The sequence below is a fragment of the Amblyomma mixtum genome, chromosome 4 (genome assembly GCF_055824585.1).
Source record: "Amblyomma mixtum isolate Tamu chromosome 4, ASM5582458v1, whole genome shotgun sequence".
Classification (NCBI taxonomy): domain Eukaryota; kingdom Metazoa; phylum Arthropoda; class Arachnida; order Ixodida; family Ixodidae; genus Amblyomma; species Amblyomma mixtum.
The window spans coordinates 44,536,705-44,680,883 of record NC_143015.1 but is presented as its reverse complement, the minus strand read 5'-3'; the positions used below and the strand labels follow the sequence as shown (position 1 = coordinate 44,680,883).

At 47.1% G+C, this 144,179-nt stretch overlaps 2 protein-coding genes, 1 long non-coding RNA gene and 5 pseudogenes across 3 annotated transcripts; 1 reads left to right on the top strand and 7 right to left on the bottom strand.

Moving 5' to 3' along the window:
* Positions 1 to 46,755: 46,755 nt before the first annotated feature.
* On the bottom strand, positions 46,756 to 58,781 carry LOC149346373 (solute carrier family 22 member 7-like). The gene is made up of 4 exons (XM_089541311.1): positions 58,768 to 58,781; positions 56,908 to 57,159; positions 53,343 to 53,748; positions 46,756 to 47,784 (listed from the first exon to the last, which is right to left on the bottom strand). The coding sequence occupies exons 1-4, from the start codon at positions 58,779 to 58,781 to the stop codon at positions 46,756 to 46,758; spliced, it is 1,701 nt and encodes a 566-aa protein (XP_089397437.1).
* A 37,066-nt stretch (positions 58,782 to 95,847) lies between these two features.
* LOC149346372 (uncharacterized) lies at positions 95,848 to 101,398 on the top strand. The gene is made up of 3 exons (XR_016292372.1): positions 95,848 to 96,070; positions 98,428 to 98,506; positions 101,208 to 101,398. It is a non-coding gene; the product is annotated as an uncharacterized LOC149346372 (long non-coding RNA).
* A 358-nt stretch (positions 101,399 to 101,756) lies between these two features.
* Positions 101,757 to 112,788, bottom strand: LOC149346371 (uncharacterized; annotated as a pseudogene).
* A 1,054-nt stretch (positions 112,789 to 113,842) lies between these two features.
* Positions 113,843 to 115,205, bottom strand: LOC149346370 (uncharacterized; annotated as a pseudogene).
* Positions 115,206 to 117,527: 2,322 nt separating this feature from the next.
* LOC149346369 (uncharacterized) lies at positions 117,528 to 118,781 on the bottom strand. The gene has a single exon (XM_089541310.1). It carries the CDS (start codon positions 118,779 to 118,781, stop codon positions 117,528 to 117,530), a length of 1,254 nt encoding a protein of 417 aa, XP_089397436.1.
* Positions 118,782 to 122,433: 3,652 nt separating this feature from the next.
* On the bottom strand, positions 122,434 to 123,922 carry LOC149346368 (uncharacterized; annotated as a pseudogene).
* A 1,089-nt stretch (positions 123,923 to 125,011) lies between these two features.
* On the bottom strand, positions 125,012 to 125,933 carry LOC149346367 (uncharacterized; annotated as a pseudogene).
* A 10,272-nt stretch (positions 125,934 to 136,205) lies between these two features.
* On the bottom strand, positions 136,206 to 143,036 carry LOC149346366 (uncharacterized; annotated as a pseudogene).
* Between the last annotated feature and the right edge of the window lie 1,143 nt (positions 143,037 to 144,179).

Sequence of the window (144,179 nt, the reverse complement as noted above, 5' to 3'; positions counted from 1 at the left end):
CGTTTTCTTGAGTGCGATCTAGAAGTGATAAAACTCGTGCGATGACATTTCATACATAATTTTCACAAAAAACCGCGCAATATTACAAGCGCTCTCCTGTGAACATCCTGTCTCCCTGCGCTACAGGCACCACTTAAAAAATTCAGAAGGGGCCATCATGTAAATGAAATGAGAAGACAGAAGCACTATACCGGCGACTGCATTCTGGGGGGAAAATAGCGCGCTCCGGAAAAGTTTCAAGAGCACAAAATCGAATTTTACGCATGCCCGGTTGCGCACTGAACAAGGAACCGCCGACAGCGCGAAACTCCTGCGTGACGATAGTCGGTACAGGGAGCCTTGACTCCAATTGGTGCCTCAGAAAAACAACATGAGATCAAAATTTCCGTTATAAATATTGCAGAGCAGAAATTGGGGAGCCATTCAACAAAGAAATCGCTCTACCGACATGCGACACATCAAATAAACATTATTATCTCGAAAATAAATACAAATACATAATATGGTATCAATTACACGCAGCCAGTAAAGAGGCTTCTCTCAGAAGGAATTCGTGGGTAGTGTCATGATCAGAAGAATTTCCCGCCGTCCCACGGGCAGCGAAAACACTACTACCACAGAAAAAGATTTTACACAAAGTTTCAAAGTTTCAAGGCGAAGATTGTTCCCTGTTCGAAATATGAATTTTAGTCTAGGCTAAAAAATGTAACTGCCATTGCCAGTGCCGTCCGAAGGAAATGGGTTATCCATCGGCTGCAACAGGTACTATGAGCACTGCCGGCTGTCGAAACATGGCAGATTCATCCGGAGTAATGAGGAAAATGCACGATAACTTTGTTCTGGTTGGTTGGTTGGTTTATGGGGTTTAACGTCCCAAAGCGACTAAGGCTATGAGAGACGCCGTAGTGGAGGGCTCCGGAAATTTCGACCACCTGGGGTTCTTTAACGTGCACTGACATCGCACAGTACACGGGCCTCGAATTTCTCCTCCAAAGAAATTCAGCCGCCGCGGCCGGGATCGAACCCGCGTCTTTCGGGCCAGCAGCCGAGCACCATAGCCACTGAGCCACCGCGGCGGCTATAACTTTGTTCTCCCCAGATGAAACTGTATAGAATTTGATGAAAACACCAAAAACTGTTTGAATAGCTTTACTGAGCACATTTCTTCGGGAGTAAGAGTAGAGAACATCGTTATCTTTCTTCTGGTCTTTGTTCAAATTTTACCAAGACAGTTACCACTTCGAGTTATTGATCAATTCGCTCTCGCCGTACCATAAGCTTGCCGACGAAAAATAAAAGTCCGGGTTAGCTCAGTTGGTTGAGCTGGTTCTAGGCCAGGAAAACGACGAATTTTTCTTTCACTACGAAGTTTCTGTGAAAGCTGTACAGCTTTCCGTTGCAGCCGTCTGGCTGCGCTCGGGTGGATGTCAATGAGTAATTGCTCCCATATTACCGTTATCTTTTTTATGATGAGGATATACAAGAAGGAGCAAGACTAACCCAAACCGTCCACAGCAAAGGTATGGTTTAAATTTTTACAAAAAGCTGCCATTCCACATTTCTGTGACCCATCGCGGTGAATTCTTTCACTCCCCCAACGCCCTGTGCAGCGAAGCGAAGGTGATCTCCTATTAGAGAGACAGTTGCACGCGCTGCACACAACTGCTTCACTCATCCATAATCACTACATCCACCACGGTGACTCAGTGGTTACGCTCCCGGCTGCTCAGCTGGAGCACCCAGGTACGAACCTGTCCGCGGCGGCTCCGTTTCGATGGAGGCGAAACGCAAGAGGCGCCCGTGTGCTGTGCGATGTCAGTGCACGTTAAAGATCCCGTGGTGGTCGAAATTACTCCGGACCCCCATTACAGCAACTATTTTCTATTCTTTCACTCCCTCCTTTATCCCTCCCCTTTCGGCGCGGTTCGGGTGTCCACCGAGATATGTGAGACAGATACTGAGTCATTTGCTTTCCTCAAAACCCATTCTCAATTCTCTCTTATATTTCTGATATAGAGCAAAGGAATGCTTATGTACTCTGTTAAAGAAAACCGCTCCTATACAGCTTTGAGGACTGACGGAGCTGCACCTACGCAAACTACTGTGCAGCCGCTCACCACACCAAAAATTCATGGCAGGAGGGGACTGTGTGTATTTGATTCTTTAGAGTTCAAAAATGGTAGTGTCGGACTTTGCGTCTTCAATTCAGGGATGCTGGAAGATCTCCGTGCCATTCATTTCATTGCGGTTATTTTATTTCATATGGTGCAAGATGCGGTACATTTTCCTCTCTCGCACATTGTGTGCTGATCCGGTTAATTATTCGGTTTGACTGGTTCTAGGCCGGTCTTTTCAAACTCTTGATTATCTTGGCTCTGTAACGTTTAAGAGCAGTTTGTTTGGTGGGGCGGCATATACTACGCCAGTAATATTTATTTATTTACTTGGGATACCCTGGGGGCTGAATTGCATTAGAGAGAGTGATATTAAAAAGACGAAAACTAAATTCATGTTAAGCGAGCAATCAATGTTGTTTGAAGTGGCAGATGCTTCTGAACCCAATAAAATGTCAGTTTATTTCCTTCACATGCAAGCATCACCCTTTCGTGGCTGAATACAAATTAGATTCTATCCGACTGTCTAGAGTTTCTCATTATAAATATCTCGGCGTTTACTATTCGTCCAATCTCACGTGGAGCGAGCAGCTCGAGCACGTTTCGGCTAAAGCTTATGGCATGCTAAATTTTGTAAGAAGAAATTTTAAAATGGCACCACTAAAAGTTAAAGAGCTTCTATATTTCACCTATATTCGGCCAATATTGGAGTATACTTGTGTTGAAAAGGGTGGAAATTTGGGCTGGTTGGTGCATGATCTGAGGCTAAAAACAGAGCTAACGGGGACGAAGCAGAGAGAGGGACACGACGCTGACTATCAACCAAGTTTTATTGCACGTTCACCGGTTAAATACCTCTCGTTCGTGCAAAAGAAGAAGAAAAAAGAAGAAAAAGAGAAAGAGGGAAGGCGGGATAGACAAGATACCACGTGACCTGCGATTATGCATTCATACAGAAATATTTAATTTCGCTGTCGCGAAGTGAAATGGAAGGGATGCTGGCGCACTCTTCACCATTTTGCCGAATGTTGATGGCGTGAAGCTGACCTGCGGCTACTGCAGTCGGACAAGGAAGGAGGATTCGTCCTAGCCTCACCTCATGTGTATAACGAAAAAGCGGACAAGGCAGTGCCAGACAACTTCAAGGAGCTGGTAGGTGTGAAACCGGCGCGATTGAAGAAAAAAGTGATGACGATGTCCGAGGATATGGGCCTGACGAAGATGGCCTCTGCCATAAGAAAGTGCGAAGAGACAAGTCTGACAGTCTTCTTCACAGCCAAACCTCACAAAGAAGAGTTTCCTTTCAGAGCCATTGTTTCGGAAAAAAGAACCTGGCAGAGCATTTTGGGCGGTTTTTTACAACGGGCCCTCACCGAACTCACGGTGGACGACCCGTTCCTGATACGCAAGCCTCAAAGCGTGGACGACTTTCTTCAGGGTGCCTGTCAGCCCAACGTGAGTGGCTTATCGATAGATGTAAAAGACTTGTACTACTCGCTCCCGCAGAATATGGTGTGCAGAAAAGTCGAAGAATGCATTGACCGACACGGCGTGGAGAAATTTCAGAACTCTTGCGGCCTGTCGAAAGGAAATTTTATGGAATTATTAACGAGCTGCCTACAATCCACCATCATCAGTCATAAGGGCAGTTTCTACATTCAGCGGGAGGGGATATGCATCGGGTCTTGTCTCGCCCCAATTCTGAGTGACTTGTTTCTGGCGCGTATTGACAGAAGTCTTATGACTGTTATTCAAGTGACAAGCATCATTAAGGTGTTCCGTTATGTAGATGACTATCTGATTCTTTATAAAGAAGACGAGACAGCACCACAGCAACAGCATGTTGGCCAAATAATTGACGTTTTCAAAGAACTAAAAGCACTAGAAATAACGAGCGAACTCCCAGAAAACAATGTTCTGCGATTCCTTGACTTGACGCTAACCTTTTAGACAGTCATGTTTGTTGGCGGTACGGACCACGAAGCAAAAAGGGACTGCTTCCTTACACCTCAGCCCACTCCAAGATCATCAAACGGGGAATAGTGAAAGCAGCAATGAAAGCCGCATTGACAAAGTCTTGCCACCATGATGTACAAGCTAGTTTCGACGCCCAAATTTGTCGGCTGGAAGCAGCAGGTTACCCGACGCAGCTACTGTCTAGTGTCGCAGAAGGAGTACTGCAAGAACTTAGAGGCAGGAAAAAGATCAAGGCCACATCGCAAGAAAGGAAGCCGTATGCAGTAATTCCGTACATTCATGGCTTTTCACACAACCTCAAGAAGATAGGCGAAAACGTTGGCGTAAAAGTGCTGATCTCAGCACCTAACAAGTTAATGAGCATGTGTGCCAAGGTAAAGAGTGAGCGAGCGGGAAGGAAGGAAGCAGTGCCAAAAGAAGCACAAGAACATGCACGTGAAATGTACAAAAAACGTCGTCTATCAAATACCACTGTCATGCGGGCACACATACATCGGCCAAACAGGGCGCTGTTTAAATGAACGGCTGCAAGAGCATAAAAGATCTTTGAAAGGCGCCATCAGCAGTGAACTGGCAAAATATTGCCGAGAGCATGAATGTGCTCCCCAACTTGGCAACACCACAATCATATCTACCTACCCAGACCAAGGGACGAGAGAAATTGAAGAAGCCATCAACATTCGGCAAAATGGTGAAGAGTGCGTCAGCATCCCTTCTTTTTCACTTCGCGACAGCGAAATTAATTATCTGTGTATGAATATATAATCTCATGAGACGTGGTTTCTTGTCTATCCCGCCTTCCCGCCTTCCCTCTTTCGCTTTTTCTGCTTCTTTTGCATGAACGAGAGGTATTTAACCGGTGAATGTGCAATAACACTTGGTTGATAGTCAGCGTCGTGTCCCTCTCTCTGCTTCATCCCCTTTAGCGCTGTTTTTAGCCTCAGATATTTGTGTTGTTTGGCACCCCCCAACTTCAAATTTAACCGACATGCTTGAGCGTATTCAGAACTTTGCCGCTCGGTTTGTCTCCAGTAATTACAATTTTAGCAGCAGTGCTACTAACATTAAGCTAACGCTGGGATGGGAGCTGTTACGGAAACTCCGTACGAACTCCCAGTTAGAAATGTATAAAATCTTTCACCAAAACATAAAAATAGATAAAGAAATTATTTGCTTCCACCGCATTTCATGCCCAACAGACTTTACCACGGATGGAAGAATAAAGAAATTAAATGCAAAACTAACACTTATCAAAATGAATTTTTTCTATCTACCACTCATGGCTGGAATCGCTTGCCCCATGAAATTGTTGATTGCCGTTCCGAACCTATGTTCCGCGCGTCGCTGTCGGATGTATGACTGCGCAGTTGACTTTTTTTTTGTCATGTCTTGTTGTTTCTTCGTAGTCATTCATTTTGTACTTACTGTGTCATGCCTTGTTGTATAACCACTGAACCAGCCACGGTGGTTCAGTGGTTATGGTGCACGGCTGTTGACCCGAAAGACGTGGGTTCAATCCCGGCCGCGGCGGCTGAATTTCTATGGAGGCGAAATTCTAGAGGCCCGTTTACTGTGCGATGTCAGTGCACGTTAAAGAGCCCCAGGTGGCCGAAATTTCCTCAGCCCTTCACTACGGCGTCCCTCATAGCCTGAGTCGCTGTGGGACGTTGAACCCAATAAACCAAAACTTGTACAGGGATAAAGTTACGATTGGTCGCGGAGAAAGAGTGCCTAAAAGCGAGCTTAGACAAAAACGAGAAAAAAGATTAGGAGTAACTATAAATGTCGTAATCTAATTCCCAGGATCGTTAAATTTCATCATATTTGTAGCTGAGACCCTCGATCACTTTTGCTTTTCCTTAATTTTGCTTCGTGGAGATAACTTTTTATTTGCGTCTTTTTATTTTGCAGCATCAGGAGACCGAAAGGAAGAATAACAGATGCGCTGTTGATAGCCTGTCCGGCAAGTTATTCTGCTTGCAGACCAGGCTTCATCTCTGTGTGTTTGAAAACAAGTGGCCTACCTCTGTTACCGTTCTTGAAATAACACACGCCACCACGCAAATCAATCTTCACTTTCGGTGTGCTGCGAAAACATCCAATGTTTTCCAAACGTATTGAGTCACTGCTGTGATCGTTTTCCTTGATAAACACAAAACAGAAATAGATATAGACCATAAGAAAAAGTTATAAGAACTGAGAAGCCCATATCAAAAAGTCCAAAATAAGTGTTTATTTATCGGCAAGTATTTATTTAGTTTCTCAAGGTGGACAAGCGGTTGCAGCTTTGGCTCTAACCGTGTTGTGCTGTTAACAAGAAGCAATATTTTTGTGGTCGTTCATTAAAATTTTATCAAAATTTCAATGAAACAAATTTTAAATAATAAAGTGGATCAAAAATATTGCTCTTTAAACGTTCCTTCTTTTGCTTATTTTATGCCTAGACAGACTAAGAAAGATATCCAAAATATTTCTCTCCCCTTGCACAATTTGTCTGTCTGCCTTAATAAAGTTGACTCAATAATATATTTGTTACCAGCGAGAAGTCGCTAATTTGATATTCTTTACTTAATAATGTATTGCAAAACTTTTTGTTGAATATCTGAGTTCTTTTCTTTGAAAACTCGAAGATGTAAAGCAAATCTACTCCGCTTAAGTGCGCAAGAAATGATTAGTTAAAGAACTTTTACACACAACACTAACAGGCTCCAGTCTCACGGTATGGAATATTTGGTGTAGAAAATGTCCTGCACAGTTAATTAAACGATTCATGTATCTAAATACAAAAGTTTCCATAAGCATTAGTTGCGCGAACGCCAGAGTCAACCACTTCATGAGAACATTTTTTCCGCTTCGAAAGTTATTTTGCAAATTAGAACAGTACTACCTTCTTTGTAATCCTCTTGCAAAGACCCATGTAGATAACAGCCAAATATAACACATCGGCCAGCTAATTACTTCATGATCTGATCGATAATCGACCGGCAAAACATTATTTAAATGAATCCCACTGCTGGTAAACACGTTGATACTTCACACTAGGCTACGGGCGGTAGTCACGACACCACTCTTTTCATGAAGTCAGCAGAGGCACGAGTAGAGGGGTTCAATACGAATGTGAACAATGGTATTCCTGCCAAGGTAACGAATAGAAAGTGAACATGAGCGTGGAATGGAATGAAATGAGCTGAGAATTGATGGTTCGTTTATTTAACTCAGTACAATACTGGGGATTGTAAACGAAGCAGGAGATGCGAGGTCCAACGGGCGCAGAGTAATTTGGAAGTTTGATTACTAGGATGTCTGTAAATAGGACAGGTAGGGTAATGTTGCTGTCAATGCGGGAATTACTTCTCCTGCGATACACGTATCCAAGCTAAGGATCTAAACTGAGAATACTTGCGAGCTGCCAAAGTGCCATTTTTTTTCCTCCTTCATGCCAGTGATAGCGCATCCTAAAAGTCTTTCCTTGTAGAATGCGCACCGTGGCAAATTTTATTTAAGTTATCAAAGTTGTCTGTCGATGTCTGGCCAATTTCTTGCGCAATGTGTCAGTAAAGATTGTCAGGAGCTTATTCTTGACTTCTCGTGTGTTCCTGCCACATATGCAGTGGAGTTTGCCTAATGAGAAAAAGGTTCGGTTTAGGTTCACCGTTTTATACACAATATGGAACAGAAAAACAACATGAGTGGGTGGTGCTGCAGAAAGCAGGCCTGGTTTGCTCAAAAAACCGCTCTGCGGCAATGCAAGTTAAGCAAATTTCACTCAAAGGAGGCAGAACGCGCGCTTTTCGGTGTGTATTCGAATGGAGGACCGGCCCTTAAGAGCGGCGGCATTAGGGGCGGCGACGGCGACACAAAGGGGGACAGGCGTCCATTGAATACACGGGATCACCTATTTCTCGCACTGTCAATTGCGCAGTACTTAAATATTACGTCGAATGTTCAAGTCAAAGGAAGTATGTCTTTGGCTAACCTACTCAACAGCAGCCATAAGATCAGGCAAGATCCTTCACGCGACGTGGAATTAGCACTCGCGGTAATGCAGAACGTACTCCCTCCGCAGCTATGGATGACGGTGGCGCTGGTGAACACTCTCATTCTTGGGTTTCAAGCATACATACGAGTAGATACCCCCAAAGCAGAAGATTGGGCAGCCGTCGCCGTAGCCCAGTTCGCAGAGAACCGGACACGTAATTCGGAGGTCGTGGGTTGGGATCTCACCGACGGCATGGTTGTTTTTTCTTCAGCTTTATAACTAACTGTCTTTAAGAGTCAGATTAATCACAGTGTTATAATTAACTGTGTTTAAGAGGCAGGTTAATCACCGTGTTATTGCCCGAGTGATCAACACCATAAATTAAAAAAAAGAAACAGTCACCTATGCAGCTTGGTTTCGGTGGCTGTTGGATTCCTTCATGTGCATGTGAAACGAGCCCCTCATTTCTCTTCCCTTGACCGCTAACCGTTTACCGGTAATAATTCAGTCTTTTAGTAAGCCAATTAGATACGTCATGTTTGCGATGTTTTCCAGAGTTAATTGTCAATATACGATAACAAGCGTTTCAACTGGTATGTATTTTCACGAAAACAGTGTTCACATTTTGGAACGCGGGGAAGTAAAAGGTAATAACGACCGCTTGCTGTTAATAAAACCTATGCAATTGTCACCTACGGCCCGGTTTCCGGCCTGTTACTTGCCTACCTTGTTAATAAATTCCGCATCAGTGCAGTAGAGTGTTTTTTTACTGTGCTCATTGCCCATACAACTCCTTCAATATGGTTTGGTCAATCTGTTCATCATCGTTCTGTGTAGCCGAGTAGCTCCGCAAAATCTTAAGTTTGTACCTCTAATTAGGAAGTATTGCAATAAATGACACCTTCTCTAAAATGTTATAAATTTTATCCATGTGTCCAGCTATATTCCTTTTGATTAGGAAACCCACACCTATTTCTTGCTTTTCCTCTGCACCACAACAGCATAGAACATGCCATTCAGCACTGTATATGCTTTATCTCTCCTAACTTCATTAAGTGCTGTGACGTCCCATAAAAATCGTCGCTACTATCCCGAAGAGTACTGCTAGTCTCGCCGCTCTGAGTAGCATTCTAGCGTTAAATGTTTCGAGCTTCAGATTCCAAAGGAAGCCAGCTCGGCGCCAGAGCTTTAGCACTATCCCCTGCGTCACGGAGCTAATGGCCGCCTTGTTCAGTTGCTCACAGCCGCTGGAGACACAGGGCCGCATTTTGTTTAGCTTCTTCGCGCAGGAGATGGTTTCCGAGTAGTACACCAAGGTGTCCGAATGCTGTCCCGCTGAGGGAGTGCTTTGTCAGCTGAGCTAGCCACAGTGAGACTTCCGAAGGCCTGCAATAATCAGTGCCATTGGCACACGTAGTTTTCCTGTTCGGTGGAAAATCGCGCGGCTCTGGGATTCGAGTCGGGGTCCACTGCCACGCTGAGCTGCGGTTCAACTTCTCTGGCGTCGCTGCATGTTTCATATCCATAACACACTTTGTCATTATCTCCCCCCGAAAATCCCGCTGTGACCGTACTCTCATATGCTGGGAAACTACGCTGTGCGGATGGAGCCATGCTTGGTCGTCCTGTGTGGCCGCCCATGCAAATTTTCAATGGAAAATGTGAGATGCGTAACAAAAGTAAAGGAGTTTTGTTTCATAACTCTCCGCGTTATCCACTAATTAACTTTTTCTAAACATGTGCGCCAATATTTCACTTGACTACTGTGATAACGTAAAGATACCGGCAAGCATCATCAATCTGCATGAATGATAACATCGACACTGGCAATGACTGAAAAGGAAGTACGCACCTGAGGGGATGTAAAATATGAATGACGGCCACTTGAGCGATACTGAAGAGATTGTCGCTTGAGCCGAGGTCCCACTTGGCGGCGACTGAAATCTCTTCTTCAGTGCACGGAGTAGAAAATACAACGTGTGTCCCTCTTTTAGCTTTTTGGTAACAATGTTGTGCGTCTTTAGAAAAAGAGTCTATTCCGGAGCAACCTGAGAAAGCCTGTATTATTGAGTCGACAACGCTTAACAGCTCCCCATCGGACAGTGTGTAAAGCATGACATTCGACCAGTCTTCTATCAAACAAGGCGCCAGGACACAGTTCCTCATATAGGGCTTCAGCTCAGGGAAAGTCTTAATATTGTGTGATACCGCTGGTACAGCGCGAATGGCGGTGATGGTTGTCTGTAGGTAATTGGATAGACACATCATACCGAGGGCCCAGAACGCCACAGCGACACTTCGGTAAGCAGTTGCATTGGAGGGAGAGATCGCCGGTGCCCTGCCCAGAAACGTGCTGAGAAGGAACAAGAGGAATCCTGGCTGGTGTGGACGGGTCTCTCGGATAAGCAGCCAGTGCCACCGAGCGCGCAAAAAGAGGACCACCAGAGTCCCAAAAGCAACGAAGGAGAGGAGGAGCCAAAGCAGCGATTGCCAGGAGTCAATAAAGGTTATATCCACACCTCTGTGGCGGCGTGTAAAAAAACAAAAACGTGCGTGAGAATAGTAGGTGTAGTGAAATATGTACCCGTAGCGTAAGAAAGTGCTTTGCACCGGATGAACTATAAAATCTAGACCCTTCGTGTGCAATGCTTCTAAGGACCCCTCTTTTATGATAACAACTGTATTGTTCAAAGTTCTATAAGCATCAATCAATGCCAATGCGTGAGGGCCTTTAGTACATTCACTTTGCTTTTGGGACTCTGTCCTGAAGGGATTGATAGATGCTCGGTACGTCTGCCCTTTTGGCAATATCTTTTCTGCGGCCCGGTCCCGAGCGAAAAACCTCAATGCTGGGACAACATTCCGGAACACACACCTGCGAAACTGGTCTTGGGGCGCACTGATGGTCCGAGGTCCAACGCTAAAAACTTGACATAGACGAGGTGAAAACGGACGCAGAGTTTCTTCATGGTGAGACTCAGAAGAAACAAACAAGTTGGTGCCTGGTGCTCGAGATAATTTCATAACCCGTTGTTGGTATTCTTTGCGCATTTTAGAAAAGTATGGTACATATACTAGTCTCAGCGGGGCCAAAAAAGGAAGCTCTTTGATTACTACTGGGCCGCAGTTGTAACTAAAATACAAGTAAGGCTCACACTCAATTCTGCGGTATTTCAAAGCTAGGAACTTAAGGGGAATCGGCCACTCATTCACGTTCGCGTGAATCCATTCAACCTGTTCAGCAGAGTATAACAAGATTGGCAGGGACCAAGAGTAGTTCGACGCCGCCATGGACTTCAGCATCGTCGCATATTGTTGAGTGGAGATCGGAGAGAGTAAAGAGGACATTAGCAGGACTTGAGCATTCAGTAGAAACTGCCAAAATCCGCTTTTCCAAGCGGTACTTTCAAAAGTGCGTTCAATGCGCATTCGCCGGCTCCTTAGCACCATTGTGAGAGGAAGAGAATTTTTTTATGTGCAATGTAAGCTGATCCTGCGAGTGCAAATTTTGCGACGTATATATTCAAGACGAAGGCGAACGCCTAATTACCAGCCTCTGCTACATCCTAACACGGGCTTTTCCCAAGGTCCTTAAAAACAACGGAATCCAGGCTGTTTTCTCTAGTTAATCTTATACATTTATATAAGTCTAGAATTTTTGATTTTCCCCACGTTTTCTACAACCTATGAACGCGAGCAGCACTTTGTTCGCACGAAACGTCGGCCTGCGACTCAGCACTGATCCGTGCAAAAATCTCTCACAACGTCGCTTGGAAAGCGCGCTTTTGAGCAGTTAAACGATAGCTGCTGATAATTTCTAATGGAATGCGCACAACTGCGCTATGCTTGCGTTCTGACTACTTCTCTAAGTCGTCGTTATGCAGTTTTTGCTGCGCAGCTGACGCATGGCAGATCTAACGATGCGCCGTACCGCTGTTGTCCTGAGGTGCTGTCACTGCCGCTCTGGCTTTGGGGCGCGTGAATCGATTTCGCCATGGCAGACCAATCATTTCTCACTTAATGGTCCCCATCATCATTGTTGTCGCTTAAGGAGGCGTTGTTTTTATTTTACAAAGTGGCTCATCTTTTATATTTCCTTCCAGGCCTTCCTCGGCAGCTTGTGCTATTTGGAGGGCTTTGAGGTTATTTATTCGCAATTTCGATGAATGAGGGTTCTTCTCAAGGGAACGCAATTTCGTGCAGAATTGCACCTAGAGAGCTCACCAGAAAGTGCTCGGAGACTTCGGATGCTTCGAGAGATGTCTTCACGGGGCACCACTCTATATCGATTTGGCATAAGACGCTTTTCCCAACAAGAGGGAAATTTCGCGAAAGTCGCTCGTGTTCCAAAACACTTTTTTTTACGCCGTCGTGTTTTTGTTGCTTTGAAACTTTCAATTTCATTTTCACTTCTCGGACTAATAATTGCTGTTTATAGATTGAATCGCCATACCGATTATCACTCTTGTTCATTTAAAAGGAAAGGTTTCTAGAAAATGAATTTGATACCACCACCCCATTGAGCCAAATATATGTCCCCGCATATTTAAGCTGTTGCTGTTGTTGCTTACTTTAAAACAGTCGCTTTTGTTCAGCAACATTTTTCTCTCAGGGGCTTCATACAGGAAATAAAACATACCGCGAAATATGATAACAACCATGAGACTGCTCTCTGCCACCGTCATAATGTACCGCCTTTGACTATTATTTGAACGACAACAGCGTGTAGGCTAACCATGTCGAATTAAAGGCTGACGCCGCTGTTAGCATTGGTCTGAGGATGCGTCAGCACATTCGTTAGGAACACGAAAAGCGCATGCTGTGCTGTGCGAGAAGTTTCAGGCAGGCTACCGAAAGGTAATTCAGACGAGGTTTTTATTCCGTCATCACATGGGCAAAAGGAAGCAAAGCATCCAGGAAATGTGCTTACAACAAAGTAGCGTTTTCTTTATTCATTTCTTTAATTTGAGCAACTCGTTGAAGAGAGCGGTGAAAGACCCATCTGCTACATTGTGTGTACTGTCACGGAGGGAATAAGACTGACCCCGCATCCTTTTTCGAAATCCTTTTCGGCGATGCCTGACGGAAATTGGAATATTTCCTGACTCTGCGCAACACCCATTCTATTCGCTAGGTAATACGGACGTCAGAATAGTATTATCGCTCCAGCGGATTTAATTTCTTTATGTCTGCGAATGTACCCTCTTTGACAAAAGTAACCGAGCAACAGGTTTTTGCTTCTTCATTGATAACGAACCCTTTAAAGCACCCCCGAAAGACCTAAATGTGTTGAAACGTATGGGCAAGGGCTCACCTTACTTAACACAGAATCATAGCTTAAGGCCTACCATAAGTGCTTCGCTACGGGGCTAACAAACAAACCATATGTGCCCGGTTACTTTTGGCAAAGACTGTACGTGCTTGCCATTTTGAAACTGAGTGGTGGGTGCAAAAATACGGCAAAGAGACAAGCAATCTCCACGAAAGTAGCCTTACAACACAAAGCACATCCTGACACCCAAGTGCCGTAATTTCCGGACTATGGTGCGCGGACTACATATATTTAAAAGCTGAAGTTTTGCGTCATATCTATGAGCGCGGACTATAAATGACTATTTTTTCAGATCGTTTGTCAGAGATGGAGAAGCTCACCTGTGGCTATGAAAGAAAATAAAACGCGCACCGAATGGGCGTCTGCGAAATCTTACCGCGCTAGATAACATATGGAGTTCAGCTCCGATATGCAACCAACTTCGATATGCAAGCAAATGCTGTCACGGTAGCCACGAGTGGCTGCTTTCCAGTGTTTGTATTTGTCAGCACAAGCGCACAAGGTGTAGAATATTGATAAATATAAATTTGCGGACGTATAAAATCAGACTTATCGCATGGGCTGGCATAGTCAGAACACTGAAGGCCCCGGAAAAGTGATTGCCGCGTGTTCTGGGCCTATAATCGATATTGTCTAATAAAACGCGCACTCTCACTTCTTGGTATTAAAATCCTGACTTACCCATTGTACACTGCTTGCGGACAATATAAAAAATAATTTTCAAACGAAAATTCATCCCCTGCGGATTATACACCGGATGCGAATGCTGAGAACCAAGCCATGAAGAGGTTGGCTGCTCCTAAGACAGCGTATATTTTGGTTTGGATGAACGTGTCTCTTCCCAACCAATGTTTTAAATGAACCCTAATGGGCAGCAGTTTTTTTTGTGTGTGTGCTTCGCTGCACACGCTGTCATCCAGATTTAGAGAACTAAATTTCCACGTCAGCGGTTCTACAGCGAATATCGTCCCACTTCTCCACGGCATGTGCACCCCTGACGGCGGAGAACGCGATACCCTGTTGAAGAGGAGCTCTAAAACAATGCAGCACATGATGCCGAACAGCCAACAATATACACAGCGTAGTACAGGTGAAATTGCTCCTTTCCTTCTTCTCGATCATGTTTGTGATGAATTACAGCTTGTCGGAAGCGTCCACCGAGGCCTTGTTCGGCGATGATTAGGATAAGCAGGCGTTGTTGATATCTGTGAGAAAGCAATAAGACGTTAAGCAGTACACAATCCAGACTGGGAGAAGGTGCACAATCAAGGCTTAACCAACAGAGTCTCCACCTTTGGCAATAGGCCTGATAAGAGCCAGGAAGCTGCGTCGAAATTTAGAGGCGGAGAGACAAAATTATTTCTGTCCTAAGTTAGCAGTGTGCTGTCAGATTCCGGCCGTGAGACGCTGATGCGAGCAAAAATTGGCGTGGACTGCTTATTTCACCTTTGCGACGCGTACGGTGTCTTTATAAACAGTTATTTTTGTTTCGCCCGCTTTTTCTTGCAGCTCTGGCAGCAGCTTAAAGTTTGTATTAAGGAGCCGTATGAGATCGCAGAAGTCGCAAAATGTTTAACATGTTTTCAGTTGGAGTTGGCCCTTGCCGTGCACCTAGCTTTTCGAGACTGACACAGAGATTGGTCGAGAAGACTGAAAACGAAACGTAATCATATCGCAGCTTTGGAGACATGGCTGCTGTAAAGAAGCGCTGATACAGGCTCCAATATCTAGACATTTCAAGTTGCATGACGCGCAGCTTGGATCAGACCCTTCTAATCGATCCTAGAGAGAGAGAGAGAGAGAGAGAGAAAAGGACGGAAAGGCAGGGATGTTAACCAGGCGATGCCCAGTTGGCTACCCTACACTTGGGGAGGGGAACAAAGGGGAAAAAAGGAAAAAGAGCAGCAAGGAAATGAGTTTTCTAAGTGCGCGCACTGAAAACTTAAAGATTATAGGCGGGAATGCAACCCGCCTATGACTCCTCCTTGCCACTAATTCGGTTTGTACAGTGCAGTGTAAATGCGGGATATTTTGTGTGATCACCTTTTGTAATTTATTTGCGCCGTAACGACTCAGTATAACCAGCGGGCTACTCCGAACCTTGTCTATCCTACGAAATCTAAAAGGCCCGGTATTTCGCTGATGCTGGAAGGACAATGTTTTATGACTCCTCCTTGCCACTAATTCGGTTTGTACAGTGCAGTGTAAATGCGGGATATTTTGTGTGATCACCTTTTGTAATTTATTTGCGCCGTAACGACTCAGTATAACCAGCGGGCTACTCCGAACCTTGTCTATCCTACGAAATCTAAAAGGCCCGGTATTTCGCTGATGCTGGAAGGACAATGTTTTATGACTCCTCCTTGCCACTAATTCGGTTTGTACAGTGCAGTGTAAATGCGGGATATTTTGTGTGATCACCTTTTGTAATTTATTTGCGCCGTAACGACTCAGTATAACCAGCGGGCTACTCCGAACCTTGTCTATCCTACGAAATCTAAAAGGCCCGGTATTTCGCTGATGCTGGAAGGACAATGTTTTATGACTCCTCCTTGCCACTAATTCGGTTTGTACAGTGCAGTGTAAATGCGGGATATTTTGTGTGATCAACTTTTGTAATTTATTTGCGCCGTAACGACTCAGTATAACCAGCGGGCTACTCCGAACCTTGTCTATCCTAGGAAATCTAAAAGGCCTGGTATTTCGCTGATGCTGGAAGGACAATGTTTTATGACTACTCCTTGCCACTAATTCGGTTTTTACAGTGCAGTGTAAATGCGGGATATTTTGTGTGATCACCTTTTGTAATTTATTTGCGCCGTAACGACTCAGTATAACCAGCGGGCTACTCCGAACCTTGTCTATCCTAGGAAATCTAAAAGGCCCGGTATTTCGCTGATGCTGGAAGGACAATGTTTTATGACTCCTCCTTGCCACTAATTCGGTTTGTACAGTGCAGTGTAAATGCGGGATATTTTGTGTGATCACCTTTTGTAATTTATTTGCGCCGTAATGACTCAGTATAACCAGCGGGCTACTCCGAATCTTGTCTATCCTAGGAAATCTAAAAGGCCCGGTATTTCGCTGATGCTGGAAGGACAATGTTTTATGACTCCTCCTTGCCACTAATTCGGTTTGCACAGTGCAGTGTAAATGCGGGATATTTTGTGTGATCACCTTTTGTAATTTATTTGCGCCGTAACGACTCAGTATAACCAGCGGGCTGCTCCGAACCTTGTCTATCCTACGAAATCTAAAAGGCCCGGTATTTCGCTGATGCTGGAAGGACAATGTTTTATGACTCCTGCTTGCCACTAATTCGGTTTGTACAGTGCAGTGTAAATGCGGGATATTTTGTGTGATCACCTTTTGTAATTTATTTGCGCCGTAACGACTCAGTATAACCAGCGGGCTACTCCGAACCTTGTCTATCCTAGGAAATCTAAAAAACCCGGTATTTCGCTCATGCTGGAAGGACAATGTTTTATGACTCCTCCTTGCCACTAATTCGGTTTGCACAGTGCAGTGTAAATGCGGGATATTTTGTGTGATCACCTTTTGTAATTTATTTGCGCCGTAACGACTCAGTATAACCAGCGGGCTACTCCGAACCTTGTCTATCCTAGGAAATCTAAAAGGCCCGGTATTTCGCTGATGCTGGAAGGACAATGTTTTATGACTCCTGCTTTCCACTAATTCGGTTTGTACAGTGCAGTGTAAATGCGGGATATTTTGTGTGATCACCTTTTGTAATTTATTTGCGCCGTAACGACTCAGTATAACCAGCGGGCTACTCCGAACCTTGTCTATCCTAGGAAATCTAAAAGGCCCGGTATTTCGCTGATGCTGGAAGGACAATGTTTTATGACTCCTCCTTGCCACTAATTCGGATTGCACAGTGCAGTGTAAATGCGGGATATTTTGTGTGATCACCTTTTGTAATTTATTTGCGCCGTAACGACTCAGTATAACCAGCGGGCTACTCCGAACCTTGTCTATCCTAGGAAATCTAAAAGGCCCGGTATTTCGCTGATGCTGGAAGGACAATGTTTTATGACTCCTCCTTGCCACTAATTCGGATTGCACAGTGCAGTGTAAATGCGGGATATTTTGTGTGATCACCTTTTGTAATTTATTTGCGCCGTAACGACTCAGTATAACCAGCGGGCTACTCCGAACCTTGTCTATCCTAGGAAATCTAAAAGGCCCGGTATTTCGCTGATGCTGGAAGGACAATGTTTTATGACTCCTCCTTGCCACTAATTCGGATTGCACAGTGCAGTGTAAATGCGGGATATTTTGTGTGATCACCTTTTGTAATTTATTTGCGCCGTAACGACTCAGTATAACCAGCGGGCTACTCCGAACCTTGTCTATCCTAGGAAATCTAAAAGGCCCGGTATTTCGCTGATGCTGGAAGGACAATGTTTTATGACTCCTCCTTGCCACTAATTCGGATTGCACAGTGCAGTGTAAATGCGGGATATTTTGTGTGATCACCTTTTGTAATTTATTTGCGCCGTAACGACTCAGTATAACCAGCGGGCTACTCCGAACCTTGTCTATCCTAGGAAATCTAAAAGGCCCGGTATTTCGCTGATGCTGGAAGGACAATGTTTTATGACTCCTCCTTGCCACTAATTCGGATTGCACAGTGCAGTGTAAATGCGGGATATTTTGTGTGATCACCTTTTGTAATTTATTTGCGCCGTAACGACTCAGTATAACCAGCGGGCTACTCCGAACCTTGTCTATCCTAGGAAATCTAAAAGGCCCGGTATTTCGCTGATGCTGGAAGGACAATGTTTTATGACTCCTCCTTGCCACTAATTCGGATTGCACAGTGCAGTGTAAATGCGGGATATTTTGTGTGATCACCTTTTGTAATTTATTTGCGCCGTAACGACTCAGTATAACCAGCGGGCTACTCCGAACCTTGTCTATCCTAGGAAATCTAAAAGGCCCGGTATTTCGCTGATGCTGGAAGGACAATGTTTTATGACTCCTCCTTGCCACTAATTCGGATTGCACAGTGCAGTGTAAATGCGGGATATTTTGTGTGATCACCTTTTGTAATTTATTTGCGCCGTAACGACTCAGTATAACCAGCGGGCTACTCCGAACCTTGTCTATCCTAGGAAATCTAAAAGGCCCGGTATTTCGCTGATGCTGGAAGGACAATGTTTTATGACTCCTCCTTGCCACTAATTCGGATTGCACAGTGCAGTGTAAATGCGGGATATTTTGTGTGATCACCTTTTGTAATTTATTTGCGCCGTAACGACTCAGTATAACCAGCGGGCTACTCCGAACCTTGTCTATCCTAGGAAATCTAAAAGGCCCGGTATTTCGCTGATGCTGGAAGGACAATGTTTTATGACTCCTCCTTGCCACTAATTCGGATTGCACAGTGCAGTGTAAATGCGGGATATTTTGTGTGATCACCTTTTGTAATTTATTTGCGCCGTAACGACTCAGTATAACCAGCGGGCTACTCCGAACCTTGTCTATCCTAGGAAATCTAAAAGGCCCGGTATTTCGCTGATGCTGGAAGGACAATGTTTTATGACTCCTCCTTGCCACTAATTCGGATTGCACAGTGCAGTGTAAATGCGGGATATTTTGTGTGATCACCTTTTGTAATTTATTTGCGCCGTAACGACTCAGTATAACCAGCGGGCTACTCCGAACCTTGTCTATCCTAGGAAATCTAAAAGGCCCGGTATTTCGCTGATGCTGGAAGGACAATGTTTTATGACTCCTCCTTGCCACTAATTCGGATTGCACAGTGCAGTGTAAATGCGGGATATTTTGTGTGATCACCTTTTGTAATTTATTTGCGCCGTAACGACTCAGTATAACCAGCGGGCTACTCCGAACCTTGTCTATCCTAGGAAATCTAAAAGGCCCGGTATTTCGCTGATGCTGGAAGGACAATGTTTTATGACTCCTCCTTGCCACTAATTCGGATTGCACAGTGCAGTGTAAATGCGGGATATTTTGTGTGATCACCTTTTGTAATTTATTTGCGCCGTAACGACTCAGTATAACCAGCGGGCTACTCCGAACCTTGTCTATCCTAGGAAATCTAAAAGGCCCGGTATTTCGCTGATGCTGGAAGGACAATGTTTTATGACTCCTCCTTGCCACTAATTCGGATTGCACAGTGCAGTGTAAATGCGGGATATTTTGTGTGATCACCTTTTGTAATTTATTTGCGCCGTAACGACTCAGTATAACCAGCGGGCTACTCCGAACCTTGTCTATCCTAGGAAATCTAAAAGGCCCGGTATTTCGCTGATGCTGGAAGGACAATGTTTTATGACTCCTCCTTGCCACTAATTCGGATTGCACAGTGCAGTGTAAATGCGGGATATTTTGTGTGATCACCTTTTGTAATTTATTTGCGCCGTAACGACTCAGTATAACCAGCGGGCTACTCCGAACCTTGTCTATCCTAGGAAATCTAAAAGGCCCGGTATTTCGCTGATGCTGGAAGGACAATGTTTTATGACTCCTCCTTGCCACTAATTCGGATTGCACAGTGCAGTGTAAATGCGGGATATTTTGTGTGATCACCTTTTGTAATTTATTTGCGCCGTAACGACTCAGTATAACCAGCGGGCTACTCCGAACCTTGTCTATCCTAGGAAATCTAAAAGGCCCGGTATTTCGCTGATGCTGGAAGGACAATGTTTTATGACTCCTCCTTGCCACTAATTCGGTTTGTACAGTGCAGTGTAAATGCGGGATATTTTGTGTGATCACCTTTTGTAATTTATTTACGCCGTAACGACTCAGTATAACCAGCGGGCTACTCCGAACCTTGTCTATCCTAGGAAATCTAAAAGGCCCGGTATTTCGCTGATGCTGGAAGGACAATGTTTTATGACTCCTTCTTGCCACTAATTCGGTTTGTACAGTGCAGTGTAAATGCGGGATATTTTGTGTGATCACCTTTTGTAATTTATTTGCGCCGTAACGACTCAGTATAACCAGCGGGCTACTCCGAACCTTGTCTATCCTAGGAAATCTAAAAGGCCCGGTATTTCGCTGATGCTGGAAGGACAATGTTTTATGACTCCTCCTTGCCACTAATTCGATTTGCACAGTGCAGTGTAAATGCGGGATATTTTGTGTGATCACCTTTTGTAATTTATTTGCGCCGTAACGACTCAGTATAACCAGCGGGCTGCTCCGAACCTTGTCTATCCTACGAAATCTAAAAGGCCCGGTATTTCGCTGATGCTGGAAGGACAATGTTTTATGACTCCTGCTTGCCACTAATTCGGTTTGTACAGTGCAGTGTAAATGCGGGATATTTTGTGTGATCACCTTTTGTAATTTATTTGCGCCGTAACGACTCAGTATAACCAGCGGGCTACTCCGAACCTTGTCTATCCTAGGAAATCTAAAAGGCCCGGTATTTCGCTGATGCTGGAAGGACAATGTTTTATGACTCCTCCTTGCCACTAATTCGGTTTGCACAGTGCAGTGTAAATGCGGGATATTTTGTGTGATCACCTTTTGTAATTTATTTGCGCCGTAACGACTCAGTATAACCAGCGGGCTGCTCCGAACCTTGTCTATCCTACGAAATCTAAAAGGCCCGGTATTTCGCTGATGCTGGAAGGACAATGTTTTATGACTCCTGCTTGCCACTAATTCGGTTTGTACAGTGCAGTGTAAATGCGGGATATTTTGTGTGATCACCTTTTGTAATTTATTTGCGCCGTAACGACTCAGTATAACCAGCGGGCTACTCCGAACCTTGTCTATCCTAGGAAATCTAAAAGGCCCGGTATTTCGCTGATGCTGGAAGGACAATGTTTTATGACTCCTCCTTGCCACTAATTCGGTTTGCACAGTGCAGTGTAAATGCGGGATATTTTGTGTGATCACCTTTTGTAATTTATTTGCGCCGTAACGACTCAGTATAACCAGCGGGCTACTCCGAACCTTGTCTATCCTAGGAAATCTAAAAGGCCCGGTATTTCGCTGATGCTGGAAGGACAATGTTTTATGACTCCTGCTTTCCACTAATTCGGTTTGTACAGTGCAGTGTAAATGCGGGATATTTTGTGTGATCACCTTTTGTAATTTATTTGCGCCGTAACGACTCAGTATAACCAGCGGGCTACTCCGAACCTTGTCTATCCTAGGAAATCTAAAAGGCCCGGTATTTCGCTGATGCTGGAAGGACAATGTTTTATGACTCCTCCTTGCCACTAATTCGGATTGCACAGTGCAGTGTAAATGCGGGATATTTTGTGTGATCACCTTTTGTAATTTATTTGCGCCGTAACGACTCAGTATAACCAGCGGGCTACTCCGAACCTTGTCTATCCTAGGAAATCTAAAAGGCCCGGTATTTCGCTGATGCTGGAAGGACAATGTTTTATGACTCCTCCTTGCCACTAATTCGGTTTGCACAGTGCAGTGTAAATGCGGGATATTTTGTGTGATCACCTTTTGTAATTTATTTGCGCCGTAACGACTCAGTATAACCAGCGGGCTGCTCCGAACCTTGTCTATCCTACGAAATCTAAAAAGCCCGGTATTTCGCTGATGCTGGAAGGACAATGTTTTATGACTCCTGCTTGCCACTAATTCGGTTTGTACAGTGCAGTGTAAATGCGGGATATTTTGTGTGATCACCTTTTGTAATTTATTTGCGCCGTAACGACTCAGTATAACCAGCGGGCTACTCCGAACCTTGTCTATCCTAGGAAATCTAAAAGGCCCGGTATTTCGCTGATGCTGGAAGGACAATGTTTTATGACTCCTCCTTGCCACTAATTCGGTTTGCACAGTGCAGTGTAAATGCGGGATATTTTGTGTGATCACCTTTTGTAATTTATTTGCGCCGTAACGACTCAGTATAACCAGCGGGCTACTCCGAACCTTGTCTATCCTAGGAAATCTAAAAGGCCCGGTATTTCGCTGATGCTGGAAGGACAATGTTTTATGACTCCTCCTTGCCACTAATTCGGTTTGCACAGTGCAGTGTAAATGCGGGATATTTTGTGTGATCACCTTTTGTAATTTATTTGCGCCGTAACGACTCAGTATAACCAGCGGGCTACTCCGAACCTTGTCTATCCTAGGAAATCTAAAAGGCCCGATATTTCGCTGATGCTGGAAGGACAATGTTTTATGACTCCTCCTTGCCACTAATTCGGTTTGCACAGTGCAGTGTAAATGCGGGATATTTTGTGTGATCACCTTTTGTAATTTATTTGCGCCGTAACGACTCAGTATAACCAGCGGGCTGCTCCGAACCTTGTCTATCCTACGAAATCTAAAAGGCCCGGTATTTCCCTGATGCTGGAAGGACAATGTTTTATGACTCCTGCTTGCAACTAATTCGGTTTGTACAGTGCAGTGTAAATGCGGGATGTTTTGTGTGATCACCTTTTGTAATTTATTTGCGCCGTAACGACTCAGTATAACCAGCGGGCTACTCCGAACCTTGTCTATCCTAGGAAATCTAAAAGGCCCGGTATTTCGCTGATGCTGGAAGGACAATGTTTTATGGCTCCTCCTTGCCACTAATTCGGTTTGCACAGTGCAGTGTAAATGCGGGATATTTTGTGTGATCACCTTTTGTAATTTATTTGCGCCGTAACGACTCAGTATAACCAGCGGGCTACTCCGAACCTTGTCTATCCTAGGAAATCTAAAAGGCCCGATATTTCGCTGATGCTGGAAGGACAATGTTTTATGACTCCTCCTTGGCACTAATTCGGTTTGCACAGTGCAGTGTAAATGCGGGATATTTTGTGTGATCACCTTTTGTAATTTATTTGCGCCGTAACGACTCAGTATAACCAGCGGGCTGCTCCGAACCTTGTCTATCCTAGGAAATCTAAAAGGCCCGGTATTTCGCTGATGCTGGAAGGACAATGTTTTATGACTCCTCCTTGCCACTAATTCGGTTTGCACAGTGCAGTGTAAATGCGGGATATTTTGTGTGATCACCTTTTGTAATTTATTTGCGCCGTAACGACTCAGTATAACCAGCGGGCTGCTCCGAACCTTGTCTATCCTACGAAATCTAAAAGGCCCGGTATTTCGCTGATGCTGGAAGGACAATGTTTTATGACTCCTGCTTGCCACTAATTCGGTTTGTACAGTGCAGTGTAAATGCGGGATATTTTGTGTGATCACCTTTTGTAATTTATTTGCGCCGTAACGACTCAGTATAACCAGCGGGCTACTCCGAACCTTGTCTATCCTAGGAAATCTAAAAGGCCCGGTATTTCGCTGATGCTGGAAGGACAATGTTTTATGACTCCTCCTTGCCACTAATTCGGTTTGCACAGTGCAGTGTAAATGCGGGATATTTTGTGTGATCACCTTTTGTAATTTATTTGCGCCGTAACGACTCAGTATAACCAGCGGGCTACTCCGAACCTTGTCTATCCTAGGAAATCTAAAAGGCCCGGTATTTCGCTGATGCTGGAAGGACAATGTTTTATGACTCCTGCTTTCCACTAATTCCGTTTGTACAGTGCAGTGTAAATGCGGGATATTTTGTGTGATCACCTTTTGTAATTTATTTGCGCCGTAACGACTCAGTATAACCAGCGGGCTACTCCGAACCTTGTCTATCCTAGGAAATCTAAAAGGCCCGGTATTTCGCTGATGCTGGAAGGACAATGTTTTATGACTCCTCCTTGCCACTAATTCGGATTGCACAGTGCAGTGTAAATGCGGGATATTTTGTGTGATCACCTTTTGTAATTTATTTGCGCCGTAACGACTCAGTATAACCAGCGGGCTACTCCGAACCTTGTCTATCCTAGGAAATCTAAAAGGCCCGGTATTTCGCTGATGCTGGAAGGACAATGTTTTATGACTCCTCCTTGCCACTAATTCGGTGTGTACAGTGCAGTGTAAATGCGGGATATTTTGTGTGATCACCTTTTGTAATTTATTTGCGCCGTAACGACTCAGTATAACCAGCGGGCTACTCCGAACCTTATCTATCCTAGGAAATCTAAAAGGCCCGGTATTTCGCTGATGCTGGAAGGACAATGTTTTATGACTCCTCCTTGCCACTAATTCGGTTTGTACAGTGCAGTGTAAATGCGGGATATTTTGTGTGATCACCTTTTGTAATTTATTTGCGCCGTAACGACTCAGTATAACCAGCGGGCTACTCCGAATCTTGTCTATCCTAGGAAATCTAAAAGGCCCGGTATTTCGCTGATGCTGGAAGGACAATGTTTTATGACTCCTCCTTGCCACTAATTCGGTTTGCACAGTGCAGTGTAAATGCGGGATATTTTGTGTGATCACCTTTTGTAATTTATTTGCGCCGTAACGACTCAGTATAACCAGCGGGCTGCTCCGAACCTTGTCTATCCTACGAAATCTAAAAGGCCCGGTATTTCGCTGATGCTGGAAGGACAATGTTTTATGACTCCTGCTTGCCACTAATTCGGTTTGTACAGTGCAGTGTAAATGCGGGATATTTTGTGTGATCACCTTTTGTAATTTATTTGCGCCGTAACGACTCAGTATAACCAGCGGGCTACTCCGAACCTTGTCTATCCTAGGAAATCTAAAAGGCCCGGTATTTCGCTGATGCTGGAAGGACAATGTTTTATGACTCCTCCTTGCCACTAATTCGGTTTGCACAGTGCAGTGTAAATGCGGGATATTTTGTGTGATCACCTTTTGTAATTTATTTGCGCCGTAACGACTCAGTATAACCAGCGGGCTACTCCGAACCTTGTCTATCCTAGGAAATCTAAAAGGCCCGGTATTTCGCTGATGCTGGAAGGACAATGTTTTATGACTCCTGCTTTCCACTAATTCGGTTTGTACAGTGCAGTGTAAATGCGGGATATTTTGTGTGATCACCTTTTGTAATTTATTTGCGCCGTAACGACTCAGTATAACCAGCGGGCTACTCCGAACCTTGTCTATCCTAGGAAATCTAAAAGGCCCGGTATTTCGCTGATGCTGGAAGGACAATGTTTTATGACTCCTCCTTGCCACTAATTCGGTTTGCACAGTGCAGTGTAAATGCGGGATATTTTGTGTGATCACCTTTTGTAATTTATTTGCGCCGTAACGACTCAGTATAACCAGCGGGCTACTCCGAACCTTGTCTATCCTAGGAAATCTAAAAGTCCCGGTATTTCGCTGATGCTGGAAGGACAATGTTTTATGACTCCTCCTTGCCACTAATTCGGTTTGTACAGTGCAGTGTAAATGCGGGATATTTTGTGTGATCACCTTTTGTAATTTATTTGCGCCGTAACGACTCAGTATAACCAGCGGGCTACTCCGAACCTTGTCTATCCTAGGAAATCTAAAAGGCCCGGTATTTCGCTGATGCTGGAAGGACAATGTTTTATGACTCCTCCTTGCCACTAATTCGGTTTGTACAGTGCAGTGTAAATGCGGGATATTTTGTGTGATCACCTTTTGTAATTTATTTGCGCCGTAACGACTCAGTATAACCAGCGGGCTACTCCGAACCTTGTCTATCCTAGGAAATCTAAAAGGCCCGGTATTTCGCTGATGCTGGAAGGACAATGTTTTATGACTCCTCCTTGCCACTAATTCGGTTTGCACAGTGCAGTGTAAATGCGGGATATTTTGTGTGATCACCTTTTGTAATTTATTTGCGCCGTAACGACTCAGTATAACCAGCGGGCTACTCCGAACCTTGTCTATCCTAGGAAATCTAAAAGGCCCGGTATTTCGCTGATGCTGGAAGGACAATGTTTTATGACTCCTCCTTGCCACTAATTCGGTTTGCACAGTGCAGTGTAAATGCGGGATATTTTGTGTGATCACCTTTTGTAATTTATTTGCGCCGTAACGACTCAGTATAACCAGCGGGCTACTCCGAACCTTGTCTATCCTAGGAAATCTAAAAGGCCCGGTATTTCGCTGATGCTGGAAGGACAATGTTTTATGACTCCTCCTTGCCACTAATTCGGTTTGCACAGTGCAGTGTAAATGCGGGATATTTTGTGTGATCACCTTTTGTAATTTATTTGCGCCGTAACGACTCAGTATAACCAGCGGGCTACTCCGAACCTTGTCTATCCTAGGAAATCTAAAAGGCCCGGTATTTCGCTGATGCTGGAAGGACAATGTTTTATGACTCCTCCTTGCCACTAATTCGGTTTGCACAGTGCAGTGTAAATGCGGGATATTTTGTGTGATCCCCTTGTGTAATTTATTTGCGCCGTAACGACTCAGTATAACCAGCGGGCTACTCCGAACCTTGTCTATCCTAGGAAATCTAAAAGGCCCGGTATTTCGCTGATGCTGGAAGGACAATGTTTTATGACTCCTCCTTGCCACTAATTCGGTTTGTACAGTGCAGTGTAAATGCGGGATATTTTGTGTGATCACCTTTTGTAATTTATTTGCGCCGTAACGACTCAGTATAACCAGCGGGCTACTCCGAACCTTGTCTATCCTAGGAAATCTAAAAGGCCCGGTATTTCGCTGATGCTGGAAGGACAATGTTTTATGACTCCTCCTTGCCACTAATTCGGTTTGCACAGTGCAGTGTAAATGCGGGATATTTTGTGTGATCACCTTTTGTAATTTATTTGCGCCGTAACGACTCAGTATAACCAGCGGGCTACTCCGAACCTTGTCTATCCTAGGAAATCTAAAAGGCCCGGTATTTCGCTGATGCTGGAAGGACAATGTTTTATGACTCCTCCTTGCCACTAATTCGGTTTGCACAGTGCAGTGTAAATGCGGGATATTTTGTGTGATCCCCTTGTGTAATTTATTTGCGCCGTAACGACTCAGTATAACCAGCGGGCTACTCCGAACCTTGTCTATCCTAGGAAATCTAAAAGGCCCGGTATTTCGCTGATGCTGGAAGGACAATGTTTTATGACTCCTCCTTGCCACTAATTCGGTTTGCACAGTGCAGTGTAAATGCGGGATATTTTGTGTGATCCCCTTGTGTAATTTATTTGCGCCGTAACGACTCAGTATAACCAGCGGGCTACTCCGAACCTTGTCTATCCTAGGAAATCTAAAAGGCCCGGTATTTCGCTGATGCTGGAAGGACAATGTTTTATGACTCCTCCTTGCCACTAATTCGGTTTGTACAGTGCAGTGTAAATGCGGGATATTTTGTGTGATCACCTTTTGTAATTTATTTGCGCCGTAACGACTCAGTATAACCAGCGGGCTACTCCGAACCTTGTCTATCCTAGGAAATCTAAAAGGCCCGGTATTTCGCTGATGCTGGAAGGACAATGTTTTATGACTCCTCCTTGCCACTAATTCGGTTTGCACAGTGCAGTGTAAATGCGGGATATTTTGTGTGATCACCTTTTTGTAATTTATTTGCGCCGTAACGACTCAGTATAACCAGCGGGCTACTCCGAACCTTGTCTATCCTAGGAAATCTAAAAGGCCCGGTATTTCGCTGATGCTGGAAGGACAATGTTTTATGACTCCTCCTTGCCACTAATTCGGTTTGCACAGTGCAGTGTAAATGCGGGATATTTTGTGTGATCCCCTTGTGTAATTTATTTGCGCCGTAACGACTCAGTATAACCAGCGGGCTACTCCGAACCTTGTCTATCCTAGGAAATCTAAAAGGCCCGGTATTTCGCTGATGCTGGAAGGACAATGTTTTATGACTCCTCCTTGCCACTAATTCGGTTTGCACAGTGCAGTGTAAATGCGGGATATTTTGTGTGATCCCCTTGTGTAATTTATTTGCGCCGTAACGACTCAGTATAACCAGCGGGCTACTCCGAACCTTGTCTATCCTAGGAAATCTAAAAGGCCCGGTATTTCGCTGATGCTGGAAGGACAATGTTTTATGACTCCTCCTTGCCACTAATTCGGTTTGCACAGTGCAGTGTAAATGCGGGATATTTTGTGTGATCCCCTTTTGTAATTTATTTGCGCCGTAACGACTCAGTATAACCAGCGGGCTACTCCGAACCTTGTCTATCCTAGGAAATCTAAAAGGCCCGGTATTTCGCTGATGCTGGAAGGACAATGTTTTATGACTCCTCCTTGCCACTAATTCGGTTTGCACAGTGCAGTGTAAATGCGGGATATTTTGTGTGATCCCCTTGTGTAATTTATTTGCGCCGTAACGACTCAGTATAACCAGCGGGCTACTCCGAACCTTGTCTATCCTAGGAAATCTAAAAGGCCCGGTATTTCGCTGATGCTGGAAGGACAATGTTTTATGACTCCTCCTTGCCACTAATTCGGTTTGCACAGTGCAGTGTAAATGCGGGATATTTTGTGTGATCCCCTTTTGTAATTTATTTGCGCCGTAACGACTCAGTATAACCAGCGGGCTACTCCGAACCTTGTCTATCCTAGGAAATCTAAAAGGCCCGGTATTTCGCTGATGCTGGAAGGACAATGTTTTATGACTCCTCCTTGCCACTAATTCGGTTTGCACAGTGCAGTGTAAATGCGGGATATTTTGTGTGATCCCCTTGTGTAATTTATTTGCGCCGTAACGACTCAGTATAACCAGCGGGCTACTCCGAACCTTGTCTATCCTAGGAAATCTAAAAGGCCCGGTATTTCGCTGATGCTGGAAGGACAATGTTTTATGACTCCTCCTTGCCACTAATTCGGTTTGTACAGTGCAGTGTAAATGCGGGATATTTTGTGTGATCACCTTTTGTAATTTATTTGCGCCGTAACGACTCAGTATAACCAGCGGGCTACTCCGAACCTTGTCTATCCTAGGAAATCTAAAAGGCCCGGTATTTCGCTGATGCTGGAAGGACAATGTTTTATGACTCCTCCTTGCCACTAATTCGGTTTGCACAGTGCAGTGTAAATGCGGGATATTTTGTGTGATCACCTTTTGTAATTTATTTGCGCCGTAACGACTCAGTATAACCAGCGGGCTACTCCGAACCTTGTCTATCCTAGGAAATCTAAAAGGCCCGGTATTTCGCTGATGCTGGAAGGACAATGTTTTATGACTCCTCCTTGCCACTAATTCGGTTTGCACAGTGCAGTGTAAATGCGGGATATTTTGTGTGATCCCCTTGTGTAATTTATTTGCGCCGTAACGACTCAGTATAACCAGCGGGCTACTCCGAACCTTGTCTATCCTAGGAAATCTAAAAGGCCCGGTATTTCGCTGATGCTGGAAGGACAATGTTTTATGACTCCTCCTTGCCACTAATTCGGTTTGCACAGTGCAGTGTAAATGCGGGATATTTTGTGTGATCCCCTTGTGTAATTTATTTGCGCCGTAACGACTCAGTATAACCAGCGGGCTACTCCGAACCTTGTCTATCCTAGGAAATCTAAAAGGCCCGGTATTTCGCTGATGCTGGAAGGACAATGTTTTATGACTCCTCCTTGCCACTAATTCGGTTTGTACAGTGCAGTGTAAATGCGGGATATTTTGTGTGATCACCTTTTGTAATTTATTTGCGCCGTAACGACTCAGTATAACCAGCGGGCTACTCCGAACCTTGTCTATCCTAGGAAATCTAAAAGGCCCGGTATTTCGCTGATGCTGGAAGGACAATGTTTTATGACTCCTCCTTGCCACTAATTCGGTTTGCACAGTGCAGTGTAAATGCGGGATATTTTGTGTGATCACCTTTTGTAATTTATTTGCGCCGTAACGACTCAGTATAACCAGCGGGCTACTCCGAACCTTGTCTATCCTAGGAAATCTAAAAGGCCCGGTATTTCGCTGATGCTGGAAGGACAATGTTTTATGACTCCTCCTTGCCACTAATTCGGTTTGCACAGTGCAGTGTAAATGCGGGATATTTTGTGTGATCCCCTTGTGTAATTTATTTGCGCCGTAACGACTCAGTATAACCAGCGGGCTACTCCGAACCTTGTCTATCCTAGGAAATCTAAAAGGCCCGGTATTTCGCTGATGCTGGAAGGACAATGTTTTATGACTCCTCCTTGCCACTAATTCGGTTTGTACAGTGCAGTGTAAATGCGGGATATTTTGTGTGATCACCTTTTGTAATTTATTTGCGCCGTAACGACTCAGTATAACCAGCGGGCTACTCCGAACCTTGTCTATCCCTGCGCTGCAGCCCTTATACAAGAATTGTTAACAGGCAAGCGTGCAAAGTAAATAAAAAGGCAGAAGCACTGTGCCAGCGACTGCACTTTGTGGGGAAATGTACATGTTCTGAAAAAAAAGAGGAAGTGTAAAATATCTCATGTTTCGCACAGATGATGTCACATTTAACTTAGAAGCACTCAGAATGAGAAAACTATCTTCGTAGATGGACAGTACTTCGAGACTTGGACTCAGTAGGTACCGCACAAAATAACTTATGATCAAAATTACATTTGTGGCAACTGAAGAGCGGAAATCATGGTCCCACTCATCGAAGAGATCGCCCTATTTCATTCTTGTAAACACAGAGCGAGACATCGCTATAATACTGTAGCGGATAAAATGGGTTTTATACAGGTGAAGGCTGGACGGAACACAGCTGGCCGGAAACGGCTCAGGGCCCATATCAGTCTGCGCACGCCTCCCTCTTCTTCCTCCAAGTCCTGAGTCAGCCACTACGCGGCGTCACAATTTCGCCGGGGGCAGACGATTCTCGTCCTCGAGAAAGTCAAACAGATCGACGCTTGCAGCGCTTTAAGCGGGCCACATGAACGACATGTGTCTTGCGGGAACGGCGTTTATCCGTCGTCACCTTGGCGATTACGTAATTCACGTCATTCAATCGGTCCATTACGACGAAGGGACCAGCGTACTTATACAGAAACTTCTGATATAATCCTCGCCTGCGGGTTGGCGTCCAAAGCCAGACAAAGTCTCCAGGAGAATAAGTGACTGCACGATGATGTAGGTCGTAGTACTCTTTTGAGCGGCGTTGAGAGGCCAGGGTACGTAAACGGGCTATACGACGGGCTTCTTCGGCACGGCAGAGTATCTGGGCAACGGACGCGTTGTCGTTGAGGGAAAACGGGAAGATGGTATCGAGGAAAACGCGGGGAGTTCGGGCATACAGCAGATAGAAGGGAGAATACCCGGTGTCCTCATGATCGGCCGTGTTATAAGCGTACGTCACATATGGCAGCACAGCGTCCCAGTTGCGAGGGTCAGACGAGACGTACACAGACAACATAATTGTCAGAGTGCGATTGGTGCACTCGGTAAGACCGTTGGTCTGCCAGTGGTGCGGTGTAGAGTGCCGGTAGTCTGATCCACAAAGCCGGAGTACTTCTTCCACGACATGAGCAGTAAATTGCCGTCCACGATCACTTATTATAACACGGGGTGCGCTGTGGCGAAGAATAACAAAGTGGAGAAGAAAGACGAAACATCATCAGCCTTGGCGGTAGTGAGAGCAGTGGTTTCGGCGTATTGGGTAAGATAGTCGACGCATACAATCACCCAACGGCGTCCCTCGGAAGACTTTGGGAAAGGACCAAGCAGGTGAATTCCGATCTTTTCAAAAGGGGAAGTGGGTGGCTTGACGGGATCCAAAGGACCGGCCGTCGTGGTGGTTCGCGCCTTAAGGCGTTGGCATGGTTAACATGTCGCAACGTACTGCTTGGTGGTCTTATAAACCTGCGGCCAATAAAAAACGCTGGCGAATTCGATGGAGGGTTCGAGAGAAGCCTAGATGGCCAGATGTCATGTCATCGTGCATTGAGTGCAAGACTTGCGACCGGTGAATTTTCGGGACGACCAAAAGCAGGGCAGCACCATCGACAGAGTAGTTCTTCTTGAACAAAATACCATCTTTGATAATAAATGACACGAGATGGACATTCCGAGGGACAGTTTTACCTCTTTGTCAAGCGGTGGCTGAACACAGAACTACTCGCCAATTTTAGATAAGGGGTGGCATAGAGTATCCTGCTTAGCGCAAAGGCCTGCACTAGTCGGCATAAATCTCTTTCCCTCAACTCTTGTCTTAGATTAGCTATGCGGCGGATTAATCGCGCCGTCGCTTCTACTGTGCGTTTTAGCTTAATGAGTATGTCAGTATTCTTTCCATTTGGTTGTAAGTAAAACCCCAGTATTCTCATGGTTTGTACCTCTTTGACGGATCGTCCATTGATATAGACGTTTATTTGCGGGGGGGGGGGGGGGGAGTCGTAGTAGTCCTACCTCTTCGTTTATGGCGGATCACAGAGTTCAGATTTTTGCTCTGAACAAGTGAGGCCGGATTCCCATGCGCATGCCTCAATGATGTCCAGTGCTTCTTGGAGTGTGTCTTCTATGTAGCCTTCGCATCCTTTTTCTTACCCAAAGTGTGATGTCGTCTGCATAGAACGTGTGATGTAGGTCTGGTATTTGTGCCAATTTGGGGGAATTTTGATGAGGGCGAGGTTAAAAAGGTAAGGGGACAGGACAGAGCCCTGTGGTGTTCCTTTACTTCCTAGTGTGACTGGGGCAGACTCTATTGTTCCGAGCGTTATCACTGCTGTGCTGTTAGTGAGGAAGGATCGGATGTAGTTGTACGTCCTTCCTCCGGGGATGATTTCTGACAGGTCTGACAAAATGGCTTCGTGGGTGACGTTGTCGAAAGCTTTAATAAGGACTAAACCCAAGACTTCTTTCGTTCCTGCTCCCACGTCAGCTTCAATTACGTCCTTGTTAAGCTGCAAGAGCATGTCCTGGGCAGATAGTTGGGCCCTGAATCCTAACATTGTAGCACACACTAGTATAAACTAGTAGCACAATCGTAACTAGCGCGTTTGTCAGCAAGGCGGGATGTTTGATCATTACAGCGTTTAGCTTGTCTCAAATACTTTCAGTGCACGACTTAGAAAGAGAAACTGGGAATAGCCTGCTCGTAGAAAGGATGGTAGTCACTGCCGTTCTGTCGCAGTCGCTATGAGGGCGATCAATTTAGAGTAACCCCACTCAGATAACTTGCTACACCGTAGTTGATATTTCCATGAACACCGAACAAAACCAATCGAATTGCATTCATCTTTCGTCCTCGTATTTTTCACTGCCGCCGTTTTACATCGCCTTACCAGGACGATTTATTTATTTCTTTTTCGTCCGCCACCACAAAATAATCCGTCTTATATTTGCACTGTGTGGACGCTTAAAGGTCGACTGAAGGCAAGAGTTTCCAAAATAGCTTGCAGGTGTCGCATTCTTCCTTCTTTTTCTTGGACTGCAGCTGCATTTTCAGCATTTATGGCGCCATCATTGGCTTATTGGTCCACAGCCGATGTTTCACCGCCCCATTCTCAAAAACATTATCGACCTACGCGCGGTTAATACAGTGCGTGATATGCTCAAGAGTAACATTGAATGTGAACTTGTGGATGTGTACGGCGCAATGAGAATTCTTTTGTAACCACATTAACAAAGTTTCTGTGAATCCTCTGGTTCTTTTACAAGCATTTGGTCAATATCTGGAGGCTCTCGGCGGCACAGCTGAGCATACAGTCCATTTCCACCACTCTGCGTGCATCTAAAAATGACACGGCGCAAAGACTGCTTTATTAGGCTGCAGGCTCATCCGCTGCAAGTTTTGTCTACTGAAACTTCGCTGAAGTTTTCCCGTTAACACAAGAATTTTCAAGGAACGAAATTGACAGCAGGGATTGGATTTTATTGCAGGGCCCCTGTACATAGTCAGACACACAAGGTGACAAACAAACTAGGGTACATGGTGGCAAACATTTCCCACGCAGCCCAACGGCATTCAACATGCTACGTGTGAACACAAGCGCTGACAAATTTTTAGCAATTCGCGATTTTTTGTATTTTCGCAATCTCCTGCGATTCACTTAGTTTTATTAGCAAAAAAGACAACAGTGTGCAGATGATTGAGAGCAAAAATTAACGCTTTCTTTTTTTACTGAAGCGATTGTGTAGCAAGTTGACCATACCCCTCGTGTGCTAAAGGTACTGGTTTCGAATCTGAGCGCCGTCCTCTACGATGTGGGTTTCAAATCTATGCAAGCTTCTCGCTCTCGCGCTCCATTTTTACTAATGTGAAATCATTAGGAGCAATGTATTTGGCGAGGCCGTTAATTCTAGTGCTGGTGCCATGGGTTGGGGATTTAACGTCGATATTCTATCCTTATCATGTCCTAGATTTTTTCTGCTAACAATATTTTAATGCATACGCAAATAAAATAGGGCATTTAGATTTTTAATCTTCATTAAGTGTCAAATCTGCTCATTTCGAAGCGTATATAGACGGGTGTGCGTCACCTAAATAGTTCCGTCACCGGCGCATTTTTGTCATCATGGTATTCCTTGAAGAGAAATGGTATATGTACAGTAATTATCCGCAAAGAACACAGCAGTCTACTCTAAGCTAGCCCAAGCACACCAAAGACACATGAACAACACACATACACGAGCACACACTAAAATGGATGGAAGTGTGATAACTCTATGAAAAGGGTGTAGCAGTCAGGTGCGTCATCAGTTTTGTGATAGACATCTCTGAGGTTCCCAGTTATGGGCTAAAGTGCGGATTTGACGAGTCCAAAGGCACGGCTAGTAATGGCGATCCGTTAAAGGTTCTATTTAAGCTGTGGAGTTCAAAAATAAACATGTCTAGTCGTAGAGGAGTATAGCGTAGTGTAGGGTTTTTCGTGATCAAAACTAAAGTGCCTCTTTCACGTCGCCTAAAAACCTTCCCCGGAGTGGGGAGCATTTTTATTCTGACATTCTTGATGTTATCGGAAGCATAAGAGGGTTCTCGCCCAGCTTCCGCCCTCACCGTTCGATCAGGTTCCTACGTGGCACCCGGGGTAATGCAGGGAGTACTAAGACCGCCCCTACGAACGCGCGTGGCGCTGATGAACACTCTCATGATTCATTATGCTACTCATAAGTACTCCCGAAAGCTGAAGATTGGACAGCCGTCTCTGTAGCTCATTTGGTAGAGCACCGGACGCAAAATTCGGGGGTCGTGGGTTGAAAATCCTACGGTGGCATGTGTTTTTTTCCTCTGCTCTCTAATGAATTCCCTTTAAAATAAGCGCCCTATTAAGCTATTAAGCTATTAAGCATTATATTAAGCCCTATTAAGCTATTAAGCATATAAGTAATTTTTTGGATGTATCAAGTTCTAAAAGGCAATATCAGCGCCTGTAACTTCTGGACGAAAGTGTTTGCGCATGGCGACAAAGGAATTTGGGAGGCTCGTAATAGAACGTCATGTGAAGGGGTGACAAAGTGCAGGGTGTGTCAAAATTTTGAAGGCCACAGGGTTTGGTTTTCACCTGCATAATCTGCCATTTAAGACGCCTGTGAAGATACCACCGCATTTATATGTTAGAATAGTACTTTTCCGGCTATCTACAATATATTTTTAGCTTCGGACGTATGGAAGCTGTCTTAATACACGACTCGAAAACAGGTGGGAAAAGCAGAGAAGTAAATGCGTTATGGAATATTTTTCGTGGCACAGGAGGCCAACAAAGGAACCAGTCGGAAGTTCACAGCAAAATACACCTAATTCATAAACGCGCACATATAAAGAAGGTCAGATAATTTAGAGAAAATATTACGGGTGCAAAAGCATTAGCTCAATACCTGCAAGGACGCACAGACAATCAGCAGTGAACTGTATCGGAAGAACATAAAACTTGTAAGCAATCCGCGGCATCAGGAGTGGAATAAACACGGGCGAGCATGTGAGAAGAGGCCGGATCGTAGGGCATCATGGCTGGGCGGCAAGCTAGGATGCAGAAGACTGGCCAGGTTCTCTGAAACTACCAAGCGTCCACCAGCTGCGGCGGTTGCTAGGCAACGGCCCAAGGTCGGTCTCTGTGCCTCCTCTGAGCACCGCCACAGCGAAATCGCAAGTTCGTGGCCAATGTAGCTTTCGCTACAAAATGGTCACTCGAAACATCCATCCCGTGTCGTGTCCGGCTTGAGCAGCGGCCTAGGTGCGTTGTTGAATGTGCGGATGCTATAAAAGGGGCTGATGAGGTGTCTGTCAAAAATGGTGCTTTGCGCCTTTGGTTAATTTCCTGCAGTCTGAAAAGTTGAGGGTGCTGTTTTCTGACAAAGATTGCTTTTTTGTTATTCTGCCGGAAAAATTGTTGAATGAGAAAGACAGAGAAGCCATCACAACATCTTCAAAGTATTTCCTCCCAAAGTTAATAGGCAAAAGCGTGAATCCAAGCGGCTACTGGGATATTTGAATCTAGAAACGGTTCACTCTTGTGTTATGAATGCAAAAGAAAACAGTCTGGAAGTATTTTTTTTTTCTTGTAAAAACCATAAGCTTGACGTTCCATTTCACTGTATCGATAAGGAGCGAGCGACATGGAAATATGCAGTTTCGAGTTTTTGCAAAAAATCATCGTAAACATCATCATCTGCCTGACAACGCCCACTGCAGGGCAAAGGCCGCTTTCATGTCTCTCCAATTAACCCTGTCCATCGCCAGTTGTGGCCACAGTATTCCCGAAAATTTCCCAATCTCATCCGCCCTCCTAACTTTCTGCCGCCCCCTGCTACGCTTGCCTTTTGTTGGAATCCACTGCGTTACCCTTAAGGACCAGCGGTTATATTGGATTCGCATTACATGCCCTGCCCACGCCCACTTCTTCCCCTTGATTTCAACTAGGATGACATTAACCCGTGTTTGTCCCTCGCCCACTCCACCCGCTACCGCTCTCTTAACGTTACACCTATCATTTTTTCTTTCCATAGCTCGCTGCGTTGTCCTTAACTTAAGCTGAACCCTCTTCGTTAGCCTCCACGTTTCTTCCCCATAGTTGAATGCCGGTAAGATACAGCTGTTGTATACTTTTCTCTTGAGGGATATGTGTAAACTGCCATTCATGATCTCAGAAAACCTGCCATATGCGCTCCGCCCCATTCTTATTCTTCTAGTTATTTCCCTCTCATGACCCGGAACAGCGGCCACTACCTGCCCTCGATAGACATATTCTGTTACTGCTTCCAGCACCGCGCCATCAACTGCGAACTGCTGTTCTCTTGCTAGGCTGTTGAATATTACTTTGGTTTTCTGCATGTTCGTTTCTAGCCCCACCGTTCTTCTCTGCCTCTCTAATTAATTCATTATGTTGGCAGTTCATGTTCTGAGTGACTTAGCAAGGCAATGTAATCAGTGAATCGTAGATTACTCAGGTATTCTTCATTAACTCTTATTCGCAACTGTTCCCACTTCAGGCCCTGGAATACCTCCTGTAAACAGGCAGTGAACAGCACAGGCTTCCTGCAGGACACCTTTCCTTATATGGTAGCCGTGCAATAGTTAAAAATATCTTCAAATATTTTCACATAACACTCTTCTACACCCTGATTCCGCAATGTCTGCATGACCATTGAGGTTTCTACTGAGTCGAATGCTTTCTCGTAATCAATGAACGCTCTACACAGGGGCTGGTTATATTCTACGCATTTCTCTATCACCTTATTGATAGCGTGATAATGGTCTCTTGTCGAGTATCCTTTACGAAAGCCTGCCTGACCATTTGGTTGATTGAAGTCTAAGGTTTTCCTGACCCTATTAGCGACTACCTTAGTAAATACCTTGTAGGCAACAGACAATAAGCTGATCGGTCTGTAATTCTTCAAGTCCTTGACGTCTCCTTTCTTGTTAACTAAGATAACGTTAGCGTTTTTCTAAGCTCTAGGTACGCTCGAGGTCCCAAGGCATTGCGTATATACAGGGTGGCTAGTTTTTCGAGCGTCAATTTCTCCTCCATCCTTCAACAAATCAGCTCTTATCTGATCCTCAACAGCTGTTTTACCCTTTTGCATTGCTCCTCAGGCTTTCTTTACTTCCTCCTTCGTTACTGGCGGGATGTCACTTTGTTCTGTACCGTCTCTCTTAGTAACATTCTGATTGCAGTCGCTACTGTATAGATTTGTGTAGCACTCTTCGGCTACTTAAACTGGTTTATCCATATTGCTAATGACATGGCCCTCTTTGTCCCTTATCGCATAGATCTGGCTTTTACCTATTCCCAGTTTTCTCTTCACTGCTTTAAGGCTACCTGCGCTCTTTAGAACATGCTCGATTTTCTCCATGTTAAACTTCCTGATGTCGGCTACCTCGCGCTTATTTATTAACTTCGACAGGTCTATGAGTTCTATTCTGTCTATGGAGTTAGACGTCCTCATGCTTTGCCGCTTCTTAATTAGATCTTTAGCCTCCTGGGATAGCTTCTCTGTATCCTGTCGAACCATTCTACCGCCTACTTCTTCGGCGCACTCGGCAATGATATCTGTGAGACGATCGCTCACTGTTACCTCATTACGGCCGTCATCGTCAGTTAAAGCGGAAAATATGTTCTGCAGCAAAATCCTGAATTCCTCTACTTACCCTCTTAATGCTAATTCGTTAATAGACTTCCGATTAACTAGTTTCCTCCGTTCCCTTTTGAAATCTAAGGTAATACGAGACCTTACCATTCTGTGGTCGCTACAACAGACCTTTCCAAGGACCTCCATATCCTCTACGATGCCAGGGTGAGCGCACAGTATGAAGTATATTTCATTTATAGTCTCACCATTGGAGCTCTTCCACGTCCACTTCCTGTTGGGTCGTTTGCGGAAGAAGGTATTCAGTATCTATAAATTATTTCTATCTGCCAGCTCTACTAATAACTCACACTGAAAACTGCGCAAGAAACGAAGACACAGAACGAGAAAGCACGACACGGGCGCAGACTATCAACTGTCGTGCCGTGTCGTGCCTTCTCATTCTGTGTCTTCGTTTTTTGCGCAGTTTTCAGTAGGAATTCCATCCAACTAGCCCAGTTTACCGTTCTTATTAATAACTCAGCCCTGCTATTCGTAGAACCTATGCCATAGTCACCTACCGCCTTGTCTCCAGCCGTCTTTTTACCTACCTTTGCATTAAAGTCGCCCATCAGTAGAGTGTACTGTGATTTTACTTTGGTCATCGCCGATTCCACGTCTTCATAGAAGGTTTCAACGATCGGGTCACCATGGCTTGATGTAGGCGCGTAGGCCAGCACCACCTTCAGCTTATACCTCTTATTAAACCTAATTACGATAGTTGCCACCCTCTCGTTCATACTATAAAACTGCTCTATGTTGCCAGCTATATCCTGATTAATGAGGAATCCCACACCTAGTTCTCGTCTGTCTGCTAATCCACGATGGCACAGTACGTTCCCGCCCTTTAGTACTGTATACGCCTCATCTGTCCTCCTAACCTCACTAAGCACTATGACATCCTAATTACTACCCGCTAATTCCTCCAACAGCACTGCTAAACTAGTCTCACTGTATAAGGTTCTTGCGTTAAACGTTGCTAGGTTCAGCTTCCAATGGCGGACTGTCCGCAGCCAATGATTCTTTGCACCCTCCGCTGCGTCACAGGGCACAGAAAGCGATCGAAAACACACCAGAAATAAGAGAATCGTAGAGTAGAAATTATTGTCGCTTTGAGTATTTGGGCCAAATGCTAATTAGGTGAGCGAACAGTTCGGTTTTCTCTTCGGTTCCGGTGTTCAGATCCAGTATTTGTGGATGGCAGTTCGGATAGCGATAATTGGTTAATGTTCATACAAGCGGAAATGGTCATTCTCTCCATTCAAAGATTTTTTGGAGTCTTCCCACTATTCCTGGCGCAGTGGTGCAGCGGTCAAGCTAAGATACGCCATTGTTCTTCTATGGCAGGTGCTGCCATGGTGGGACTTGGGTTGCTTGGGTTAGGGTGCGACCCAAGTTGCTGTTCCTGACCAGCCTCTTACGATTGAATGAGCTGCCACTTGACACCGGCTTCAGACAGACGCAGACAGACAAACAAACTTCAAGTGACAAAGCAAAGCGCCGGGTTTCCAAGCAGGCGACACTGTTTCTCGATGGGAAGCCAGCCCCAACAGAGCAGCCATGGAAGTTGGGCCAAATATAATGATGCCAATATATCAGCGTGTAAAACCTTCACAACTAAAATCGCAAAGTGCTGGATTCACCCGAGCTCCAATAAGCACAGCGCTTCTACGAATGAGTAGTGGCTGAGGACAAACTGAAGCGCTTTACGATATGAACCACGGCCAGCGAAGATCTGTCGAGGGCGACTGGAAATAATTCTCCTGCCATTGCGATGCTCACAATGTGAAATTTTGGGCCAGCTCTTTAGATGTTTTTATTTTACAGTGCATTGAGGTAAGGACTTTGTGTGGCTCTGCGGCCCCTTTTTCTTCATTTAAACTGCGCGCGCTCTCTTCCAGTCATTTAGGTGGGTACGGGAGCAGCGCAACTGCGCGTGACACAACTGCTGCTCGCGTGATGTGGCACGTGATCATTGTGCGGTGACTTGACAAGGGCAGCGAAAGCAGCGCCTCAGGGGGGATTTCAAACAAAGCGCTGCTGGGGCGCGGTCATCCTTTCGGCGGCCAGCACAAGCCGTTGCGGTGTGCTACTCGGACGACGGGGTGGCACCTTACCAGAAAGAAAGAAGCGGCCTCTCCGAAGATGGAATAGTTGTTCGGCGTGAGTGGCTGCTAAGCGAGCAGCCTGCTTTCTTATGCCGCATCGACCTCCCCCTATCTTTCATATTGGTCCCATTAGGACCTCAGTATTGTTTTGCAGCGCTCGTGTCTTACCGCCTGCTTTGTTGGAGATCAAGCATTGCGCTCTCGAGAGCCTACACTGCATGCTCTGCTCCGCCGCTACGTTCCCTGTTGTGCCTCGCTGAAAACGTTGCTTTGGCCCGGAATAAACTGGTATCTTTTATGCTTAACGTGGGTGTGTCACTCGTCGGGTGAGACTGTTGCTCGCCAACCCACTTCCCTAGAAGCGAGGCCTTCAAGTTTGAGAGATCCGTGTATGTATGTACATAGTAACCACTCCTTTCCACATAGTATTTCCTAAAACACTCCACTGCCAGTCCTTGTCATAAAGGAAGCCTTGCGTCGTTGTCATAAAGGAAGCCTTGAAGCCTTACGTTGGAACAACTATGACCAACCCTCTTCTATTCTTCACTCAGGTGCTGCTGCTTTGTTCTGCTCCGGCGCAGGCCAGCGACGAACTTACGGTGAAGCGAAGCCAACCAGCCTACTGAAAGCTCGACAATTTTTACCAACGTGCGCTTTCTCCCGCCGATTTGCCGGTGGTCGATGGATTCACTTGGACAGCGCAAGTGACAGGGACATCAACGGAAGGGGCGTCTTTTTCGGGACTGCATTTTCATCGCATCGCCAGTGGGCTTGGCGGCACTGGAACAACTATGACCAACCCTCTTCTATTCTTCACTCAGGTTAGTGAAAAGCGTTTTGTAGATTTTGTCAGAGACGACTATCGTGGTCTACTAGTGCTGCCGAGCCCACAGGCAATTTGTGTTTTGATTGTTGATTGTTGGAATACAGTGGCACTGTTGTTAATGTGTAGCGGGGATATAGAAACGAATCCTGGCCCAACGCAGAAAGAATTGTTCGAGCAGTTACTCGAGGGTCAGTCTACCTTGCGAAGCGACATGAACCACTTAAAAGAACAAGTAAACAATATGGAAAAATTGTTCAGTGGCTTCCAATTGACGCTTACTCGATTGGAGAAACGACTTGGTGACACTACACAGTTTTCGGACACCACTGAACAATTTCAAACCAGCCTGCAGTCTATTGAAAAAGTCATGACTTTTCAAACTAGAAAACTGACAGACCTAGAGGACAGTAGTCGGCGCTCGAATCTAGTCATTTACGGGGTTGCTGAAAGCCCTGATGAGACGGAGCAGTCATTAAGAGAAAAGATAGTTAAAGAAATCTTCACTAATAAACTTAATGTGGAGGTCAAGTCTATTGGGCGCATTCACAGGCTCGGAAAGCAAACTGGGAAGAGACCAGTCATCATATATCTCCAAAATTTTGCTGAAAAGAAATCAATACAAGAAAACGTGAAGAAACTAAAAGGGTCCGGCTTCTTCATACAAAATGATTATTCCCGTTCAACCCTAAAGAAACGGAAGCTATTGTGGGAAAGTGCAAAGGCAGAAAGGGATGCTAAAATGAAGGTTTTTCTCGTGCATGATAGGCTGAGGATCGAAAAAGATGTTTTCGTTTGGGATGAAACGCAAAACAGACGCATTAAAGTTATGGCTGGTCACTCTGCAGAAACTGAGGGAATGGAATCATCCACTGTGGAATCATCCACTGTGGACTCACCCGCGGTGGAATCAACCGCTGTGGAATCACCCACTGTGGAATCTCAGGCGTGACGTCGCTCTCACACACAAAAGAAGCACGTGCGTTTGCTAAACATAAATGCTCGAAGTGTCATTAATAAAACAGACAGCCTTGAAATAGTTTTACTCCAATACGATCCTCACATCGCTGTAATAACAGAAACTTGGCTTCGCAGTGAAATATTAGACGACGAAGTTTTTCCTCCCACATATCAGTTATTCCGAAACGACAGGTCATCTAGGGGAGGTGGTGGCCGTGCTAGTCAAAAATCAAATAGATGGTTTTATTCTGGACGTTGTCGCTGACCTTGAATGCTTGTGCCTAAAGCTGACATGTTGGGGTTATAGCTTAGTTCTGTACGCAATCTACAGGCCTCCTGATTCCCCACCGAGCTACTTAAGCAAACTGCAGATACATATGTCACAATTCCAAAAGAGCCGAATTCTTCTAATTGAGGATTTCAATTTACCTGGCGTCAACTGGGAGCTGTTTCAAACATGTTCGCACCATAACCAAAGCATTGATGTCATGATTGATATAATGCTAGCGCATGATTTGATTCAGGTGGTAGATAAGCCAACACGCGTACATGGTTCGAGCAGTTCTGTTCTAGATTTGGTATTCATAAAACGTGATATCGCTGAATATTCTGTACAAGTTGAGCAGGGGCTCTCTGATCATTATTTAGTAGATGTTAGCTTTCCTCTTTTATCGCCTAAGAAACATCAAAATTCTTCGATTGGGACTTTCAAAGATTACTCCCGTGCCAATGACGCATGCATAGTAGATTATATGGAAAACTGCCTGACTGATTTCGGTGACACTGACGCCTGCATCTTGTGGGACCATTTTAAGCGCATGTGCCACTACTGCATTGATAACTTTGTGCCGAGCAAACGTAAGAAAGTTAACAAACAGACTCCATGGATGACGCGTGACATCATACACCTGAAGCGCAAAATCAAACGATTAAAAAAGCAGCGAGTGCAACCTGGCATAATCAAGAAACTACAGGAGAACCTTTCACAGTCAGTCCGCGATTCAAAAAGTTACTATTTCAGTACGTCTCTACCAAACTTTATAAAGAACGCACCAGAAAAGTTCTGGAATTACATAACCGGAAAAAAGGCTGTTGTGTCACAGATATCAGTCAACAGTTCCATAATCACAGACCAGAGAGCCATTGCGCAGCATTTTAATACATATTTTCAAAGCGTGTTTTCGAATTCCAGTCCATGTACCCCAATAGTCGCACAGTTTCATGACACCGAAGTCAATTTTGTTTCTTATGCTGGGATATTTTCTATGCTACTGAACTTGAAAACCAAAAAAGCATGTGGCCCTGATAACATTCCTAACATTTTTCTGCGAAGATATGCCGAATCGGTTGCAAAGTTTTTGTATGTACTGTTTCAAGCATCCTTGCGAACTGGGAAATTGCCTGTTGACTGGAAGACCGCCCGAATCATCCCTGTACCTAAGAAAGGAGATCGTTTAATGCTGTCAAACTACCGCCCAATCTCCCTTATTTCATCTTGTTGTAAATTAATTGAACACGTCATTGCTGATCGCATAAATGAATTCCTAAATCGGCACTCCATTTTATCCAAATTTCAGCATGGTTTTCGTAAAGGATATTCAACAGTAACCCAATTAGTAACAATTGTTCACTCCATTGCATTAAGCTTAGACAATAATGGCCAAGTTGACCTAATATTTTTAGATTTTAGCAAGGCTTTTGACAAAGCCCCTCATGATAAATTAATTCTAAAGCTTAAATCTATTGGCCTTCCTGAGATATTAGTTACCTGGATTTCAAACTATTTAACTAACCGTAAGCAGTATGTCTCGATTGATGGAGAGGAATCGGGCGCTCTTTCAGTCACTTCTGGAGTGCCTCAGGGGAGCGTACTTGGGCCTTTATTGTTCTTACTATATATTAATGACATCGTCGACACAACTGTTCCGGGCGTTGAGATTCGATTGTTTGCGGATGACTACTTGCTGTAGAGATATTACATGTTCAAATAACCAGATTGACCTAAACACTTCTCTAACATCCTTACCTGGTGCCAGAAATGGGACATGGCTTTAAACAAAGAAAAAACTAACTTCCTTCGCGTGACACGTAAAAAAAATATTTTTGAGCACAGGTACCATCTCGGACAAACACCACTAAAGGAAGTTTCCAGTTTTAAATACCTGGGTGTAACATTAACTAACAATCTGTCCTGGAATTCACATGTGGAAAATATCTGTTCGTCCGCCTTTCGCAAACTCTATTTTTTAAGAAATAAACTTTCCAAAGCTCCCCCTCAGGTTAAACTTCTCGCGTTTAACTCACTAATCAGGCCTAAGCTCGAATATGCATGCGTGGTGTGGGATCCTTATACTAATACTAATATTAAGAAAATTGAAAGAATCCAAAGAAAAGCCATAAGATTTATTTATTCTAAATTTTCACCTTTTGATTCTCCGTCTGAGCTAATGAAATCTAACCGTATCCAACCTCTTGAGGTAAGAAGAAAAAATATTCGACGAGAATTTCTTTCCTTGCTCATAAATAACAAACTGGCTCTTGATCCTGCACCCTATTTATCGTTTTTAGCTACACGCATCACACGTCACCATCATCCCGGTTCACTTACCCCGTACTTTGCTAGAACTGACACTTTTAAATTTTCCTTTTTCCCGCGTACCATCAGTGAGTGGAATTCTCTGACATGATAAAATGTAAGCGCATAGTCATCCTGCATGCTTTTTTTTTATTTTTAGTTTTTCTTTCTATTTTACTTGTTATTTCTTTTTATTTTACTTGTTACCCGTGTATCTGTGTTATCTTGTTCTGCTTGGATCTGTAAGATGATCTGCAGTATGAAATAAATAAATAAAATATGTTGACTTGCTGCACAAGCGCCTGCTTCACAGCAGCCGTCCCAAACGGAACGTAGCATGGCGCGACTGTCTAGCTGATCGGGAGTTCGCGGGAGGCAGAGTGTGTGTGACACGTGGGCGAATTTCCCAACAGCCGCCTCAGACACTCTGAGGGGCTTTAACTAGCTCAACTGTCTACGCTTGCGCAGCTACTCTCAATCCGGAACCAGGCGTGTGCGCAAGATCATGCTTTATATATTAGATGAAGCAGAGTGGTGCCCCAAGCCAGCTTCAGTATAGCCTGGGGTCATTTCTCCACAAAGGCGCGCATGCAGCAAAAAAGCACGTTCACATCGTGGCTCTGCTGTCGACATTTATCGGCTTTCCATGATTGCGTGAGCTTTGGTTGTGGCACCTCCAGCGTATCAGAAATATGAGTGCGGAGTTTCGACAGCGCAGTTCATGAGAATTCATCATAGTGACATAGGAAGCCCACTCGATTCAGAACGCTTTAAAGCTGCTGACTGAATAACAAGGCAATAGCGCTCAAAACAGCAGATCGCAACAAAGAGATGACTACGTGCGTTACAAGCCTTTCAAGCGACTGTCGAACTCATTGCGATGTTTGCCGAAAATTTACCGCGCAATTCCTGCCTGGAGATGAAAAAACAGTCACAATGCCTAGATATGAGTGTGTGGTCTTCTGGAGTTCTCCAAGGCATGAGAAATGTCTTTCAAAGATGCGATACCTGTTTCTGGAAACCTGGAAAATGATTCATGCTGTACTAACAAATTTAGGAACCACCCTTGTAATAGGAGAGGTTCATTAGCATTCGTTTGTATTTTAAGGCGTTGTGCTACACAGTCAATACTGGTTATTAATTACTTGTTGACCTTGGACAGCTTCTACCGCATTAACAGGCTCAAATGGTCACACACGGTGCAGAGTATAATTTCTGAGCAGCGGCAGGCCACTGCAGGGCAGTGCCAGTAGCTTTTGATTTCAACTGAGAAATCTGGCTATTCACACGAGCTTTGACGTTTCAGCTACCTAGCCATATAAACGGCACCGATTAACGTAAGAGAATCAGACAAAAGCGGGCAACAAAACGGTAGCGTCCGTGCCACACAAGCATACAAGCGCAACAAAAAATGCATGCGATATGCACACTATTCAAAACCCGTCGAGAGGGTGGCAATGCGAAAACGTTCTGAACGCGCGTATCTACGCAGCCAGTCGGGAGACAATGCCCGTGTCACTTCTAGTGCTTAAAACCAGTTGCTTGGCGAGATGGCGTTGCATGCTTACGTCCCCCCCCCCCCCCCCCCCCCCCCCCCACTTGTTCGTCTTCGCGCTGTGTGAATGTATTCTAGTGCGACAGGCCCTTTGGAAGACATGGAGCCTGCACGGGAGGTTCCGGCGCCGAGTCTCTCTTGTGGGGTCTCCTGCCGCGAGGCCCGCCCGCGGGACCCCTCGCCATCGGGTCGAGCGTGTCTTGCATGGCGCGCACGCCGCTTGAGGTTACACCTATCCTCGGGGAGTGCGCCGCATCCACCGCCGCCGCTACACCGGCGTCGACATCGGGCAGATGCTGCTCCGCGGCCATGTTCACCAGCGCCATCGAGATGGACATAGTGGCGACCGGGAAGTCTTTGCATTCGTTCGAGATGTAGTGGAATGAAATCTCTCCGCAGCTGCCGGCCAGACGACCCACGGCGATTGCAAACGCGAGACCAGTGCAGCGGGCCGTGGTCGGGTACGCGGCGACGGCGAGGGAGGTCCCCAAGGATGTGGTCAGGCTTCTCGTGAGCCGCAGCGCGACGACCACAACGTTTCCGGTCAGCGCGGTCTGCATGCTGCAAGCGGCGGCCAGGAACAGCGAAATCACGCTGAATACGAGCGCTGTGCCAACCATGACTCGCCGCAGGCCGACGTAGCGGATGGCCGGACACAGCATGACATGCACAGGCCCCAGCAATAGAATTCCCGCGATCTCGGCAGCCGGATGCAGGGGGAAGATGTCGCTCAGGTTGGCCTGGCTGTAGGAGAAGTTGATAGCCGCCCAGAAACACGAGATGACCAGCGTGCGTCGACGCAACTCGGCCGAGAAGATGGAGTGCTCGCTCCGGCCAGCGGCTACCTCGGCGTTTCCGCCCCGGTGACTGTGGCTCATTGAAGCCCGGCAGCTCTCCTGGGGGACGCCTTGCATGCGTGATGCATCCAGGGCCAGTCGCTCGGCGTCCTTGGTTCTCCACGTGGCCGAGAGCCACGGGTAGGACTCGTCCATTGTGTACAACGTAACGACCAGGAGCGATGTGGGCACCACGACCAAAAGGGAGACGATCTTCCAGGTTAGCTTGAACACGGAGACCACGGCGAATGGGACGACCGCGAAGGTCTGCGTAAAGTTCAAAGGACTCCGTTCGGGTCTTATGTTTTACAGGTGCCCGCAAACGCAGACATCAAATGTTTGCTAACATCCAATTCAAACGTCCACTGAGCTAGTCGCAGTCGAATTGAGTGGGGATAGACCGCTGCCGCAAATTAGTTTTCATATGTCATTAAAGAGGTCATGGAACCATTTTACAGACTCAAGCTGTTTATAGAATTTTGTTCGCTGTGCATCTGGGAACAACTAGGTATAATATGAGCTCATTTGGTGCAGCCAGTAATATGCAATTGAATTTCCTCACAACCAGCAGAATGTTTAGAGCGCGAATAAGATTATAGTTTTATTCGCAATCTAGACCCTCCGCTGCATTTGAGGGAACGAGAGCCTCAAAACTGGATGACTTTTCGGTTGGCCAGCTCAACCACGTCCTTAGAGAAAAACATGAACTCCGGCTAAAAATGTGCTTCCAGCTAGCGTTCGTGCCCTTCTCTTGCAAGCGCAGTGGACCCACAGGGTCTGTTCTAAAAGTAGTAGGACTGGTTTTTTCCTGGGCGAACGGACGGACGAGATGTGGTCTGCGCGTGCAGGATCGTTGAAGGGGGATATTGGGAATGCTGGGGAAAATCGGCAGTCGGCTCTCGGCCGTTGAAGAGAGGAGGTCGCTTGTACTGTGAACCAGTGTCGAAACGTCTCGTCACGCAGAATCGTCGAGCGTTTACTGAATCAGCGATACGCGATCAAATTTTGAGTAAATCTTGGCAAAACGGGCAAAGAGACTCACAACATGATTAAGGAGGCCTACGGTGACGCTTCCATGGGTAGATCAGGTGTTTTTTGAGTGGCACAAGCTTTTCCGAGAAGGTAAGGAAAGAGTGGAGGCAGACGACCGCTTCAGACGCCCTTCGACCAGCAAGACCAACGAAAATGTGTAGCGATGGAAACATTTACTTAACAGTTATCGTAGAATGAGTATCAGAATGATTGCTGATGATTTGAGCATTCCTCAAACCCAAGTTTTTGAGATCGTGACAGAAAACTTATCTGTGAGGAAAGCGTGCGCGAAGTTGGTGTCGGGAGTGTTGTCAGAGGAGGAAAAGGCCAACCGGTAGGATCTTCTTCATCATCTGAATGAGGACCCCGATTTTTTGCCCAGCACAAGGCGGCAACGCTGCCTCAGCCCCCCTACAGCCTCGCCTTGGCCCCGCCAGACTTTTTTCTATTCCCGAGAATAAAATCGACGCTCCAGGGGAAACATCACGGATCGGTAGAGGTGGTTTAACAGGCCGTGACGAGGGAGCTAAACAACATTCCGGTCCAGGCGTTCCTGGAGGTGTACAAAAGCTGTAAAACTCATTAGCAGCAGCGTGTTTGTACTATTCTCTTGAATAAATTTTGTTTAAAAAAATGAGTCCTACTACTTTCAGAGCAGACCATGTATATTACACAAGTGCTCTCTTTCCAGACACGAAACAATTTTGCACTGTTAAGAGCACTGTTGAGCAGATCTACAAAAGTGAACATCAAGATACAATTTCAGTTTCAATTTTTACGTCTAATTGAAAATATCACGGATATAAATGACCTATTTACTACTTCTAAACGTATTAGGATGCAATCATGCTTTCTTCTTCATCCAGGAATTGTTGGAGACGTAACTGTATGCTTTGAGTTAGTTTTTTTTTCATTTTTATCCATTCATGGTTGTTGCCGACTGTGTTCATTTTCTGTCTGTTCTAAATTATTATCAACAAATTGTCATTTTCAAGAGACATATTCTGGGGTTATACATGCATTTCTGCATATTTTTATCACCAATGAGCGGAGAGTGAGGTTACCATAATGTCAAGACTGCTCGAACAGCAAAGTGGCCACAACTATGATAAGAAACACCGTCAGCTTTCAGTTATTTTTGCGTAGCGCTATCCACGCCTTCACAAGTTTTAAACAAATATAGGTTCAGAACCGGTTTTGAGTGTTATCGACACTTCCATAAATTTGGCCCCGTTATCAGGTTTGCTTTCTGGACCCTCTCGCCGTTCGCAGCAGCCGACGCTCGGCCGGGCTGCCACCCGCATTTCCCATTATGGCTAGCCGCAACGGCAACTATCCACCACCTGCCAGCCCGTCTGAGCCGGGTCCACCATTGAGAAGGGACAGCTCCAAACAGGTCCGATTCTGGCCGCCTCAGCGCGAGCCCCGCATGTTTTCTGGCGCTGCGGACAAGTACGTCGAGGAGCGGCTGAAGCACTACCAGCGTGTGAGCAGATATAACCGCTGGGACAAGTCGATGCAGCTCATGAATATTCGTTTCTTTCTTGCGGGTACCGCACTTTTATGGTTCGAGAACCATGAGGACGCACTGGCTACATGGGACAGTTTTGGGGACGAGCTCAAGCAGTGTTTCGAGGACACGATGTCGAAAAAGAAAAAAAAGCCGAATAAACACTTATTCAACGAGCGCAGCGACCTAATGAGACTTGTACAACGTACATTGAGGAAGTGTTAAAGGTGTACTCCACTGTGAACCGCACCATGACTGAAGGCTAAAAAGTCGGCAACCTCCTGATGGGTATCACCGAAGACGTCTATCATTTCTTCATCACGAAGGATGACCTCGCCATTTCGTCTGACTTCATTCGTCATTGCCGTACGTTTGAGACCCTAAAGGCCCGCCACATTTCCCCCAAGTTTGGCCGTGTTTCCAAAGTACCCATCGCCGCCGGCGTGGAGTTCGCTGGCAGTGACCACCTTGCTTTCTTCGTCCGATGCATCGTCCACGAAGAGCTGAGCCAGCAATTTCAACGCCCCGGCGATGATCCCGTATACAAAGCATGCTCGGCTCCAGGTCCCACTCCCCGAACCACAAGTCTCCTGGGCCAGACAGGCCTACCCCTGTCCCAGCCAAGGTCGCGTCTCAACCTCTAGCGCACCGGTTCTCCCGCCGCTCCGAGGAAGAGCACTGTTCTGCACCTCGGATCTCCTACCAGCCTCCGAGCGACTTCCCCGTTTCCTACGCTCCACGTTCGGCGCCAATTTGCTACCGTTGTGGTCGTCCTGGGCACATTTCCTGTTACTGTCGGCGTCGTGACCAACCACACCGATTCTTCGCACAATTGTCGGCCCAGCCGTTCACTGGCTTTCCGTGGCCCCAGTCCTGGAATCCACCTCGTGACTGGCAGCCACGCCAAGGCCGACTCTTCCGCGCCGATTCTCCCGTTCCCGACCGCGGCCTCACACAACCGCCCCCGCGACGTGGCCATACGCCATCGCCTCGACGTCGTTCTGCCCCACCACCGCCGGAAAACTAGCTCCTGCGGACTATAGAGGTGAGGTCGCGGAACGGTCGTCATCAACAATTCCTCTGACTGTCGTTATGTTGAAGAACAAAGTGTCTGTGTGTTTTGGTGGCTTAAACACTCTTTCCTTAGTGGACACCGGTGCCGCTGTGTCGGTGATGAGCCTTTCTTTCAAAAAGCGCCTTGGACACAAAGTGGTTTGCTTGGGACCAGAGTGCTAGTTTTCGTGGTGTTGGGGGTGAAACTTTGCGCTCTGTTGGCATCTGCTTAGTATCAGTCGCCGTTGATAGAGAGAAATGTCGAGCAAAATTCGTTGTATTACTCCATGCCACGCATGATTTCATATTAGGTATTGATTTTTTACGTGAATGCGGGGCCACTTTGGATTGCGGAGCTGGAGAAATTTCTCTATAGCGCAATATGCAGTCTGCTTTTGAGCAGGACTCACCCGACCGCAGTGATGGTGGTTTGGTTTATGGGGTTTAACGTCCCAAAGCGACTAAGGCTATGAGAGACGCCGTAGTGAAGGGCTCCGGAAATTTCGACCACCTGGGGTTCTTTAACGTGCACTGACATCGCACAGTACACGGGCCACTAGAATTTCTCCTCCAAAGAAATTCAACCGCCGCGGCCGGGATCGAACCCGCGTCTTTCGGGCCAGCAGCCGAGCACCATAACCACTGAGCCACCGTAGCGGCAGCGCAGTGATGGTGCCTTTAGTATTGCGCAAGATGTGCTTTTACCAGCCATGGCAGCAATGTTCGTCCCTGTTCACTCTTCGGACAACCGCACGGACACCTGCCACCTGCTTGTTGAGCCAGATGTGCACAACGCCTCGAAACAATGTTCTGGTGACCCGGGCCATTGTTGCCGTAGTCGACGGTTGCGCACAACTATGGACAGTGAATGCTTCGTCACAACCTGTTTTGGTCCCATCGGGGCTTAAACTCGCTCGGTTTCATGCTTATGACATCCTTACTATCCGATCCGTGTCTGAGTGCGAGCCTTCCAGTCGAGCAGCAGACTTTTCCGTGAACATCATGCGCATGATCAGCAAGTCGCTTCCGTCGTCCGAACGGCTCGTTTTAGAGACTGTTTTTACCCAGTATGCGTCTGTATTTTATTTCGCTCAGCGAGCCATTCCACCTTAGCTGCCAGTTTCTCGCACGCAGCATCACATTAACAGCGGTACCGCTCATCCGACCAGACAGAAGCCTTATCGTGCGTCCCAGGCTGAACGAAAGCTCATCAACGAGCCAGTGCAAAATATGCCACAAAAAGACGTCATCCGAGAGTCGTCAAGTTCATGGACTGCTCCTGTTATACTGATACGCAAGAAGGATAACTTCTGGCGGTTTTTCAGACTACCGTCGGTTAAATGCTGTGACGAAGAAGGACGTCTACCCGCTCCCGCGTATTGAAACTGCCATGGACTGTCTTCAATCTGCGTCGTACTTCTCATCGGTTGACCTGCGCTCTGGGTGTCGGCAGATCCGCATGCATCGGACAGGGAGAAGGCAGCTTTTATTACGGCCAATGAACTGTATGAATTTAATGTCATGCCGTTTGGGTTGTGCAATACCCCCGCTACTTTTGAGCGATTTATAGACACAATATTGAATGGGCTTAAGTGGGAGGTCTGTATGTGTTACCTCGACGATGTTATTTATGCAAAGACCTTTCGCGAGCATAACGAAAGACTAGGTATGGTGATGGCTTGCTTCTCAAGAGTTGGACTGGTCTGTAACTCCAAGAAGTGCCCTTTTGGTGAACGGCAAACCCTTGTCCTCGGGCATGGTGGTTTGTATATAGCACCATTTGTTAATATTTAGCATTACAATAACATTTATTAGTCAGCATTAGAATAATGTTTCCTTTGTATGTTAAACAAGCGCCGCCTCTATTTTTTTTATTGTCCTCCAGGTACGGCTGACTCGATCAGCCAAGACTTTTTCCTGCCCTCCTTTCCTACTAGCTCAATACAAGCGCAGCGATTCTTGCAGATACTTTTTATGCCAGAAAATTTTGCAGGACGAATTGGTTCATGATTGTAAAACAGACACAACGGAGCAACAGTGACGGTCATAGAAAGGTTTGTCGAAAAGTGACGCTTCTCCCTAACTCTGTCGTTGATGGCTTATGTAGCACTGTTCTGTCCGCTTACGACTATAGTTTCACGTAAAGATAGTGTGCAGATGGAGCACAAAATTTAGCGATCACGCGCTGTCGGGTGCCTGAGGTGCGCGAATAAGGAAGAGAGCGTGTCACCTGCGCGAGTGCAAGAGTGGGGAAGCAGTAGAGTGTGCGGCGGCCCGCCGGCGTCGCCTCGTACAGCACCACGAAGGCCACCGCCATGACGGAGATGATGGACGCCGACACCACTGTGCGCAGCGCCACGTAGAACTGGAAGGAGCCGGTCACACTGCTCGCGAGGCGAGTGATGAGCAGCGCCGGAATGGAGATGTAGACCCTGCGGCCCACGCGGTCTGCCACCAGGAGCCCCATCATGGGCAGCCACAGCACCGAGGCGAGGAAGGTGGTGTACAGAGCCAGGTCCAGCAGCCGGTGGCACACCAGCTGCCACTCGCCCACGATGTTGTCGCCGTACTCGCTCAGGCCGAAGTCCCAGGAGTCGCACGACAACGTCTCGGAGCACCCGTCCGGTGGGTGGCGCCTGCACGTCCGATGCGCCGGTCACCTACTGCGTAGCACTTCCCTAGAACACACGCACGGCTTACTTTGTTCATGTCCAGGAAATCAAGCATCAGACATTTGTTAAAGATTCCAAGACAGATTAAAGATTCAGAGCATAATTGGCGGACTGTCATACGAACCGATGCGGGGAAGCTGCGACAGCAGGGAGCTTTTACCTTTCGCTTACATTGGCCGCTTTCCCATTGCGTCTTTGACTTCACCGTCACTTTTTCGTTGCGCTGCTGCGTGAGTCAAGCCAGTAGTGGTGTATGAGTAAGTGGGTGTTCGGCTCCTGTCACGGGTTTCTAGTGATTGGAGACTTCTGGAGGATGGAAGTGGGTGTGTGTGAGTGGATGGTAGGCTTCTTTCATAGGTTTCTGGTGACCCTGTGGAAAGTGGAGATGAGTGGGGGACTCCTCTCATGGGTGGTAGATGTGGACCCTTGATTCGCCTGAGATCATCTCAGCAAAGCCGTGGTCCAGAGGCCCTGTTTCTAAAGGCTGCTGCTGTGGTATGACAAGGAGGTACGGGCTTCGAGAAGAGCAGCTTACAAGGCGTTAATTTTACGTACAGTTAGAAGAGCAGAAAGCTGGGCAAGTTGGTTGATATGCAAATTTTTTTCGGTATGCAGTTTACGTACAGTATTTACAGGATTACGCAATATACAATTAGGAATCACAAGGTGGAAGCAAACATGCTGTGCGGCCGCTTAAGTGAGTTTGGCCGTCCCTATATCTCTAGACAGGGAATATCACTACATTATTCATGTCCAATCAAGTGGCCACTCTTGAAGTCTTGAGGTTCCACCCACCGCAGCAGGCGGCACCGTGCTCTCTCGCTGCTCTTCCAAGGGCGAGGATCCACACTCCCGGTAGCAATGTCTATTTGTCGCTGCCTCCGAGCAACACCAGTGGCAATGGGGAGAAATGGATAGCGTGTCCTGGTCGCATTGGTCGTTGACCAGGATTAACTGGAAGTACCTTGTGCAGCAAGGCTGCTGACTTCGCGCCTAGGTCGTTCTTGAAGAAGTAAGGGGACTGCCACCGTCGTTAGTCGCTTCAGGGAAAAGGAAATGTCGGATTCTAACACCATGCCAGTGGGAAGTTATTCCACATGAGAAGAGATTCTTCCCCCACCAAGCAAAGAGCCCCCGAGTGGTCACACAGCGCAGCATCCGCCTCGAAAACTTGTAATCAGTGAACTCTTTCTCCAGCAGACAAAGGAAGACTCTTCCGTTGCTGACGCCGTCGCCGCGGCGCTGTTGAGGATGGTGGTTGCTTCATTCCTTTGCTGTCGTATACTGACGGCTGAATTTTGCAGAATGGCACCACTACTGATGTCACAGTAAATCACGATGTCATTTTCGTTGTTATCCACAATATTCTCGCTCCGTGCGCTGCACTTTGTTGAGCGCGAGTGGCGCCATCTGGTTAATAGGGGCGGCAAAAGGTGGGCGCCTCTCTCCCATTCAGTTTGCGTGCAGTCAGCGAGGCGAGCGGCGGGGTGCTTCAATAGAAGGCGAATATGAATATAGTTGATTATCGGTGGCTCGACCCACTGCTGTGTTTACTAATGTCATAAAACCTATAAAAACACTGCAGGCAAGCTACCGAAGGTGTAGTTTTACCCTTTTCCTTGGAGATTAGAAATACTTCATTGAGGAACTACATTCATGAGTGCGAACTAGGAAGAGTTTATACATTGCGAGGGGTGTTTTGAATGTGCCATCACTTGTATGAGTTGGTGCCTTCTTCTAGAGGGAAGGAAGGAATGCGCTCACTGCGTCACAGGCAGTGGTTTATGGTGGAGTTCTTGGAGCTAGCATCTGAAGTTTTTGCTCGTCTGTTATGCCTCTCTGTGGTTGAGCGTGTCAACTTCGTCTTTTTCTTTTTTTTGCGGACGTGTGTGCGCTGTGGGTGCACGTGGTACACCTGACAGTGCTTATCTCATTTTAAAGCAAACGCTTTACTGTCGTAGCCGGCGCAAAGGGCAACGGGAGGCCACATTTCAACTTCAAGTGGAGGAGCGGTCCGATGTGTCTGTCATGTGACTAAAGACGTAGTTCGCCGCAGCTGCAGCCGCGCGCCCGCCGCCGCCGCTGCACCGACCGTCGTCTTGCCAGCTGTGGTCACGTAACCAGCCAAATGTCTCCATTTGAAAAGGCGAAGGCGTCGCTCTCGCGTGCCTGGCTGGCCGTTTATCGCTATGGACGAAGCAAGTCAGCCAGCCGGAGCCGACGTCCTCGAGAGTGGATCCGGCCGACAATGTACGGTTGACATTGCCAACCGAGCTAGGGATAGCAATCGATAATGAGCGTAAACGCGCTAAACGGCCTGCTTAAAACAATGAAGAGCGGGAGCTTCGAAAGCAAAGAAAAACCGAATGACCCGCCCTGGGACAGTGGACACCTCAGTCGCGCTTTAAGCTACGTGGCGGTAGTGACAGATGTGCGCTGCATGCGTTGGCATTGACAACGTTCTGGCAGAAAAGGGGCACTGCAGTGATAGGTCCGCCATGGTCCTGTTTGATTCCGGAGTACCCGGGTTCGAACCCGACCGCCGTCGGCGTTCGTTGGCGTCGTCGTTAACGACGCTCTAGACTCCGATGATTTTGAAGAAAGGAGGAGCCCATAACTGGCTCCCTGGGTCAGGGAGCCAGTAGACGAAAGCGGTTAAGTTCCACGTGAAAGCGGAAGTAAATGCCATTTTTCAGAAAGGCGAAGAACTCCCACAGTCAGCGCTTTGGTTCGCTTATTTACTGGTAAGTTTAATGCAAACTTGCGACGGAATTTGTTCCAATGATACCCAAACATTAGGCTGAAATATATTCTAAACGATGTATTTTTATACGTTGTTCACTGGGATATACGGAATGAAACAGAACTATTTTTGAAGTTTTTGCTCTTCGGCGAAAAATAATGTCTTCAGAGAGGCATGTCACGCAAATCGCATTGGTTTCATGCCCCTGGTTTCTATAGCTGGTTTCCTGGGTATTTGTATTACACACTACGATACTGCAATCATATACGTTCATGCTGGCACTACATATTCCGCAACGCTATACGGCCGTCTCTGCACGCTTTGGCAGTACTGCACGGAACTACCGAGATGAAGCATGCAAAACGGATATGCGGCCGTGCCTGACGCAGTGGCTGCCGTCCTCCGCGCGTGGGATGGCCATCTCCTTCCATTCGGCTGCGCTGAGGTTGGCGGACTCGGGCGGCTGCCGGCACCCGTGGTCCACCACATGAGCCGTGAGGCGCACGCTGAATGGGTGGCACAGGAAAGCGACGGCCGACAGCGTGCTGTTGAAGAGGGCCAGCAGCTGGTACGGGCCCTCGCCGGACGGCACCGCAGGACGGCACCGCCGGCTCCTCCTCGCCAGTCGCTTCCTGTCCGAAGGCCAGCGCCGGATGGCCCAGCGCACGAAGGCCCGGATGTTTCATCGCGGCCGCGCCTACCTGTCTGCTCCCTGATGCGGACGGCGGAGGTGCCGCGCAAGCCTTCATCTCTCAAGCCTCCCAGCTTCTTCTTCGCCCATATATCGAGCTTGCGCGAGCGATGAGGCGCACGTGAACGGGTTCTTGGGACAAGAACCTCTGGCGGAGAATCCTCAGCGCAAAAGAAACAAAACAAAAACAACAAAAGAGGGGCAACGAAATTCCATACTTGAAAATTGTGTGAAACGGAACAAAAGCTTCGTCACCGTTTGCTCATTTTTCCTCATTGCTTTTCACTCGCAACTAATCAATCAATAGTTTTAGCCCCTACCACTCCCTCTGTGTCCTCGTTAACTAACATGCACGCCTCCGATGGCACTGGGCATGGCTGAGAATGAGTAAATATAGGGGTCAGAGCGATATCAAAGAGAGAGTTAAAGATTAATTTTTATTAGTGCACCTCGGTGCGCGTGAGGCATCGTAATTTTGAACGAAGTGTTAAGTGCCGTCTTATTAGGACGATAAGCTCTAAAAGCGAATTTAAGTTTAAGAGAAAACGAGAGAAAGAAAAAATCAGGCGTTTATCCAAATGGCGTTGACGCGAAATGATCGGGTAATTAAATGACCCTATACGCAGGGTGTTCCATCTAAGATATTACATAATATTTAACCTTTTTTAGGTAGAAGAGGGCTTTTCACAGCATAGCAGTGTCAGCGGTGTAGTACATCAAAAAAATTCAGGGGGCACTTTGTTGACCTAAAGTACGGTGAGGTGAAAGCCTTAAGTTCAGTCTTGCTGCTTAAGCCACTGATGTGTGGTTAAGATGTTAAGCTTCGCCTCCAAGAGTGGAACGTGACAGCGTCTTGCAACGCTGCCAGGGAGTGCACAGAACTCCATCGCCCATTCGTCTCTACGCCTTGCTCGCCGGTAAATTGTTTTTTGAGGAAAGGAAATTATCTGTCTCGCATATCTCGGTGGACACCTGAACCTCGCCGTAAGGGAAGGGGGAAGATAGGAGTGAACGAAGACGCCGTATTAGCTAGACGCGTCCTTGTACAACTTCAGGGGAAGGATGGCATCACCAATGCCATGATAAGGAATCTGGATGACAATTCAATCAAAAGATTCACGGAATTCGTCAATAAACACTGGGAACAGGGGACCCTCCCGGACGACTGGCGACATGCGGAAATAGTAATGATTCCGAAGTCCGGAAAGACTCCAAACCTGGAAAATCTTAGACCCATTTCCTTAACATCATGCTTGGGAAAATTGTACGAGAAAGTTCTGCATCACAGGTTGCAGACCCACCTTGAGGACAACGAACTCATGCCGCACACTATGTTTGGATTTCGAAAATACCTACAACACAAGACGTTCTCCTGCAGATCAAGGAGGAGGTGCTTACAACCGTCCCAAAATATGGAGAAAACATCTTGTTCGCTCTCGATCTTAAAGCGGCCTTCGACAACGTCAGTCACAGGGCTGTGCTGGAGGGGCTCAGCAAACTGGGTTGCGGGCTGAGAATATTCAACTATGTGAAAGCCTTTCTGACTCACAGAACCGCTACCATTGCAATAGGAGGCATCAGGACTGACACCTTCAACACCCCCGAAAAAGGAACACCGCAAGGCTCTGTGCTATCACCTATGCTTTTTAATATTGCAATGATTGGTTTAGCAAGGGCGCTAGAAGAAATTGAAGGAATCAGGCATGCCGTCTACGCAGATGATGTCACAATCTGGGTGACAAGGGGATCCTTAGGAGAAAAACAAGAGCTTCTTCAGCGAGCAGCAGACACGGTCAACGCATACGCCCGACACTGTGGACTTGCATGCTCCCATGAAAAATCCGAGGTGCTCAGAGTCTACAGACAAGGGTATGATCTGTAAAATTCCATAGATATCTACAGAGAGGAAACGAAGGTTCCGGAAGTATCGAAAGTTAGGATCCTCGGCATGTGGATCCAAAGCAACCGTCGTATTGATCGCACGATCAGACAGCTAGCAAATACAACAGCACAGATCACCAGGATGATTGCAAGAATTTCCAACAGAAGAAGCGGTATGAAGGAGGAAGACACATGTAGGCTAATACAGGCCCTCGTGGTCCGTAGGATCTTATACGGCGTCCCCTACCAAACACTGCTCGAGCAAGAAAAGGAGCAGTTAGAGGCAATTCTTAGAAAAGCATACAAATGCGCTCTCGGACTGCTGGTCAACACTTCGACGGAGAAATTCCTTAAACTGGGCATAAACAACATAGTACAGGAACATATCGAGGCCCACCTTCTCGCGCAGAAAACAAGACTGATGCTGTCCGAAACAGGCAGAAACAGGCTGCGGTTGCTGGGCATGAGGGATGCTTTGAAAGAAATCGATAGCAAAGCGAGCGTTCCAAATGAAATCAGGAGGATCATTGAGATCAGTCCGATTCCAAAAAACATGCATCCAGATATACATCAGGCGAGAAGAAAGGCAAGATCCGAATTCCACGAAAGAAGCTTCGCCGGGGCAAAAGACGTATTATACATTGACGCAACAACATACAGACACCAATACGGCTCGGTAGCCAGCGTGTGGTAGAAATCAACTGCGCTTCGATAAAAACCAACAACATCCTCGAGGCTGAGGAAGCAGCAGTTGCACTCGTCATCACCCAGCAGAGTGACGAGCACCATGCACACATCATTACAGACACGCAAGAGGCGTGCAGAAGATACAGCAGTGGACGCATATCTACTGCAGCCATTCACATACTCAAGGCGAGGACAATCACCTTTACGAGATGCTTCATCACGTGGACACCAGACCATGAGGCTGTCAAAGGGAACCAACGTGCGGACGCCACCGCCCGAGCATACGCCAACCGGGAGGCGCGCACCGAAGGGGAACTGGACGCAGTCACTAGACACTATGGAGCCATCTTAGAACACCAACGAGCCCTCCGGAGGACCTACCCTCCTCTCCACAAAGACCTTAGTAGAGAGCAGTCGATTGCCTGGAGACAACTGCAGACTAATACATACCCCAATCTGAGTTTACTCAGCAAAATCTGTCCTTCCACATATGACAACAAATGCCCGCTATGTGGTGAACACCCAACGCTTTACCACGTTACATGGGCCTGTCAGAAAATGCAGGCAGCAAGCTACTTCTTACACCGTGACCTACGCTGCGAGAAAGAACCGTTGTACAATAGTTTTTCTTTCTTTATTTCATTCATTCATTCATTCATTCATTCCAAACCACTGAGCTCGCATGGCGGAGTGGTAAGCGTGTCTCGCACTGCCGAGACCTTGGTTCGTTTCACCAACTCGACCAATTCCCTACTCGGTTTTATTTATCTGGTCTGACTAGAAAGGTTAATTAGGCTAATTTGTCTTTACTATTGTTCTAATGCTATCCATCATGTCCTGTCACTCACCTTTCAAGTGATGGAGCTCTCTAGAATGTTCGACACAATGTCTACGAAACGTCTAGAAACGTCTAACCAATTTGATGGTGATGATAGTTAAGCATGACTTGCACATTTCGTGATAAAGTTAATTTATGATTAGTGATAGTTAACATTACCATAACTAGTACACTGATTAATTAGTCTTAGTTAAGGTACAGGTGCAGTGCACAGTCCTACATGCCACAATTACCAATTATTCATTTAGTGAGTAAGTACAATGATATAATCGTGAAATCACTTTATATCATGTTCCGATGTCTTTCGATTGCACGCGATTAAGTATCGATTGGCTATTGATTGGCATATGCCCATATAAGGCATGCATCCGAAACGCGGACGCATTTGCTAACCCGTCTTGGTCACGACAGTATGAGGCATTAAAGGCTTTCGCCTTAATATCGAAAACGACCCAGATTCCCACATTGAAAAGAACCGTCTCACGTGCAGCGGGTGCTCGCCCTTTTTCGACACAGCAATAGTACTGTATAAACACAGGGATAAGACCACGCGATAAGTTATGGAATCATACCATATCACTGAAAACCCAGGCAAGTGCCTCAGCAACGACACTGTAGTTCTTACAGATAATGAGCTCGCATTCCTGGACACCAGCTGAGGGCGCAGTGGATTGTACACTGTTTTCCAGCTGTGGCTATATTCTTTCTTCCTCTTCCTTACACGAAGTTTTTCCAGACGCTTATGTGTATAAATTGCATTTGAAGTCAAATATTGTTGGTCGAGCGTCAGCGACCGTTTTGTCGTATTCACTGTTGTCCCCGTCTTCTTGGCGCTGTTGTTTCATAATGAACCGCAAGCAGCGACCGCCATGGATATTATGGTACGGGAAGATGTGCAACAGGCACTTGGCACCCCGACTACGATGGACTTCCGCCACAGCGGTGCGCAGCGAAAGGCGTCTTGCCGCTCTGCGCCAGGAGCCCTATGCCAAAGACCCTACGATGATAGTCTCCAAATTTGACCCAGGTCACTAGCCACAAGTAACAACTCAAATCATCAGTCTAGAAGCAGCCAAACCATAGTAGATGGAAGATCTTTCGACCATTCGTTGTAACATAGTTAAACCGCGGTTAACTTTTTTTCCTTTGTTACTGCCCTAACACTTTTTTTTTACTGCGGACAAGAAACCGAAATAGAAAAAAAAGCATACGTAGACTAGTTGGTAGCGTGCCTGGCTGGCGACTGAAGGGTCAATGCCTCGAATCCGGTCTCAAATTTATGGAAACTTTTATTTGTGTGAAATCAATTACTTTATGCAGTTATGTCGTTTGAGAGATGCGCCGATTTTATTGTACATAACATTCCTCTTCAAACAATTTCCATTCCATGCATTCATGCGGGACGCGTGCTTTTCTACAGAACGCGCGCAGCCAGTATGGCACTGGGTTTTCCGCTGAACGGGGAGCCTTAATGCTGTCGCGTTAGAAAAAAACAGATCTTCGTACGCTTAACAGTAACCACGAATCGACTTCTGCCTTTCCTGGCTAGCAGACTGCGTGCAAAGGCGGCATTCTTGCTCCTCTTCGCACGCTGGTGAGCACAGCATTTCGTTTCGCGGCAGGGACGTAGGTGGCGCGTCGGATTGGCGTTTTCATTTGCGCAAGAAATGTTGCGAAATGGAGAGACCATGCACAACGTCGCGTAGGCGACGAAGGGGAGCATAGAGAGAAGGTTCAGCGCAGCGCTGAGCGCCGGTGGACGTTTGTGGAGCACAACAGCGCTTACCGAATATTTGTGGAGCGCCAGAGTCGCCGCTCCTGCACATCGTATACTCCCTCCACTGAAGACAGTTCAATGGTAGCCACCGCGGTGGCTCAGTGGTTATGGTGCTCGGCTGCTGACCCGAAAGACGCGGGTTCGATCCCACCCACGGAGGTCGAATTTCTTTAGAGGAGAAATTCTAGAGGCCCGTGTACTGTGCGATGTCAGTGCACGTGGAAGAACCCCAGGTGGTCGAAATTTCCGGAGCCCTCCACTACGGCATCTCTCATAGCCTCAGTCGCTTTGGGACGTTAAACCCCATAAACCAAACCAGTTCAATGGTGTTTTCGACTAAGAGCGCAATGGATTTAGTGCAGCAAAAGATGGCAGTTCGCAGATTTAAAGCTTTTCGCGTTATAGCATGCCCTTCCTACCTGCATCGCTTAAGAGTGTCCTAAACATATGCGCACATTGTCTGTCTACCTTCTCACTAGCACGGAACCCGTACACGATTGTACGCATTCTATCTGCTGCCTTCAGAATGGCATGTACCGCTGCCTGCGTCATTGTTTCTATTCCTGTTGTCACCCTAGTGAAAACATTCCAATGGTCATTCTCATAAAGGTGTTTCAGTGCGAAGGCAGTCATACGCTCACCAACACCGACAAAGTATCTTGTCACCGTACGTACGTGTTCAGCGTACGATCTTATGCTGTTGCCTAGTAACAAGAGTAAGTACCCGAGTTTACCTGAATTGATTGGGTAAGTTCGGAGGAGCGTCGCGCCGAAACAGCCACCTGTCAGTACGACAGAAACAGCCACCTGTCAGTGCAGTGGCGCATCTCCTAACCGCTGCGCCACTGCGCTGGTAGTATAAGAGGACTCACCGCCATCTGTGAATCCTAAATAGAGAATGAACTATTCTACAGGCATGGGCATTATTAACCCGCTATTGATACCACGTCATACCCTTAAGGCGGCGGGAGCTTAAGTGACCCCTCCAGTTGAAGAACGAACACCTGCTTTCGCACGTTTACTTGGCCTAACTACGTTAACCCATACCAATTTTTATTTGCGACCTTTACGGAACATACGCAGTTCATGAGTACTTATGCGGACAACACTTTAAGGTGTGGCTACATGCAGACGCCATTAGCACCTTTGCGTTATGCGGGAACCATAGACCATGCAATCAATTGAAAACCATGCGGAAGAGTAACAAAGTGCTCAGATTCCGAAAATCTCTGCTCATTTATGTGCGCGTGGCTCAGACGAAAACGTTTCGATAGTGTAATGCATTACACTATGCATTACACTAACACATGTGTTAGTTATTCCAGAATGCCGGTTGTGCAGTATACCTACCAAACGCTATGCCTTCTAATCAACGCGTTAAACTTAGGTTCTTTTGCGTCTGTTTCTGCTCAGAAGCAAGAAATGGGCATTGGGACATCAACGGGTGCTCACTACCGGGCGCATCCGCCGACTTGTTACCCGGGATGGCCCCTCATGCTTAATGGAGAAACTGCTCAGTTCAATGCCGCGGTGTTTTTAAGAATGAAATGCTTTTAGCTACCGTTGTCGGCGGTGTGCTGACGTCACGCCGAGACCGAGAGCCAACATCCGGGCACTGAATTCCACTCATCCGGGCACTGAAACGAGAGCATCCGGGCGCCGTACGAGATTCTCTCTAAGAGAGAGGGCCGCGCTTTCGCGCCGTCCCCAAGGATGGCGCCGCGGTCCCACACTCACGCATGTAAAAGACGGGCGCTGGGCCTTCAGCTCATGAAGGTTCCTCCTTTGGCAGGCAGATGTATACACACTCGCGGAGTATACACACTCGCGGAGATACAATCTTGTCAGGCCTGCGTCTCGTCGTGTCCGCGTACGCTTCTGCATCGCCCTGCATTTCATTGCCGCCACCGTCACAGCTGCTTAAGCCGAGCAATCGAGTCTGATGAAAGATGTAGGAAGCGTCTTGCGGAAAGCGGTCGCTTTGCGAGTGATACACCACAGCAGAAGACTGCTCGCCCCTGCCGACAACGCCATGATTATGCGGCCGCTCCCGAAAGCTACAAGGCCGCCACGGTTCGCGGCTGCCTACCTAAGCCCACACTATTGCAGGCGATCGCTTCGACGCATCAAGAAGAATGTGGTGTGGTGTGTTGAACACTAGACCCATTTCAAGACTTTGACTAGTGCCATCTACAACCAATGTGTTATGCCCGTAAACATTTCATGCTTACTCTACTCTTGGTTACGAGAGGGGCAGAGATTTTTTTCTTACAGAAATATATTTATTCATGTTCTCAATCATCGCCACCACACAAGTGCGGAAATATACAAACCCAAACAATTTTGTCCCCAACAAGCGTTACAGAATCGACTCCAAGAGATAAGTCAGCGTACTGAGAAAGAAACTGCAATGCTTTGTACGAGGGGAACCATAGAACTTATCAAGACAGCCCTTTCGGAAGAGGCTGCCACAACCATAAAGCTCTTGTCGTGAAAGCGCGAATCATGACAGCAAATACCATTTTAAGCGAATCTGGTCATTTTAAACATAACCGTAACTAATAAGATCTGCGACACAAAGCGACTCATTAAAGCAACAAGGTTCGTTGCTTGATGCCGTTGGCCTTTCGAAGAATTGCAGCGAGCGGAAAGGCTTGACCTCAAGCACCACTTCTTCGCCATCTAACGGATGTAGAAAGAGAAGTTTATTTTTTTCTAATGTCAACAAAAATACAAAAAAACTGCTGAACTCAAGGCTCTGATTAGTCAAGCACATGCGCAGTGACGCAGCACTAACGGATGTACGACGCTCACCTTGAATGTATGCTCAAATGGCCACGTCAGATACTCGTCCATGGCACCTTTATGCAAGCACATGGAAGCATGCAGTTTCACAGTATCCCCATCCTTTTCAAAGTCGACACCAGGTGAGATGCAGTAACCGCGTAGGTACACCCTCTCACTTTCAAAGTCACTTCGCCCTTCTTTCATAGCGATCTCATAGTGTGATTTATCATTTTTGCAAAAAACTCGCAGTGTGCAACGCTGATTTGCACATGTCTTAGACTTGTGCTGACGCGCTTCAGTGCCTTCCGGCTACTTCGATTCGTTGAAGTTTTAACTTTTTGGATTGCAGTTTTTACCTCTGATAAGCTCCTTTGTGTTCGATTCGTCATGTTAGGAAATTCAGCCTTGGCTGTTTCGTGTAATCTGCTCACACATCCGGACAGGTCAGTTGCAGCGATGCTTGTTGTGATATGTGTCTTCACTTCTTCGTTAGATGCCTCGATTACACGAATAGCTCGAGTCAAACTGTCTCGATTTTGATTTGCTCCAGTCGCCACTTCTTGCCTCACGGTTTCCTTCAAGCCATTTATGGCGCCAGAGATTTCGTTGAGTCGATCACCATGCGAGCGGAATTCATCGAACATTCGCGCCAGCAATTTTTTTTAGGGTTTATTTATTTTTATTTTATTTATTTTACCCTCAGGGCAAAGCATTACAGAGGGGAGTGGGTAATACATAACACTGAAAATAAAAACAACAGCAGAGAAGAATAAATTGTCAAAACATAGGTAAGTTAGAATAAGTGATAAACACAATATATCATTCAACAGAAGCGGTAACAGCAGTCCGAAACAATACAGGGTCAGGAATTGTGGCGACTGAAGAAGGAAGGTGGTTCCAGTCATATGACGTGTGAGGAATAAAAGAATCCGAGAATGTTTGTTTTGCATATAGAAATGCCTACCTTATGTATGTGATCTGTGCGGCGTGAAATATATGAAGGGGGAAGAAGTAACTCGCAGCGAATGGACTCATGATGAAATACTTTGTGAAAAAGACACAAGCGTGCAATTTTGCGTCGTGATGCAAGTGAAGTTAGGCCCAATGTAGTTTTCATAGCCGTTACGCTTGACGTACGCCGGAAGTCAGAGAGAATAAAGCGCGCTGATTTGTGTTGTACATTTCCAGTTGGTCGATCAAACTCTTAACGCCAGGGTCCCAGACTGATGACGCATATTCTAGTTGTGAACGTACGAGTGTGGTATAGAGTAGAAGTTTGATGTTAGTTGGCGCTGTGTGAAAGTTACGCCTCAGATATCCCAGCATGCGATTAGCTTTGTTAGTGATGTGCTCAATGTGCGCATGCCAGCTAAGGTTAGACGTAATATGAATTCCGAGGTACTCATATTTTTTAACTGAATTAAGTAGCACACTGCACACCATTAAGAGTATATACGGGAAGATCACTATTAACGCGAGAAATGCGCGTAAGTTTGCACTTTTCAGCATTCGAAGTCATATTCCAAGTTTTGCACCATGTTGAGATAGTGTTAAGGTCAGATTGAATCATGTGCTTGTCGTTATCATTTGTTATTTCCCGAAAGAGGACGCAGTCATCGGCAAAAAGATGTACAGAAGAAGAAAGATGCTGGGTAAGTCGTTGATGAATATAAGAAAAAGCAGGGGACCCAAGACGGTGCATTGGGGAACCCCGGAAAGAACAGGGTGAACGGCGGAATTAACATTATTGACGGCAACAAACTGCTTTCGATGAGTAAGGAAAACTTCGAGCCATTTTAAAATGTTAGTGTCTAAACCTACCATGCGCAGTTTTAGTAACAAAAGATGATGGGAAACCTTATCAAATGCCTTCGCGAAATCTAGGAAGATGCAGTCGGCGATCGAGTGGCGGTCTAAAATTGCGTGAAGTTTGTGTGTGAATAAGAGTAGCTGTGTTTTGCAAGAATAGGTCTTCCTAAAACCGTGCTGAGAAGGATGAAAAAACGAGTTTGATTCAAGGAAAGTGACAATATGTGAAAAGAGTATGTGCTCTAAGATTTTACATGGGATGCTGGTAATAGATATGAGCCGGTAGTTAAGAGGCGAGTGTTTATTACCAGATTTATACACAGGGACCACCTTACCAATCTTTCAATCAGCCGGTAGTTCACCTTTCTCCAATGATTGCTGAAATATTTTAGTTAAGGCGAGCGATGAGTACATTTCAGTGCTTTTCAGGAACTTTGTAGTAATGCAATCAACACCAGCACTGGATGATATCTTAAGGTTGTCAATCATGGAGGAAGGAAAAAGAGAGGAGAGGCCGTCACGTGACATTTTGTGAAGCCGGAAACCAGCTCGGCGCCATCTTGTCCGGGCTGACGTCATCGCATAAGTCCCGCCCTCGACTACTGCGCGCGCGTTTCAAAGCCAACGAAGGAGCGTGCTACCGCAGGGGCACAGATCCTCGCGCTGGTGGCGCTTGGCTGCTTACCGGCCGGTTTAGGGCGCCCTATGCCGGTGTTCGTCAGCGGAAAAGTTAATAAAGCGGAAATACCCGTGTGAGACAGGCGGCTACTTTCAGTTCCTGCTTCGTACTGCGTCGTCTCCGCGCCGTCTCCAACTGCTCGGCCCTGGTCACAATTAGTAGCAGCCGAGAAAAATACTTATCTCAGCTCTTGCAAGCGCGGGAAGTGACCTTCGCTTTCAATCACTGCGGTGGCCCATCTTGCGGTGGTTATCTGCGGTGGCCCTCCTTTGGCAACGCCCGTCCCTGGGACTCTGAAGTTGAAGGCTGCATTCGATGAAACTAGTATACTTGCTTGTTTAGCTCAGCGCTCGAAATTAGCCTTCACCGGGTGAGGTGAAGGACACGCGAGAAACGTGGGCCCCTCGTCGCGCGAAACCACACGACGGCCACCGATGCCCGGGAAGGGCATTCGTCCGGTATCGAAAATCTGCTCCCTGTTCCTCAACTCTTGTAAGCACGGGAAGTGACCGTCGCTTTCAATTACTGCGGTGGGCGAAGGACAACTAAGCACACGCGAGAAACGCGGGCCCCTAGCCGCTCGAATTCCACACGAGCAGTGGTGTAGCCAGAAATTTTGTTCGAGGGGGGCACATGTTTTATTTATTTATTGGAAACGAAAATAATGGAAACGAAAATAAATGTGGAAACGAAATGTGGAAACGAAAATAAGAGTGCCCATTTATTCTTCGCCGTCGCACGGCGTATGGCACTCCTTTTAATTCTAGGCACAGTTCACCCCATTATTAACAGACCTTTTTAAGTCAGTTTACTTTTTAATCCTTTGCATTCTCCTCAAATGAAGGTATCGCGAAAATAAAAAGTGCTTTTTTTTTAAAGGACCTGCAGCCGAGCGCAGGTTTGCGTATGGGGTTGAAGTTTTGACAAATGTCATTTGTTTGCAATTGATGACTTTGTTATAGAGCAGAAGCTTTTGTGTTGTTGTATATGATGTGAAGATATTGTAAATAGCCACGTTTTTTCGTGCGAGTTGTTTTTTGTGAGAAAATAAATGTTTTTTACAAATGAAGTTCTCGGCATCCTGTGTGCATTCGTATCTTTATGTAGATATTGCAGTGAACAAAACTAACCCTTCGCCTTTATTAAAGAAAAAAATCTCTAAGGTATTGTTTAAGCGCAGGGTCTCTTTCTTTTCATTTTTACCGGCGGCGTATAACAGGGGCGTGCAAGCATGCAAAGCGAGCGCAGCGGCTTCCTTTAAAATATCGCCCTCCACCGATGTCATGGCCCCCGCTGCTCACACAAGCGCAATCGCGAAAAACGAAAATAGTTACACTAACACCAGTGACGATCACTAGAGCGTTGCAAGAGCACGCCTAATAGCAACGAGGTTTCACTGCCGATGGAAACGGGAGCGCGAATGGCACACGCACGCTGCACGCACAGGACGCGAAACGTCCGCGCAATACGCCGACGACCTCTCTAGCGCACGGCGTATTGAATCACTGGTAAACGAACAGCGCGAGTGCTCCTCAGTAAGCAGCGGCGGTCTCCCGACGGCTCCGAGCAGTGACGCAGTTGACGAAATGCCCGTGCGATCGTGGTCGAGCACGTTGAAATCAATGCACGCAACAACGAGAGTTTTGCAGCGAATTCCGCCTGAGATATGAGTGAACGGCGCCAACGTAAGCTTGTGAGCACGATCAAAAACAAACTCGAGCAGTTGAGAAAAGTACGCCGCACCGCAACTGCTACGCCGCGGTCGTCTGCTACCGCCCGGCTTGCAAGCAGCAACTACGACGCCGTTGCTAAGCTGCCCGGACTAGGTGGCCTCCCGATCGCGAAAAAAACCACGTGATTTCCTCCACATTTTTCTCCCATGGTGTTGTGTGGAAAGGGCCTCTCCTCTCTTTTTCCTTCCTCCATGTTGTCAATTATTTTAACTATACCATCAGGATGAATGACCACAGGGTACATTGGGAGGAAGTTGTTATGATACAGTTGGGGGAAATCCGTAGTTACACCACTTGAAAAAAAGCTCGAAAACACATCATTCAGTACATTTGCACAGTCAGTATCTGATATAGGTTCGTCACTTGAATTCGTTAGTATTATTCTAGATGTTTCAGAAGGGTTAATGACGCTCCAAAATTTTCTTGGGTTATTGAGCAACATACTCGGCAGAGTGCTATTCAGGTAATTTGCTTTAGCGTTCTTTAATGCAGAATTGTAAGTATAAGCTGCAGAGCGATAACGGGACCAATGATGTTCAGTGCGTGATTTTTTAGCTGATCGGAAAAAGCGTTTCTTACGGTTACACAAGCGCTTAAGATGCGTGTTATACCATGGCGCATGCAGGTGATAAGATATTACGCGAGTAGGTATGAAGCGGCTGGTGAGATCTAAAACTTTGTTCTTGAATAAAAGCCAGTTTGCGTTCACTGATCGCGAGTCGAATTCGTCGAAAAAGGTGGCCAGGAAAGAACCTAGTTCATTATTAATTTTGTTGAAGTCAGCGTGGTGATACATGCGTATTATCTTAGTGTGACTCGGAGTTTTTTGTATAGGAATGTTCACAGAAAAAATGAGCAACGAATGGTCGCTTAACTGGGGCATGTAGGTTATTTCTGGACACAGTTCTGGGCATGTTGTTAGTACAAGGTTTAATGTACTTGCTGTAACTTCAGTAATTCTTGTAGGCTGAGTAACATTTTGGGTAAGATTAAACAGTGAGCATAAGTTAGTGAATTGCGTGCATAGTGTCGAAGAGGAGGATGGCTGCACCGAGGACCAGTCGATGCCCGGAAAGTTAAAATCACCCAACAGAAAGATAGATGACGAAGGGTAACGCGTTACGATGACATTAATGGTATCATGAAGCTCTGCAAGAAATGTAGGAGCTGCATTAGGCGGTCGATAGCATGCGCCTAAAATTATTCTGCGGTAGCCTAGTTGAACAGATACCCATATAATTTCGATGCTTGATGTTATGTGAAGAGAATATGACTCAACGATAGAAGTTGAATTGATTAGATGAATCGAATATCTCACAGTCACGTATGTATTCATGCAGCCAAGTTTCAGTTAGGACGACGATGTCAGCGTAACACGCACTTATGGCAGAGGAGAGTTCCGTACGCCTTTTTATGGCTCCTCGGATATAAGTAAATAACACTGATGTTTGAGCTGCGTTTACATAACGGTCAAGATGCAGCGGGGAGAGACGAAGGCGTGTGCTGGGTTATCGGCTTGGTGCGTTCTGCGGTAATCTCAAATGTTTTATCGTTTACAGGGTCATACATGTAGGATCTGTTGTTCACGACCATTTTGTTGTATTTTAGCTTAAAAGATGGAGAGCCGGGCGGTGATTTGGAGAAGCCAATCAGTTTTTTGCGTGCTTGGCGTGTGGCAAACGAGTAATCTTCTGTCACTTGAATGTCGTCTTCTTTGATGTCTTTTTGCATTTCAGAATTTTTTCTCTGGTTTTGAAGCTGTTGAACTTCACAATCACCCGACGGCATCCAGAATCAGAATACCGCCCTAAGCGATGAGCCCTATCAATGTCATTCGGCGAGAGTGCTGGGTCAAGGTATTTTGACAGGACGTTTAGAAGTTTTTTTTTCCGTTTCGTTCTATGTTTCATGGTCATTGTCATCGGCAATACCATGAAACACCAAATTATTTCTTCGGCTCTGGTCTTCTAATTCATGAATTCGTGCCTGCAGCAGTTTATTTTGTTTGCGAATGTCAAGAGCAGTACATTCGAAATCCTGCTTTACTTCGTCAATTGCTTCCAGTGAGTGTTCAACTGTTGTAAGTCTAGAATTTATATTCGCGAGGGCTGAATCAATATTCTGCTGTCCGCGCCGTAGTTCTTCCATCGTTTTCTTTTTTTTTAACGTCTTTATTTCTGCATTTAGTAGGCCGATACCTTGCGGCAGAACTAAGGTGCTTCATGGAGGTTGTGGTGGGGAGTGGTTAAGGGTGGGGGTGAGTATGGGGGTGGGAGTGAAGGTCGGAGTGCGGGTTGGGGACTGGTGTCCGCTTCTTCCTCTAGGTAGTGTCGTCCCGAGGTCGGCTCCGCGAAGTGATGGCCTGGCCCTTCATCTTCCTTGAAGTAGGAAAGAAAAGTTTGCCAGAGCCGGAGTGCGTCTGATGGCCCGATGTGCGATGGCGGATCGACCCATTCCTGCAGGGTTCCAGGTCGAAGCCCGCCCAGGGACTTGAGTGCTCTTTCCCGTACTGCGTCAAAGGTAGGGCAGCTCCACAGGAGATGTTCGGCCGTGCTTCTGGCAGGGCACGTCGGGCACTGAGGAGTCGGGTATGAGCGCGGGTTTATGAGGTGCAACTTCGCTGGTGATAGAAGCTGGCCGGTCTGGGCTCGGCGAAGGAGCACTGCCTCCACTCTCCTTAATGCGCTATGTGGACGGCGATATAGTTGCTCAGGGTTGGCTAAGTTCTGCAGTATGCTGCGACGATAGCGTTGTGCGCGATGCCATGTCTCCGCCCTATCCATATGGGGCGATGGCGGGTGCGCAACGTCATCAGGGGGCCAAGAAGCGGAAACGAATGTGGATCCAGGCAAAGGTGCGGAAAGAGCTGCTGCGCGCGCTGCCTGGTGTGCCTTTTCGTTTCCAGTGATTCCTTCGTGTGCAGGAATCCATTTGATAATGACAGTGTAGCCCTCCTCTCGCAGGCGACGGGCTTCTGTTCGAATAGTGTTGAGAACGGCATAGTCAGCTCCCCCTGCGCGGCAGGCGGCGTACGCTGCTTGTGAATCTGTGTAAACATGGTAGGTGCAAGGAGCCGGATCTTGTCTTTCTACTATTCGAGTAATGGCAAGTCGTATGGCCATGAGTTCGAGATTGGTGAGGGTGTGTTCCTCGGAAAGCCGTTGAACTACAGAGGTATCTGACACAGAATCGTGACAAGCTATAGCGGCGCAATGTTGAAACTGAGCGGCGTCTGTGTATAGTTGAATGGCTCCTTCCTGGGCTAACTTGTATGATGTCTTCTCGTGCCGTTTGGCGGCAGCTTTGCGCCTTTGAGGATTAGCCGAACTCATATTCTTTGGTAGTGGCATACCATCTACTAAGTCGATCAATTCCCATGGCGGGGCAGCGGACGAAAGTGGCTCTAAGTTGTCAACGTTGTAGCCTAATGCCCGCAGGATCTGTCGGCCAGCCGCCGTTGTGGAGAGACGGACTCGCTGGGCTAGCGATTGCTGCTCTGCCAGATCCTGTAGGGCATTGATTTTGCTGCATGCGTGTAGGTTCACTACTGGGCAGTACTGCGGCAGACCAGTAACCAGGCGCATCGCCTTGCGATTGATTCGCTCAAGCTGAAGGCGTTGGGTTGCGCTAAGCCGCATGTACGAATATGCGTACAGGATTTTTGATGCTATGAGTGCCAGGGTAATCTGACGGAGCCCCACCTCCTTGATTCCCCATCCACGCGCAGAGACGCGGCGCATAAGGTGTAAAGCCTGATGACAGCTATGCATCGTGTTATGAAGCCAGCTTTTGGCTCCTCCATCCTCGTCAATAAGCATGCCGAGTATACGGATTGTTTGTTTCCGGCAGATTACTGAGTGCCCTAAATGAAGAGAGATAAGTTTGCGTTCGGCCTCGGCTCGTACCCGCGAACCATTTAAGACAACCACATACTCGGTTTTTTCGGGAGAGGTTTCCATTCCACACTTGATGTATTCATGGACGGCATTAAGGCCTGTTTGTAGGGCTAGTTCTTGCTCTGCAGGGGACCCTGGATTAGTCCACAACGTTATATCGTCCGCATACACGGCAAAATTAAGACCGGGTATCGACGACAGCATTGGCGGGAGACCTGACATAGCAATGTTAAAGAGAGCCGGTGATATGACAGCGCCTTGGGGGACACCTGTTTGGTTATGTTGCCATTCACCCTGAGTATCTCCAACCATTACTGAGAAAGTTCTTTCTGCAAGAAAGGCTTTCACGAAGCGGTAGAGGTTGCCGCCTATCCCCACTTCCTGTAGCCGGCGAAGTATGGTCGAGTGGGGCACGGAATCCAACGCCTTTTTGACGTCTACCCCAACAACCACTCGGAGCTGTGCGCTGCTAGGGTATCCGGGAACGTCGTTATAAAGGCTTCTGAGAATGTCTTGGGCACAGAGCCCTCGACGAAAACCTACCTGCATAGGAGACAGGACGTTGTACTTGTCTAAGTACCATTCAAGTCTTCTTAGAGCCATACGTTCCATGACCTTACAAAGGTTGGACGTCAGCGATATTGGCCTGAGGTCTTGTAATGTTCGGCTTGGCTTGCCAGGTTTTGGAATTGGTATTACCACTGACTTCTTCCAGGCAAGAGGAAGATCACCGTTGGCCTAGTACTTGTTCATCTATTTCAAGAGGGCAACTTTATGTGACTTGGGAAGGTTCAGAAGTGTTGAGTAGCGTATATCATCCGGCCCTGGGGCGCTATTGTGATTGGAGTCATACAGAGCTGCCTCCAGTTCGTGTAATGTGAACGGAACGTCGTAATCGTTTGATGTACCTGATACGGGGTCCGCAGGCAAGACATCTGCATTTTCAGGTTGGGGAAAAAATACCTTCCCTGCTTGCATAGCTAACTTCGCCGGGGAGACATTAAATTTCAAGGCCATGCATTGGGCAGGGGAAATTGGCTTCTTGCGTCCAAGGATAGCTCGAAATATGTGCCAGGCCTTCGATAAGTTAGCTGCTCCATTGAGTGAGTGGCACAGCAGCTGCCAGTCTTGGAGAGCGAGCTGCAGAGTGTACTTCTCAACTTCTTGACTGATGCGAGTGAGAGCACGCCTCCGATGGGGTGTCCGGCCTGATCGGCGATACGCCTTGAGAGCCCGAAGCCTACGATTCCACAGATTCGAAAGGTGGGAATCCGGCTTTGGGGCATCAAACTTGACTGAAAGCTTCGTTGTAGCTTTCTTCTTGGCATCGCTGATCTGAGTAATGAGCTCGTCTAATCCTATGGGAGCGTTCACCGTACCGAGCATTCTACGAAAATCGTCCCATGAGACGTGCTCCTCTATTCGACGGCGTTGTTGCCGCTGTAATGACTTTCGCCCTCGAGGAGCCCATGAGACCACCACGGGATAATGATCACTGCCCATGACATCATCAGCCCTCGACCATAGGATCTCACTGGGATGAGACACTAGTGTCAAGTCTGGGGAAGTGTCTTGTTGACCTTTGTGCTGGCCAAGGCGAGTAGGTAGCGTTAGGTCGTTGGCTATGGTCAGTTTCGCTCTGACAATTTGCTGCCAAAGGTGCCTTCCCCTAGCATCTGAGTGATGATATCCCCAGCTGCTGTGCATGGCGTTAAAATCACCCCCAACTACAACGCGATCCTGGGGATATATCCTTAAGAAGTGTTCTACAAAAGACATATCTACTCGATATGTCGTAGTACCGAATGATCGCGCATAGATTGAAAAAACTAAGGCTTGTTGGTCACCATCTAAGCTAAGGCGTACTCCCGCTACCTCCTGCGTCTGCGTGCACCACGCGGAAGTATCTAGTTCAGTGCGGGCCGTGCGCGACAGAACAACAACGCATGCCTGCCCATTGGCTATTGGAAGCGCAGATCGCGATCCTGGCCCGGGACGCCGGTGCTCTATGGAAGGGGTGCAGTAAGGTTTGTACCCTATTAGATTGGGCTTATTAATGCCAGTCTCCTGAAGCAGGACAGCTAGAGGAGGCGTTGGCGTGATGGACAGTCTCCTCTGAAGTTCCGCTTGTTTGCGACGGATTCCCCGGCAGTTCCATTGCAAGAACCATATAGGAGAGTCCGAAGCAAAAATGTCATGTGGTTTCGCGCTAATTCCTGCCATTATTAAACTGAAAGGTACGCGGAAGTGAAGATGATGTGTGCCCAATTTCGGGCTCTTGATTCGGAGAAACCTGTGACATTCCCAAGAGTGGGAGCATACGCTTGAACACCTCGGCAGTGACCAGTTCGATAATGCGCGTGAGCTGGTTTTCATCTAAGTGTAGCGTACGCGAACTATCTTTTGCAAGATTCGTTTGCGCGTCGCGTTCGTTGCGTATCACGGAGTGTTTCAGCGTAAACCCGATGAATGCGCGCTTGCTTTGGTGCCGTCGCGGTATGCTCAAAAACTGCGGTTAGAGATGAGGTGGCATTCCTTTGACTATTGCTCTCAGATTGTGTGGAGGGCTTGTGCGCGCCTTGCCGTTTACTTTTATCCCAAGCGACCACAGATATCCGTCGGACGTACGAGCTAGATCCGAACGTCCTTTGCCGAGATCGGACGTCCATCGGACGTACGAACACAATCCGATTTCGGATATCCGTATTCGTACATCCGCCGGACGTACGGACAGTGTCCACTTTTGTATATCCGCATGAGAGACGAGGTGGACGTCCGAAGGATGTAAGGTCGAGTATTTTCCCAGGCCATGAGTATGGACGTTTTTTATTTCACAGAAAATTCGAGTCTTTCGTGTATGTATACTGTTTTATTTGCATCAGTTGGAGGGTTTGACGCGAAGACGTTTGTAAATTGGTACGATTCCATTCCTACCTGCAGTGCAAGAGCCGCCAACGAGCTAAATTTATCTAAGAGGAGAAGCAGGTGTTGCAGAATTTTGCAAGAACTCAATGAATAGTTTTATATTTATAAAACTTCTCCGAATTAGAGGAGTTGCGCGACATGTCCACTGTTTTGCTAGCTAAACTTGCCATTGAAACCATTCGTAAGCATCAAAACTCCCGTGCATTCTGCTATCACCATCATCATAGATGTCAGTTCGCGGTCTGACAAATCCAATCCATCAGTACGGCTCCGTAGCCATGTCCGTAGCGCTGTTGTTGGTATGTCGCGCAGTGTTGTCGCGCAGATCTTTATAGCCCTGTTATTATAAAATATGGCTTTGTTCGGTCTGTGGACGAAAGTTGTATGTAACTTAAGCAATTCGAAAGATACGGGAAGCGCCTGAAGCTCTTCTGGAACACCGGAATCCCGTACTGCGTCGACCTTGGTGTAAAGAAGGCTTAGTGCACATGTGATTGCCTACGAAGGTATGTATCCAGTACACTTCTTGGAACTTGCTTCTAGGACAATGCAGCATGCTCATATAACATTCGTTCACAGGACAGTGGGAGCAGTAAGCGCGAGGAGATGGCTTCCACAAGTGTGTGCTGTTCTCACACTTTCGGGAGCCTACATCACACAGCTGCGGGAGCCCTCAACTCGCGCGACTAATTCCCACTCCTCTTCAAAGTTGTGGGACGGAGTGTTTTCGCATCTTGTTAATTTTTAAGGCATCGCTATGTTCACTGTGCCTATATAAAGAGTGACAACGCGCGAAAGGCAGACCATAGGAAGCACGTGTAGTTCGCAGCGCAACGGAAGGTTTGCGGCTTTTTGTGCACAGTCGCGTACAGTGCTGCGCAGGTTAGTGCCCTAAGGCCCAGCTGTTATTGCCTTATACTTATTGAGGTGTTTGTTAAAGTGCATTGTCTGTTATACTTGCAGCATTAAACACTTCTATTAATTGGTTCCAATGTTTTTACTTGGGCTACTGCATTGTGCCATTTGTTTCACATGACTGATGTTTGCCGCGTTCTTTTTATTTCAGAAATCCTGTGGGTGGGAAGATTACGGATGTGTGTCCCAAGCTTGCCACATTTGAAGAGTCACATTTAAGTAATTTTCCGAATGTAACCAATTGCTCTGCTGATGTATCATCAACCACAATAAAATATGCGTGCTATGCATCAAATTGTTTTTGGTTTTATTGCATCGAGCGGAGTGAAAAAAGCACGCATGCACCATATATGCGAATATTCGAGAAAGATCCGCCAATGGACGTACTCAACTGGACGTCCGTCGGCGGGCGAACCGTATACCTTTGGCCACCTTTCGGACGGCCGACGGACGTCTACCGGCTGTTTGCGGATGTTCAGCGGACGTACAGAACATCCGAAATAGACCTCTGTCGGCCGTCCGAAGGATATCGGTGGTTGCTTGGGATGTTCGCTGTCTCGTGTCTTCTGCTTCGGCTGACTTTGTAGTGGAGGGAAGTCCTGATTAACAAGCCCAATTGACTCCGAGGCTGATTGCTGTGTACTGACAGGGCTCTTGTGCGCCGTCGTCGACACCGTTTGGTTACCACGTAGAATCTCGGCTTGTTGTTTGCGTTCTTTTCGTCGCGATACTCGGATACGACGGAAAATGCCATTCCTCAAGGTTTTTGTGGCCTGCCGCCGAGCAGGGCACTTTGGGTCCGTGGCTACGTGGGGACCTCTGCAATTGCGGCATAGTGGTTCCGTCGGACAAACCTCGAGGTTTCCATGTGCAAGGCGACCGCAGTACGAGCATCGACGTTGGTCGACTAGTGGACACGAAATTGCCCTGTGTCCGATTTTGTGACAGGTCTCACATATGATAGACTTCGGGTGATAAGGTGTCACCGGAAGCAGTATGCTGTACAGATGAATTTTTCGGGGAAGTCTCGAGCCCTCAAACGTGATTAGAGCTGCTCCGTTCTTGCCCATAGGCCTGGCGTTTATTATCCTGCACGAGTAGCACGTGAGGTTTGCCATGAGCTGTTCGCTTGTTAACCCGTTGGCACGATAAATGACCCCGCAGATCTGGCCGGGGCGTATGGTTTCATAAGCTTGGATAGGTGTCTCCTTTCCAGAAATTAGGAGAGACTGCAGTCCAATCAGATGGTCTCTGGCATGCATATGCGATATGTCGACAGCAAACTGATTGCTTCGTTCAAGAGGCCGTACTTGAAAGCCAGAGTGAAAATGAATTTTCCGAAGCTCATTAGCAACAGCTTCGTGCAGCCAGTGTGCGGGGAGTGTCCCTAGTTGTCCAGGTGAGGTTAGCTTAATTATCACAGTGTATTTAACACTGATTGGATCGGTGGCTGCGGCCTTGTTCTTTCGCCTAACAGGCTGCCAATCATCTTCTTCAGTATGATCATTATCAGCCAATTGATCGATTCTGCCCATAGGGGTGACTATGGACGCTGAGGCACAGCCTAGCGATCGATAATGCGCATCCGTGAAGCGAGCATTTATAGCTATCTGCGAGTGGGCATGTTTTACGCCGTGTCGTTTGTTCTCAAAGCGAGTGCTTTCTTGAGCCATCCGCGAGGTGCCTGACCCCATCCTAGGTTGCTTGGCAAATTTCGAAAACGGAAAAGTGCAAGATCCTACCTCGGAAGGGGCGCTTCCCGGCTTGTTTTCCGTGGAAAGAACAGAGAATGGGTTGGAGACAGGTATCGTCGCAACCACTTGAATGGCTTCGTCATCTGCCATGCTTTCGTCGGCGCCGAGCACGGCGTCAGGTTGGGCCGCGTTATCTGTGCCGCTGCAAAACGATGTTACCGCGGCGTCTTGCCGAGGCTGCTGCGAAGCCATGTTGGCGGCTTCGGCGGTAGGCGTATCCGATGCATCCGGATGGTTTCCTGGGGTAGTCGTTGACGCGGAAGCGTTGAAACCGTCGTCCACAGGTGGAGAGGAACACGATGGGGGTGGCCCATTCATTTTTGGGAGCCTAGCCCAAAAACGTCCGGGCCAAAAAGCTTCAAAAAGTCGGAGCGATGCGAACGTGCGTCTGTTCGAGACGGCTGCTTGCAGCGCCACCTCGTTTTCTTTATATCTTCGTTACTGGCTGAAAGCGCGACTGACCGTGTCTGCAGTTCCTTCAAGATACGAAGCATTTCCATGTTTTGTTCCGATTGTGTTAATATGACATTAGCTGTAGGATTACTCTCCTCGCTCGAGGCGTCTGTGCTCGAATCACCGGTTATTATTTTGGTACGCGTGTGAAAAGGACCTGGGTTTACTTCCACATCTCCCGACAATAGCAAAAGACAGCTGTTGAAGCATTCAGTCAACACGCTCAAAAACACCCGTGGGCACGGGAGCAGCAGTAAGCATCGGTTGTCACTTTTCTCAGCATACAAAGGAATGCAATTACGCACCTGGATGGCAAACAAAGGCGGTCTGTCAGCCATTGTGGCCGCAACGCTGCTCTCGAGCCCACTGAAGCGGTCCCACGGACACCCGCGCCTAAATTCTAGTACACTCTACCTAAATACTGGCGTTGAACTTGCTGTCGATGACGATGCCACAGCCCAGGAGTGATAAGGACTGTTCACAAATCTTGAGGGCGCCACCTGATGAACGAACATAGGCAGTTCCCAGGAAGCAAGCTGCGTCACTTGGTGCCGAGAAGCACCGTCACCGGCAGGACGGCACATAGAGCTAATATACCTCTCCCGCCTGTTCGCGAAGGTCTGCTCTGCAGGCAGCCAGAAAGGCTGTCTCGCTCTCGCCTACATATGGTCCATCGCTTTTGGGTGCAAGATGAGTCTTCGATTTGCACAAGCCCGATTTCATGTGCATGACGATTTCGCAGCAAAGAGCCATGTTGGAGCACCTGGGACAGCAGACAGAGTGGTGTGCACATTCACCGCGGAAATGTTGGGCGACCGCTGAAGCAGCCACCGTATACTGGCAGCCACTTCCTTCGTTACAGCACATGACCTGAAAATACAACGAAAGTATTAATAGATGATAGTAAAAGTTAGAAGGAATTACGTAGTCAAATGGCTTTGTTAAATATTGAGTGCCCCTTAGATTTAATTTAACCTCTGCAATAAATAATCGCTGTGCAGGGCATTTTAACTGTTTTCTTTGGAACCTGTTTTTATGCTCTTTTCTTTCCACTGGGAACGCGTCGTGTTATTTCCCTTATTATTAAATTTCAGAAGAAGCACTAACAAATCTACTGGCTTGGTAACTTTGGGTAACGGGCTCAAGGTTTTCAAACCGGCTTTGAAAGTGAAACTACAGCGGCTCAGCCTATGCAAAAATTGTGGCCTGTCTCTTCGAAAAGAGTACGTACCAACCTTTCTTTTCCACCCCAAGAGTCAACATTTCAGAACAGCTGAAAGTTGCTACCAAGCACACTCCTTCAATCAGTCTCGGTTACCTAAGGCGGTTTTTTTCCTCTAATTTAGTGGCGCGTTCGACCACCTTCTACCGTTAGTGTGCCGCAGCAAGATGCTGCTTTTGTCGATGACACGAGAGCACCTTTACTCCGGCGCTGAAATTAGGTTGTGTTCTAGACTGATTCCAGTCTCTAGAATGACTCAGGTTGGTAGACCGGTTACGTGCACTCGTATACTGCCGTCAAGCAAGGGACACGTAGAACGATCATAATACACGCGGATAATGACCAGGGAGAAAGATGATGCTAATGAATAGTGACTTTCTATTTCGTCTGTGAGGTATCGGTGCTGCCACCTGTGCTTTCATAATTATTACTAGCGCTGAAAGTATCGTGGAGTATCAAGGTGCGTGGTGAACGTACTCACAGGAGTTATGCTAACCCTTGGACATAATTTTCAGCGAATGTGGTATCTGTCCCATTCCCGCATTCCCATTCCCCAAATTCCGGACAAGGGCATTCACCAATGGGTTATAATTTATGAATGATTTTTTTTTATTTTTGGAAGAGTTGACTATAGAGATATAATATATCCGCAGATCTTCTCTGCTTTATTATTTTTTTTTTGCTGTTAGCCTTATTGTTATCGTCAAGAACAATCCCCACTGGTTTTCTATGGCAGTCTTAACTACTCGGTGCGGGCGATAAGGAAACTTCAGAAGAAAGATTTCGTTACGCATTTGTAGAATGGACCGTTACCTTCTATATATCGAGTACAGTACCTTGCAATATTCCAGTATTCAAAATTGATGTCCAGGAATCCTGGAAGTGACAAGCGTAAGCTCCCCGAAGTCATTAATAATTGCTTGTTGCTCAGCTGTGGCGTTGCGTTCTCTGTAACATGCTTCACCGGAATTTTAAAAAGTACACTGACTCCACTCTCTCCAACCTAAGATTTTCGGCCGTAATTAGAGGCTCTAGTATTTTGCGTGAACTTTTCGTGCTATTCGTACTGTCCCGCATGTACTGCTAAGACTGTTCGGCTAATACTGTTCTCCGCACAGCGCGTTTGGGTGCTGAAGGTATCTTGAAGGTATGTGGTCAGTTTTGTACCAGAAGGTCCTTTCCCTACGCATATGTGTCTACCGAAATTATATGCAGGGAAGTGAGGCTACTGATGGCGTGAGAATGTAAAACTGTAGCCGAATGCAAGGTTTTTATTTAAGTTGTGAGGTTAATGAGCAAAGCTCAATTTTTTCCATCGAATGACGGCAAAAAAAATTACACCGCTGGCCGAGTGGACTGAAGCCTAGAACCGACGCGAATTTAGATGCGCGCCATTTGAGGGTGCAGACAGTGGTTTCATTCTGCTGAACGCGATATACTGACACTGCTCGGTGCTTTATTCAGCCAATCATCGACCACAGCATACAATGAAACTTCATGAATTAAGCGCCCCCCGCTCATACCCTGCAAGAAAAAATCATATTAGCGGCACTTCACTTGTGAACCAAGGCTCATCTGCGCACTCAGCACCGCACACATCTACACCATCAGTAAAACAATTATGGTGTTGTTCTTCGGTTTGTTTTGTTCACTCTTGTTCTTTCCTTCTTCACTCGTTGTTGCTTGTAGTTTCTTCTTTCTTCTTAGTAGGTCCCGTTTCCCTGCTTCGCCCAATGAACCTCTCGATTCCGCCGGATTAACTGAGAACACTTATTTAATTAACACTAGATTACAGCAAAAATGTACAGTACAGTTATAATGATGACAGCAGCATTGAAAAGAATAACTGAGCTGGGTCGCCCCTGGACTTAAGACAATCCGTCGTCCTAAGCGAGCATGCGGGAGGAAGTCCGTCTCCTACCCAGCTCCGACCTCAACTGCCGCCCGCTCAGAGCTCGCGGCCGTGGCTGGGCTTCCACAAAAACATGCATTCGTTCAGCGCTCTCATATTACCAAGGACGCTTTCCCCCGGTTTCGGGGAATCCATTTACCGCGGACGGGGCTGGGGCGCCGGCGCGTCTGGGCCTTGGTCCGTCCCCGCGGAGAAGCGCAAATTTACGACCGGTGGCTGCGACATACGGCAAAGAAAAACAACGCAAACCCAGGCACCTAACAGATGTGCGAGGTGTGGTCTGTCGAAGGCGTCCGGAGCCCCGCACATGCGCGAAGCGGCGCCGTCTACGGGGACACACGACGCCTTACATGTCGGTGCTAGAACGAGACCCAACTAAACCAGTTGCACACTCAATGCTCACTCCACGCAAAGTGCGAGTTCACCCGCGGAAACAAACACCTCAAATGCGGGTGATGAACGCGCGGTCTGTCCAGGGGGCCCGCTCCGCACGACAAACAACAGACAAACAAAAGGTCCGCCCCCGAAGGCCCGCGGCACCCCGCCGACACGGCTCGGGGGTACCGCTGTACGAAACAGAACTCGAAACAGCATACAAAAGGCAAAAGTTTCCTCCCCGCCCGGGACGCCCGGCATCCCGGCGAAGCGGCTCGGGGCGTAACTGTATAAAAAAAACACAAGCAAAAGAAACGCGTACAAGCGGGTGCAAGCGACGACCTTACACGCCCCTTCTAAGATCGTTGCAACAACCTCACTCGTTGTTGCACACGATATGTAACATAATTAAAGGTCGTCGTCAGCACTACCCCAATGCTCAGAATGCAACTGTTTCAAAAAAACTATGCGGTGCCGTGTTACGTGATACAAAAAGGTAGTCGCCACATGCAAGGCATATACCATGGCACCGTGCAGATGCATCTTACATGACAACAACCACTGAAGTGGTCCCTATACCAGCCCTCGGAAACCACAGGTGGCGATGGCGGCTCTTGTTTTTGGTTCCAGTCACCACAGGCAAAGCATCTGCCAGGCTTTGGTCCAATCGCTGCGCCTCGCAGGATACCCGATTCTGGGGCGGTCTCGTTTCCTCGGCGAGCGTCTCGTTTACCGCTACGCGTACCTCATCTGTACTCAGATCTGTCTCGATGTTCTCCGACGACGGAGACTCTTCGACCTGCCAGCTGCCTGCATCTAAGGTGTTCGCCACCTTGCTTCTATTGTCGGGCATTCTGCAAGCGCTGCTTCGTGTCCGTTCAAGCAGGTGCCAAGCCCCTTTGGAGAGCAAGCAGTCTGCGTCTTTCGACGCCAGCTCCTTCGTTACGGCGCATAGCAGCTGTGCAGCTCCTCTCACCTGCCGACTGTCACCTGCTGTTAAGACAAGTGGTACTCGAGCTAGTTTTGCTACTACTTTAGCACCAAACGCGGCAACAAGTGTGATGTTGCCAACATCCTCCGTCAGGTTGCTAGGTATAGCGCCCTCTTTGATCACTGTGATTTCGGCGCCCGTGTCGATTAGCGCTCTCACGACCACGTCGCCGCATTTCAAGTCAACGTACTTTGGCGAATTTAGTTCTTCTGTCCTGGGTGTCTCCGCACCGGACTGAACATCAACATTAGCTCTCTGCTCGGCAATATCCGTAGCTCCGCCGCTACAGCTGCCAGCGACGTTATAATCAGCCTGCGCTACCCTGTTTACGCTTTTCTTGTGGGTGTTACCAGTGGCCTGGTTTTTAGGGCACGACCGCGCAAAGTGTGGGCCACTGCAAATAAAGCACGCCGGAGACCTCGAAGGAGGCGGTTTTTCCCGCGAAGCTAAGGTCGCCTTTTTCGAAGATGCTGGCTGGTGGGCGCCTGAGGGGCTTTTGGCCGCGAATATTTGCCTCTTCCCCGAGCCTTTCCCCTCGCAATCCTCGAAAGCCTCCACCAGCTTCGCTATCTCGTGAGGCTTTACCCAGCTATCTCCTTCCTCACGCTTGACATATTTGTATGCCTCGGTGCTCAACGCCTGCTTTATCTGATCTGCCACGTTTAGGGCAGCGAGGTCCTCGAGAGTCTTAATTCCCCGCGCCGACATGTAAAAGGCGTGGTAGCTCTCAATTCGCGAAGCAAAGTGTTGCCAAGTCTCGTTTGGCGCCGGCAGCGCACTACGGAACTGCCTGAGGTAGTCACCTGGGGACAGTCGGAGCTCGGACAGAACGGTCTGTTTTACCCGATCGTAGCTGTCGAGCTCTTCGGTAGAGAGCTTGGAGAAAAGGTGTGGGATCCGCCCACTTACAAGAGGCAAAAGTAAGTGGCTCTTAACCTCGTCCGGCACCTTATATGAGCGAAAAATGCCCTCGATCCCCTCAAGCCATACCGGCACTTCTGGATCTTTTGGAATCTGGGTGAGCAAACTCTTTAGACGCTTAGCAAAATATGCAAGCGTCTCTTCGCGCGTTTGCCGCCCGCCCGCTTGCGAGCCCTGTGCTGAACCGGTTTGCAGCTCCAACTGCCGGGTTCTCTCTCGCTCGATAAGCAGCGTAGTTTTTCTCAACTCCAATTCCATCTCCATCTCCAGCCGCCGCATGGCCACATCCGAATCTGATGAATTACCTGCCCCCTTCGCTACTCCCATCACACTTTCTGTCCCCGTCAACTGATCTATGCTAGACTCTGTGGTGTTACTACCACTTTCATCTGTATTCATTTTTGCAACCACTGCACCGCTACGTAGGATCATACAAAGGACCTGTGACTCGCCTTAACGCCTCAACTCCGCGTCAGTGGGTTCCGAGGACCAGCAGAAAGACCACTCACCTTCCTACAGGAATTGCATGCCCTGTCGTCCCCGAGACACCCGCATCTGTTGATCTTGCGTCTCTCCCTCCGGTCGAATTTAGGCACAGTCTCCGTCCCTTGCCGCCCGTAGCTCTCGCTGCTCTCTGTTGTCGCTCTCGATGTGAGGCAGGGCGAACGCGAAAGCACACCGCTAGTCCGTCAGCGGCTGATGTGCCTCTTGTGGTTTAATGGCACCGCTGGCTCAATCCGTTGTCCGTCGAGCCGGAACTCTGCGGCTGCTGTAGCGCTAGTCCGTCAGCGCTATGTGTCGGTCCGTTGACACACCCAGAGCCGGTTGTTCCGCCCGTCGACCGCTGCGCTGGGAGTCGATGGCTCCTGCGTCGTCAGTCGCTCAGCGCTGATCTGTTTTTCCCTTGAGCCTTGAAGCGCTCAGCACCGCTGGCTCGGTCCGTTGGCCGCAGTGCTGGACGCCTCTTGTTGCTGCGTCGCTAGTAGTTCAGCAGTCCATGTGCCGGTCCGTCGGCACGGCAAGCACAGCTGGCTCGGTCCATTGGCCACTATGCTGTGATAATTCTTCAGCTGCTGTCCTCTTTCCGGCGGAGACGTTTCTCAGGCACGGTCCGTCGGCACGATCGTCTTCGTCCTCGAAAGGCCTGATGTTCGCCGAAGTCTGACAGGAAACGGCGATCCTGTCGCAGGCTGCGCCAGTAAAACAATTATGGTGTTGTTCTTCGGTTTGTTTTGTTCACTCTTGTTCTTTCCTTCTTCACTCGTTGTTGCTTGTAGTTTCTTCTTTCTTCTTAGTAGGTCCCGTTTCCCTGCTTCGCCCAATGAACCTCTCGATTCCGCCGGATTAACTGAGAACACTTATTTAATTAACACTAGATTACAGCAAAAATGTACAGTACAGTTATAATGATGACAGCAGCATTGAAAAGAATAACTGAGCTGGGTCGCCCCTGGACTTAAGACAATCCGTCGTCCTAAGCGAGCATGCGGGAGGAAGTCCGTCTCCTACCCAGCTCCGACCTCAACTGCCGCCCGCTCAGAGCTCGCGGCCGTGGCTGGGCTTCCACAAAAACATGCATTCGTTCAGCGCTCTCATATTACCAAGGACGCTTTCCCCCGGTTTCGGGGAATCCATTTACCGCGGACGGGGCTGGGGCGCCGGCGCGTCTGGGCCTTGGTCCGTCCCCGCGGAGAAGCGCAAATTTACGACCGGTGGCTGCGACATACGGCAAAGAAAAACAACGCAAACCCAGGCACCTAACAGATGTGCGAGGTGTGGTCTGTCGAAGGCGTCCGGAGCCCCGCACATGCGCGAAGCGGCGCCGTCTACGGGGACACACGACGCCTTACATGTCGGTGCTAGAACGAGACCCAACTAAACCAGTTGCACACTCAATGCTCACTCCACGCAAAGTGCGAGTTCACCCGCGGAAACAAACACCTCAAATGCGGGTGATGAACGCGCGGTCTGTCCAGGGGGCCCGCTCCGCACGACAAACAACAGACAAACAAAAGGTCCGCCCCCGAAGGCCCGCGGCACCCCGCCGACACGGCTCGGGGGTACCGCTGTACGAAACAGAACTCGAAACAGCATACAAAAGGCAAAAGTTTCCTCCCCGCCCGGGACGCCCGGCATCCCGGCGAAGCGGCTCGGGGCGTAACTGTATAAAAAAAACACAAGCAAAAGAAACGCGTACAAGCGGGTGCAAGCGACGACCTTACACCATCGGAGCGCAGAAGACCCATTATTGACTGTTCTCGTATTGTGGCAACCGCACCCTTATGGTGCAGACTATCCTGGCCAACACTTTCAACCTGGATCTGAGCTTGTAGCATTCCTTTATCGAGCATACAGGTAACACATGAGCAAGAGGACTGCCACTGCTACTTTCCATGGCGGCTTACGTCTTTCGATCCTGAAGAGCTCGTCAGCAGGGAAGCCCCTATAGATGATGTCTTCGTCCTGGCACTCGGAGCAGTCTAGTGGGCATACGTGGGTGGTGGTGAAAACTTTTTAATAAACAAAAGGAGAGTTTGTAGACTTTACATAGGTGGAGTCCTTAGTCCGGGACCCCGCTGGACGAGGCCGCTACTCGCGCCAGTTGGACTAGAGCCCTTTGAGACTCCTGCACCGAGCAGTTGAGCACGGCTGCCTCCCATGCCTCTCGGCAAGGGGAAGGATTGGGGGAAGGGAAGGATTCTTCTGATAGGCCAAAACCATGTGGAAGGTATCGGATACTTCCCCACAGTGAGGGCAGCGCCCATCAATTTTGGGGTCGAAATGTTTCACTATTGCAGGACACAACGGAGGGTTGGTCTGCAATCGCCTCAGAGTTGGCTCATCAGCTTCACTCAGGCCCTTAGCAGGGACCGGGAAAAGACGATGGCGTTCGCAATAGTCATCCAGAATTTCTCTGAACCGCAGAAGCGGTTGCACAGTCTCCGAGCCGGAAGAGCCTGGATGAGGTGCCCGGTAGGTAAGCGCTCGGGCAGCCGCGTCCGCAGCCTCATTACTTCAACGCCCTGATGGCCCGGAGTCCAAACTGTGCGTTTGGGCGAAGGGTCCGATTCCCTAACTGCGCGCTTTAATATACTGCAGGCTAAAGGTGAAATCTCGCGAGCCAGGTAATGTTGACAGGCTCGACGCGAATCTGTCACGATTACCTTCGAATTCAAGTCCGACCTTCTGCAGCGCACTGCTGGTAGCAGGACTCGCACAGCGTGTGGGTGCACGGAAGCAACGCGGCCATCGGGCGCACCAATCCGCACGCACTGCAAACTCTGTTCGGAGGAAGCGGTTTGAGGAAGCGCAGGGGCCTCCAGTCCAATTCCGCGGAAAATCCGACAAGTGTATACTGCATGCTTCCAGGAGGCGTCTTCAGAACATGCACGCTCGCTTCACTTCGAGTTGTAGAAACTGCTTTGTCCGCCCTGTGAAGAGGCGCTCCTCTTTCAATGCGTCACCAAGGCTACAATCGCAAAGATATCTGCCGCCTCTTAGTGGTGCGCAGTCACAGCGTGTGGTGAAATAATCACATCTAGAGCGCATGGCGCATTGTTTTTTTTTTTCGTGTATGTTGAAACGACTTTCAGGCAAACTGAAAGCCCGTGCTGTTTCTGCTATTGTAAAATAAAATGCGGAGCACATCTTCGTGACACAGCATTAGCACCGAAATTTACGGAATTGTAATTATGTATGCTGCAAGATCCGGGCATATATTGGGAAACTGAACCAGGCGGAACAAAGTTCGATATGCAGATAACAATATTCCAGTCGAAATTTTCTTTTTTCCCACGCATTCCGACGCATTATTGGGTATTTTAGTTTTAACACATTTTATTGAAATGCTCGTGCACCTTCCAAACCGTCACTTATTTGTCCGATCTGTTTTCGCTTTTAACACGACAGCGCTAAGGGTGCCGTTGAGCGAAGAGCCCGGCGGCGGGTGGGAAAGTGCGATTTGGTCGAAAAGTAGTGACGTCAGACGGGGAACGGCGGGTTTCAAAAGTGAATAAAACATCACATAAATAGGGATTATAAGGCAGCAACGAGCCTAAAACGTCATTATGAAAAGTAAGAATCTAAAGTAAATAATTTCACAAAGAAGAAAATTGTGAAGAGATGGGAACCAAAGCAGAGGGCCTTGGATCACGGGTCAGATATGCTACCTCTAATCCACCGAGGAACGTTTGCTCTAGTTGGTTAATGCTTTGTAGCGAGAGCTACACTACGCCAGCCCCTATTGAGCTCCGTGGCGGCGCCGTTGGTCACGTGGTTGGTCATGTGGGTTGGTCACGTGGTGCGGAGCAGCTGCTGCTGCGGGCGGCGCGGCGCGCCGGCGAAACCGAGCTGCAACAGCTGTGCGCATGCGCCGTGTCGACCGGGGGTTGGGGGGGAGAAGTGGAGAGGTGTCGCAGCTGTATAAGTAGGTGGCTCGGCGGAGCCGCCGATGCGAAGATGGAGAGCGGAGGAGAGGAAGAGCTGAGCTCGGCGGCTCTGAAAGAGGCGGCTCTGAAAGAAGCCCGGGGCTCGGCGTTGGAACGAAACCAAGAGGAGGCGGCGAGCCGAGGAGACGGAGGAAGAGCGTGCGATACGCCTCGACAAGCGGCGTAAGAACGACGCGGTTCGGAAGGCGCGCCTAGCCGCCGATATTGAAACCACTCCAGCTCTCGCATCACTACAGGTTTAACCAGAGCTAAACCACAGCCAATTTTATATGCCTTGTCGGACAGTGCCCTTATCTGCGAAGTGATATGCAAAGGGACCCCTGGCTGCTGAAGGGAGCCAATAACCTTATTGCGTCATATCCTCAAGGCGAAGCATAAGTGCCCCCCCCCCCCCCATTTTTATCGTAGGTTTTGCTGTTTTGAGCATCTTTGTAGTAAGCTGGAATCATTTGTTTTCTACTTAAAATTTAGTTCCGTCTTCAAGGCTACGGTTGCAAAGGTATCTGCCGCCTCTCGGGTATGCGTTGTCACCGCATGTAGTGAAATATTCACATATATAGCGCATTTCGTGTCGCTTTTTTGCGTTTGTTTTTAAACGACTTTCAGGCAAACTGAAAGCCATACCGAGACTTTCGGCTACCACTTCGTAAATATTGGGACATTCCTGTTTTTTTTTTTTAGAAATGAGCCAAAAATGGGTATCATAGGGTTGTTGTCTAAATAACCACCGAGTACGATGGTTGAGACTGCTAAAAACAGTATAGTGGCTTTATGCAGTGTAAAACTTAAATTGACATTTTTTTATTTTTCACGGATTGCGAGCAGGGGATACGCCAGCGAGGTGTTGGCTCCAGTGATATTTTTCAACTTCTTGCTTTTCTTCAAATTGAAATCAGTCTAAAAAATAGAAGCTATGGGACGCGTATGTACAGCATGTACTGCAAATGGCGATAATGCCTAAATATGCCCATTTTACGTAGAGTTCTTACATTAGAGCAGGGGTTCTCAAACTGGGCTCCGCGGAACACAGGGGTTCCGCGGGCTGTCTTCTTGTGTTCCGCGAGAACCCTCACCGGCCCTGACCCGGCAGCTGATATGAGACTGGCTCTGAGTTCTACTGAGCCACGCTTTGACTTGCTCTTAAAAGGGAAGCAGTACCACCCATCACACATCACATTAGTATTTGTATTAATCTGTGCAATAAACATTTAACCCCTGCAACTTTCCCTTTGCAAAAATGCACTCGACAACATTGCTGGTAAGTGAAAGCGGGGGGGGGGGGGGGGGGGTCCCTGGAACTTACTGAAGGCTTTTGGGGTTCCTCCAAGCAAAAAAGTTTGGGAACCCCTGCATTAGAGCAACAGTAAACCTGTTACATGCACCGGCATAACTATGACCGGGCTAAATGGAAGGTCACCACTGCATCAGAACGCTGCCAGTTCAAAGCCGTGCAATATGTAACCTAATCGACGGACAACGGGCACACGAACGCCTTGCCATAAAGAAGTGTGGGCAGTTAAGAAAAATAATAAAACTAGTACTGCCCAGCCCGCACCACCTAGGGTCACGTCTGGACAGGCTGATCAAAGCAACACCCAGTCTACAGCAGCCGCATAGCTCCCGCCACTTCTCGGCCACTGAAGTAACAAGTACGTAGCACGGCTTTTAAATCCGCATGAGAAAGACTCGACCAATGGCTGCATCATCAAGGCCGTGCACGTTGGGAGTAGGTTAACATGACACAAAGTGACGGTGGCGCACAAACGACTGGGTCAGAAGGAACCGGGACCTGTGAGACGTACACCACAAAAAAAAAACGCCTCCGCTGCAGAAGAGCAATCACATTGCCGTGCTCCTGCCCCTCACGATGTTGAGCACAGTAAGTCCTCCAAAAACCGAGACAACGAGTCCAGCACCTGATCGAGGGATCGCGACATTATGCATCCCAGTGGGCACTGAAACTTCCATGCACGTCCTGTGGATGTTTAGGACGTCCATACGACGTCCGAGGGAATTTCAGTGTCCACTGGGCATGAGTTCTGCAGCACGACAATGATCCGTCGCACACGTCGCTCGCTGCCACGGAGTTTTACAGGACAAGGCATAGTGACGCTTCCCAGCCACCATACAGCCCCGACCTCTGTCCTTGCGACTTCTTCCTGTTTCCGAGGATGAAACACGAATTGAATGTGCACTAATACAACACCGTGGAAGAACTCCAAAATGTCACAACGAAGGTGGTCAACGATATTCCAGGACTTCCCCGACGCCTGCAAACACCGGGAAACTCGCCGGGCTCGCTGTGTCGATCTCCAAGGTGCCTCTTTTGAGAAATACTAGGTGTGTTGAAAGGTTCTGTCAAATAAAGTGTGCTTTCATGCTCAGCCTCCTTACTTTCACAGACACTGTAGTTTTTGATATGAATACTCACGCTTCTCTACGACTGTCTTTGCGCTCCGCGCACGCTCCAGCAAGCTAACAAATACATACCTCCAACGTCAGATTTCTGCAATAAGTAGATAAGTAGATGGATAGATTATCATTGGCACGTCCATTAATCTGGAGGCGTTGCAATCTACCTTACGATATTTAGTGAGCGTGCTGACTCTGTTGTGTCAATTTCCCTCTCTCTCCAGCTAACTACTGTCCCATTTTTGCAGTTATATAAGAGTGCTTGATATTAGACAGATTAATTGTCGCAGCCCTACACCTCAATATAAGTACTCGGTAAAAATGCGATATTGTTCACGGCGTCCTGTATTACTGTGATAGACATTCACAATATTAAAGGAGTTACCTCTTTAATGTTTGACTATATAAAACGAGCCAGAGGCCCCAGAAATTATTCAGCTTTTAATTTCGTCTGATGGTTAGCTTCTGTTTTAGCTAACAGAAAAGCTATAACAGCAAAATAGTTATCGCCTTACGGTCATAGTTATCGTAGTTGGCGCATTTATCGTGGGACAGTGCAAAAACTCGATAAATACTGCCCTTCCCCGGTGTGATGGCTCGGAGTTCAGTTATTAGGCTACATTTTGATTAATGCCTAATGGGAAAAAGCAACATGTGCTGCTTGCTTTTTGTGTCGTCGGTTCCTTGCTTGGAGGAAGGAAAATTTTCCTTCCTCCATGGTTCCTAAACAGCTACAAGAAATCTTATGTTCGATGCTTCATTTTTGGTTTTAATGGACGAGTTGTGTAGACAGTGAAAAATTTGGGCTCAGGCGGGTGATATGTTCACGGGAGTCCAATTCGTGAACGAAAAGGCGATTATGTATTATTTATTTTTATACCGCAGCTGGGTGCCGAAACCGAAACAATATGAGAGAAGAAATTGAATTGAATTTTTTGGTGGATTGAGCATACTCCACTTGGTGATCCATGTATACGCTGTTGTCTAAAGAAGTTTAGGAAATCAGAAGCATGCAACGCAAATTTTCTATATGCACCCCCGAGTAACCGAATTTACTTGGAGCCCTTGGCTACCATGATTCTTTCTCTCGCCTTTTTTTTTTCGCCCTCATTTTCGCCCTTTCCCTCAGGGCGCACTTCGCGCGTACAGTGCTCTAGAATATTCTATGGCGCGTGCACCCTTGACCCACCCTGGCCTTTTCTCTCCTGAAAACAGTTCCCTGTGCTTTTAGCCAACGTTCCTAGACAGTTTCAGTTTCGCAGCTCCGCTCGGAAGGTGGCTAAAGTGGCGGTCACGGGAACTAGTGGCGCTGCAGTCGAGCTTTTCTACATCGTCTGCTGTCGCGGGAGTTTCGCTCGCTGCAGCTACGACTGGCTAGACAGATTCGGATTTTCAAGCTGGTTTTTCGTGTGATAGTGCTGTTAGTTTTGTTAAAACGTGTTTGTGGTGAAATATGTGCACTTGGTGACTTCAAGCGAGAGGTACACATGCCATCCTGCTTTGCGCCCGGCTGCACAAGTGGCAACAGAAACGATGCCACCGGTCATCATTTTTTCCAACCGCCTCGCGATGCAAGCGAATTTAAAAGGTGGGAGCAGATGTTGCATGGCAAGGACAGACGGCTCTCTCACACGTCTAAGATATTTGAGCGTCATTTTGAGCATGACGATATTATCAAGGAGTACAAGCACGTTGTGAATAGGCAGGAGGTCCGAATTCCCCGCGGGAACTGGGCGCTAGTGCGCGGTGCCGTCCCTCGACTCTTTCCCGGCCTGCCAGACCGATTCTCAAAGCCAAAAATTGTGAAATTCAGACGGAAGTCACCAAAAACCCGTGCTGTCATGCAGACTGATAAGTGTGAAGATTCTTGCAGCGACAGTACGTCCTCTTCAGGCGATCCTTGCGTAGAGGCAGTCAGCCCGAATGAGCTGATGCCTCTTTCCCGCTCAGCGGAAACCAGTACTACGTCGACTGCACTGACGATTGGTGACCTGGTGACTGCGACTCTACCATATACTGAGTGGCAACATGATTCTATAGAGGACGAAATAACTGGGAAGGTGTGTGCAGTTCTCTACTGCAGAAAGCTATAGCGGCAAGCCGTCTAGTCATTCCCAAGGCGTGGAAGATGGTAGCTGCTTCGTGAACGGCTACAACAAGCTGCACAAGCAGCTTTTAAAAACTGTAGCTTCTGTCACTGACCTTGAGAACATTCTGCTGGAAACAGATGGCTTAAATATCTGTGCAGGAGTAAATACAAACCTTCATGAACAGCCGACGAAGTCGGAAGCTGTTCATCACAAACACTGTTATGTTTTTTTCGAAACAGCTAATCTGTGCGCGTTGCTTGCGTTTTCGAAGACAGTTTCGAGCGAGGAAGAAAACGTCAGCACCTAAGAAGGGCCAGAAGCTGCAGAACTTGAAGAGGAAAGCTTTTCGAGCAACTGCCGCGCGGGAGAAAAAACAGAGCGATGTTGTGGCACTGAAAGCAGCGCTCTCAAAGCTTACAGATCAAGGAATTGAAAAACACTGGTTGATCTCCCACCTTTGCAGCGCCTGCGTTCATGACATCCTTAAAGCAGCTGAAATCGATCATACAGTTCAGCTAGAGTTCAGCATAAGCTCTTTTTCGAGTGAAAGTGATGACTTGGGCGAGCATGGATACGAAAGAGCTGGACCACAAGAAATGGTTGTTTATTATTTAGCGGGATATGTGCATAAGAAGATAGCTAAGGCAGTGCATTGTAAGGATTGCCAGGTCACGCTGACGACTGCTCCTGGACACGCCAGCCCAAGTGATGTTGTTCAGAGGCACTTGACTGACCTGAGGTCGTTCAAGCCAGCTGGATGCCTTCGCGAGCCGTCGCTAAGGCTGTACGCAGTCATAAATTAAATATGAGAGAGAGAGCATTGTTCACAAAGCCCTTGAGAAACGCATTGTATTTGGCGACCTGTCCTGGGTGGTACTAGACAAGCATGAAGAGTCCTCTGTGCCTGCAGTCGGTTGTCATGCTCACTGCCAGGAAGTCTTAGTGTTCCCGGAGACTGTGATAGGGCCCGATTGATTAGATTGGGCGATACTGATAAAGCGAGCCTGTTACTTAAGCCGCCATGTTTTATTCTTCTCATAGTGACCAACAGAGTGCTAACATTCGGTTAGATGCCGATTACAAACACTACAGAAGTCACTCCTAAAGTGATCAAGTTTTACGTCATCATGAGGATGCACTTTTTTCCAGGAAAATGAACTCTGAAATGCTGGTAACTGCTTAAGTGCAGTCAGCGAGAAAGAGAGCAAAACTGCTTTAAGCACCATTAATGGAACGCTTTTTACAAAGCAAGACGTTTTTTTTTCTCTTTCCATGGAAGCGTTTGACATTTAAAATAATTTTCTCCTCAAGAGATCGATAAATTGTTTTTAAAAATGGCGCAGTTTAACGAACGATGTGCCGTAAAAGAGCTGTACAATGAAACATTTAAACAAGTTTGTCTTACCTTATTCAGATCACGTTCAATTATTCGAACCTAATGAACACAAGAAACGGTAGATTATTTCGTTGCACAGGTTGGTGTGAAGTGCTATAACCGCCAGAGAGAACATAATATATACAATGACACACACGAGAAGGTTGGGACTATAGACACCTAAAAGGCGAAGCGCGCCGATCGTGCGTGCCTCCTTCAGATATTGTTCGCCCCAACCCCATAGGTTGTACCCTTCTGCCCTCCAAGCGGAACAGCTTTTCGACACGTACCAACAGCAGTTATGCCATATTCTTGTTTGGTCACGCAGGAAAAAAATAATTAACCTGCAGGTATGGGCGCGGCGCCAACCGTCTCTACGAGGGTGTAGCAGACGACGCGCGAGATGCGTAGAAAAGCGCGACTGCAGCGCCGTTAGTTCCAGCGACGTCCACTATAGGCACGCCATCAAGCGGCGAGTATAGGGAGCTGCGAAACTGAAACTGTCTAAGAACTTTGCTTTTAGCAGTGACAGAAAACAGCACTTAAAGTTTGAAATTTGTTCTCGTAACTAAAAAACCTACCATTGATATTTGGTATTCACAAGCCTGACTTTTCCGAACATATTTCGTTCAAACAACACTTCCTTTGAAATTGGAGAAAATTATCTTTTCACTAGCGTCACCTGGGAAGTGCTACACTATCGCTTTTCCTTGTTGTCTTGACGCGCTTGAGTCTGCTAGAAGGCCACCGCGAAGTTCGATGCAAAAGTTTGGGTTGGTGCGATCCGTAGCATAGCACATGGTAACCAGTGCTGAAGTGAGTTACGTGCGACATTTCACACGAAGCGTGTAATCGGCATCACCTGTAAGCAGTGAAAATGTTTGAGATGACTTAGAACACCACGTGGCTCAATTTCTCCAGCCTGCCGCGCACCGTCCGTTCCGACACCAGTTCGCGACTTGCGGACCTGCCGTGAGTACTTTTGTCCTCATCCCTCTACTAATCGTAGCGGTGTGAGATGATTTTAGAAGAAAAAGTTCAGCGTATTACTTTCGAAAGTGAGCTTTTGGCAGTTAGGAGTCTCGTATGTCGTAGCAGGCAAGTGCGCAGCCGGCTTACCGGTGCTGTCGATGCCTTTGTTGTGACATTCTTCGCATGCGATCACGCAGCACGAAATTGTTGATTAAATAATGTACTTCATACTTCTTGTGTACTTTTATAGTTTCGTACTTCGCACTTTTATAGCTTGAGCAGGAGCAGGCCATCAGTGCCCGCGCTTGCATTTCAATTTGGTTTGCTTTGTGGGGGTTTGATGTCCCAAGGCGACTCGGGCTATGAGGGACGCCGTTTTAAAGGAGCGGTCCGGAAAATTTCGACCACCTGTGGTTCTCTAACGTGAACTGACATCGCACAGTACACTGGTTTCTACCATCTCGCCTCCATCGAAATGTGACCACTGCGGCCGGGATTGATCCCGCGATTATGTTTTTATCGAACCCACGTGCACAAGTGTTATGCAGCCAAACTATCTCAACATTATGGTCGAGGCAGCCGTACTAGAAACTGTTTAGTTCACGGACGCTGCAAGTGGATGGGACGAAACGGAGCACCTGTCAGGGTGGGCCTACGACCAAGTGCTGTAATACTAAGCATTCAATGTAGCTGATTGCACTATGCGCGGGCGTGAAGGCCCGTAAACACGCAGTTAAAACTCGTTGCCCTTCTAAAATGCGCCAAGAAAATGTTACCTTTCATGTTTGCTATCGTCTTTGAGCGAGCGCTCGTAAATATGCATGTGCTTGTGTACTTTGTGTAGAGACACTGGCAGTTCAATCTACGAGGTCTCCCAGATTCACCTTGTGCTTGATGGTGAGTTTCCTTCTACAACTGCCGACTGACGACACAAATGGCAAAAAATGTGACTTCCCTCTTCAGCTGTGAGCAACATCATTTCAACTTCCCAAACTGGCAGTAGTTTCTGCTCACAGGACCAGTTGCATTTCACATAGATCAAAACTCCTCCACCCTTTTTGTCTTCTCGGCATAGACTGCATTGTTGGAAATTATCTTTTTGATATATATTTTCTGTACTACCGCTAGCATTTGTTTCTGTTAAGATAATAATGTCCAATGCAGAGACATTTTTCCAAATATATCTTAAGAAGATCTTGATGTTTTCGTAGTCTTCAAGGCAAGTGTTTGTTCTCTCGTAGTGTTTGTTTGGCCCTTGGTTCTTCTTTGATAATGTAATCATGAGTACCTTCCAATCTTCTATGGAGAGTTGCTCCTTATCCAGACTATCTAATGTTGGCTAAGTTGTCCTCAATCTCTATTCTGATTACACTTATTCCTTCTTGTTTTTAATAGAAGTTCCCGTTCAAGCCCATACAAATTTGTAGCCTTTCTCTCCAGCCAACTTCTCTGCCATGCATAACAGCTTTTTGTAATGAGACGCTAGATTCTCATTGATGTATGTATGCTTTCTCTTTTTTAAGAGTCATTTTCTTGATCTGTATGTCGCGAATTTGTGAGGTAGAAAATATAAGTATCAGAGGCTCCTACCCTTCTTCACATCTCAGTCTGTTTCCTGTCTCTGTGTGCTATGTGGCTGTGCCAGTCCAAGTCTTCTGGCTAGGAATTTATTTTTTTTTATTTTTATTTATTTGAACATACTGTTAGTCCCTTCTTGGGACTGTTACAGGAGTGGATTCATAAATAACAAGATGCAAGTTAACAACACAATAAAACAAAAGCCAGCAATCAGGTTTAAAAGACAAGAAATCAGCATTCATATGCGGAATCACATCAAATGAAAAACAGAAAACGGAAGAAAGCCAACTCTGGCCTTCAAAACATGTGTTCAAACACGTATCAAAGTATTCATTAATACAATCATACATTTGGTACATAATCGAGTGAGCAAAAAAAAAAAAGCAACATAAAACCAATACAGACTATGGATGGTCATCAATTCTGGCTTGATGACAAAACTGATTGTATCATATCATAGAGATTTATTATTGTTATTATTATTTTTTTCAGATATTTCATGCGCTACAGAATTTATTTTTTAGCATTCCGGTAGACTTACTACCCGTGCTTTAATTTGGCACATTTCAGACCGTTGTGCCTCTAATTGTGCAACCACCCATTTCTCGTGGTTGTACAACCAGCTGGGGCAGGGGAAACCTGAGCTGCTATTCAGCTGCGGTGTTTGTTTGCTTTGTTTTCTACATGGGGGAGTGAAAGTGAAAACACAACGGTGACGGAACTCCATGAGATATGCTCGGTGCATCCTTCCTAATATACTGACCTGTTTGCCCATGCAGTTTTGGCTTTTTCGAGAGAAAAGCCACAAGGAATCGCTCTTCACACCCACGGTGACAGGCCATCTGGGCGAGCAAGCTGGTATGTGTGCGCCATTTTATCAGTCTCTGTCGGAAGTCACTATTGTGGTGCAACTTTGCGCGTAGCTTCTGCGTGCTTGTAAGGAGATAGCGCCACCCAGCGTCGTTTGTGAGGAGAAGAAGAAAAAGCACGAGGAGCGCGTGCGGAGGGGAACGCCGGGACAGGTAGAAGAGGATTACGTGGCAGAGAAGAGAAGAGCGCGGTGGGCGACGGACGTGGACGAGTTCTGCTGGCTCCCCGAGTTACCGGGCTTGGGCCTCAGCCGCAGACGTCCGGGCCACCAGACCCGGACATCCGTCGTCGAGAGCCTCAACCACCAGGCCCAGGCGCCACTCTTCTCCGTACATCCGTCAGCTGCTCCACACGGGCCGCCTCTGGCGCCTACATGGCGTACCCGGGCTACCAGACCTGGGAACCGTGCTGGGAGCCCACAGACGCTGACGCTGCGGTAGCGTTGAAGGCCAACGTGGAAAACGCCGGCAACAGTGCATCGACACTGGAACGCTCAGAGACTGCCTCACTGCCCGACACCCAGCCAGTCCTCCCCGCTCGATGCTCGTATGAGAGACAAGCAGCAAAGCTCTCAAAGCAGCAAGCTTCTTTCACTTGATGGTGATCATTCTCACGTGACTACGTTGAAGCATGAAAGCTGTATTTGCTAGTTGCTCCTGTTGTGAAGTTAACCTATGCCTAAGCTTGCGCTGGTAAGCATGGAATAAAACTCGTTCAATGCGTCAGCAAAGAATGAGCTGACACATTAGTTGCTTTTCTTTTATTTCCTTTCCTCATTTTCTTTGTGACTGAAGTTTTGATGCAATAACCGTAAAGGAACCAACCACTTATTAAAAGTTATCAAGAGATTGTCAGAAATGTAAAGATCGAGCCTCATATTGAAAGGTTTGAGCACTGTAGTATCAGAGAGAAATGAGGATTTATAAATATAATTTGGCATTGAAAATCTCATAAAAAGCCTTCTTGTGGTGAAACACGCAATTACGGTGTAGTCTACCACGTGACCACATCTAGGTAAAATATCGCTTAGTTGTTCAAGTGCACAGTGAACTGCTATGGAAAGAAAAATTATAGGTGTAACATTAGATTGGAAGTGGGCGCAGTGGGTGAGAGAACAAACGCACGTTAATGATATCCTAGTTGAAATCAAGAGGAAGAAATGGGCTTGGGCAGGGCATGCAATGCGAAGGCAAGATAACCGCTGGTCCTTAAGGGTAACGGAGTGGATTCCAAGAGAAGGTAAGCGTAGCAGGGTACGGCAGAAAGTTAGGCGGGCTGATGAGGTTAAGAAGTTTTTGGAGATATGGTATCCGCACCTGGCAAAGGACAGGGTTAGCCGGAGAGACATGGGAAAGGCCTTTGCCCTGCAGTGGGCGTAGTCAGGCTGATGATGATGATGAGAGTGATTTTTCTTTCTGGAGTGTTCGTTGTGTTTTATTATAGTTAGCTCTCTCTCCACTGTTCCCTTCAATGAAAAGTAACACTCCCTTCACATCATTGGCCATGCACTTTTAGCTTGTGTATATAGATGGTGTATATAGATGGCGCCACAGTGTTTTGAATTTCTTGGGTGGAGAGGCAGCCGTGGTCTACTAAAACTTTCGCCAACGAGGCATACATCACTGTGCTGTATGAGCTTTGGGTGTGGCAACTAAAATGGACGCTACTCTATCTAAAAATATCTTATTACTGTTCGGCAGGTGAAATTTAGATTCATTTTTGGTTGACTTCCACGTCCTTGCTCGGCCGAAGTGGGGAAATGGCAAGCTACCACAAAGTTCTCAGGGGGCATCACTTTTGGGGTTCGCTTCTTTGCCCTGTCAGAAAGAGGCATGCTTGTCCATGCACTGGCGTGCATGCGCACGCCAGTGCGCATGCCCAGTGTGGGAAAGCCAACTTAGAAGAACAGTGCGTGTTTAAGATTTGATGAAAGGAACTGCGATACTTCGTTTGCCTTCAGTGTTGACGGCCATCAATTTTGCTATGTAATCTTGTGCCGTAAGACAAACATTAAAAAACTCATGAGTTTTATCTCTTTATTTTTAAAACTGCACTCTGTCACGGACAGAACACCTGTCTTGCTACACAAACTACCTGCGCAGACTACCAGCACTGACGCATCGTTCCCGACTTAAAAAATTATGTCTATTGGCTTTAGAAACACCTGGTATATAGATATGGGGGTGCAGCTGTTTAGTTTAGTTGATAGAGCACATTGCGCGAGATGCAAAGATCAGTGGTTGGGATCTTTCCAGCGGCATGTGGTTGTTTTTTTATGCTACTTTGTTTTAAATAGTATTTCCCTTTGAAAAATACTTACAGCAGTTGATATCCCACTGATCAGCGATACAAAAAAGCATACCCTTATGCTCTCCTTGGTTTTATGTGGCTGTAATGTGCGCCAAACGCTCACTTTTTGCAGCAAAACGCACCTTTGGCTGTTCCAAAAGCTGCTGCAAAGTGATTTCGGCCAATCACGTCACAGTGCACGAAGAGAGAATGCATTTAAAAATGTGTAGCACTAGAACTTAGCAAGCCAATAAATTAGGAAAAGTGAAACTATAAGATGGTGATTGCTGCCATCCTAGAGTTTCCTACCTTATTAGTAGCTGTGAGCCACAGTGTGCACATTTGAGTATTCCTTTGTGTTTTCCTTTTTCCTTGCTCTAATCTGGCCACCACCTTGCAGGTTGAGGGCAGCAAAACCCCATCTGCTCCTCTTCTGTCGTGGCGAGCACAGCCCAAGCAGTGGCCAGTTCCCCTGGGGGCTCAGTGCATGGCCCCCCACTCGGGCTCTTCAAGCAGGGCACCTCAAGGACGACTGCCTCAACTGCTGCAACAAGTAGGTTCCCTAGGGAGGTGACCACATTTTGCAATGCACCTTCGGTGAGTACAGGTTTCTGATCTTTGCATGTAGAGGTCTGCTGTTAGTCAGAGCTACGTACCACAGGACCTCTGTAGCTCAAGCATTCAGCTGCTAAGCACGTCATCACCCGTTTGATCCTGGTTGGGGCAGCTCAGTTTTTATGAATACGAAATGCACTGGATGAGATGTGCGGCTCGCAGGTCACTTTTCAAGTGGACTGCATGGTGCAGAAACGAATGGGAAGGCAACATGAATGACATGACTGGTATCTGTTCCTTTGTTCATACAGACATACGACAATGTTTAGGAGGCCATCATCATGTCACATCAATGCAGCCTGCATATGAACCCAGCTGTATTATGCAGAGGCATCTACTTAACTATTTCAATATAGCCATAGATTGCCGCATCTTGAAGGGCACTGAATGTGCGACTGTCCCCATCGCATAACATGGTTGTGTAGCGCATGTTGTGGCGCTGCAGAGACCTTTCAAATAGAAGTTTGCCTGCCTCTACCTCCATTTGACCAGCCTTGCAGTTGGTGTTTTTTTGGCACTGGTGGCGCGATTTCCAAAGTTCGTAGCGGTCAGTGTTTGGCTTGGGACCAGTTTTGCAGCCCAGACAAAAGTTTGACAGCACCACATAATCAAGCACATACATAACCAGTGAAGAGTTACACCACGGCATCGACGCCTATATGTGATGAGTGCCCGCACGTCATCCATGTGCCGTCGTAGCACACGGCAATGTTCCCCCTGTGCCCAAAACACAAGTCATCGTATATTTTCGCTACTGCCTGCACGGCCTGTGCCATAGCGGCCGTGGATGCTCGGGTAGCAGCAGGTTGCAGAGTGTTCTTCAGATGCCGTGGAAACGTCTTGTTATGCATCCTGTGCCGCGACAACCCCATCGCTGACAAGATATCATTCATTGCTGTCTGGCCGTTACTGGTCGACACCATTGCTCGACTAGCCAGAACATTGAGCTCGAAAGGATTGCATCTTTTCTCGCCGTCAACCCTCCGTGAGTTCCACTCGGCCGCAATCTCACTGCAGTTGTCACACAGCACGATCAGTTTCACGGTGATCAGTTTCTGGTCGCTGGTAATTAACCTCACGCATCCGCGACACGTTTTGCACCGCACTGAATCCAGAAGGATGTTCACAATGCTGAGGTCAATTGCCGCATAGGAGGCTGTGCCGTCTGTGTCCGATTCTGTGGACGCATCAAGCCGTCGCCGGGGTCGATGCCAGTCGATCGAGCGTAGCCTGCTCACGGGCACTCACTTGTGTTATGTCACTGTTAGTGACAGGCGCGGTGTGAATTCGTACACAACTGCTGTCGGCACGAAGAACGGCGCCGTTATCCAGCTGAATCGGAGAAGCATCGCCGCCTGCAGCGGGATCGTCACACAATCCCGTAGCACTGGCACTTGCTTGTTGCACAGTATGCAACAATGTCGCATTATCAACGCATCTCTTCGGTTTCTTTCGCCCAAACTTTGCACAGAGTGGTACTTCTTTGCGTCTCCTGGCATGGTTCTCGCGTTGCACTAGTGTGGTCGGCTGAAAGACAAAATGGCGCCGCCGGGCGTTCGCATTTCTGGGCTAGCTTGCCGGAACCAACCAGGCGACGCCATTTTTATCACGTGCCTTAAGGGGGGAGGCTACCCTTGAGCATCAACTTTTTTATTTCTTGGGACATCTCGATGAAATTTTCAGGGTAAGCTTGTAGCACAAACATTTGAAGAACTACCAAGTTTCATGGAGCTGTGCCCTCTGGTTCTCAAGTTATAGGAGTATATCAAGGTAGTTTTCATGGGTTCCTTGGGACATGCCTGGAGAATCTGCAAAATGTGCTGGAACTTTGAAATTCAGCATAGTCATTCCTGGATAGGTACCCCAGGGCAAGACAAGGCCCTTTTTGTAAATTTCTTTGCTGAAAAATTTTAGCACAGCCCTGAATTTAGTGTTACTTATTAGACCTTCATTAACCAAATTTTAATTGTTTATTACAAATTCCAGAGACAATATCTTAAAAAAAAAAAATGGGCTTGTCTTGCCCTCAGAAATTTATTCAGGTATGGTGCAAGAGAAACCCCATGAAATTCTGATAAGTGGTTCCCAAGATATGGCTTTCCCTAGCAGCCACGCCAGGCAAAATATTGATTCCGAGAAAATGGCCTTAGAAGATTGAGAGAACACCAACTTTTTTGTTTCTAGAGATATCTTGATGAAATTTTCAGGGTAGGCTCACAGCATAAGCACCTGAAGAATTACTAAGTTTCATAGAGTTCTGCCCTCTGGTTCTGAAGTTACAGGAGTATATCGAGGTGGTTTACTTTGGTTCTTTGGGACAGGCCAGGAGAATTTGCAGAATGTGTTGTAACTATGCAGCTAATTTATGATAATTCCTGGATAGGCACCTCAGGCAACAACAAGGCCCTTCAAAATTTCTTTGGTAAAAAAATTTAGTACAGCACTGAATTTAATTACTACTTAGATATGCACTAATCAACCAAATTTTATTTATCAACAATTCCAAACACAATATCTTCAATAAATTGGCTTTTCTTGCCCCCCATAATTTATATATGTATAGGGTAAAAAGAAGACCACACAGAAATCCGATGAGTGGTTTCTGAGATATGCTGGGATGAGCAGCCATACAAGGAAAAAAATAAATAATTCAGAGAAAATGGCCCTCGAAAGTTGACATTTCCAGGTTTAAAACGATCCTGCTGAATAGCTGGAGCTGTCTTTCTTTTTTTTTGCCGCCTCTGAGTTGTCACTTCATTCTGTTCCTCAGCCTTGTCAGTGCATGTTAAAGGGAAGCTGAAGAGATTTTCGAATTCATTAAGATGCTCACTTATGGATGTGGGAACCTTAAAAATCATGCGGCTAAAATTTTTTTGCAGATTAATCACTTAGGAGCGACGTAATCGCCGTTTAAAATTGCGCGGTAGCTCCGCCCCCCACCGTCCGACGAGCGCAGCAGATGACCCTGACGATGCGAGCCGAAACCGGAAACCGTGGGGTGGTGACGTAAACATTGGTGTTCCGTCGCCACGCAGCCTCCGCGACCGTGCTTGTTTCTGCGTGCGTGCCATCGTAAGCTGCTTCGATCTGCCGTGTGTTCCTGTATTTGTGCTTTTTTATGTTTGTGGTGACGTACAGAAACGTGGGCAGCATCGAGTGAAGCGGTGGACCATCATGCCGGCGTTCTGCGCAGCCTTCGGCTGCACTAACACCAGCGACCGCGACGATGTGGTCTTTCATAATTTCCCGAAGAATAAGAAAGCTTTCCGCGAGGTGGGTCGCTGCTGTGAAGCGAAGGGATTTCAAGCCCTAAAAGACTACAGTGCTATGCTCTGACCACTTTCGTGAAGAAGACTATAACCATAGCCTGTCGATAATGCGTTCATTGGGCCTGTCAACAAAGTCAGCTGGACTGAAACCCGGCGCAATACCGTCTGTCTTCGCGCACAGGAGCTCGTCACCACCACCGAGGCCAGCTTTCGCGAAAAGGAGGAAGCTCGAGATAAGAATTTGTGTATTAACTCTATGAGAATTTGACTGCGCGAACCGGTGTTCTGTGTAGTGTATGGCGCGTAATTTCGTGGATGCAAGACTTTCGGTAGTAGTGAGATGAACGGCGCTGGAATGAGAATGTCAGGACGGCAGCAAACTGCAGCTTACAAAATAAGTGCTTAGCTGTTATGCTTGCAGGCATGCATCATGCATCTCGTACAGCATTACTCATATCAGAGCTCGGCCCTGAATTTTTTGGCTGAATAAAAATCGTTAAACAGCTACTAATACTGCAAGAGGTGGAGCGACGCGAAGTGCGCCTCACAACCGGAGACTGCGCGCCGCGCGTGAGCAGAGAACTTCGTTCGGTAAGCGAGCACGTGAAAAGACGTTATATGCAGACTCTTTACTCAGTTATGTTGGAGCTCAGATATTCTAGGATTCATGCGTAGCCCTCAGTGGCGAGAACATAGGGAGTAGTACGCGGCACATTTTTCTTCGTGGTCGGAGCGCCGAGAAAACTGTTTGCAGATGTTTCTGGTATACGGGCGCGCGGCGTTTCGTTTTCAATTTGCTTTCGCCTGGGGCCTGGCTGATAGCAGCCTCGTCAGCGCCCAATGTGCGCAGTCATGGCGCTTGCAGTCCGGCCCCAAAGCGTACACTTTTTTTTTGAGCAATCTATGTCGGACGTGGCCGCTGGTTCTGTGTTAGCGCTTGAAGTTGCCTGTCAGGGTTTTTAGAGAGATCTTTTTTTGCTTGGCTACAGTACTTGCAGGAGGTGCTCCAAATCTGCAAATACAACATAACATGAAATACAACATAATATGAAAATAAAAATTTAATTAAGATATGCAGTTTAGTGAGCTAATGGAAGCCTTCTGCCTATTACTGGTGTCTGCCGTATCCCCCAATATAGCCCCAGGGATAAAATTAATACAAGGTTAGTTACCCATTTTTTAAAATAAATTTTGGACCTTCTAAAGGAACACCTGGTATATAATAAATGATCTCACTTCGCACGGAGCTCGCCAATCAACAAAATGCTTTATGAAATAAACCAGCAGATTTTACTCATACTGAAGCACACTTTTGTTCTGTTTGGAACAATAACATCATGTGGCTTAAGCCTTTCAGTTTCTTGCCGAACTGCTGCAAGATCAAGACTGCGCACCAGACGATAGGGCAAATGAAGAGTGCATGGAAAATGACATCACACCTGGAGGCTGCACACCACCCAGGCAGTCAAAAATCCACACCAAACAGCAGTACAAATCAGGACTGTGCAACAAGTCGAATGCCACTGGCAGACGCTGCTGAGGACCCTGCATCGAACTTTTCTAAAAGTGATGACAAGGCTAACAAGTCTGTTCAAGTTCTAATGCAGCCAATACCAGTAAAGTGCTCTGCCAGGAATACCTTTATAATAACACATGTAGTCGTAAAAAATTGCCGAGTGCAGCATGGCTTCATACATTAATAATAATATTATATAATTGTGCGCCACGTGTGCTACAGCCAGCCTTGCGATTCGGCCTGCTCGGTTGCAGCACGAGGCCATCGAGTTAGTGAAAAAAATCACTGAGAACAGCACGATAAAGGCGGCCGCAAACGGATGGAGATATTCCTACAAGGGCTTGCAGTATGAAGCAACTCGCCTAAACAAGGATTTCAATTTACTGCCAGATCCCATCTTGGCACGCAGAACGGAAGGCGCACGTTTGTCACCTCGACGAGTTCTGCCGCAAAGCGCCGCGAACTTCTGTCTTTCGCGTGTGTTATGAACCGAGCCGGCACGCAGCGACCATGAAGCGATGCCAGCATAAAATTTGCGTGCAAAAAGAGCTTGATAACTTCTTGCGCTTGTCAATGGTCTGTGTGGATTACAAGCAGATTTGCGGCAGCACCGACAAGTGGCAAGACAACAATGCCGACGATCGCATCCCGCTTACATTGCATTAGGAAAATTTCGTGGAGCAGTGCTATACTACATTTGCTCGCTTCAAAATTAATTTATTGTATCTCTGAATGAAGTTTGGCTAGAAAAGTATGCTTACCAATGGACATTTCCAACAAGTGGAGATGCTGACACTTCGCTTTCTTGCAAGCCAAAAGCACCGCTTGCGCCAGCATCGTTGCTTCCTTGGAGCGGTTTGCTCTTTGCGATGGGTTCGTACATGTAGGGGATGACGCCAAGATCCTCCTGGTAATCTTCGATGTGTTCCATCGTGATATAAGCATCAAACCAACAACCGAAACACCGCGCGCCGTGCTTCATGTACTAAATCGGCGGCGACCGAGCCGGGCTCACCGAGCCAACGCCAGTGTTTACGTCACGAGGCGCCCAGCCAATCACAGGCGGCAACGAGGCGCGCGAGCTGGCCCGAGGCTGCTGCGGCACTTTTCGCCAAAATAAAATAGGTTTGCGCTTTCCTTTGCCTAATTTCGATGAGAAATTCGAATTCCGAGGATGGAAAACTGTAAAGTGCATCTCTTCACTCAATTTTTTTGGGAAACCTTTCAGCATCCCTTTAAAGAACCCCCAGGTGGTCGAAATTTCCAGAGCCCTTCACTACGGCGTCCCTCAAAGCCAGAGTTGCTTTGGGATGTTAAACCCCCATAAAGCAAACCTCAAGAACCTGGAATGCCTTAATGTGCTAGACAGCCCAAAACATGGCTTAGAAGCAAACCCCTTGGGCCATGTATTCCTTAAAAAGGGTGTAGATGTATGCATTTAACTACAGGTAGCAAATATGGTTGTACCGATGAAGTACATCCATTCTACCACTGGCGTGCAAATCTGACAATCAAGGAAGGAGCTCTGAAAAATAAATTTTTTTCAGCCGCGGTAAAGTCTGTGTTATGTACTTGTCATCAAAAGGCACTTCAACAATAACGTCATTTTCAACGCTCCATACATAAAAAAAAACATACCCGGGTCTTTGTACAAAACATCTGAAACTGGACCTGGCTGTAATAGCCATTTGGCCCACTGTCTTGGAGCTCAAGTTCTGCCTCTTTGTTGAGACGTACATCATACTTGCCACTGCTGATTAGTGGTACGCAGTCATTCATGTTGGGACATTTGATTTCAAGAATGGCATCCATCCCTTCAATAACTCCATCAGGACTGGCAGAAAGCCACGGCACAGCTCAGTGTTCACCACAGTCCCTGTTTGTTTTACAGTCAGCCCAGTCTTTTCTGAAAACTGTTTACGGGCAACAGGCTCCATCTGCTTGCCATACTTGGTGGCAGCATTGCCAGAAAAACTGGGCGGAAGCATCCTCATTGCTGCCTTCTCGCATCCTGTGCTTTCCCTTTTCGGAACTTTGCCGACATTGGACGCAGTTAAACGCAGCTTGCGGGAACAAAACCACAGCGGCATTGCTTGTGTAGCAGTTTCTGCCTGTAGCACCTCAGCACCACATACTTTTTATAGAAATCATTGCACACCGTGCAGCTTTCGCTACCGTGATCCCCGTGTTCAATTCCATCACTGGCTGGTGGTGGAGGCACTTGCTGCTGTACTTGTGGATGAAATGTCTCCTCGTACAGAAGAGTGCCTGCATAAAATACAAGACATCACAAATCAATTACATGCAACTAGAGAGGGAGAGAATAAACTTTATCTATAGTCTTTAAAGAGGAAGGCTCTCTTCTGGCGTAGGCGGGCTACGTACTGTCGCTTGGTGGCCTTGATCTCTTGGATCTCAGCGACCTGATCAGCTCGCTCTGTGAGCAACTTTTGCTGCCACAGGTCCGAGCTGCACAGCGCGGTCTCCCACTGCTCCTCTGTGGTTATTCCGCTTAAAGGGTTTTTACTGCAGGCTCACATGATGTCGTTCAGGTTAGCATACTCTCCGCAGCTTTTTCGTTCTGCAGGGTATATATCTGGGTGAATTTTGGCTAGCGTTGCGGGACATGGGAATGTGTGCGTTTGGAGCTGCCTGAGAGGGGTTGCTTGCTCTTGCGTGAGCGTGGGGTTGGGAGGGGGATATACCAGTCTGCTGCTTTGATAGAAAGTCTTGATTTCCCTAAAAGTGAGCAGATGGTCCCTCGCTGAGCTGGCCCCGTTGTTTGAGAACGCATCTGGTCCTGCCCGGATAGTTAGTTCTCGGGCTATGTTGTTGACCTTTTCGTTCCGTGGGAGGCCTGAATGTGCGGGGGCCCATATTATTTTGACTCGAGTTTCTAGGCGGTATTTGCTAATTAGTTTTGCGGCTGGGGAATGTACTCTGCCTTTTATGAAGTTATTTATCGCAGTTTTTGAGTCGCTTATTAGGCTCTTTTCCGGCGAGACTTTTATGCACATGGCATATGCTATTGCTACTTCTTCTGCTTCTTCCGGACTTTTCGCTGGTATGGTCGCAGCTGCTATGCATTCTCCTTTGTGGTCAGCTGTAGCCACAACATATGCCTCTTTGTGCCTGTACTCGGCAGCGTCGACCTACAGCGCTAACCTGTCGTCTTTAAGTTTATTGTGCATATTTGCTGCACGGGCTTTCCTTCTGCTGATGTGAGAGGGATGCATGTTTTTTGGAAGGGGTGGTATTATAATACGTTCCCTTATTTCCCCATCGAGATCTATGATTTGAGGTGAGTTCGGCCTGCATTTCACATTGACACTTTTTAGAATTTTTCTGACGACTGCAGTTTTGGAGAGTCGTGTTATCTGCCCTGTCAAGTGCGCCTCAATGATTTCTTCCGCCGTATTTATTACGCCTAGACCCATGAGCCTAGCTGTTGGGGTGTTGGGTGGTAGCCTCAAAGCCACTTTGTGTGGCCTGCTTATTAGAGCATCTATCCTATTTCTTTCCTTTTGCGTGAGTCTGAGATATGGGAGTGCATAGCATATGCGGCTGAGCACAAAGGCTTGCACTAACATTATCGTTTCTTTTTCTTTCAGTCCTTTGTTTTTGCTGGTGACCCTCTTGATGAGCCTAGCTGTTTGGTCAACGTTGTTAGTCATATTTCTGATGAAGGCAGAGTTTTGCCTATTGCGTTGCAGTCGCTTTACCAAGATCCTGACTTCTTTGACCGTTGGTATGTCAAGGTTGTCTATCTTTAGTTTGATGTTTTGATGACTTTCCCTGGCCGAAAGGGGGGGGGTTGATGAGCAGCTCGGATTTGGAAGGAGAGCAGGCCAGTCCGGCTCTTTTAGCAACTTCGGTTACTATGTTGGCCCATGCTTGTAGCGCTGCTTCTACCTCCGCATCGCTGCCTTTCTTTATCCATAGCTTAATGTCGTCTGCATGTTAAACAGGCTCACAAAGCACATAGAGGGAAACGAGCTTCTACCAGCAACCATGGTAGGCTTCAGACCCAATCTATCTACGCAGGACGTCATGCTGCAGCTCAAAGAACACATTCTGGTCCCCAATACCCCGGCTAAAGACACCAGAGCCGTCTTAGCGTTGGATCTGACCAAAGCCTTCGACAATTTAGAACACGAAGCCATGCTAGCAGAGTTACAGGCTATCAAACCGGGCAAAAGAGCATACAACTACGTTAAAGACTTCCTCTCAAACAGGCAAGCAATCGTCAATGTGGGCGACTTAGCTACATGCAACTAGTTTCATCCTCTTGTAGATTAAGCCTTAAAACATGCCCTAAAGCTAGTTTGTGGTGAGTCAGACTGCAGAAAGGCACCTGTGTGCTGTGCAGTGTTAGTGCACATAAAATTATCTATGTGGTTGAAATTATGCAGCAGCCTACCACTTCACTTCCTCTCCACCTTGTCCCTCAAGGCATAGGTCAAGGAACCAGTTTGAGTGTCCTTTCCCGATAATTTTTTAGTGGAGCAACTCTTGAGGCGTAATTCACATCAATTTTAGATACTGTTCTTATGGCGCTTTATACCCCTTAGCCTTCAGTGGGGTGAATGTTTTTCCTGCTGTATTACGTGATCATGAAACTACAGGATACATTTTATTTACATACCAGTTCTCAAAAAAGCACTCTTGTTTTCATACAACAGACAAAGCTGTCGAGACCTCAACCAGCAACTATTACAAAATTTGTCATGCAGAGTTCAGTTTCTATGACGGCCAGAGATATCAAAAGAAGAACAAGAAAGGACAAATGCTTGCACTTGCGCTTTTTGGTACCACTCAGCAGTGCTCGAGCTTTTTAATTGCAAGGTCGTGTAGAGACAAGTCAGATACTGACAATAAATTTAGAAAGTGTTAAAGCTATTTAGGATATTGTCAATTCTAATTACCTGGGGTGTCAAACAGGTAGGGGAACGGTGACTCCGCATGAAATTTGCGGATCTCTTCCCGGGTCATTGGCATAAATTATGGTCGTTGGCGCTTTGAGGGAGGATCATCTACAACCTGTCTTTGCACCTTGAAAGTTATGTCATCAAGCATGGCTGGTTGGACGTTGCGTTTTGTGCCACTGTTCCACAATGCAGCCCTGTCAGTGCAAGATGTTGTGGTTAAGCCTTTCGAAACAGCCATTTCGTTTTTCCACAATACTGCACCGACATGGCTGCATGCTTTCCCTTTTCTTGCCATGCAAGTACAACCAGCCGTTACGATTTCACCTTCTTGTTTCACACACGCCCAAGTAGTACTTGGTGTTGCACTCACAGCTTGAGATGGGCTTACTGTGCCTTTCACGTAACACAGATCACTGGATGTCTTGTGTGTAACAACTTTCCCCACCCATCCACTCTGACGGTAGTTGTATGACTCAAGAGACTGAGAGTTCTTCATCTGTTGCAAATCGCATGCTTTCGAGTCCACAAGATAGAAGATGATGTCTGCAGCATTCACACATGGCCAGTCACGAATGTCCTCTGACCACGCAGTGACTGCATCAGGGTGACTGTATGTGCGGTTGTCTGAAACAACAACAAAAAAAATGCCTCCAATGTTAATCAGTTTCAATCTTTCATACAAAAACACATAGAAAAATACTCATAAGTGAAGCAAATTTGGGTGTAAGTTGGCCTGCATGCACACACACAGAAAACACAAAATTGAGTATTGAATGTAGCAGGGCAGATTGCATATGCGATGGCAATAACATTTAAGAATCTCATCTGCCTGCTGTTAAAAGTGTCGGTAATTCATGCCTTGTAAGGAAGGAACAGAATACGCGCCAGATTATTGTACTCGACAGTTTCCCTGGATTTGGCAGTTTATTCTGAGTGAACGCGTATGCTGACCTGGCAGCGGTAGTCGGGAGGTCAGGTTCAGCCGCGACGTACGCGCAAACACTGATCTGAATGCATTTCCGCGTGCTATCTTCACGTAACTTAAGAAGGGACGGCCGAAAACATTAAGCGTGTTTTAGATGTGTTTGTAGCCTACACGAAGTACAGTATGGTCCGCTGTTAAAGGGAAACAGCGATCGTGTGGCCTCCGCGCTTTGCTTTAGACGGCAGAGCGTCACACATAGTCGGTGAATCTGGATCCCAACTGCACTGTGCGAGCATGATCATAGATCCCAGTAGCTCCTTGCGGTGCATATCGTGCAGTGACACAATGCTTCTTAAGCCAGATGTTACTGATTCAAAGAAAACTGCGCGAACAAGACAGACATGAACGGTGAAGAGGCAAACAAAAGCGTAGCTCCCTTCACCGTCCATGTCTCGTTCGCGCAGTTCTTTCTTTGAATCTGTTATGAACAAACTAGCCCCACAAGTTCTCCGTCGTTACTGCCTGGCAGGAATTTACACAGCCACGACCCTCGATGCACTATCCGCATGTCAAAAACGGTACCACTGTACAGAACGGTGTTGATTGTATTCAACGTCAATGCCGCACACGTAGCAATCGTTGGATGGCTTAAACCATGACTTACCTCCGATATCGACGGGTGCCTCGGAGTCCGGCGGCAAGCCGACACTGGCTGAGGCCGACGCCATCCGGCAGCCGCGCGGACGGATTCGCAGCCTCAGGCGCCCACAACAAGAAAGTGTTGGCCTCGAAGCGTAAGCCGACACCTCTCAACACTGGTGGGTCTAGCACTGAAGCTAAACAGCGACGCTGCGGAGAAAGACGACACAGGGAAACGCAGATGCAGACCGCAACAGCAGCGCTGAGCCAACGCTTGCCGGCGCCGACGCAATCCGGCAGTCGCACGGACGCTGGTAGCCAGAAAGTGTCTCTTGACGTGTAGGCGATGGTTCTCGACACTGGTGAGGCTAGCACAAAAGTTGCAAGACGACGCTGTGAACACGGAAGATGCAGAGGAACAGCAATACAGTAACAACAGCAGCGCTGAGCCGGCTGTTGGCGCTGAGCCAGGCTGAGCAATGACAGTCCAACATGGTGCCACCGCCAAGCAGACGCTAGGCGGCGCCAGTAGTCCAAATATGGCGGCTCCCTTGAGCGCCTCATTGCAAAGGTCTATACTTTTACACAGGATTTTCAACGGGATAATCTGTGCCAATAATTCACAATATCCGGGCTCGGACATACAACCGATACCATACCGCGTTCTTAAATGATGCCCAATCGATACGGTCAGGATGGATGCTGTTGTTGGACAGGTCAAAATGGGGGTAAAAAAGACATGTGCCTGGGTTTTTTTTATTGATCCAATTACTCCGTATGCTTTTCAAAAGGTGTACCGCATCAGCCACATAAAAAAGTGGTTGTGAAGGGTCTGCAGGATGTGGGTAAAGAATTCTTAATTTTTATGGTTTTGAAAACATCATCATAGTTTTTCTGCTCAGTGAATTGTTGTTGGAGACAGCTGGCAAAACCTTGTAGCCTATATGCTCCAAGCGTAGAATAACCTTCTTCAAAATGTCATGCAGCTGGTCAGCAGTCATTGTTTTCACAGGAACAATGTGTGCCACTTCTTTAAAACAACTGAGAAGACTCTGAATCATGAATACACGTGCTGATGTTGCAGCATCACTAGAATTGACTGCAGCACCACAAATGTTTCCGCCTTTATAATCTAGCCAAGGTTTAATGTGTATTTTGTCTAGCATCAAGATGGCGTGGTGCTCGTGGGGCTTCAGCTGCTTGAATCTCTGCGCCTTCGGGAGACATTTGGAATGAGGAGCAAACCTTCCTTATAGTGCTCGGATGGGGCAAGGTCAGTGTGCTCGACCTCTGAAGAACTTATAAGCATGAGCTGATATTGTGTACAGAATGCACGCAGACACCATCAGCTGTGCATTGTACTGAATGCGACTTGTACTAAGCAGCAATAACTGATCTTTTAATAGTTTTACAGTCTCTTTTTTTTTTGATGTGCAATACTAATCTCCATCTTCTCAAGAAGCGCACTTATAGCAGTGAATAAGTGCTCACAGCTTTGGTTTTCAGCGGCCTGGTTTTCAGTGGATAACAAGCAAAGATTTTCCAAAATCAACAGCAGTGAATGTACATCATGAACCTTTTCGGGTACAACACTGCTATCAAGCCTCGTGTAGAAGCTCCTTGAAAACATGTGCAAAGGCGGAGATCATCAAACACTGTAGAAGCTCTCAGGCAAGGTCCACTTCTGTCCACTATGTTCAAAAACATTGTACACTTTCTCTCATAGATTACAGTCCAGGGCTCTGGCACTGATTGCGCTAGAAGGCATGTTTTCATTTCTTCGAGCGTTGAAAAACAAATTTTTCTTCTCGGCTGCGAACGAAGCAAGAGAGTCTTCAAGCGCACGAGAGAGATGATAAGCTTCCTCCCTGCTCCTTTTGACATCGGGCGCCTCTCTCAACGTCTGCTGCGCCTTCGAAAAATACGAAGGGCAGCCCGGAAATATAGTGGGTACTGAACCACGGCGTAAACGCGGCACCGGCAATGACACCTCAATCACCTTCCCAGTCGTTGAATCAGTGTACGCTGTCTTTTGCTCGATGCATTTCAAGTCGAAATGATCAGCGCACACCTGCATAGAAAAAATCTGGGTTTCAGAAATACATTCGTCTTGGATACAGAAAAGCAGCGGCTAGCTATTTTTAAGGCGATGTCAGCGATGTGATAAATTCACAGCACGTCCGACTGTTTGCAGACTGCACGCACAAGCATGACATTCTCCAACAAACAGTGCGTGTAGAAGAAGAACAGCCGCATAAATACTGATGAAAGAGTTTTACCTTGGTGTACGCACTTGGCGTGAAGTCTTCTCGAGGAATGGCACGCATCCAGTTTTTTAGCGTGCACTCATCTTCGGGGAACGTAAACACTTGCACCTTTTTCCCAGTAACGTAATTGCCGGTGCATTCCGGCACACAGCACTTGTTCGGCATCGTCCATGCCGTTGAGGACACGACGATGCGAACAATTATCCACCTCAGCTGCCGCCGCCGTAGCACAAAACACAAAATAAGGAACCACGTTTTCAGCGACAGCGGCGAAGCTTAACAGCCGGACGAACACGCTGCGGAGGAAGCAAGCAGAGTGATGGCGCTGCGCTGCTGGGCAGGCCGGTGGGCAGGCTGCTGGGCAGGCTGGTCTAGGCCGGTGGCTAGTGACGTCAGAGGTTGAGGTGCAGGCCTTGAAAAGTACAGGAGGCGTTGCTTGAATGCACCCATTGCTTGCATTCAAATCATTGCAGCCTAGGATGCAAGCAAAATCGCATGTTTTTTGCTGCGAGAGAGCACTGCTGATAGGAATGTTTCGTGCTCTCATATTCATAAACCAAGTGAATACAGTTGAATCCCTTTGTAAGGTACATGCACCAGGGAGCATTTTGTGCCTCATATATGAGAGGTCTCTTATTAGCAGGGTAGCATGTTTTCATTTTGTAACCAGCCCATATTTCGTATGTAGGCACCCTGCGGCTAAAGAATGCAAAAAGAAGGCCATAGCATGTAGTGAAAGCTTTATTACATCATTTGCAAGAGCATTTACTTGATGGGCCCCCACACACTTCATGACCACACCCCACAGCTTTCTCACATTCTTTTGTTGCTGAAATAATTGTCAATGCTGGTCTGCTTGAGAGCTGTGTTCACACTGTTCTTCAGTACTGCTTATTACAGCTTGGAAACTAAGCCAAGAGCTTCATGGCCGCTAGGCCAAAGCTGTATGTGTTGGCAAACTTCGCCAAGTACACTCATGACCTCACCAGAATTCCGTGGTGGTACTCTATCAATGTCATCGTCGGACTCGTCCGTGGTACTGCCCTCCTCTTTTTCTTCTTGCACCATCCTCACTATGTTGTCATCAGTGAGTTCCTCAGCAATAGGAAGATTATCATCTGCTTCAACAAACCCCTGAAATGTGCCGCATTCTCAGAATTTACTTTAAATTACGGACCAAGTTTCTGGCTGGTTTGCATTCATCACCTCTTCTTCTGCTGGGTCTTCACTGATGCCTTCCTGCTCGAGATGAAAAACCTGCTTTTCTGAAGCATCCTTTCACAGTGACGTCCTCAATAGCATTCCATGAGCCAGTCAGCATTTCAATTGCTGTCCTGATGTTGATTGTTGTGTCATGCTTCTGCAGCATGTCAAACAATAGCCATTCAACTAGTCGTTTTCTGTATTTGGCTTTGGCAGCTCTGATGACACCCTGATCGAGAGGTTGCAATATGGCAGCTTTGATCACACCCTGATCGAGAGGTTGCAATATGGCAGCTTTGATCACACCCTGATCGAGAGGTTGCAATATGGCAGCTTTGATCACACCCTGATCGAGAGGTTGCAATATGGCAGCTTTGATGACACCCTGATCGAGAGGTTGCAATATGGCAGCTTTGATGACACCCTGATCGAGAGGTTGCAATATGGCAGCTTTGATGACACCCTGATCGAGAGGTTGCAATATGGCAGCTTTGATGACACCCTGATCGAGAGGTTGCAATATGGCAGCTTTGATCACGCCCTGATCGAGAGGTTGCAATATGGCAGCTTTGATCACACCCTGATCGAGAGGTTGCAATATGGCAGCTTTGATCACGCCCTGATCGAGAGGTTGCAATATGGCAGCTTTGATCACGCCCTGATCGAGAGGTTGCAATATGGCAGCTTTGATGACACCCTGATCGAGAGGTTGCAATATGGCAGCTTTGATCACGCCCTGATCGAGAGGTTGCAATATGGCAGCTTTGATCACACCCTGATCGAGAGGTTGCAATATGGCAGCTTTGATCACACCCTGATCGAGAGGTTGCAATATGGCAGCTTTGATGACACCCTGATCAGCGCCTCCTCTATTTTTAGATGCCGGTCAGATCGTGCGCCGAACAATGAGAGCTTGCGAGACGCCGCGCTTCGCACCGTTGCCGCAGTGTGGCGCCACCAGTTGTATCGCCGGCCAACCCCTGGATGACCGGCCCAGCACCCGCGCTGCACGCTTGCTGTGCAGGTTACTGAATCGGCTGAATTCCCACGCTACGTTTTGGTTTATCGAATACAAAAACTTTGCATTACTCTTATATGTCGCAAGCAGGCGGATTTTACGACTGGGTTTAAACTGGCTCATTCACTAGCTCTGCCGTTGTTTTTCACAAAAAGCTATGCAACGCGCTTTCGTTTAGTATATGCCACTTTATCCTGAGCAATGAATGCTTTTATGTTTCTCAGCTTCATGAATGACAAATGATGACGACACAAATACAAGGCAGGGAGATTATATTTTCGGTACAGTTGACAAAATCACATAACATTAGAAATGACAAAAGCAACACGACGTCCACTCCTTACAGTTTGAGCACCTTACGCGACAATGGCTTTTTCGCGTACATTTTTGCCACAGAGTTCGTGTCTGTGATGTTCACGGCGTGATTGCTCAGCAGCGGCTTAATAAACTTGCGGCATAAAAGCTGTAAAAACTGTTTCCTGTGAGCCATGTCTTCGTTCTTGCATTTCAAGATTGGAAGGTCCATCAGAATGTTGACAGCACGCTCCACACTAGTTTCCAGTGGTTTTTCAATTGCTTTCCTGTAATCAAGCACAATGTCCACAAACCTCTTGAGGCTTATCAAAACAGAAACTAGCTCTTTGGTCGGGTACTTCAGTCCTCCCCTGTCTTGGTAAGCAATGAGGCCATCCACAGGAGCATTTCCTTTAGGCTTCTCAACAATTTCATTGCAGCCTTCGCAGCACCGCTTCTCTGCCACAACACGGGCCAAATATCCTCCTATCAGAGCTAAGCTGGCAATCTCTGGATTGGGAAGCCATTGATTCTGCCTAACACACACCTCTTGCAGCCTATTTTCTGCTGCCAGTGGAAAAAACTTCTTGTCTGGGTGGTTAGCGTTCAGGGTGCTGGGGCTTGAAATTGCTGTGGCAGCACAGAATGATGTTGAAGCATTTACATTGCTTTGCAATGATGAAGAAACGATGCCGCTCTTCAATATTTTTTCAAGGCCAGATAGCGCACTTCTTACGTCCATAGCGTCGTTGCACCCTGCTGTTCTCCGAAGAAATCCAAATAGTGCCTCAATTGGGTCACTAGAGAATTTTCGTGTTAGCACAAAGATGAATTTTTTTTCATTGAGCAGGAACCTGATGCACATGACATTTGAGGTTGTGGTAAGCATCAGTGCGTGGTAAGTCTCTTTGCTCAAGAAGCTATCAGGGTGACTTTCATCCTTTAGCCTTTTCAGATAGTCCAGGAAGGTTTTCTCCAGCCATTCCAACCTAGAGTCATTTGGATCAGTGAAGTGCCGAGTGTCAGGATCATTCTTATGGATATGTTGCTGCGTGTTACTAACATCCATTAGAACAAACCACTTGTGCATCGCAACCATAAATTCCACAGTTGGGCCAACTGTTGCGAACTCAATGTCGCAAGTGTGGCCTGCCTGATCCTTCATGTACTGCAGTGCAGCTGTGACAGGGGGCGAAAAGATCTGTGCGGCATGTCTGACGCTCATTTTTTCTATATTTGTGGGGTACAAATGTTTGCGGGTCAGAAACCTCATTGGTTTCACTGTTGACCCCTTCTGCATCTTGTAGAGCTCCTTTAAGGGAGCTGATGAGATCTCTTTGTGTCCACCCATGGACTTCGCAAGAAACTGAGACCTCACATTTTTCAAGATGTGGCACTGATCAAATGCCATGAAAAGGCGCCTGGAAGAATTTGCTGGATGTGGTGCTGATGTGCTTTGCTGTCCCTTACACAAAATTTCCATTGCCGAGACATTTGTTTTGTGATTATCAGTCACAAGGCGGACAATTTCGAAACCCAATAGTTCAGTCTTTTTTACAACATGGATGATGGTTGCAGCAAGGTCAGGTCCTGTGCAGCACTTGGTGAAAAAATACCCAACCGATATCTTAAGATGTGCAGCCAGGCCACAAATAAGAAAGCATAGCAGCGAGTTTGTGAGGTAATCATCTCGATCACTAGGCACCAGGTGTTCTAAATCAGGGCTCATATTAACATCACCTATAAAAGCGTCTCGCTGCTTATTATATTCCAGCTTTTGCTTTATGTGCATCTCGTCAACAATTAGGCTGCACACTTTTGATTGATCCGCAGGTAAGCTCTCAATCTCTGTTTGAAGTCGCAAACGGACCAAAGGGCTGAAACCAACCTCACCAGTTGATGTTCCTATATACTTGTTCAAGGTATTTCGGCACGGCAAGCGTAGCAGCCCTTCAGAGCGAGTATACTCGTACGCCTTGGTTGATAAGTTTCTGAGGACTATACAGTACCTGACAGTAGTTTCTCCCCACGTTGCCCTCTTCTTGGTGTAATTCTTTACTTGGTCTACTATGAATGCAGCCTTCACGCTCTTTTGCTCAGCGTCAGCCGCAACACCAAGGAAGGTACTAACGTTGCTATCTTCTTTCAGTTTCCGCAGTTCTTCTTTGTAGCGGTCTACCGTACGCTTCAGTCTGGCGACCTGAAGACGAAGTGCACGCTCCTTTTCTCTGCACTTCCTGTGGTGAAGGAAACTGCAAGAGCTGGTTCGAGATGTTTCTGTTTGCACTCCAAACGCTCTTCTTGCAAATGCAACCGGTTCGGCATGAGCCGCCGTGGTATTCACCCGCTCTTCTTCGGAAATTGTACGACTTGTACTTTGCGCAGAAGCCGCAGGCAATGGACGGTTACCTGGAACCATGTCGCAGAGTGGTTCGGTAGCTGGTGCCACAACCGCAGTGCAACAGTCATCGTGCTCCGCAATGTTGTCAGTCGGTCCTGGGTCACCTGCCTCCGCTGAAATTGTTGCTTTTCGTCTCTTATTTGCACTGCTGTCATTGATGTCCAGCACCGGTGCGCGCTTGCGGCTACTAGGATTGATGCGTACATTAACAGCGGCATAACTTTCCTGTTCTTTCTCTCCATCTTTTGGTCAAATCTCATCAACCATTTGTTGAAAATATCAGCTGTCATCCAAGCAGCCTTGTTCGCTGTGTACTCAACATCCATGGTGTAGTTTTTCAAGCAGCGCGGGTTTTTCGACTTCCCAATAACTAAAATTTTCTCCTTTTCAGACCCATCCATATTTGTGCAGAACATGGCTGTAATGCGGTCATTGGAGTTCTTACCACCGCTGCACTCTTGGTTTGCAAAGGCAAACGTTTTTCCAGGGAGCATTTTAAAAAATATGCCCGACTCGTCAAGGTTGAAAATATCGCAGGCCTGCCATCCTCTTAATAAAGTTGGCAACATCTCGTTTTTCCATTCCGTTACGGCATTTTCGTCTGCAGCCTTGCTTTTGCCGCAAACAGCTTTATAGCTGATAGCATGACGCCGCTTAAACCTGTCGAACCAGCCTTGACTGGCCTCAAACTCAACACCGAGGCTGAATGCTAGCTGCCCAGCTCTGCTTTGAATTAAAGGGCCGCTGAGAGGGATGTTCCTGCTTCGCGCGTCCTGAACCCAAAGAAGAAGCGCTTTTTCTAGTTCAGGATGGGCGGACTCACGCAGTTTGGATCGGCTTGCTCCTGTGGGTGCTTCTCTGGTGATTTTTTCTCGCTGGGTCCAAATTCTGTTTATCGTCTTTCTTGACAAGCCAGACTTCCTGGCAACATCTGTCTGCTTTGTGCCGCAATTGAAGTCTGCGATGATTTCCATTTTTTTCGCAGCTATAAGGTTTGCACGGCGCTTGACGGTGCTGTCGGTCATACTGACCGGGCCCACGGCAACAACCAAGCTACATAGTTACGGTGAATGATGGACAGTGGCAGCGACGATAAGCTTTGGCCACTTAGATTGCAAAGCAGCTTCGTGAAGTGGCGACGTCGCACCGCAGAGACATTTGGGTCGCACCGCAGAGACATTTGGGGCTAGGGCGGCTAGGGTTAACACCGGTGACCGCAGTCCGTTGCAATGAGGCAGGGGGATGTGGAAGCTGCTGCTTGCCCTCCTAGTGTCACGACTTGAAAAGGGTACAGGTGCCATAAAAAAAAAAATTCAAGGATTTTCAAGGACCTGCTATGGAGCTGTATTTCAAACTTCTGGGACACAATCATTTTCACAAAATCAAATGCTAGGGTTTCAAGGGTTTGTGTGCACCACTAATAATAATAATAATGTATACAGAAGTGTACACAAAGAATACATTAGATGCGAAGAACATACAAGGCAATATACACATGGGAAACAGTATACAAGAGATAAGACTGTGTACAGGCATCGTCTGTGATACTGGTTTTGGATGACAAATGCAAGAAATGATAACGTGTTGTGAGAGTATATCCCATCAGTGCCGCTCAAACTCCATAATGCATATACATATTGTAACTTAAGAGGGGACACCCCTCTTAAAACTTTTTCCCATATTTATGGGTGGATCTGATGGAAACTTGCACTGTTCATATATTTTTGCATGCTGATTTCAAATATCTGATTAGTTTTCTTGTAGATGAAATAGTTTTCAAAATATTACCTAATTCATGTTCTTCGTTTGGAGGTGAGTTAATTACTTAACACTTTATGGCACGATTAGAATAGACCTGCCAGAGTGATCTAGACGGATCATAGAGTGCCGCTAGCCATGAATTAACGTGCTAGAAGAATTTGAACCGAAGTTAAACTAAGTCAAACTTTTATGACTAAAAGCCCATGTTGGCACCTAAGATTGATAATTAATTCTGTAAATGTTGCCGCATAATAACTGTACATATTTTGGTCCTATTGCACTGTCCAAGAGTTTTTCTTTCTAACAAGACAAGGATGAGAGCTATAGCACAGATAGCTTCCTCCAAAATTGCAGCACCCTTAAACTTGCAGTTTTGAGAAAACGAGGAAAAACATTTCACATTATGTAGGTGTAAACATTATCAATGATTGATATGTCAACAAGATCAAAAACAGATGGAAAGTGATCTAAAGCAAAAATGAATGGCCTATGCCAATTTTGAGCCAAAGTTATGCAGTAGGAAACGTTTGAAAGGAAAGGTCTATTTGGGTACCTAAGACAAGATAACCTTCTCAATAAATTTTCCTTTGTGGTCACTGCATTTGCCTTGGTTCCATGAGACTCGGCAGGATTCCCTTTCTAGAAAAAAAAAATATAGCAATAGCAAGAACAGGACCGGAGATATTGATCTTTCAAAAATGCAACACCACCAAAATTGGGGGATTGTCAGAAGCACTCAAGCCTCACAGCATATTTAATCAGGAACGACAACCCCAAAGACCTCATGCTTTCAACATGCACCAGGAGCATAGTCGGGGTGCATGCTGTCGCGGTGTTTTCTTTTTCCTGTTTTAGCAGCGCCAAGCGAAGCCGGCCGCTTCTTTGGAAGAACGTGCGCTACGGCGTAAGTCCTTTTCTTCAGCTTTCCTGGAGCCAGTTGCTGTCACGTTTACACTGCATTCTTGCAGAATTGCTGCTGCTGCATGCTTGCAGCCGGCATTGAAGCGCAGCACAGCTTCCGCTGTGGCTGCTTCCACAGCAAGCAGTGACGCGTGCCGCTCTTTGTGGATCAAGGTCCAGATGACCGAGTGGAAGCTTTCGTTCGAGTTCTTTGTCTTTCCCCGAATGCACCTCTGCAGCAGGTTCTTCTCTGATAAGCGACTATAAACAGGCAAAAGAGCTTCAGCCACATCGCTTGGCAGACTGTAATTGTGCTTGGGTGCAGGCTCCTCTTTCGCTTTTGCAGCGCTGTGGCGGCACCAAGACTTCTCACCAGTAGGACACAAACTGTGATCGGGGCAGTCATCAGTAGATGTGATGTGGCAATATGTCGCCATCACAGCTCGCTGCATGGCATCCACATCACCTACATTTGATCTCAGCGCTCGGCCATAATATACTGCCAGCTTGTCAACCAGATCAACTGTGAGCCTTCCTCTGCCACCCTCGTGCCTCTGCGAGAGCTTGCGCAAAGCTGCTCCCATATGCTTGTGCACATGGTTTATGCAATCCTCTTTAACTATTTCAGTATAGCCATAGATTGCCGCATCCTGAAGGGCATTGAATGTGCGACTGTCCCCATCGCATAACATGGTCGTGTAGCACATGTTGTGGTGCTGCAGAGACCGTTCAGATAGAAGTTTGCCTGCCTCTACCTCCATTTGGCCAGCCTTGCAGTTGGTGTTTTTTTGGCACTGGTGGCACAATGTCCAAAGTTCGTAGCGGTCAGTGTTCGGCTTGGGACCAGTGTCGCAGCCCAGACAAAAGTTTGACAGCACCACATAATCAAGCACATAACCAGTGAAGAGTTCCACCACGGCACCGACGCCTATATGTGATGAGTGCCCGCGCGTCATCCACGTGTCGTCGTAGCACACGGCAATGTTCACCCTGTGCCCAAAACACAAGTCATCGTATATTTTCGCCACTGCCTGCGCGGCCTGTGCCATAGCGGCCGTGGATGCTCGGGTGGCAGCAGGTTGCAGAGTGTTCTTCAGATGCCGTTGAAACGTCTTGTTATGCATCCCGCGCCGCGACAACCCCATCGCCGAAAAGATATTCATTGCTGTCTGGCTATTACCGGTTGACACCATTGCTCGATTAGCCAGAACATTGAGCTTGAAAGCATTGCATCTTTTCTGGCCGTCAACCCTGCATGAGTTCCACTCGGCCGCAATCTCACTGCAGTTGTCACACAGCACGATCAGTTTCACGGTGAGGCCATAGCTCTGGTCGCTGGTAATTAACCTCACGCATCCGCGACACGTTTTGCACTGCATGAAGGTTGAAGATGTTGAAGATGTCGAGGTTGAAGATGTCTTTGTCCGCGTCAGCCTTTTTCAGCTCGGCGAGGCGGTGGTTGCGCCAGGTGTCTGCAGCTCCTTCGTCGACGCTTTCGCCGTGGATAGGCTTCGAGGCCACGTTATTTTGCTTCTTAAATCGTTCAAACCAGCCATTGCTGCAGCTGAATTTTTTCCGGCCTAATCTCCTGTTATGTATCCTCATCCCCCCTGCAATAATGCCTTCGGGCGTTGCAGGTATTTCCAATAAATAAATGAAGTCTGTGTGGCCCATCTGCAATGCCAGGAGCGTCTGCCTTCTCCATCATCATTTGGGTCGTTACGGGAAGGTTGGCTGCCCTGACATTCTGGAGCCACTACATGAGTGCTGCTTCGACGTCCAGGAATTTCGAGGCTAGAATCCACTTCCGCTTGCTAGAGAAGCTTTGCTCGAAGCCATCCAAGACCTTCTGCTTGTTCTTCAGTACTGTCGATAGCGTTGACAATGGAATGCCGAATTTTTTGGCGATGCTTGTTTTGGACCTAACTGCTTTGTCCACTTTCTTGATTAAGGAGACTTTTTTTTCTCCAGCGTCAGGGATTTGCACTGCTAGGGGCAAGACATCGTCGTCCGTTGCGCACACCGCACACAAACACACACACAACAACATTGAAGTTGACGCGTAGCTCGACAAAACAACCGCTAGACTGCTAGTGCACACATGCGAAGGGCAGCGGACTGGACAGACCACCCGATAAGGCCCATGAGGCTTTCCTCGCGCGCAAGAGGTGCGCACATGACTTCTCCCAATGTTGCTTGACGCGGTTGACGGAAAACCGCTGCGTCCGCGGGAATTTCGGCACTTAGCAGAAACCAAGCGCTCGCTTGGAGCCCGTTTCACCTTTTGGGAATGGCCTTTGCCTTCAATCCTCCCGGTCAAAATTTCGAGATATCCATACTACGCCCGAAAAATACTTCGAGATAAAGGGTAGCAAATACATAGCACGTATGGGGAGGTGAAGGCGCGGTGTAGAAAACTTTCGACTGAACCGATATTTCGAGATATAAGAGTTCGAGTTAACGAGGGTTCACTGTAGTGCTGTACCCTCACTGACATTGATGGTGCTGCTGCTGTTGTGCGCGCCTGGAGACTTCCTCCTTTGCCACTGCCAGGAAACCTCACCAACTGTCCTCCAAAAGAATGCCGTGAACAGGTCCCTGGCAGCGGCGGCAGCGGCGTGATGGTTCCTAGCACGCGTTGAGGCTAGCTGGAAGTAGAGAGGCTCGGAATTGTCCCCCTGTGCTCCCGAATGCCTTGCCGCCAGCGTCCTGGCACAACATTCCCAGAAGTGTCCTCCCTGTCAATGAAATTTTGAGATCTTGGGTTCCGGATGGCAAGGAAGTTGTGAAGGACGCAGGCAGCCTTCACAAGATAATCCGCATTCTTGGCAAGCAGGGGGACGGCACGCAGCAAAATTCGCCACCTGGTTGCAGTTATACCGAAGGCATTTTCAGCGCATCGTCTGGAAAAGAAATGCAAAACATGAAGCTTCGTCAGCTAAGAAAGGTTGCACTTTACGCAAAGAATTGATTATGCAACACCAGCTGGGAGCTCCAGACAGCAAGCTGTTTGGCAATAAAATATGTCAAAATGACATATCAGGTTTAATTAGTGCTTTTTAGGCATTATCACGGCTTGTGAAATAGCACCAGATCGTACCCTGCTCAGCTTAATCTGCCATTGAAGACCCTTTTCTGATCCTCTAGGTGCCTTGAGGGGTAGGGGTGCATGAAATCTTTTCTCAGTTGAAATGCCTCGTCCCCCACGAAGGCATATGGGGCTGTCACACTCGTCCTGGGCAGTGTCCCAAGTTGATGGATGTCTAGACTTCCGTCTGTGAAGGCACGGCCAAAATCGCACTTCTTGAAGGTGCCTCCATCGCTTAGACGGCGGCCCTCCGCATTCACGTCTACTAGTACATACTTGCATTCGCTATCGACAGTAGCCATGAGGATAACTGAGTATGTTCCGATGTTCCCTGAAATTGAAGGTATAGCAGTGACAATTAGTACAGGCAGTGTCACATAAGTCTCAAATGCTCCTAGGTCGACATGGCCAGGGCATGAGTGCATTCTATGTGAATGGTAGCACCACTTGTTCGCTTAACCCAACATTGAACTCGCTGCCAAAAAGGCAAGGAGGTGAAGCTGTATCTAGTCTGCACTGGACTGACACCTGCGATATTCAGGCAGTCTAAGGTTTAATGAGACGCACTGACATGGTATAGACCCGAGGTTGAAGTTGAAGTTTATTTCTCACTCTCAGTGGTACAGTTATCACTGGGAGAGAGAGGACGCAGGGAAAAAAGCTGCTTGAATGCAGCTTGAGAGGCAGCCTGCCACCGACTAGTAAAAATTTGCCATTATTCACGCTCCAAAACAGGAGAAATTCAGGCACAGTAAATATCCCACAAATACACGTACGTACGTGCACTTTATTAGTGTCCCGCCGACCAGAAGTCGGTCATCTTCAGTTGCCGCCGTGGCGGCGACAACAGCAGTCTCAAAATTGGCGAGACTGGGGGCAAGTTTTTCCACGAGGCCCCTCTTCTTGGCGAACGCCCTCATTACCGCCAATGCTTGTGAAGCTTCTGCTACAGTGGGGCTAAAATCTTCTGTTGGCAATTCGTCGCCGTTGTCCTCATTCTCAGCGTCTTCCTCACCGCCTTGGGCTGGTGCAACTGCGGCGACAATCTCGCTGTCCGACCAGCATGGAGTGGTTGCAACCTCGCTGTCGATCTTGCAGAACATTTCGAAGTCCACCGTCTCCGCACCACCCTGTCGCTCCAGCACCTTCGTTAGTAGGGTGTCGCAGTTATTGGCGGGATCGCAGACTTCGGAATCGCTTGCGTGCACTATGAATTTTGCCCGCACGAAGCAATTCTGTATTGTCACAGGGTCAACCTGCTGCCACGAGAACGCTAGGAGGCGCACCTCACCTAGCAGATCAATTAGGTACATCTTCCCGCTTTCCATGGCCGGGAGCATTCTGCGTAGGAGGTTTTTCCTGTAGTGGTGCTTGGCCGAACGAATGATGCCTTGGTCGAGAGGCTGCGCAAGTGCTGTGGTGTTGGATGGCAAGAAGAAGAGCTTATTGCGCCCAAGTTTTTTTAACTCAGAATGGCAGGATGTGTTGTCAAGCACGAGCAGGATTTTTCTTTTTCTGCCATGAAACGCCGATCCAAAAGCCGGATGTACTCTTCAATGAGCTTGGCTGTCATCCACGCTTTCTGGTTGCTCCTGTAAATAACGCCCGAGGGCAATCGACTGCCTATGAAGCACCTTGGATTGGCGTACCTTCCAATGACGAGGAGTGACAGCTTCTGGCTCCCTGTCATGTTGACCGCAAAAGCACCTGATACTCTTTCTTTTGCAAGCTTGCCACCGGTGCAGTTTTCCCCCTTGAACGCCAGCGTCCTGTTGGGCAGAAGTCAGTAAAAAAGCGCCGACTCGTCCAAGTTGAAAACATCTTCCGCGGCCTAGCTGGTCAACTCTTTTTGCAGTAACCCATTTTGCCATTCTTTGGCACCCTCTTTGTCCATGTGTGCTGCCTCTCCACACACCACCTTCGAACTTATGCGATAGCATACTTTAAAACGGGCCAACCGACTGTTACTGCAAGAAAAATCTTTGTAGTTGAGCTGGCGAGGATGCGGCCCCGCATCCTCGCCCTTGTCCGCCGCTCAAGTGCAGTGGGCGTGTGTGACGGATTTTTCAAAGAGGTACGTTCGACATGAACTGCATATTTCCTAATAGAAGGCGTAATTAGAGAAGTGATTTCCCGTACAGACAGCCGCTGCTGGTACCCCTTGGAGTAAACGAGCTGCTTGTTACACAAAAGAAAAAGTGCACTCTGGATCATTGCACTCACCTGTGTTCAGCGGCCACGACGGCTGTGTCGTGATGGCAGTTATACACTTGTTTTTACCACAACTGTTGGCCCCTCTGTATTTAAAAGCTTTGCGAGCTCCCGCCACAACAGCTCTTTACTTGCTTTCGTAATTTCTGGCGTCAAAACTGATGAGCCTTTCACGAGGCACGGGTGTTGCTCCATGAACTCCACAAGCAAAGTATGCTGTCGCTGCAAAACATGGGGGCCATTCGGCCGGTGAGTTGCTGCTTGCGCCATTGGGAGTCTTCTTGTTAGAAACGGAACTTCAACATGCGCCAAAGAACACATGGTTTCCCAGATGGCACACAGTGGGAGCGTGCATATGACACCTTCTACCAACACAAAAGGGAAACGTACCAAAAGAAACGTCAAAATAGTTGTTTACTGCGCTCTTTTGCACGTATTGCAACTTCTTATTAAATAATATGTATTACCATTTATTTGTTGGATTTGATTTATTTTTAACCCTTTACTGACGAGACAATAAAATATTTGAAAAAATCGTTTATTTTTTCTATATCTGCACTTATTACAGCATGACAAAGCATAATTTCTAATCACAAAAAAAATTGCTGCATATATCAACTGATGTACAGCTTTGTTGCCTGTGGGCAACAGTAGGCATGAGTCCTTAAGTAGGCCTCATTCCATGATTCTTACGGGTTAGTGTGGAACTTGTATATGCTCTCTTTTTCTGGAGTGAAACAAAGCTGTACATTACACTTTCTGCACATTACACATGTGATACCTGTGCCGTTGGGGTATTTGCATTGACCTTTATTTGGAGACAACATTGGGAGGTGATCAATAGTGTCCAGCCTAATCTCCTTGCAGGGCACAAGAGCTGCTGGCACATGCCGCTTCTTCGCTTGTAGTTCATTTTCAACTGTTGATGGGCCCAATGGTCGCCGTCTAGAAGGTGTTGCAACCTTTCCCTGCTGTTTCAAAACGCACGCAATCTCTGCTTTGAAAGACAATAGGGTCATTTGCTGGTTGCGTGGCACATTAGCCGCGGTGGCATCTCGGCGGTACTGTAGCCAGCAGTTGACGATTACGACATTCAATAAATGGAAGAACAGCCGCCTGTACCACTTTTTGGATCTCAAGTGGATGCAGTACACCGTCCATGCTTTCATTGTAGACACCTACAAGGATGAGGTATGCTCACCGTCGTTCGGGTCTTCGTGTCAAAGCGCTTCACAGTATTCTCTGGTGCGGCTGATGCAAGTGTGGGCAGGAGCGTCACGGGACGGTTGTCGAACCACTTCACAACCCTCCGAGTCGCTCCTTCAAATGTCGTTTCCATCTTGACGGAAGAGCCATGCCCTTTCTTTTTGAGCTCTTTGTCAGATGGAAGTTTGCATCCTTTCAGGCGACCTTCACGTACTGTGCCTACAGAACTGATCCCAACCTTTTTGAGGATTACCTGTAAGTCCACACTGCAAAACCAGTTGTCAAAATACAGGATGTAGTCTAGACCGCAAGGCACGTCGCTCGCCATTCTGAGAACGATGTTGCCGCTGGTGCCGATGTCTGGAAAACCCAGCTGCAGAAAAATTTAGCCTGTGTAGACTTCAAAGTTGTACATTATGCTACACTCGTCGCATAGAAGAAATAGCTTATAACCATTTTTTTTTTCTTGTTTGGCAAGTTTGGCAAGGAACCAGTTGTTCATCAACACATAGTTTTTGAGACGACCTCGTGGTGGACGACAGCTTGAATGAGTGATATTGTGGTGAGGGTGTTGTCCGACAAGGGCGCGTTGGTCATAACAGGAGCCAGGGCCTCCATTTCACGGCGCACGATGTGAGTCACATTGTCTGGGTTTGAAGGCTGCCTCAGTGTCGGCAGATCCTCGCATGTGGAACTAGCAGCTGTTTTAGGCAGGCGGTCAAAGCGGTGTGCAATGCGCCGGTGCTTGGCCTGCTCGTAGCGTCGACGTACCTGCAGAACGGAGTCAACCGTGGAGCAGTCCCAGCATAGTAGGAGATGGAAGGCATCATCGGCAATGCCTTTGAGTATGTGGCCTATCTTATTGTCTTCGGTTATGTTGTTATCAACCTTCCGGCACAGTGCCAAGACGTCTTGGATGTAGGTGATGTATGATTCAGTGGCCATTTGGGCGCGAGCTGCAAGTTCTTTTTTGGCAGCAAGCTGATGGCCTACTGGCTTCCCCAACAGGTCGTGGAGCTTCTATTTGCAGACATCTCATGTGGCAATTTCTTCTTCGTGGGATTGGAACCAGACGCTTGCGGTGCCGGCAAGATAAAAAATCACATTGGCCACCATCAGCGTGGCGTCCCACCTGTTGTGCTGGCTAACACGCTTATAAAGTGAGAGCCAGTCCTCGCCATCCACGTCATCTGTACCGCAGAATGTGCCCGGGTCGCGAGGGTGGGCTATGACGACAGTTGGCGTGGCAGGCGCAGACGGGGTGGGGGGGGGGGGGCCGCGACGGGTCCATTGCGACGGGTCTGAGGTTATGGCCGCTCCGAAGATCCAGCGTGTAGTCGGCTCGAACCCCCGACCTCCACCAAGAGATGTTAAGGGGAAGCCTGTATTGACGACTGCGCTGCGATGGCCAGCACTCAGCTCAGAGACTCCAGGGGCTCAGCTTCACACTGTCAGCATCGCCGTTTTCCAGTGCACCGCCACTTTGTCGTTCACGATTCATTCACGAGTCGAGTCCACTGATACGGTAACCAGTTCACTGGTAACAATATATATATATATATATATGCAGCAGGTCTTATCGTTCAATGGGCCAGGTAGACTTGTAGAACGGGTCACAACTTTGCAATAATCTTCATTTAATACCAACAGTTTCGAACGGAGGACAGTCCTTCCTCAGGGTATACACACGAATATATATAGTTGCAGCAGGTCTTATCGTTCAATGGGCCAGGTAGACTTGTAGAAGAAGGGGTCACAACTTTGCAATAATCTTCATTTAATACCAACAGTTTCGAACGGAGGACAGTCCTTCCTCAGGGTATACACACGAATGAACACAATTTCTCATTTTCCAGGGACCGTACGCAAAGGGAGAGGTGAAACCACTCTCCCTCCCGTTAGAGGAAAGAGACCCAAAGTCAGCATAAGACGCGAGTGCTCCAGTCCTTTTGGGGGAAGAGGGGGAGGTTTGCGAAGGCCAGGGAAGGGGAAAAAAACATTTATACATAAAAAATATAAAAATAAAGAAAAAGTAACATTGAAAAATATCTGCTCATTGAAGCATGCAATGCCAGCACTCTGGAACATCCACAGAACTTGAGTTGGACTTGAGCCGATGAATAAGATCGGGGCAGCTAGAACAACCTTGCGTATTGCTAAGAGTTTCTTCTCTTTTTCTTCTCTTTTTGGCTGCTTTTAGGCTACCTCCCCTTTTTACTGCTTGATCCTCTTCATATCATATTTCCTTGTGCTGTTTGTACATTTTCAGTGTGTTAAATAAAAGACATTGTTATTGAGGAACTGATGACAGTGTTCATAATTATTCACAGAAGTGTTCTGAGACAAATATGTCCAACTTTCCTTGCGCCGATGAATGAAGAGCTGCATTTGGCACTTCATTGCCTCCAACAGGTGTTGCCTGATCTCTATGTCAAGTGAAAGCAGCTTGCGCTGCATTTTGGTTTTCATTCGCTGCTCGGCTAGCTGGCTCCTGCGGATTTGTACGTCGAGGTGGTGCAGCTCTTCCTTGCGCCGATCCTCTGCTTCGATGGCCTTTATTCTGGTGGCTACTTTGGGACCCAATGTCCGCTCCACCGTAGCAATAGAAAGGCCACCTGCCGTCAAGGGGGCACTGCAGGCTGGTGTGATGTCCTTAGACATGCTCTGACTTGTCGGCATGACCACGGTTGGTCTGCCTGCAGCTTTAACAGGAGTCCCTGCAGTGAGGCTTTAGAAAACTTTGGAAAGCTCTCAAGCTTTGGAAATGTCAGAGTTCATTTTTCTCAAATCTGCTCAGAAGAGAACTCAAAGCCAACTTGCGATGACCGGAACAATGAGTCCACATTGCAAGGGATGTACGGCTGCAGTAATGAGCCATAAATGCGTGTGCTAAGTATGAAAAGCGAACACACTTTTCAGTCACTGCGTTACTCTTTATTGAAGCCAGTGCACACACCCACGCAAAAAAAAATTAAAGACCAGGAAATTAATGATAGTAGCCAGAGAGGAGATAGGTCCACTGGTTTGGCTGACATTAAAACGGTATGCAGTTGGATTGCGGGAAAGTGTCGGGGAGCAACCTGTTGTGTGAAACAAAAATTGTTTCAGCCCTGGGCCTTGTTCACAATGGATGCATTGATGAGAAAGTTGCTCTGATGTGAATGGCAATGAAGAGCTCGCTACGTGTTCTCAAGATCACTTTTCTTGTAACAAGGATGCCAGCTAGTCGGTTACATGGGGAAGTCATGTCCAGCTCTGTTCAGCAGCCTGCACAAGTGAAAAATATTAGGTGAGCCAAAAGCACAGTCAGTTAGGTGCACGTAGAATGGCCAACGAGGAGTTGGAAGCAAATAAGACCAGGCAATGGCAAAGAGCGACAGCACAGGCAAGAGAATAAGCTCACTGAAAACTTAGATGCATATGCTGTCTTTGTGAACGGCATTTGAGCAGAGTGCTACGGGTCACCTTAAATTCAAGAAGTCGCTGTGGAGGTTCCTAACAGAAGCAAAATTCAAACAGCCTGCATGGACACAGAAAGCCAAGCATTCAATAGCAAGTGCACTGCTTTACTGTGATGCACACTGTACTCGCAGAACCTCCTGAGCTGTATCTTGCAAACGGGCTTTCTCTTACCTGCATGATGTGGCTGAATCAAAAGTGGTCGATGGTTGACATCTTGCACCACCGCACGAATACATAGCAGAGATGCTGCTGTCTTGGTAATATCTGCATCACTTCAATATACACCAGAGATGGGTTAAATCTTGGACCTCACCTTGATAGCCACACAGGGCACATCTGAAAGACAAGACAAATAAAACTGCGTGTGCATAAGGTTCCTGACAATGCATTGCCAAAGAGGTCCTTTCTAATCTGTACGATGAAGCTCAAACAGTGGGCAAGAGATTACTTACACCCTGCACAAGAAGCAGTGGCTCTCTACTGAAATGCATGAATAATTAGTGCTAGTTCCATTCATTGTTTCCTTAGCTCTTGTTAAGACCTGTGCTGCATCCAAGCGTGAGGTCTCTGGACTGGTAACCCAACAACGGGGGCGCTCTCAGAGTGCCTCAGAGACTCGGTGCTGTGGATGCCAGCTGTGGTACTTTTACATAGAGGCACCGTCTCATCTTGTCTTTAACAGTGTCCTTTCTGGTGTGGCATCTGGCAGGAGAACGGAAAACAGTGCGCTGCTCTGCTGGTCAGTTTAGTCAGAATTTTCAATCTGAGTTTATTTTTTTGTAGCCTTCAGGTCTTCTTCTGTCTCATGATGAAACATTGTAGTGAAATGTGCGGTATAAAGTTGGAAAAGGAGGTCTTTTTTATGAATGGCCATCGAAAAATCATGAGCTGATCGCGCTTCTGATAGTTCTATTGCTTCGCAAATTCCGCGGGTTTCCAATGATGGAGCTCCGCTATCTTATTTATTTACACATACTGCCAATTCCATTCGGGATTATTGTGGAAAAGGCACATATGATTGTCAGGAACATATAACACATTGGAACGAGCCGGGTTTGGCAACATTTTGGTGTTAACAATTTGTAGTGGTTTGGATAAGAGGGTAATAAAGCGCGAAAAGAAAGAATGTGTTTACTAATACACTTATTCATATTATTTGTACCATGGAGACGAGAGATCAAAACTCCAATTGGTTGCTATCTCACAAATCTCTGACGAAAAGCAGACAGATATGAGGCAAACAGGCAAACAAAACTTTAAAGTTGGCTTTCCCAGCTTTCACTTTTTTTGCCATTGCTGTCACTTATCCTTTCGGCATTTCATAACAAATGGCAGTAAAATTACTGTTTTTTGTGCATGAATCCTGAATTCTTAGGGCAGTAATGCTCTTGATTTTTCTATGAACACATGCAATAGTTTTTCAAAGTTATTTTTGTTAGAAATATAAATATGCACGCTGGAATTTAACTTCTCCATGAGCACTGGAAATCTAAAGAAAAACGAAGCCTTATTACACACATTAACATGCCGACATAAAGTACTCGTGAATTTAATTCTGAAACATTTTACGCCCTGGGATGACTTTAAAATGGTGTTAATTGTAATTACTCAATAACTATGCCATCTAGCTTAAAATTAAATGAGGTTAGGTTAGGTTATGATGCCGCTCGTGATGGGTCCTCACGGAAGTCGAGGACGGCGGAACGCATTTGTGGAACGGACCGCTGGAGGCAGCCCTGCTGGAACGCGGCGGGCGTCCTCTTTGGATCTGGTTGTCGCCCTGAAGCGCAACTCCAGACCTCTTCAGAGGGCGGCTGCTCCTCATTGAGGCGTCTTGAACAAGTCCTGACTGCTAAACAGAAACATCTCTGTCCACGTCAAGTCTTCTGTGGGCGCCTTGTTCTTTTTCCGTCACATGCAGCCCCATGCCACGCGGTGGCACTTAGTCTTCTTTTCTCCATGCTCCTCTGTCGGGATCGTCATTGTCGTCGCGATGTGTGCTTTATGGCGTCACTTATTTGAAAACGAAGCCAAGTCAACCAAGCAGAATGCTACCGCATGACCGCCAAAGGCCGTTCGATTTGGTGCTGTTTTTTATTTTTATCCGTCTACATTCTGGTCGGGGCGAAAGTCCTGAATGAACGAAGATGAGGCTCACTGGTTGAGTGGTAGACAAGAGACCGTTTTTGAAGCAAAAGGCACAAAAAAAAATGAGATGTAAGGTCTCCTCGATTTGGCTTGCACTGGCTGCACTAGTTCTGAAAAGTGCCGCACCGGCGCCAAGCGGTGCTGCAAGCATGCAGCGCCGCTTCAGGAAGTTTAGGTGCAGCCACAGCCAAAACGAAGATGCAAGTGCAGGCCGGAATGCCTGAAACCTGTAGGCCTAGCAGGTCTGTTAGTTCTTTGTCTACGTTTGCGACTTGCGCAATGCGTATGCAAGTGTTGCTAGTCAAAGAATGACCGTGATGGTGCTGGCGTTCTTTGAAGCTGCCATGGAACTGCTAGACTCTGACAGTGACGACGATTTTGACAACCGTTATAGCAACAGCGACGAGGAGTTCGGCGATGTCTGCATTTCGGTTGCCTGCGCATTGGTGCGTGAAGATGCCAATTGTGTGCCTGGCTACACGGACGTTGTCAATAGGTACCACGAGTACAATTTTAAAAGGCTCTTCAGGCTATCCAGGGAGACGTTTGACTAGATCAGTGGTAAATTCAGGGTTTCGGCCTTCTGTCCAAGCGCAGTGCAAGGCTGTCAACAAATATCTGCCGAAAAAACGTGCACTGGTGTACATCGGGTCACAAATGTCAGTGTACGCCATAGGCGACAAGTTCAATGTTACTGAGTCATCCGTGCACGCTTGCGTGGCACAGGTCATTCACTTCCTGCACGCTATTAGCAGTGAAGTGCTATGCTGGCCCAGTAGCGCAGAGATGAACCGCATCAAGGCCGGTTTCCTCCCCAAGAGCGGTGGCAAGGCCCCAAAGAACGCCATCGGCTGCATAGGCGGGTCGCACATCCAGATCCTAACCCCCAACGAATCGGCGCAGTCGTACTTCAATCGCGAGAAGTGACCATCCATCATCCTACAGAGAATATGTGACGTCAGGAACAAGTTCCTGAATGTTTTCATCGGCTTTCCAGGATCAGTGCACGACGCTCGCGTATTAAGGGAAAGCCCGTTTTTCGCATGTGCAGCCTTGGAATGCGGTGAAAACTACATTCTCGGAGACAGTGCATACACCTTGATGCCTTGGTTAATGACACCGTTCAGGAACAATGAGGGCTCTTTTCCATCATGGAAAAGAAACTTGAATAGGTGACACAGTCAACTAAGAGTGTCAATCAAAAACACTTTTGGGACGCTGAAACAGCGATTCAGGAGATTGTATCATGTGGATGCCAACAGTATTGCGCAGAGCTGCTATATTGTCATGGTCGCATGTGTGCTGCACAGCCTATGCAACGACGAGATGGACTTTCTCCTGGAGATGACGTCATTGCCGCAGGAAGAAGATATGGGCAACGACGACTCTGAAGGGGGCCTTGACTGCAGCTGGCCTGACTGCAGCCGGTCTCTCAGAGAGTTCATTGCTAGACTGATATCTTAAGCTCAGTGACAGGTCATAATATTTTGCCCCATATGAGGAATGTTTTCGAAATGAAAGTTGAGTGCAATGCTGTTGTAACAGGTTTATTGTTGACCAGATGTACCTTGCTGCTTAGCAAATAAATCAACTAGGCGGTCAAACCGACCCATGCGTTCTTCATGCCGCTTGGCCTTGGCATCTTCCCACCTCTTTCGAGCTTCAAATTGCTCAACTCTCACCTGCTCTTGTCTTTTTTTTGCCTCCCCAATTTTTTCCATAGCTTCTAAGAGGGGAGCAAGCTGAGAGTGGCTGTTCTGTTTCCTCTTCGGTGCTCTGTCACCCTCAGTTGGTGCTGGCGGGTGCTCGGGCAGTTCATCTGTTGTGCTTCCCCTGTTCAAAATGTACACATCATTTCCTGGGTTTTGTACGAACTACATGTAATTCTCCCTCACCCTGAGTTTCTACTTGGGGGAATTGTTGCCCCAGGCTCCGACAGCAATGTGGGGTTCACACTGTGCTGTATCTCGAGTATGTCAGCCTGTGTGATGCACAAATGATTAAACCACTGAACTGGTCACGAAACAATTGCAACTTACTGCTCGTGTTCACAGCTGACACGGTGGCGCCCAGATGAACTGTTATCCTTTTTTGACCTTTTATGTGCTCGGTCCAGCGATTTTTATTTATTTTGGACTTGAGTGGCAGTGAGGTTGCAGTTAACTTGTTCACAAGTTCCGAAAGTTTTAGCCATAAAAGTTTTATCGTTCTAAACATAAAAAGAGAGCATAGTTTAGAGCAAAGCACGTGATTCAACTTTTTCCCAGTAGCTTTTGCCGTGTCTTGCATGCGAGGGCGGCACAGTGTTTCTTTAGTATTTTTATACTGCAAGTTCGCTGCTGTCAGGTATTCTATAATCAGAATATTTGCATTTCGGCTACCACACACTGCAAGCACTCAGTGTGGGATGAAAAGTCTTCTACTAAGCTTCAAGGCACACACTGCCGGTTAATCGGGAAAACATTGCAGCAACATTGAGACTAGAAATCTGAGAAACTGTGCCCAGTGCCACTGTACTTTTCTCTGTTGCACAAACTGTTATTTTGAACATGAACGATATCATACCTGAGGGCTCTAGTTTTTCCAACCAAGTCCTTCATATCCGAGTATTTGGAGATGAAGAACTTAGTTTTTCGACTACCCCATGGTTCTGCATCTTCAGCGGATACTGTTTGACAAAGAGGGGCTAGCGGGCGCCCATCGTCACTGTCGGTGGCGAAAACTGGCGTCGGAGGCTGCGCTGGAGGGGGCAAGTCCTCATCGCTAGCCGCGAACCACAACAGGTCGCTGTGGGTACACCAGTAATCCCTTCGGTTCTCGAGCTTGTGAAAACCCATTTTTATTATCATACCTAGAAACACACGCATCTCTTCGACTGTTGTGTCTTGGCACCCTTTTAACTTTTCTTGTTTTGCAAGCCAGTTGGTTTCGCGCACAAGAATTTCCTTAGCTTCACCGAACAGTGCCTAAAAAATCTGCAGAGGTGTGTAGGTCTCGGGGAGCTTCAATGATGCTGGCGGAAGTGACGAAAACTTCGGAATGTTTTTTTTCATGCGGGAGAGAGCGTATGCCCCAATCTTCATCATCACTTTCATGTTCTGCAATGCTATCGCTGCTCGAGTGGGAATCTGAGGAGTTGATGCAAGGTGCGATGCTGTCGCCTACATCTTTCGTTCGGGTAACAACTGCTGCTGGCTCATCAACATCATCAACTCATCAACATCAACTCATCAACACCATCATCTTCTTCACTATCCTTCAAGTGGTCTACGTCGTTAAGAAGTGAAAAAAAACAGATCTAAAGCCTCTTCTGCAGTCAGATGTCCTGCCATCTGGAGACAGAAAAAAGATAGGGAAACTGACTTGAGTTTCCGTGCAGAGCCCATAGGGAAATATGTTCCCACATGACAGGCCTGATTCACACCACATTTTTCTCACATGACAGCTTGAGCAAGGCTCTAAAACACTATTATACGTTAAAGGAGACTTCAATATATCGATTGTATATAATTTGCTTACTTGACTGGCAGCAGGGGACACAGCATCCATAATTTGTTCTCTCTGTGGCGATTGATGTGCACAAGAGCACTCGGAATGAAAAAAAGGCGCCAAGTTCCAGAAAACATGGCGTGGCACCTAGCGGGGTGCGAAAAAAATTGTTACTTTTTTGTAGTTATGTTTCCGAGGCCTTACACTAGGTGGGCTCCAGGAGGTCCTTAATTGTAAAGCCTTTATCTGCCATAACGACATCCCCCTTATCAAATGGCATGGAGAGAAATCCACTTCTCTTTACAAGCTCCTTGTCTGAGACGCATCCTGTGACCAGCGGCGAAACAAATGTCAGTGTACCAGCTGGGGTAACACCAATCAAGCCCTTAAATGTGTTGCTTGATTTGTAGTTAGAAAAAGTTTCTGACTGCAACACTAAAGAGCTTGGTACTTCACACTTGATTTCTGTGGCATCTATAATTATTGCAGTCTTGGGGCACTTCAGCTTGAATTCTTGAGGCATGTAGTGGTCAACCACTTCTCTCGATGCCCACAAAGGCATGTCTCCTAGCTGCATGAACAAAAAAGTTGATCCGCTTGTTAAATATGCGGCTCACTGTACTCTGGTGGATGTTGAAGCGGTGACCGATGTCCGTCTGAAACAATCCCAGTCTCAAGGTCACAGGAACTAAAAATAACTCGTTCTCAGTGCTCAGAATAGCAGGGTGGCCAACTTATTTTTTTCTGGTTGCATGTGCTATCGTCGTGCTGCATGGTATTGGCCTTCAAATAACACAGCAACTTCTGCAACACATCGTACGATGGCAAGCCAGTATAAAATCGTGTCTTTGTCATTGCATTTGAATTTTTCAAGTGAAAACTGTGCTAAGGAATCCTCCAGGTAGGCACAGTGCTTTTGGAGAACACCAATTCTTCTCTCCAATGCTGCATTTTTTCTTTTGCTTCCTGCAGTTCTTGATGCAGTGGAAGCATTTCAATCTCTTTTTCATTGTTAATGTCGTGGATGAGTCCAGGAGTGGCGCAGGCGTCATCCATTGAAGACTGCTCAGAGTCTGTCCCAGTTTCTAGTACTGGAGACAAGGTCTGGTGATCGCACTGAGAGAGCAGGAAAATTCTTTTGCTTGGCTGGGGCTGAACGAGGTTTTGGTGGCTTCCTTTGCTTCTGAGGCTTCTTGAACGCAAAAACTGATTGCACTGCATTGTCATGCAATATTCGATGTCCACTGGCAACATTCTTCACGAGATCCTCTTCTGCAACGCGACGATCCTCAGTGCATTGATGGCGGTCATGTGAACTTGCGCTGGCCGAGTGTAGCTCTCTGGTAAAAGCAGTCGCGGCCACCTACATCTGGATTTAGTCCTTTTGCAAATCATGTTCTTGAGATGCACTTCAGTAGCTGAACCCTGGCCATATAGTCGATGATATCCGATTCATCGAAGTATCAAATGCGTGAAGCAATAAAATTTTCGCACTCGCTTTTAAGTGAAGAGCTTAGCGCATTTTAAAGTGCCACAACTTGTTTCATTTAGACCTGCCTGTAAAAATTGTTACATATGCTCAACAGCATGTATGATGCAATGTAAAGTGAGCGCAGTAACCAAATCAAGGGCAACTTTCATTCAGTGCTCTTGTAGACACTCCTTTGTATGTGAAAAGGCTGTGAAATCCATCTACAGACCATTGTAACACAGCATGGGCGGTATATTTCATTTGCCTTGGCACCGAACACAATTTACAATCTTTTGAAACAGGCTGTATTAGATACCATCGTAGAATTTAAGTACGTCGTTGATCAAAAGTGCGCCTACAGGACGAGAACCGAGCGACAACAAATTGACGCAAGGTAATGAGAAAAAAGAATGAGGAATGGATATAGCTTCCTGCTTACCTTTTTTTCTTCGGCATCTTTATTTCCACTTTGTATGCAGCACAAAACACAGCAGTATGTCGGCATTATCGGTGACAATGAGTGCGGGCCGTGACGCCTCCACTGCTCTGTTCAGCTACCCTTAAACATGGCGGAAGCATGCGCGGCGGCCACTAGATGGCAGCACTTTTGCATAAGGTCTATTGGCAGTGATGACCTTCAGGGTGTCGCCGTTCTCCTTCTCAATCACTAAAAGTCTAGTTTCTCTAGTCAATATCCAAAAGAGGCCAAATAGCCATGGGCTGCGGTCCTCTATGCCACCATATTTTCTATTGAACCTACTTGGAACATCATCCCCAGAACGCAACCGACACCGTTTGCCTTGCATCTTCGACTGCAAAAGAGGGACTCATCGACCTCAACTTCTTCCCGGGACTGTCCATGCGTCACCTCTGTGGCAGGTCCTTGGCCACAACTTCACGAATGAAGTTGGTCCATTCTGTGCAGGCCTCCGGTGCAAGCTTAAAATACCGCTGGTTCCACTCTGCAGCTATCGCTGCATTCATTCTTTTGGCTGTTGCATACATGAGCCAAAAGATTTCAGGCTTCATCACCTTCACATTGGGCCAGTCGGCGGTGTCCCTGCCTGCCCGAAAGGAACACAAAGTATTTAGACGATGCTGGGGTTGCCCGAAAGGAACAAGAAAAGTATTTAGATGATGCGGGGGCAGGAGCTGAATATCACAATAGAAGAATCATGCTGTTTCAAGCAGCAGGATTCAAGCGCTCTGCATGCTGACCTCACCATGCATCCAGGAAGCATTGCGGCCACACGCTCAAGTGTTCCTAGTCATACTGAGCACGACTGTACCCCACAGTGTCTAACCAGCTTAATGCGTTCCACAGCTATTTCAGTTTAAACTTGCTGGAATGCACTGAAAACACTTACAAACCTTCACCATGCGATCCTAATGCGGCCGCATGTAACCAAATCAGGAACAAATCGATGCTGGCTTTGTGCTGAGCTCTCAGGGCAGTACTTACAAATGAGGACATCGACACGCACTGGGTCCAGTGCCTCTTTGGGTGGGGCGCCCTTATTTACGTTGCACCCTTTGCCATACAGAGACTTGCCCTCAATCTCCTCTTTTGTAAACAAGACACGCATCAGTGCCCTCGCGAACTTTGTCGGGGCACCACGACAGTGCGAGTGGAGTCTTTGTAGAGTGGCCTTTTCCACCATCACCCCACTGCCGATGTTCACCTGCACAATAAAGAAATCGAGATAAGAAACCTGGGATGACCTTATGGTTCCTTCCAACCTATATGATAGCCACGAGGCAAGTAGTGTGCAAGCTGCGATTTAAAAGCGGGTGGAGAGAAAATTAAAGATGAACAGCTGCACAGCCAACAAGTAGTTTTTATTTGTACATAAGTATACTTCTAAAATGCAATCTCATGAGAATGTGCCTACTGTTAAGAAGGCTGATAGTCCCATCTCTCGTACCAAATCCATAAAAACAACTACTGTGCCTTAAAAATCGGTAAATTATTTCGCAGGATGCTAGATGTCTAGTAGAGGCACTGCTCTTCACCTTTGAAAAATGACGTCCCTAAGCTTATTCTCAGAAAATTTTGCCCTGCGCCTTTGAGAATAAAAGTTTTGACAAGAAAAGATAATCACTTGCATGGCCGGAACACTGTGTGATAAAATTTTTAGCTAGAGAAAATGCTCTCAAACTCGTATTTTAGCGCCCTCTCCAGAAGCTCACTCTATGTGCGACAACACAAGAGAATTTTTTTGTGCACTTCCCATTGCAAAAAAAAAAAAAAAATGCGAAGCAAGGGGGAGGCTGAACAACACAGCTTGTCATACCAAAATGTCTATGTACGCCATCTGTCAGTCAAACCTGTCCGAGCTTGCACATCTTACCACTGCATTAACAGGCTTCTGCTGTTGCTCTGTACACGAAACACTGGACAGGAAGGAACCATTCAGTTTTGTAGTCAAGCTAGCTTTTGTTTTGCTCATTGTGCATACGACACAGCGTGCATACATGGGACCCAATCGGTTCTGTGAATTTTCGTCGTGCCCATTATCGAGAAAGCAGTTCCATATTAACAAGGTGCAAATATGTCAGAACAGATTGGTCCTCATAAAGATTGTCCACATTTCGATTCATCCATATTGAAAGGGCATGACTATATATCAGACAAGGCAATACAGCCATGCCTCGTTAATATGGACATATTGGTTCCTGAGACAAATTGTTTGTAAAGCAAGTCATGCGTAATAATGTCCTGTGAAGAAAAAATTCTGAAAAAGAAAGCTAATTAAGGTCTGCTTCAGTGTATAGTGGTGGGCAGTGAAGTTGAAATTAGACAATCTGGGGCATTATTCTGGTAGCCATTTTTCTTTTACATAATGCGGTGCAGTCTGAAGCATCTAGTGGTCCATTAGACAAGTGATGGCGTCACACTATGAGATGGCACATCTCCTGCTATGACTGTTCACATACCATGAATCGCTAGTGCATATGTGTACTAGGTGGGCTGACAGCTGTTTAATGCAGCAGAGAAGGGTTACTACTAAACGTCGACATTAATGGGTAGATTTACCTTCGGTTTCTTTTTGAAGGCGGCTCTTCACCTGCACTGCCACGGCTGGTCGAGGCGCCGGCACTTTTCACGGCCCGCGAACATCGCCGTTCCATCATTTTCAGCGTGCCTGCGTTATTTTACCAGAAGAAATAAATTCAGAGCATTCGTGGTGCCTAGCAATAACGGTTGGCAACGCTTGCGCTTACCGAAATCGAGCAGCTCTGCTGTAGCTGGTGGCTCCCCAGCTTTCCAGTTCACGCTGACATGCGTGCCACGCAGCTCCTCAATTGCATTCTTTTCACTCATGAGGCGGAAGCCGACACTGACATCGACTATGGAACGTACGGGATAAACGTCCCATGATTCTTCAGTGGTCCACTTAATAAGGATGTACGACATGGCGAAAAAGAAGAGGAACACAGCGGAGCGGAATAAGCACACGTACGACACGCTTCCCGCCCGAACCGTAAACACGTGCTAACAGGCTATGATACGTACCTGCGATTCATCGTAACACGAACACCGCAACTTTTACATTTCATTTCAAACAATGTACTTTATTTCAATTTCTGAGTTTTAGTGAAGAATAAATGAACGTTCAACAGAACAGTAGTCGCTGGCCACGGCACAACCCACGCTTTTTCGGCTCGGACTGGATCACGTTTAGTTTCGATACAGCACCACAGCACTCTTGTACCGTGATAAAGTTTGCACCTTGCCTGCTCGAACAACTCTTTCTTTTTAACAGTACATCTTATTTAATCTTGGCTTGCATTCCTCTGTATTGAGGCTACATTTGATAGCTACTGATGCTGCTTCTAGCAGCTGCTTGGCAGTTTTTTTTTTTCAGGGGGTTACTATTACACGTCGGTAAATTTGCCTGTGGGACAAGATTTGACCATATTGGCTCTTTTGAATCACCTTGGTTCTAAGGTCAGTCGTCATCCTCGAGAGATACTCCGTCAATCGCTTGGATGTAACTGCATAGTTGATAGTTGATGACCGGTTCCGTGATGTCCAGGTGGTCTGCACTTCACACCTCTGCAAGTTCCCGACGACCAGGTCAAAGTCCTCCACCACACTTAACAGCCCCTGTCCATTCGTATCAGTGTACCCGTCTAGGTCATCAAGATGAGCATTGAAGTCTCCCAATAACAGCAAGTGGTAGTTTTGCTAGAGACAGCGGATGTCTTCTCTCAAACGCGCCCAGAGGGTATCATTATGTGTTTTGGTAGCTGATCCTGTCCACATGTAGACCACACCTACCGCAACTTGCTTGGAGCCTAACCTGCTGGTTACCCACAGGTGTTCTCTGCACTCGGGTCTCACTCTCTCCCATCCTTGCTTTGGTGGAATCACGACTCTGATTCTGCCTCCGTTCCGCTCCCCACATGTCCTACTACATCAGCCGAGACGCAGCGCTGGAAGATGACCGCGGAGAATAAGCCAGCCCTGAGTACGTATTGCGCTCGGAAGACGGAGGTCAAGCAGGAGAAATTCTATAACTCCATAGGAAGTTCACTGCTTTTCAGGCGCGCGCTG

What these genes read in the sequence shown, in the direction of transcription:
- LOC149346373 (XM_089541311.1), bottom strand. An exon ending in GACGGCAGCCACTGCGTCAG is followed by an intron (nt 53,749 to 56,907) that starts GCACGGCCGCAT and finishes TCGGACGTGCAG; the next exon opens with GCGCCACCCACCGGACGGGT. An exon ending in CCACTCTTGCACTCGCGCAG is followed by an intron (nt 47,785 to 53,342) that starts GTGACACGCTCT and finishes AACTTTACGCAG; the next exon opens with ACCTTCGCGGTCGTCCCATT.
- LOC149346369 (XM_089541310.1), bottom strand. Translation starts at nt 118,781, where the DNA reads ATGCAGAAGGGGTCAACAGTGAAACCAATGAGGTTTCTGACCCGCAAA.